This window comes from Siniperca chuatsi, linkage group LG1, assembly GCF_020085105.1.
Source record: "Siniperca chuatsi isolate FFG_IHB_CAS linkage group LG1, ASM2008510v1, whole genome shotgun sequence".
NCBI lineage: Eukaryota > Metazoa > Chordata > Actinopteri > Centrarchiformes > Sinipercidae > Siniperca > Siniperca chuatsi.
Window position 1 is genome coordinate 12,425,962 of NC_058042.1, and position 144,179 is coordinate 12,570,140.

Genomic DNA, 144,179 nt, shown 5'->3' on the forward strand with positions numbered 1-144,179 from the left:
GCGACTGGGTGGCATCATGCAAAGGTGCAACTGAGTACACTGCTCTACCTCGTTTAGGGGCCTTCATTACGTTATGCAAAACAGAGTTCCAAGCATCTTGAATTTTGTTGTGACCTTGGTGGGAGTGATCCTGAAAATAGACCAGCTGGTGTTCTTCCAGGTGGTCATCCCTGACCTTGGTATCATGTTTCTCCTTCTGTATTTGTGTGGCAGTCTTCATCCTCTCCATGGCACGTCGGACATTACATGGAGGTGCTTCTGGTGCTCCTGGAACCACCGGCAGACTCCTGCCCCATCAGGTTCCTGGACCCGACCAAGGAGGAAGTCCACTGGAAGCTGGGGTTCTTGGCCAAACATCAGCATTTACGGAGACTCACTGGTTTACTGATGGATAGTGGTGTTATAGTTGAATACCAGTTGAGGAAGGTAATCAGGCCAACTGCACTTGAGTTCAGGGGGAAGAGTGCGCAGCAAGTCATGCATTCCCCTGTTTGTGATATGGGGTAGTGCAGGTCCTCTGGATGTTATATAGGTCACAGAGCTGCTGGATAAGAGCACTCAAAATTTTGGCCTTGATCTGAGTGAAGACGTGTGGGGACCCCAAATTGCTAAAACCATTCCTTCACTAACTAGCACCTGTGCCACTGTGGAAGCCCTGTGGTCTCGAAGGGGTATGGTCTGAGTAAATTTAGTAAACAAGTTAGTCATTACTAGGACTTGTCTCTGGAAGGCTCCAAAAATGAAAAGTCAGTGTATAGCCAGTATTTGTTTGTGTCCGGCTGCCAGCAAATGACTCATGGGGGCTCGGAACTGTGGCTGAGTGCGTTTTGCCACTGTACACCTTTCACACTGTTTGCACCACTGCTTGATGTCCTCTCCCATTCCCAGCCAGTAGAAGCGTTGCTTAATGAGTTTGGTGGTTCTCTCAATGCCCTGGTGGCCATGATTTTGTAGCTGTTGTAACGCTTCTCCCTTCACGCAATCAGGCAAGATTAGCTGCTGGATCTCCTCTGCACCCTCCAGCCTGAAAAACCCTTTGATGAAGGAGCCCATCCACGACATGAATGCGATCCCACTGCTGCAATAAGCGCTGCAGTTCCAGGTAGGACACACTCCAGAACATCATGACACTGCCTGGAAAAGGCATCAGCATTTTATTAGTTCAGCCAGGATGATATTTTACAGTGTAGTTAAAGGCTGACAACTTTGCTACCCACCGCTGCTCAGTGGCCCAATTTAGCTGTGCCCAAATTGTTAAAGGGATTGTTGAACCTCTCCATCATGGCCCACTTCATTGCCAAAAATTCTAGTTTCATTGAGCTGTAATTTTTCTCAGGAGGCTTCAAGCTTCGGCTGGCATAGACAATGGGTCTCACTCTTACCTCTTGTTCCTGTGACAGAACAGCTCCCAGGCTGCTGTGGCTTGCATCCACTTCTAAAATAAAGGGCAGAGAGAAGTCTACAAATGCCAATATGGATGCATTTACAAATTTCCTTTTTAGGCCCTGGAAACTCTCCTCACACCCAGCTGTCCAGCACTGCTGCAATAGTGCGGCTCGCCCACTCTGGGTTCTTTCCTCTGCCATCTCGGCTGCCAGACATTTTAATGGGGCTGCAGTCTTTGAAAACCCCTCCACAAACCATCTGTAATAGCTAGTGAATCCTAACTCCGACACATTAGTTGGACAAGGCCAATTAGCAACTGCAGAAACCTTGCTGGGGTCTGTTGAGATCCCCTAAGAAGAAACGTAATGACCCGGCTATTGTACCTCTTTCTTGAGAAAGTAGCATTTTTCCAGTTTCGCCTTAAGGCCTTCTAGCTGCAGGCAGTAGAACCTGTTCCAAGTGCTGCACATGTTCTTCCACATCTGTTGAAAAAACAATAATGTCATCAAGGTACAACAAAAGAGACCCAAACATATGTTCCATTAGACACTGAAAGGTGCTTGGTGCATTGCACAACCCAAAAGGCACACAATTAAATTAAAATAGCCCAAATGGTGTGCAAAATGCAGTTTTGTGTTTGTCCATTTCCGTCACAGGTACCTGATTATACCCACTGGCCAAGTCGAGTGTTGAAAACCACTGTGCTCCACACAGTGTACCAGCGACTCCTCAGTGTGGGGGAGCGGAAAGGTATTCCTCCGAGTCTTGCTGTTTAGCTTCCAATAGAGGCAGAGGATGCCATCGTTCTTCTGCACTACGACTATAGGGGAGGCACTCCTGTTACTCCGCCGGAAACCCTGGCTATCTGACAGTTGCTGGATGTGGGCCTTCACCGTATCATAATCAGAGGGTGGAATACGCCGGTACCTCTTCCTAATAGGAATGTTGTCCAGCACTGGAATGTCATGAGAGACTAGATTTGTACACCCCAGGTCACTCTGAAACGCAGAAAACACAGGTTCATATTTCAGCAACAGTGACTTGACTTTCTCTTGTTCTCAGGTAGAAAGAGCAGTTAGGTCTAGTGCTGAATTTCTTTCTGAATGGAACTAACCTGTGCAGTTTGAGTGTTAACTGTGGACACAGCAGAACCTTGACAACCAACCTCAGCGACCTCAGCATGTAATTCAACCACATCCACCCACATCAGTGTGGGGGTGGAGGGTGACAAGAGTAGTTCCCACATTAACAACTGGGACATAGGCTGTACCTCTAACGACCATAGGGAATGCACTGGATATCAATAATCTCTACTGAACAGGACTTTGAGCCACTAAGTGGGTCGAGCTAAACTGCGCCAGGGGACTCGCAAAGCATGGGAGAACAGGTTGTAGCAACAAACTTAATGTTACCAGCCGGTCTGATGATATATTTTCTGCCTCTAGCTATTTTCTGAGTCTAGCTATCCTACTTCAAACCTGTGGAGGATTCAGTCGCACCGAATGGCAGTACTGCAGGGCTTGATGCCATGGTTCAGGAACATTGATGGGTGGACAATCTAGCACTGCTGGGCCAGGCTCTCTAAACAGCTCAGTATAACACTGCCAGATGACATTCATGCCCAGCACGCCTGGCACTGGTGACTGAAAGGCTTGCCCTGGAGGGTCTTTTACAATTAGCCAACCTCGCCTGGGTATCGTTTTCCCTAGAACAACAACATCCAACTCAACGTAGCCAACATAGGGGATGTCAAGCCCATTTGCAGCTTTGAGGTGCAACCAGTAGCAAGATTTAGCTGAAAGTTTTGTCTAAAAAACTTGTGAATGGTGGATATGTTAGACCGTGTATCTAGTAAGCAGTTCATCACTACTCTCCCTAGCCTAACAGCCACTTTCCTGCAGTGGCCTAGCAAATGGGATGCAGTGGCAGGGCTTACAGGGGTGTCTTGTGCAGGGTTGTCACCAGAGTCTACTTCAGTGTGGCTGAGCAGGTGGGGGGCCAGAGCTTCCACGGTACTGGACTCAGCAGCTTGGCCACTTTGACTACAGGGAATACAGTACCAAGGTGATTTACAGCGGCTCTGACCAGGAATCTGACACCAGGGATAACGAAGACACGATGGGTTCAGGCATGGACAGAAGAGGCGTCAAGCAGGAGAGGAGTGAAAGGGAGGTCAGGCATCAGAGAGGCATCGTGTAGAGTTGGAATATTTTTTACATCAAACTCTGTGAATTAAGGATGTATTTTGACCAAACCAGAGTTGGTGATTGTTGGAACAGTGGAAAGACTAACCAAGACAGTTTTGGTGAGTTTGATTTTGTTTCTGTCGAGTTTGAATGAAGTGTGTTTTACAATGAGTTAACAAGGCAATTAAGCTGGTCTTAGTTCAGTAAAAGAGGGAAACGTGAATTCAGAATGTGTATGGTTCTATTTTTCTGTTTAATAATGAAAATAGGTGTACAAATTGGGAGTTTATTTAGTAGACTAAAAAAGCTAAGAGAGCTTGTGTAACGTAGGGAACTCGCCACTCGCACACATCTCCCAGCTGAAACTACAGGGGGTGGGGGGCTGAGCTATATCAGACCATCGCCTTTTGAGGGTAGTAGTGGTATTACGAGACCGGATGGGCTGGGGCTAGCTGGTTAGCATACTAACTTCAGTTGATATCTCTGCAACACAATACATAGACATATTTGACGTAACATCAAACCTCCTATTTCTTCACATTCTGTTGATAATTTTAGTAATTTTTTTTAATGTTTTAAAGTCTTAATCTCTCAAATTCTTACACATTGCACCTTTAAAGACATTTTTCTAACAAAGCCATTTTCCACTATACCAGTAGGATAGACAATCAACTGTATGAATGAATAAGCACAAGTGAAGATCTGCTGAATAATTCTCTTCACAAACATCAGTAGAATGAAAAGGTGCTAAGTATGTGCATTCTGAAGCTTATCTTCTTCTCTATTTTGCAGTGTAGGGGATGTTTGGTATATAAGGCTATTAGTATTGTATATAAAACATTTATTATGATTTATTCATTCATTCTTTTTCTTTCAGGGTTCTATTCAGGGTTACAGGGGCTGGAGCATATCCCCGTATACATTTAATAAAAGGCTTGGAAATACACCAAAGTAGGTAGAATTCATGCTTTTGCCTTAAGAAAAGCCATATTTTTTAGTATTGTCACAGTATTTTGTCACACTAGAAAGCAAGATGGCTAGCAATCTGATAAACCGAATTTGGCAAGTTTCACTGTGATTTGAGTTGTGTGTACAATATGCAAACAAATGCCTGAGTCAATAGGGAGAGACCTATATTACAATGTTAACTGGCCATTAACATGGCAGACACATTGTTTCTTTTGTGTAGATAACACACTGAAATATGAATCTACATAAAAATTGGTGTCCTTTCTCATACTAGTAGTTGATATTATCATTATTTAGGCAAGACAACAATTATCTCTGGTCTTAACTACAAATAAGGCCCATTCTAGACTTATTTGTCTAATCTTACCCATTCCTTTAAAACATAAATTAAAAATTATGGCAGACACAGACACTATGAGCATTCCATTTGATACACTGAGGAATGTAATCCAGGTAACTTTGGGTTTATTTCTTTATGACACACTAATAGATCAGTATAAGCAATTTATTGTTCTGTATTTTGAAGAAGTTGCATGTTGCCATTTTAGGATGGAATGCACAGAGAGAGAGAGAGATGATCAGTAGGAAAGGCCAGTCCTGGTTTTAGCAGCATGCAGGGAAGTCACTGTCGGACAGTGGACAGAAAACTGCAGCTGCATCTACTCTCTGTAGGCTGATATTTAATATAAGCATGTTGCACTTCTGGCCACACCCCAATCAGTGATGTCAAAGCCATTAAAGCTGATTGAAAACACCTGCATGCATTATCAGTTATTATGTTAGTACACTTGTGTACTGAATGGGTTGCATCTGAGGCTATATGTCAATACCTGTTATTATACAAATTTCTTTGCAAGATTCAGATGGCCAAGTAAAGCAGGAGCAACCCAGCAGATTTCAATGCCATTAGCCACCCTGCTCAATAATCAGCTTCATTTGCTAAGAAAACAAACTGGGGCCAGATGGTGAGGCTGATGAGTGTTCATCGATCTGGGGTCTCTCTTGCATACTTGCTTAATTTTGGAAATGGAGGGGATGGCCTTCTGAAGGGTGAGGAGGGAAACTCTGGGACAGATGTGACTTCCCTCCTCTTTTCTAAGCACAACACTCAAAATGTGAGTGGTGTAAGAGCTTTGGAGCGGCCCTTGGAGTTTGAAACAGTCCCACCAGTGAGCCTATGTTCACTTCAAACTATCTAGGTATTTTTGTAACTGCAGCCAGTTAGAGGGCTAAGCCTGTGTGAAAGAGAACTTCTCATCAAGAAATCATATGAATGTTTTAAGAATAACCTTCAACTTTGGTCCATTAAAACATTCAAAAAAGGTTTTAATAGTCTCAAAGCCATATTTGATAAGTCACATCTGATAATTACTGTCTGAAGAGCTATTATTTCTCAGGTAGAGGAGATTGATACCTCATCTAATCTGATAGTGGTTTTATTTAAGTAACATTTAACCTACTGTCTGAGGTAGCGTCTCCTCTGCTATTTTCATGTTTGCATAATCTTCTGCTCAATCGTTTTATATGAAACAAACATTTGTGCAACCCTTTACATAGTGTTAAAAGCGAATATTTAAACAAAACGCAAGTTTGCTTTTAATAAAGTGTGTTTCATATAGCTGTTATCTTGGCACTGTAATACCACAGAATAAGTTTTAATATTTAAATAATTTTTTTCTTTCATGTTTCAATAGATAGTGAAGATTTCAGAATTAAAAGTGAGCAGCAATTTTATCTGGATTTGACCCAAGTGACCCTCCTACTTAGGCTGAGATATTAGTCTCACATTCCTGTGAGAGAGAACAGGCAGCTTATTAAAAACAACCCTTCATTATCATAAGACATAGCAAAGCACTTGGCTTCCTAATCTTTGGGAAACTCCAGATGAATATCTATCCATGACCCAAAAGTTGTTATGGACAGTGGAGCAGAATGCAGTGTTTGCTTGAGATGAGAAAACTGGTGGCTGCTGTTGATGTTTAGCTGGTGTTGTTGCCAAATAACTATTGTTTCTGTGAAATCTTGTTTAGTCATGCAATGATTGTTCTTTATTGGCAGGGACATGGTTGTTGAATATTGGTTGCTGTGAGCGGAGGAGGCAAAGCAGAGGGAGGAGACAAACAGATGGTGTCAGGATCAGGGTTGCGCACATTTAGTTGAAGTTAACAAAAACAAGAGAAGAGAAATGTTTTGGAGATAGAAGGGGATACTAACATGTTCATTGAGCTAATTTTCAAGAATGAAACAGATATTAAGAATCTGATTATGATCTTAGACTTGAACCTGAATCCATGCCAGGGTAAGACAAATGCAGGAAGGCAATGAGAGATGCTGAGTGAATACCACTTTATCTGGATACAATGCGATGGCGAGTGCCATCTAGAAAAGCTGACAAGCTTGGCTTTAAATCTACCAGTAGCAAGAGACCATGAAACAGATTGAGCTGATTATGCTGCTGATTATGTTAACAAGAAGAGATAGCAACTGAGGAAGCGGCCCTGCCTTCTTAACGAACAGCTAACTTATTTGCTGGACATGCAAGTAGATAGAACCATTATGTTGTTATAAACTGCTTATTTTAATTGTTTGACTTAAAATAAGCCCAGGTGCCTGGGCTTATAGTGGGGTTTTGTTCAGACATAAGAAGTCAAAATATAATTATGAATCTCAATATGGCACTTTTGTCTATGTAATGTTTTTGCAAAATAATGGAGAGCTTACCATACTCTTATGAGAGGATGCTGTTTAATACATTTTAGCCCTTAAATGTTTTTTTGCTGAATATTCATCCATATTGTACCTCAGGACTTTAGAGTCTTGTTACTTACAGTATGTAACCCATAGTGAGATACAAATCAAAATAACATTGCTTGTAAACTTTTCCGAACGTAGTATTAACAATAATCAAACCCCCCAAAACATATTTTAGCTATTTATTTGTTATTTTCCAATATTCGATACTGTAGATACCAAATGTTACTTTCAAAAAGTATTGCTATCTTCCAACATAACTTATTATATTTTAAGTTAATATAAATATTGGTATGTGTTACACATAGGCTACTGTAATTCAGTAAAAATCACAGTCATTGTCTTGTGGTCATTGCAGCATGGCTGTGTGCTCTGTTTTGGTGTCAAATTCATGTTCTTTGACATGACATTTACACACAATTCTACTTCTAAATTATTTGATTGATCACTTAGAACAACCTCATCATCAGCTACTTTAGGCTTATCGTCTTGAGGTATTATCATCTGTAACTTCATAGAAAATTCTGACCTGCACTGTACCATGTTACTGTGAAGGTAAGGTAGCATTAAGAAACCTCTTCATCCTTGTATATGCATTAATATCAGTGTCGCCAAACATTGAATGAGGCCAAACAGGAAAACACAACTTTACTTGCTATTACCTGCATACTGTAGAAAAAAGAACACTTCTACATATCTTAGGTGTCTAAATAATTTTTGGAGAAAAATATAAAGAAAAAATAAAAAATACAAAATTTTGACACTTGACAATTGTTAAAAACAAACAGTTTGAGGAATAGAAATTACTTGAGGGCTTAACTGAATTAAATGAGGGAGTTAGACAGGTTGTAATATGGTCCTGGGTCCATAAAGACCCAAGGTATCCATTTCAGGGTTAAACAATCCACTGGACTGCTATGAACAGTTCTGTTTGGCATCTTAGTATGACTGACTTGAATCTGCAGAAAAATACTGGGTTGCTTTTTCGGTTTTCAAACAGTATGTTTTGAATTGGTTTCATGAGCCTTTGTCATACTACAAAACATAAAAGGAACAAAATAGTATGAAAGATTTCCATTGAGTAAAAAAACAAAGGAAAAGAAGTGTCATCGTTGGCCTAGTATCTTTTGTATGATGGATTCAGTCACTTATACTAGCTAGTCTTTTGTGGTACTGTACTCACTGTTGCAAGTGGCAGGCCTCCCTTTGATGGGAAACCAAATTGATCTGGAAATGTAGTTTTATGATATTGTTTATGGTTTGGCATTTGAAGAAGAGATTGTTGTTGCTCTCTTAAAACTCTATAATGATGTCAACCTGAATGTATTTGGATCATAATCAGAGTTCATGTAAAATATGGTTCTTTATCTGTAGTTCCAGCTTAATCAATTAGCATTAAAAACAAATGGATATGCATAACCCTCTGAGTAAATAGAGCCCCCATATTTGGCTTTGTAATTGCAGGAAAAAACAATGCCTCCCATTTTCACAGTCTCATTTTCTTCTGTTCAGTCTCTTTTTCACAGAGCACTGTATGTAAGTTGGCTGCCATACAAGTTGTGAACTGCTTTTAATCCATTTCTTTTGGGTGTGTCGGTGTGGATTTCTGCTGGATCAGAGGTGGGCAATATAAAGGCTAAGGCTTCAATAGAGAACACAGGGATTTTCCTGTTCTTCTTCTCCCAGCATTAATGGCTGGAGCATTCCTATTACCTGCTCTGAGCCCTGAAGATGGGATTCCTGTGGTGCTGGCCGGGAGCTGCTCTGCTGCGCTGCTCTGCTGCGCTGCATTGTGATGAGTTCTCCACTGATGTTTTCCTGCTCTCGCTCCTCTCAACTCTGCCAGTTCTACTTTTCTCTCCCGCCTGTCTTCAACCATGGTGTAGTCGCTTTTCAATATGTCTAGTATTTTTTTCTTCTATCTACTTGCTGAATTTATGTGAACTCTTTTTTCTTCTTGCGTGTGTGTGTGCATGCACACATCTTTTTCTTACAATGCTGCATCTATTCTTACTATTCCTATGACCAAACTACTACTGTGGATGTGAGTTGAATAATGATAACTGCAGTCAAAATTAAAAATTTTATCGCTATACATTTTCAGGTGGGCTATGAATAAAGGTATCAGGTTTGAGTTGTCGCCTTTGATTTGGCCGAGTCAAAATACACAACCGCAGTATTGTTTCTTTAAAAATCCACTGTTCTTTCAACCCAACCCAAGCTAAGTAAGCCAAGCCAAGTAAGATTGTTTCTCCTAAGAAAGGAGATATTTTATTATGATGGATTATCCCTTAAATCAACAAAATATTTGAAGCTGACTTACAGTCATTATGAAGCTAAAATCAGCAGAACATAATGCATCCATATATTATATTCACCACATGTGCAATGACAAGACCATCTGAGTTTTTTATCTTCAGAGAAAAGGACAGAAATTGCAGGCTCTTTGGTCCTTACTGTCAGCTTCTCTCCTTATTTTTAACTTCTGTCCTCTTCCCATCTCTCTTTCTACTAATGCTTCTCTGTGTTGTCACTCCACGTCCCGCTATCAGACACCATCGTTGTCTCATCTGTTCATACTCTCTTGGGAACCCTGTTTGTCTCCTTATTCCCTCTACATCCTCCTCTCCTATCTTCCCCTCCTAATTTCTCTTTCTTCCCCAGAAGTCTCCTGTCACCTCCTGTGTTCCCAGTGGTACATCTTGGAACAAACAACCTAGAGATAGCAATGTAATATGGACAGAGTTAAAATGAACATAGACACTGGATGATCTAGAATATTGTACTGACAATTAAATGCTTCAGTAGTATGTACAAGGATGTGTCTCCAATACTCTTCTAATCAAAACTTAATGAAGTGGCCACTGAGGAACACATGTATATATGCTTGTTTGTGTCTTAGGGTGCGTCTCTGTGCATTCAAAATATGTGTTCCACAGATGAACTTACCTCTTTCTGCTTTTCCAGGCTATTGTCCCTCCTACTTTCACACCTGCCCTCATGGTAGTTCTGACATGGGAGCCTATTTTGCTGTGGGGTTGACAGGAACCGATATCTCCCCCATCTGAGCCAGCATGAAGTCTGAGTCCCTTATCACAGAACTAGTTGCCTGACAGCTCATCCATTCAGCCTTTCCCCACTAGGCTTTGCCCCAGTGCTTGTTGCCTTAACTGGGCCTCCATAACAGACCTCTTTGCTGTATTAACTGTGGAAAGTAAAAGGGCATAGAGCTGAAACTGGCCAGCGTGTATGGTGCTCTGGCCCTGGGGGCTGTAAGGTGGTCAAAATGGAAGGGGTGGAGAAGCAAGGGCTAAGGGGGTTAAAAAAGGAAAATTAAGTAAGGCAGAATGAAGAGAGATGTTACAGTCAGTAAGTAACCTAATACAGCAGTGGTGGGAAGACCAAGCATTTCTCTTCTCAGTCCCTTGTGGTTAGCACACCAAGCCATTTTTCAAGTTAAAAGAAGGATTTGGGTTAGATGCGGCGGCCCATGAGAGTCAATGTGGCATTTGCACTATGCATTGGGTACCTGCTGAAAAAAGAAAAGAAGGCAAACTGTAAAGCAAATAATAATTTGTCAGTGTTACAGTGAGATAGATAGATAGATAGATAGATAGATAGATAGATAGATAGATAGATAGATAGATAGATAGATAGATAGATAGATAGATAGATAGATAGATAGATAGATAGATAGATAGATAGATAGATAGATAGATACTAAAATGCAGATGGTATTTATTTATTTCTAAATACGTCTTCACTCTCCTAACAAATTAAATTTGCCAAAAGCTAGTGAGTGGACCTTGAGTTCAGATGTTTTGTCAAATGACTATTTCTGAGGTCAAAAATGTACCTTGAAGCTCACCATGTCTTCATGGATTTTAAACAGTTATAAACAGTTGAAAACTGGATGTGTACATGAGGATTTGTTCATGTGTGTAATAATATATCATTAAATATGATAACAGCTATGTTACACTGTGTTATCAATCATTCATTATATGTTGATACACCACTTATGGATATGTTATAAATATAGACAAATTAATTAGATTAATTAACACCTACACATGTCTTTATTTCTGTTTGCATCTACATTAAAATGTGTTCTAAATAATTTAGTAAAATGTTTATAAACTGCTTATAAATGCTACATTGGGGGTTAAAGTAAAGTGTCACCAAAGAAATAATGAAATAAAGAACAAAAAAGAAAGACAAAATGAGAACAGGACAAATGAAAAAAAAACATTTTTACCATGATTGAAATTTATTTTTGACTCAGTTTGGTAGAAGACATTGAGAGAATATCAGACAACAATATAAACACACCTTCATTGAGAAGAATATAGGCATAAGACACTGTTTTAATCACTTAGACCTAGATATTGAGAAGCTCAACAAAAATAGCTTTTGTGTTCCGCCCCGCTTATTCCCTCACGTCTGAGTGGGTGCACCATTGCTGAATAACCTCCTCCACACTCTGATGGTGGCCAGCTTCTACTACAGATGGAAGGAAATTGGATGGATAGAAAAAGAAGTAGAAATAGGACAAGCTAGGCCTGAAGCAAATAAAACAGAAGTGGGAATCAATTTTATCATCCAATTATCATTTTGGCCTGACCCCTGTGCACTCAATATTACTAGTTTCAATAAGAGATTTAAAAGTGCTTTCCCTACATCCTAATTAGAATTACTAAATAGAAATAGAGATGACCATCTTATTAAATCACTATACATTAAGTTGAATGTGTTTAGTATATGGGCAGTGGTGGAAGAAGTACTCAGATATTTTACTTAAGTAAAAGTAGTAATACCAGTGTTAAAATACTCTATTACAAGTAAAAAAATCCTGCATTTAAAATCTTACTAAAGTAGAAGTACAAAAGTATTAACATCAAAAATACCAAAAATAAAATAACTCATTATGCATAATGGCCCATTTCAGATTCATATATATTATATTACTAGATTATAATTACTGATGCACTCATGTGTTCATCACTTTAATGATGCAGCTGGTAAAGGTGGGGCCAATTTCCAATGACTTTATATGCTGCTGGGTAGCTTAACCTATAATAATATGTCATAATTTATTAGTTGACTATATTTTGTACTAATAATCTAATTCTGTAAAGTAACTAGAGTTAAAAAAAATAAATGTAGTGAAGTAAAATGTAATGGAGTACAAGTATAAAGTAGCAGAAAATGGAAACTCAAGTAAAGTACAAGTACCTCAAAATTGTACTTAAGTATAGTACCTGAGTATATGCACCTGTACCTGTGTACAGGTTGTACCATAGTCAATTCAGACATTCACATACCCACATACTCATGTCAACTTACATTAAATTAACCTAACAAAAGTTTTATTCTTACAAAATGCACATATTCTATTTCTTCTAAATAAAAAAACAGACTCAACAGGAAGCCCATCAGTGAATCAGCATGATTGATGATGATGAGAAACAATATTTTGTCTGAATGTGCAGACAATCTGTTAAATGCTACCTAACATCATGGAGCATCACCAGCTAAATGTCTCCATTTTTACTTTAATCTCCAGATGCAAGAAGTATAGTTAGGGGAAAATGTATGGTAATATTCTTCAAACTGTCAAAGAATCAAACTAAAAAGAAAATAATAACTTGGCAAAGTGCTGGCACAGCTTAACAAGTGCTATAGTACAGCAATTAAATGTACAGATATAACTAAAATGGTATTTTTACAGAAATGGTTTCACAGGATTTAACATATTGGCATTTAGCAGTGGCATTTCCTATAATAATACACATTTTAATAATTTATTTAATATGTATATGTCCACTTCAAACTGTTAAGAGCAACATCCACAATGGGTTTTCCCTGGCAAACTCTTGTGGTTATCATTTTTCTTATTTGTCTTTTGGTGAACAACGGCATGTGAAGGGTGCATGCTTAATATACTGGTATGCATTATTGGCATACTGTACCCTACTGTTAGCTGTTATTTAGGTGACTCTGGAATTTCTCATTGTTAATGATGCAAAATTTGTACAAATAGGTTTTCACCATATGCTACCTGCAAGGCAGTGGCTTGTTGCCAGACAATCATTAATAAACACCGAGTTGTTTGTTGGGGATACTGAGTACTGAAAGAAGAGATGGATCCTCACAATTTACGTTCAGGTGATAACTATATCTACATAAGAGAATCCTAAAGTTAAGTTAATCTTAACAGTAAATTAGAATTACATGGAGACTTGATTTCTTCATCACAGTGTGACAAGTGGACTGTTTTACAGATACATCATAGACTTTTCTTTTGATTAATTTATCAAAAATAAACTCCAATTACACGGATAATTATTTTATTCAGTTGTACATTAGTAATTTTGATGACAGCAGTGTGAGACTTACCCAAACCAAATTATTCTCCCACTTGAAGACAGGGGACATTCAGGCACCACAGACCTAGAAAATATTGTCTGATGTACTATATGTAATAGTGTTTCACTTTCCTGTTGCACAATGTGTAGACACCAGACATGTTTGTTGAATAACAGGGGTTGCAGACCTTTAGCCCACATGAACTACTTGTGAGCCATGTAGGCCTGTTTATGTGCCCTGTGTGCCCTTCTGTCAATCCTAGACACTCCAGTGGCAGCCAACAATGACCTCTGCCAGCATGTCACAGACCTGAGCTGTTCCCGGGATAATGGGCAAATTATGCAAGGAGCTGAACAAATACAATGAACATACAGGTTCCTTCTAAACTCCTTTTCATTTGTCATGCATGTGATTCCAAAACACTGAACATTGATTTTCCATGTCCATTTTCCATGTACTTTTGGGATGGCATTTATTTATTTGTGTATTTGAATTCATTATGTTGGAGGCACTTAAGTTTAAGGGACCCTTGCCGACTTCTTTTGCTTTAATGGGGTGGGATGGGTTACATCTGTTGGGTTGGATGGTAGCATTTCCCCCACTAAAATTGATGTAATTATTTTAAGTGTGCCAGGGGAGACACTGCACACAGATGCAGGCCACCACAATGTAGCTGAGAAGAGTAAGAAAACTCAAAGTAATTGTAACAATTTCCGTAGAGACTGGTAGTAATCCATATGGGAACCTTGCAGAGATTAAAGCTTTTGACCTCAGTATGGACCCTTGTAGGCAGTCAGGGCCAGCAAAGTTTCATTTAGCTGGATAAATGACAGTGGAAAGAAACCAATTCAACTAAAAGTGAGAACTTAACTTTTATTCTTCTACTCTCTAAAAGCCAATTTAACAGCATGGTTAAGCGCATAGTTTAGGTTTGTGTGTTTTATTCTGCCTTTTTCAGTATAAAACATTTCCATTTTGTAAGGAGTTTCTCAAAATCTTACAATAAAAATGCCACCTGCAGAGATGTCTGTCATTTCTGTTTTTGTTTTATGATAGTGACAACCTTATTACATAAAAGGAACACTTTGGGACCCATAATTTAAAGATCCACTCCAGATCTTTTAAGACATAAATACTCTGAATAATAATTATCTACGCCAGGCGTCACCTGATTTCCCCCCCTCTGACATTTGCGCATAAAACACCCCCTTGGATGGAACCCAGGGTCACTGGTGCCTTGGCCCTTCATAGATCTACAACCATCTCTTGATTTTATCGCATTGAGCTGCAGATGGTTCTGCTCTCACCAAGACAAATGGCGTGAAATGACACGAGAAAAGCAAAAAAGCCGTTGTGATAACACGAAATGACTTAAGGTCTAGTGTGTAACATTTAGGAGGAGCTATTGGTAGAAATGGAATATAATATTTATAAGTGTTTTCATTAGTGTATAATTGCCTGAAAAGAATTGTGTTTCTCTTACCTTAGAATAAGGGGTTTTTATCTACAGAGGGAGAGGGTCCCCTTCCACAGAGGCTGCCATGTTGCACTGCCATCTTTCTACAGTAGCCCAGACAGGACAAACCAAACACTGGCTCTTGATAGGGCTGTTCGTGTTTTTCACGGGTTTCGTGGCCACCATAGTTTCTCTCCTACACGCTTGGAAGGGAAGGGTGATGCGACTGGTATTCAAATGGTTGCCAGATGCCACTAAATCCTACACACTGGACCTTTAAGACATTGGTTGTTGTAAGTACGCTCTAATGGTAGAACCCACAATGCAGAACACACATGAGCGATAGTGAATTAAGTCACTCTTTATTGCCAAGCAAAAGGTGGAGCGGGAAAGGGGCAAGATCTTCAGAGCGGAGTCTTCTGTGTTGTCTCCGTAGGTAACGGGAAAGGTAATGGTAACCTTAGGGTGTCGACTGGTGGCGGAGGGTAGAGACTGGCCGTCAGCGTGAACATGAACACAGAGCAGGACGGTTTCCCAGGGTCTGGCTCCGTGGAGATGTAGATAGGAGGAAGCACAGTGGTGCATAGGAGAGGCAGGCAGGCAGACAAGAATCCAGACAGGAGCAGAGACGACTGCAATCACCCGCACAGAATAATCCTGTGGCAGAGCAAAGACCAGGATTTAAACGAGATATCAAAACACTCAATAGTAGGTACTTAACTTGAAAATACTTGGGAGCCGTGACGTAGTGGTCATACTACAGTGCGTGGACAATCTGGGGTTGGTGTTGTGGGAGACCCTGGTATTTAACTGTGGAGACTGATGAAAGATTGATGCCAGGTGAGCCGGTGATCAGCAGCAGGTGTGGAACCCACGGAGTCAGACCAGGTGACATACACACACACACATATCCAAGGACATGTTGGGGGACACACAAGCCACATCAGGGAGGGGAAAACAACAGATAACACAGGGCTGGGGAGATAAGGTGGTAAACTACCACATTGGTGTGTTATTCATACGCAATTTGGTTATACCAGGCCTGGCAGAGCTCTGCACTCTACTGAGTGCACTCTTCTAGTTTGTGTCTGATATGGTTTTCAATTAATTTGTTCAATTAATGACTCATTACTCCTCATTGAAAAACCCTGAATCTATGGATATGCAGATATTTTTCATTTCCACAATTTAACTGCTGGACACAAGATGTCTCCTACTTCACTGAAAAGTCCATTAAGTGCACTGGAGGCTTCAAATTTCCACATCACACTTGGGTTGCATACTGGATCATGATTGGCTTCCAAACAGTTGTGATGTCACAAAATCACACATACCTACATGTCTTAAACTCACATTTAAGGTGCGCACAGAGAAACCTTTCCCTTTCAGCAGATGAATGTGAAAACACCCTTCTAATTTCAAACTCTGCACGAACATCATCAAGTAATAATAAGCAAAACACATTTTAAACTTGAGGGGGACTTCAACATCTTTGTCAATTACTCCAGCCAAATTAATATAACATTAGTCAAATGGGAGAAACATAACTGAATTCCTTAACTGACGCTGGTTAAAGAAGCAAATGTGCTCAAAGACATTAAAAAAAGTTAAATGAACCACTAAGACTAAAATCGATTATGTCAATCTTTTCATAATTTTCATTTTCAATAATAAGAAGAATAAGCTGAGACTTTCTGAACAGACTCAAATAAAGTCTGAGTTTTTTGGTGCCAACTAGTAAGAACTGCAGTTTAAGACATTTGGTCTAAAGACTTAACCACTCGGCTGTGGTTGCTGCTCGCTTGTTCTACAACGTATTCAATATTTTCCTCTTTTTTTAATCAAATCATTTCATTTATTTATTAGGTCTTTTTTCTTCCATTTTAAACCACCACTTCAGTATCTTAGTCTGTTCATCTAATCATCCAGTTATAATGAATTCAGCAAAAAAAAAAAGAGTTCTAAATGCTAATTACAGATAATCTGATTGATCATGTAAGGCAACAACACGCCATCAGTAAAATTATCTTGCACCTGGGCTGGGCTAACACACATTATGAAGGCCGTCTAACCTACATGTTGATAAACTGGCCAGTGGTGTGTGCATTTCTGCTTTTTTCTATTTTCCCCATCTCCCCTGATATGTAGAAAAAAAGAGGTTTGGAAGTACTGTCTCTCTGTTTCACACTCACATGCACACAATTATCCTTTGCTGGAAGCTAGTTCAGTTTTCCAACATTTTAACTTGTCTTCTCTTACATATACTATATGTGCGTACTTTCTTAATTTATTATTTTAAGTAGAGACTCATGTACATGTACATGTACATAACAATTGGACACAGTGCTTGGGGTCATAACATGTATGTGATTATTTATGTAGTAAATTTGTCATCCGGCAGACATCTGGCACTTGAAAGACACAGGTGGTGGTCAGCTCAAAGAAAGCCAAAATGCAAAGAGACCAAGAGAAATAAGGAGAGAGAGACTGGCAGGCACAGCAAGTGCAGCATGCACCCATCACCTCAGACAAAGGGTAATCGCTAAGAAACTAGACTACCTGTAACAAAAGAAGAAATCCTGCTGTGGTATAGCAGCACATACTGACATGCAGTATTCAGAGGAGGATTACATAAAGGTGCCATGACTGCATGGCCTAGATGGCTGTACCGAGTAAGTGCCAATTGATATAACAGTGCCACTGAATGGCTCTGCCACCAAACCCATTTTGATTAAACCCAAGATACTGATGTCTGGCAGCAGCACTGCTTGCTACCCGGTCTGATGTCTTGATGACAGGATCTTCAGTCCCCAGTATGAAACAATCACTCCCACGCAGGTTCTGTCTGGAGACTTGAGACAAGGCCTCATGAGTAAACGAGAAATTGAAAATACAGTGTAAATTGTGACAGAGGGCGGCAGATTTAATAAGTAATATAAGACAGTGAAACAAAAGCACAATGCTGTTTTTCAACCTCTACTGAGAGGTTGAAATATATTTTGTCATCACAGCAACACCTGGGTTTGCACAATACTTTCCTGTTCACAAAAGAGACTAACTGTTGAGAAATTACATTTTCAACAAGTGGTTCCCTTTTGTAAAGTTTTAAAAGATGTACTGTACCTCTTGAGGCACTGTTCTGAAGAGACCTGGGCGTTCTTTTGTCATGACAACAGTTAGAAAAATTTATTTCAACTGAGACGTGTTTGAAATAAAGACCTTGGAAGAATATTTTATTTTGATCATTTTCTGTGTTCCTCTACTAGAAATATCTTATGTGTGATATTTTGTGCAAAAATGTTTGGTTTTGGTGCAGTAATAGGAAATTAAAACAGTGCCTCAGAGCATGAGGATGAGTAAGAAGTCCTGTTTGAACTTTCTGTTTCAAGGAAGAGAGCAATTGTGTATCATACATTGAGCTCAATAAATATTTAGACAGTGATACATTTGAGCTCCATACTCATATCTTAGATGTAAAACAATGAAAAAACAATAAGGGCTAATTAAGTGCACACTTTCTGCTTAACGAGGTAGTTAACCCTCATTATAATAAACTTTATTAATAGAGCACTTTTCAAAATCCAGTGCTTCACAAAGTCAGCAAAATAAAACACACAAGTCATAAAACCATCTGGTTTTAAAAGAAAACAGATAAAAACAAGAAAAACATTTTTAAGTAAGTAAAGACAGTTTAAAGAAAATTAAAACTCAAGTAAAATCAGGAAAGGCTCTCTGATAAAAGTATGTTTTAAGAAGGGACTTAAAAGAGATCACTAACTCAGCCAACTGGATTTCCTCGGGCAGGCTGTTCCAGAGCCTCGGGGCCCTGACTGCAAACGCTCTGTCCCTTTAGTTTTCAGCTGGGTCTCTGGAACAGACAAAAGGCCTCTGCTCGAGGATCTCAAAGTATGTGCTGGCACATATGGTACTAAGAGGTCAGAGATGTAGCAGGGTGAGAGGCCATGAAGTGCCTTAAAAGTAATCAGTAAAATCTAAAAAATACCAGGAGCCAGTGTAAAGAGGCTAAAACAGGAGTTATGTGATCACATTTCTTGGTTGTGGTTAAAAGCCTGGCAGCTGAGTTCTGTACAGTCTGGAGTAGATAAATAGATTTTTTGTTGAGGCAAGTAAAGAGGCTGTTGCAACAATCCAGGCATGATGAGATTAAGGTGTGTAAAATGGTCTCGGTGTCTTTAAAAGTTAAGATAGATAAATATTTCGAATAAGATGATAAAAACACAATTTCACAAGCTTTGTGGTGTGCTGCTCAAAAGTTAAAATATTATCAAACCAGACACCTAGATTCCTTGCAACAGGCTTAATGTGTTCCAATAGGGAACCAGCAGATGGCAGAATTTGTTTTGCCATGTGCCGGAACCTGATGACAAGGATCTCTGTTTTGTTTGGGTTTGGTGGAAGTAAATGTTTTGACATCCAGTTTTTGAAAGAGGCAGTCGTTAAGTGAACTCAGCATTGCAGGGTCTGCGAATCTAACAGGCAGGTACATCTACGTATCATCAGCATAAAAATAAAAAGAGACACCATGTCTATGAATAATGTGCCCAAGGGGAAGCATGTATAAAGAAAATAAAATTGGTCCGAAAACCGACCCCTGAGGGACACCATACTTAACAGAGGAAAATGACGAGACATAGTTGTTCACAGAGACACAGAATCTCCTATTTGACTGGTACGATGAAAACCATTTTAAGGCTGTAGCAGATATCCTCACCTAGGGCCTCAGTCTGTCTAACAGGATGCTGTGGTCGATCGTGTCAAAGGCTGCGCTAAGGCCCAGCAGTACAAGAACTGAGCACATGCCATCATCGGCAGCCATTAAAAGGTTGTTGGTGACCTTGAGCAGGGCCGTCTCAGTACTGTGATACTTTCGGAAACCAGATTGAAACTTTTCGAAATGTTGTTTTCCAGTGCAGAGAGAAATTGTTTTGACACTATTTTTTCTAAAATGTTTGACATGCTATAAAAGGTAACTTGGAAATTGGTCTGTAGTTTTGAGGGAGGGAGAAATCCAGCCCAAGTTTTTTTAGCAGTGGGTTCACACAAGCAGTTTTAAAATAATCAGGGACACAACCAGTAGACAAAGAACTGTTAAAAATAGAAAGCAAACAGGGCCTGACAGACTGCATTACTTTTAGTAAAAACTTTGTTGGCATTACATCAAGAGGGCTGGAAGACAATCTTATATGCAATACTGTTTCTAAAAGTTCAGACAAGGTAATGGGATACTTGTTAAAACTATCTTGTTGCGGGTGAAGGACATCAAAGTAAGTGACATTTGGGGTAGAGGCTCTAATTGACTCCACTTTATCAGTAAAATAAGATAAAAAACAATTCACAATCAGCATCACTTTTAGCTGGGGCACAAAGAGGGGCTGGATTTACCAGCTGACAGTATTGTGGTCAGATACAGTCTTATCCAGTAATTCCACAGAGGATATACACCCAGGGTAAATACAAGGTCCAATGTATGACCACGGTTGTGTGTCTGCACACATACTGTTTAAAGTTGAAAGAAGTAGCAATGTTTAAAAAATCAGTAGCATGAACATTAGTAGAGTCATCAACATGGATATTAAAATCACCACAAAGAACAACTCTGTCATAATATAAAACAAGAGTGGATAAAAATTCAGGGAGTTCTGCTAAAAAGCTGCCAGTTGGTTTTGGGGGGTGATAAATAATAGTAAATATGTCAGATGGAGACCGCCAAGTTTAAAAGTGAGAACTTCAAAGGAAGAAAATTCATCACAAGCTACTTGATGACATTTAAAGCTGTGAGCGAGATGGATAATGTCAGTGCCAATGAGGAAGAGTTCCGTTCAGTGACCGGAGGTGTGTCCATGTCCAGGTGTACTGCAGGAACGATTTGTCATGTGCGTATGGCGGTGGAGATAGTATGAACAATATTTGCAGCTAGGGCACGGGAGCCCTGTTGACGGGGGTGAATGCCATCTCCGTTAAAAAATTATGCACGCTCCCAGAAAATATTAAAATTATCAATTAAAACTAAGTTGTGTGAGGAGCAAACTGACTGTAGCCATGTGTTGATAATGAGCGCCTGCTAAAATGCCCTACACCTCGGTGGAGAGAGAGTGTCCAGTCCAGAGACAAAAATGGATTTTGTTGAACAATACTTTGCAGCCGCAGCAGTTTTTGATTTAATGTTTCTGATTATGGAATCACTGATAATCAATAAAATGAACAGTTAAAGAACTACAGCCCTTAATGGCATTTTGTGGTGGCAAGTACTCAGTGTGTGACTTCATTATTTTTAGTTTGTGGTCAACAATTCTGCTGAACATTGACTTGTACATATGTGCCAGTGTCTAAAACCAGAGTGGACTCAAGAGTTTCTCCTGTTCTCCTGCCATGTTGTACTTCCTTATATGGAGCACATAATTGCATTTAAAGCAATAGTTTGACATTTTTGACATTTTACACTTTTTCACTTCTTTTCCAAGTGTTAGTTAAGGAGCTTCATACCACTCTAACACAGTGTCTACACAGGAGCAGCATGTTAGCAGAGCAGCAACGGGAGCTTCCGTGCTCTGCCTGTATCTACACAGAATGCATTCAGGCACACTATTGAGTGTAGGTGACACACATTTTTTCAGCGGTCAGAGCCCAGCACACAATCTCTCTAGTTATGTGCGTAAATCAGAAGAAAACAGTCTTTAAGCGTAACAATACACTTTGGGTTGGTTGTTGGGTTGTGCGCATATAGCACAAGTGAAAGCATTAGTTAAAAAAATTGTCAATATTCAATCTGATTGCTAACACCTGTTTCAATCTATCCAATAAATAGTTATTAATGTACAAGTTCCTGTGGCTGTGACCAGGTTTTGCGATTTTGGTGCAACTGTAGCTCAGCATGGCACAACTGGAACACAGGCTGAGTCAGGTGGGAATACATTATCAGCACACAGACTTGAAGAACTTCAGTAATTGCCCATCACATCCCCTTTGATTCACTTTAAAAGCAGCACACAATTTTCTAATGGGCAGGAAGAAGAGTGTAGGCCAGCTTCTTGTGAAAGAAAACTAAGCAAACAAGGCACAAAGATACAGGTCTCCAAAATGCTGCCAGGGGCAGATGAGGTCCCCTTTCAAGATAAGTTTATCTTAGAACACACTAAAGCACTGTTACCATGATTTATATGTTTAATTTTTAGACGACAGTGATGTCTGTGCAGTTAGGCAACACCTACAGTAACACGTATAATAGAATGTGTTTGCATTTTTTCTGTTGCCTATATTTTTGTATGCAATTACAACATTGTCATACTTGCTTATGAGTAACACTGCTGCAAATGGTGCAAGAAAATGAAGATGCCTATGCTTTTATATAGTGACATAGGCATGTTACCAACAACACGTGAACTTGATAATTGTAGAAAAGGTATAATTAGTAAAGATAACAGTAAGAAAGAAAATGAGACAAGGGGCATTCCAAAGAAATGTAACACAGGTTCAGCCATTTAAATTGGCCACACAGTATATTAATCAACCAACATAACCTAAATATTTTCTCCAGGTAAAGATAAACATACATTCAGTAACAGAGTTCTTCCTCTTTTACACTTAAAATACAAAATTGAGAGGATTATATCACTTTCCTCTTGGTCAATTCCAGGCCTTGACGGGAGATCAATAAGACATGCTGTTCACCTCTCATGGTGTTTGGAGATCATGTCAGGATGGAGTGATGAATGGCAGAAGAACAGGCTCAGCAGTAGGGAAAGATGAGCTGGACGGGGAACTGGGGGTCAACGGGGTTAATGATGTTGGCTGTGATTATTTGCAGGTGTGAATGATCTGAGATTAATCATTTAGGAGCAAGGCTTGAATGACAGGAGGTGAGAAATGGCATGATCAAACTGGTGGAAACGTTCATGAGCTCTACAAAACAAGATGAAGAAAGGGAAAATAATGCAGATGTCCACTCTCCACTGTGTGTGTCAGCCCAGACATGTGAGACCTTTGCTCATTGTGAATACTAAACCAAAATACAGGATTGTCTATCATCACTTATTTGTAATAGTACTGACAATTTATCAGAAACCTCAAATAATAACAAATGACATCTAGTGTCTTAAGAGCGGGCATATAGATAGTATTGGTGAAGAACAAGAAGTAATTAAATTGTGTCTGTGGTACTGGCCACACAGCATTATTTTACTTTTGTTCCCCTGCAGTTTCACCTCAATGACCTATTTGATATGCACGATCCAATGTTTAATTTGCAACATTATTCTTAAAAATCTCTCAGTCCACTAGCCGGTGTATCACCCAAAAAAACACGTTACAGCTACACCATTTTATATTTAACAGATCAGCTGCATGCAAATTATTGTTTAAGAGAATCAAGATACTTCAGCAAAATCATTTTTACACAGAGCTAAAGACATGACTTCAAGGGCTTTTGCAGAATTACTTTAATTGTACAAACAGATGTATCTGCATATTTTTTTCTCAACAAGAAAAATAAAATCTCAGGGGCATTCACAGGAAAAATAACCATGGACTGCACCCTCACTGACATGACAGACACATTGCGCTCAATTGCCCGACTGGACCAAAGCAGATTACCCGAGGCTCTGACAAGAGGAGATATGTATATGTTTTTAAGACACACTTGAGAGTCCAGAAAGCAGCTGATATGGATTTATCGGCTATGTTTAAAATGCATCCGCACGTACATCTAGGCCAGCTGTCTGTGTGGCACAATCAGCAGCATAGTTCTGGGAATACTGTTGCAAGGAGAATGTGTGGGTACAGTTCCAGAAGGAAAGACTCTGATATTGCAATCTGTATGTGAATTATATATGTATATATATATATATATGTATATATATATATATACACACACACAGACATTATTATATATATATGCAGAGACGGGGGACAAATTAAAGGGAAAACCTGAATAAGAGTGGAGAAACATATCAAATGCAGATGCTTCCATGCACCAGGGTTCACTGAATGGTTTGGTGAGTATGTAAATTATGTGAATAAATTGCTACGGCCTTTACAGTCACCAGATCTCAACCCAGTTTCGCACCTATAAAAGATTTTGTACAAACGTGTAAGACAATGCTCTCCACATAATACCACTATCTCCGTAACACCAAATGATATAATATTAACTTCAATCTGCAAATCTATTTAGCGATGTCTGTGACTGTCTCTGATGCTATGTGTCCATTTGTTATGTCTGGTTATGTTTGCTTTTCTTTCTCTCTGCTGTACTCAGGTCTCTCTTGCAAAAGAGATTTTTATCTCAATGAGATTATGCGATTAAATAAAGGTTGTATACATAAATGAGGGAACAAACAGCAGTCTTCTTCCCTGCATTTGCTGGTAAATTGCAGCTTATCTTTGCATGTTATCGCCACTTTTTGCTCAGTGGAATACTGTGAAACCACTGGCAGGATGGTGTACCACATCACTCGCATGCGACAGGGACCCACTCAGACTCACAACAGCTCCATAGCGCTACTAAAGGTCTAAAACTACACAGGTAACCTTCAAGTTTTAGACATTGAGAGTGAGGGCTTTTAAATGAATGTAATGAGATTTAAAACAACATCTGGCATTTAATGTAATGCAGAGATTATTCATCAAGGGGTGAGTATGTAGATCATTTCAGCAATAGATGCATCAGGCTAGCCTTGTGGGAATAACATGATTTGTCAAAAGTATTGCAGATGCTGTTTTATTGTGCAGCATTTAAATTCTTGTAATTGAATGATTATGACAAGGTCCATTTTCATAAGGCGCACATTTAGAAAGGCATGATTTTTCTGCTAGTTGCCTGTCATTGTGGTAAAAGCACACAGCAAGAGTCTTAAGCAATGACATGACTTCCCACAGAGCTGTTTATGTCTTATGCATCTGACACATAATCGATTGATAAAAGTGGAATTATAAAGTTGAACCAATCAGCTGTTTCATTCAGAGTCGCCAGCAATTTGTACATGAACTACATGACTGAGTATCATACTTTAAAAAAATGATGGATAGGAAAATTAAGCAGGGAACAACATGAAGGCCACATCCATTGTGTTGCTGTACAGGCTAGCAGCAATGGTAACTGTAGATGCTTTACAAGTGGTGGGGATGATGACAGACGATTCAGTGTATGTAACTGAACTCATAAAATGTTGCAAAGGTAATACATGGATCCATTTTACATATGCTATAGACCTACTTTTTTATTCTCAATGGCAACATTGAGTTGATTGACTAGATAATCATCACGTTTTAATTTAAAATAAAATCACCTTTACCTTGAGACATAATCTAAAATGGTCCTACACATTTTTTATCATCCCATTCCTTGCATTCCAAATTTATGTACAGTTATAACTTTTTAGCACAAAGCTGCAAAGGCAGCATGTCAGGTTGTGCACTTCCTGGGTGCAAATGTGCTTTGGACTCACATATTTGACCTTTGTACACCATATTTTGCATTTGTGTATATGGACAAGATGGATGGATGATGGATCATTTCTTCCTGATGGCAGTTTTCTCAGTTTGAAAAATAATTTTGGTATCCCTATCAACTGATTACCATACTATACCAGTTAGGTATAACACTAAAATAGTAGTTACAAGTAGTTACTTAAAAAAAGAGGCATGTTTGCTGTTTCAAGCTTTTAAATCAGCTTTTTGATCAATCATTTTAGTAGTTTTTGTATATTGTCCAGAAGTATTTTTTATGAATTGGCTCCAACTTTGTTCCAGGTGTCGAGTCCAGTTCATAATATCAGATAGATGTTTGAATTTGTTACTGTCATAATCCAGCACAGGGTTGGACAAAGGAGGGGAGCATGTGATTTGGAAGTTCAACGATGGCAAAGCAAATACAGGGGAGAGGGAACGCAACCAGTCAGTCCGGTTGAACTGAATTCTCCATGATGACCTCAACTCAAAGATCTCTTCAGGATTTGTTCTCCAGTTTTTCCAGTGAATGGTAGATGGATCCATATTTTAGGACGACAATTCATCTTACTGCTACCGGAAAATTTAGAAATGTTATATTTTCCAAGATGTTTTGAGCATTGGGTGTTAATATTATGATGTTCTATCTTGCAAACAGGCCTGTGACATCATCAGCAATGATGCACCTGAGCAATCAGCTAGCACACCTGGTATTTGTCCTCTCGTAAATGTTATGAATAACAGTGGCTCTTCACTGTTAGTTTTAACTGGACAAGCATTTTTGTATGTGAATTAGTATCTCCGACAGTGCAATTTATTCCATAAAAATACAGTAATAAAGACACATTGATAAAGACACAGTGAAAATGAGACAACTGTCCTTCCCATTAAATTTCAAGGTGCCATATTTTTGCAGTTCTACATTTAATACTTTGTTTGTAAAAACAATACTGAAGTAATAGGTAGTCTCATTGATTTCAGTACAGGTTGCATGTGCTTTGAATCTGTACATCCTTCAAAGGACCTGAGATATTTCAGAACCATACTCAGTCAAGGTCAAAAAGTGACCTTGTGAAATGAGGGATAGGCTGGTTTGAATGTGCACCTGTGCACCTGAGAATCCAACATCTGGGCTCTGTTGCTCTGAATAAATTGTGCAGGCAGAAGCACACAGGCTGTGATTGTGCTAGTTCCACGACCAGAAGCACAGTTTGACACTGGGTGGGATTAGGAGGAAAACATAATCAGTGGGCGTGGTAGGGTTTGACATCAGCCTTGACCTATTAATTCATCAGTTTTCATTAGCAATAATAGCAGTGCACTCAGCAGAGCAGTTCAATTACAGATGTTTTTCTCAACACATGCAGACATGCCCTGAGTGAATATACTGCATCTTAATTAATTGGTAGGGGTTAACATATTTGGTATATTTGTTCATATAGTCCAAGGTCAACCCTCTCCCAATGTAGAAAACAGTTTACTGCAGTAAAGTGGCACTATCGACAATAGCCCACTGAACATGTGTCCACGGCAGAGCACATCACACTTATGCAGATGTGGCATGAAGTAGATTTGCACGCTCACATACTTCATGCCACCCCTGCATCAGAATAGCATGAATTTATTGTTTACTCATATCTAATTTAATTAAACATTACAGTATCTTACATTCATGTTTCCAATTTTAATTTAAAAAATAAATACACCTTGCACCTATAAACGAAAGTCTGGTTTACTCGTCACACAGTTGGCTCAAACTAAGGTCCCACTTCCGATTGGGCAGCTAGCCTATCATAGTTTAGGATAATGGGGTGACACCAAATTTCAGGGATAACCCGTATCCCAGGCCACTCCCTGGACATGCCCCTGTGTGCAATGGGCACATAATAATAATAATAAATATATATATATATATATATATATATATATATATATATATATATATATATATATATATATATATATATATATATATATATATATATATATGGATCCCACAAAGGGTACAGTCCCATCCAACTATCGGCCAATAACCTGCCTCTCCACAACATGGAAGCTCATGTCAGGTATCATCGCGGCGAAGATAAGTGGACACATGGATCAATACATGAGCAAAGCGCAGAAGGGCATTGGTAGAGGAACCAGAGGAGCCAAACACCAACTCCTGGTTGACAGAACAGTCACCCAAGACTGCAGAGCCCGACACACCAACCTGTGCACTGCCTGGATTGATTGCAAGAAAGCATATGACTCAATGCTGCACACATGGATCACTGAATGCTTAAAGATGTACAACATCAACAGGACTCTAAGAGACTTCATTGCGAACTCGATGAGGCTGTGGAAAACCACCCTTGAGGCCAATGGCAAGCCACTTGCACAAGTATCCATCAAATGTGGCATATACCAAGGAGATGCTCTGTCCCCACTGCTGTTCTGCATAGGACTGAACCCCCTCAGCCAAATAATCAACAAGACTGGCTATGGATACCGACTCAGGAACGGGGCCACCATCAGTCACCTCCTCTACATGGATGACATCAAGCTATACGCTAAGAGCGAGAGGGACATCGACTCACTGATCCACACCACCAGGATCTACAGCTCTGACATTGGGATGTCATTCGGGCTTGAGAAGTGCAGTCGAATGGTGACAAAGAGAGGGAAGGTAGTCCACACAGAAGGAACAATAGCAGACATTGAGGACGGTTACAAGTACCTTGGAATACCACAGGCAAATGGCAACCTCGAAGAGGCAACAAGGAAGACGGCAACGGCCAAATACCTCCAACTAATAAGGCAAGTCCTAAGAAGTCAGCTCAATGGCAAGAACAAGGCCCAGGCAATAAACAGCTACGCCCTGCCAGTGATCAGATACCCTGCGGGAATAATAAGGTGGCCAAAGGAAGAGATACAGACCACAGACGTTAAGACGTGAAAGCTCCTCACCATGCATGGAGGGTTCCATCCCAAATCCAGCACCCTGAGACTGTACGCTAGCCGTAAGGAAGGCGGCCGTGGACTAGTGAGTGTGAGAGCCACTATCCAGGATGAAACATCCAAGATCCACAAGTACATCCAAGATAAGGCCCCAACAGATGACGTGCTCAGGGAATGTCTCAGGCAATGGGGAACAGAGGAAGACGTGCTGGAGGAAGGACCATCATGGGAGGACAAACCCCTACACGGGATGTACCACCGGAACATAACTGAAGTGGCTGATATCAAGAAGTCCTACCAATGGCTAGAGCGGGCTGGATTGAAGGACAGCACAGAGGCAGAATGGTAATGGCGAACCAGCCTGACATCGTGGTGGTTGACAAACAGCAGAGGAAAGCCGTTGTGGTTGACGTGGCGATACCAAGTGATGGCAACATCAGGAAAAAGGAACATGAGAAATTAGAGAAGTACCAAGGGCTCAGAGAAGAGCTGGAGAAGGCCTGGAAGGTGAAGGCAACAGTGGTACCCGTGGTCATCGGAGCACTCGGGGCAGTGACCCCCAAACTGGAGGAGTGGCTACAGCAGATCCCTGGAAAAACACCAGACAGCTTGGTCCAGAAGAGCGCAGTACTGGGAACAGCAAAGATACTGCGCAGAACCCTCAAGCTCCCAGGCCTCTGGTAGAGGACCCAAGCTCGAAGGATGAGACCACCCATGGAGGGTGAAGGACGAAGTTTTATATATATATATATATATATATATATATATATATATATATATATATATATGTGTGTGTGTGTGTGTGTGTGTGTGTGTGTGTGTGTGTGTGTGTGTGTGTGTGTTAACAATAATCCCCAAATCTCAGAACAAATCTGTTTTATATGTGTTCTTTCTACTTTGGTCTGTCAACTGTCCTAAAGTGCAAGACAAATACTACAACATGTTTCAGAGTAATCATTTTGATTATGATAGTGGAAAATTAGATCTTTGGTGGTTTGTTTTTTGTATTAAGCCTTCCATGAATGCTCAAATAGGGTTAAATCTAATAGTTGTGAAGGCAAAATTATCATGGCTGGTATGAGCAGGGTAACAGGAACACGGGGGGCTGGATCCAAATGCAGACTTCTGAGGCAGAGCTGATGCAGTTCAAGGATTTATTCACAAAAGATGCAAAGGCTTACAAGACCATGAAGCAGTGCAGGGAAGTGTCAAAACGGGCAAACAACAAAAAAGGTCAAATAGGCAGGTCAGGCAGGCAAAAACAGGTTCCAGAGTTCAGGTCTCAGGTTAACAGAGTAACAGAAAATAGAGGCTAGAAAGCAAGAACATGAAGCACATGGAAACTAAACTTAACAATCTGGCTAGGAGTGATTGGGAATGGTCCAGATAAGTATCTGCGGGGCTGATGAGTGGAAACAGGTGAGAAAGTGGGCGGAGTAGGCCAGGTAACTGCGGAGCAGGGCCGCGTTCAGCAACAACAAAACATAGCAAAACATTTATTTAAACGGAAATGGTGGTGCCTTGAACACCCTGTTGTGTACGCAAGTGCACTGCCGGTGCAAACCGTTTTCAGACTGAACGTGCCCCAGATGAGGTAAGTGAGAACAGGGGCACATTCAGCCCAGACAAAACGTAGCAAAATGTTTATTTAAAAGGAAATGATGGTGCTTTCAAAAATGTGGTTATCCCACACTGAGAGAGAAATGTAATATAGAAACATTGTACATTAACATTCTGAAGGTAAATTCAATAAGGGGGCAAGTGCAGAATCAGAACAAGATGATTATGCTGCTGGAATCTTAAAAATAGTGAAAACACTTGTGTTAGGTTCATAAATAAAGAAGCTGAATACACCTCTTATAATGAGAACAGAACCAATAATCCTACTACCTATACCCTGTTTTTTACTAAGGTTGAGAATAACATTCGATGTATCCTTGTCTTGACATCACCTGGGGAATTAGTAATCTGGGATATTGTTCTCAAACACAGTTTTTCTGTTTAATTAAATGTAAGACTGCTGATTACAAAACCAATATGTTGCAAATGTTATTACTCTTGCAGGCTATACATTCTTAAGATCCCTTTGGCACCATGTTCCTCCTGAATAGTTCTGAGTGTTTAAATTCTCAGGATGATGTTTTGTTTTTACCACAAAGATTCTCTTTGCAATGAGAAGGCTTTCTTAAAATGGTGAGTGCCCGTTGCTAACATATGGTTGCACAAAGTAGAAATAAACAATTTTCTAAAGTGTTCTTTTAAAGGCTATTAAATATAGAATTAAAATGGAGAGTAACAAAATGAACATTTGTCCAGCTGGCCTCAAAGATGCAGTTTTGAGAAGAGAGGAGGCTCAAGGACATTTTACAAAGGGCAAAAAAATGTAATGTTCCTCAATAATGTTCAGTATGAATTACAATAAGGCTGACTGATGGACATTAAAAAGTCAGTCTGAAAACCTCTGCGTCTGTCCATGAAAATCTAGAGGTCAAGGAAGGTCTAAAATAAAATATTACTTTAAAACACAACACAATATAAAACATTGTAATTCATTCCAGTGGGAGTGCCAGGGTTACGGGCAGGCTCACACTCCTTCCCCTCCTCCTCCCCACTCTAACTAATGAGAAACTATAAATGAGGAGGTTTGGATAGTGTTTATCTATGTGGCTCTGAGGGGGCCAAGGTGCCCTCACACACAGCAGTGAGTAGAGAGGGTGACTGCTGGGCATAATACTTCACACATCAGCTGCCTTTCACATATGGCTGTCCTACCCTGGCCCTGGCTCCTGCCCCATATGCCTTCCCACCTCAGTCCCCAAAGTTTGTTTTTCCAACCTGTGATTGGCTGCCTCTGAGTCCTTATTGTATTGCCACATCGCCCCCAAAGCCAGCCATTCTATCATTCCATGCCCTGTTCTTCATTATCATGTGCACATAACAAATCTGCCCTTATCCACTCAATGCAAGCCCAGTCACCCTCCTACCCCATAACCTTCCTACCATCCCTCCCCCCTGGATCACTGCCCTCATCCTGCCAAGCTTGGCATAGGGTCACATCTGGAATGGAGAATTATTGCCGCCCCATCCGGCCCTCCCTTCCATCTATTCACAGATGGCCTGTTGATTTTAAGACCTCTACTGTACAGTGAATGCAGCCTATTGGCATATAGAGGGTGGTTAATGTGGGGGGAAGCCTGCTGAGGGCTCTAATGCCTAAATTGTTTTTGGGAAAACAGATGCAAGGATTATTACTAAACATTTCACACTTATAATTTATACCAAAGTAATGATCTGCTCAGGTGACCATGGGAATTGGCCTGCTGCTTGTTAAGGCCAGACAGTAATATATATTAGATAACTGAGCTGGACCAGGCTAAAATGGTTTGGCTTGATGAAGCAGAGTATGACCTGTTGGGTGACAGTTGGCAGGGAAGGGATGAGGTTAAACCTGACATATGTCACCTATTTCAAATAGTGAGGATTCACTGCCATGTATTTGTGGTCTACTTTTGATTTTCACACTGCTCACATTTTTACTGTATTAAAACAGCTATCGCTAAATTGAATGTTTATAGTATAGTACGCCAAAGGCTCTTTTACCTGCTAAAAGGTAAAAGAGAAGCACTACACGCACAAATTAATACATGCAGGAGTAGTATCTGCAGATATGTGCACTAAAGGGAGCAGAGGGATGTTATCAAATTATCTACAGGGTTTTGCGTTCATTTAAATATAAAATTGTATTATATTTATTCTCGGTGTTGCATTTATGTAAACATTGGATGGATTCTATTATTTTTGCCTTTATGTTAAAAGAGTCTGGGGTTGGTATTTTCCAGACAATTATGTGCTATGAACAGCTGCTGGATGCTCTCAGTTGAAGAAGGTGTTGGCGTTTACAATGGCGTGGTATGTGATGATTAAAAAACAAAAGCCACAAGTGGTAGACTGCATATTACTTTTGTCTCATGCCTTTATTGTGGAATTCCAGCTGCTACTGGTCATATGGATACACTAATTCTAGAATTTAAAATATCAAATGAGTGGCTTTACATGCGCATTAGTATCCCGTTTTTGAGCCTTATCCTGGTTTTGATTTATATCACTGTATACATGATTCTAACAATATGTTAGGTAGGTTTCTGATCATCTATGTGCAGTTGTGTCTTGATTTCTCACCACCTCAGTCACTATGTTCTGCAAGAACAAAGAATGTTCATAAACCTGAATAAGGTATTTACATGTCACAGCATCCCGGGTTTCTATCAGAGTACTCCAGGTAGCATTTCCAGGTTTCTCAAAACTAGTATAAGGGCTTATCCAGGCTTCTGAAACCAGGATATGATGTTTACATGCACAACACATAACCGGGATACTCCAAAAACCTGATCATAACCAGGATACTAAAGTGCATGTGTTGTGCATATGCACTTTTTACAAGAGTTTCATTTTCTTTTTACAATAGTTTCATTTTCTGTTCAATAAAAACTTGTTATTTAATATACATGTATATGATTATGTCCCTGATTAACAGTTTAGCTCTGCTTCAACTAGCATACCTCAAATGGTAACAGTACTGAGTTTGTTGCTATTTATGGGTTTCAAATATCCAAAGCCAGTGTGAAGTATTATTTTAGAGAATGAAAATAAACAGTTTACAATGTTTATTAGGTAAATATTCACCTATAATGTGCTGTTTGTTATCAGTTCTTTATAATTGTGGGATTTTGACACCCATAATTTGGCATTGTCTTGCTGTAGTATTTGTCCATAAATATGAGAGGAATTCATTTGAAAACGTGCATCACCTGCACCATATGCCCCTTTACCCATCTATAGCCAAAAACCTATTACTTTAAAACTGTTTACAGCTGTTCTTGCTCAGGAGTTTGGCAAATGCACCCTGTCAACATCAACACACCACATGAAGCCAGAGGGGTGATAGTGAAGCCAAAGAATGACTAAATTCTTAAAGTTGGGCTATCAGCTGCTTATCTGCTTGGCCAAAAGAATAAAGGAAGATTTCTTTATCTGAAAGAACTGCAACCTTCACAAGGTGATGGACTATCATTGTATCTGCAAAATCATTGTATCTGCAAAATCTTCTAACCAAAATAAAATTTGCAGTCATTGTTCTGACATTAACTGGGCAACACAGGCAATTTCTGTTTGTCAACATGGTAGTAATGATTCCAGATGTGGAAGTTAAATCCATGCAGCAAATGCATCCAGGTTAACTACTATTAATAATGTGGATACATAAAATGATCATGATCATCTGTAAGTCTGTTTCAAAACTCAGCTCTTGTAGCCCTAATCATTCCATATATGTACAGTGTGTCATGATCTATGTACTATATTTAAATGGAGAAAAAACAGTGAAAATTTTGATATTTAACACTTGTTTCAGCTACCCGTTGTAACATTTTAAAGAAAGAAGGTATGAAAGGAAAAAAACAAGTTGTTTCCCATCATCATAACAAGGCTTTCAAATATTTCAGCAGTTTACTTAACATAACACTTTCCATGTCACTTGCAGTGTTTTCCCACAGGGATGTGCAACATTGTCCTCTGGCTATTTAAAAACACACAGTTTGTACTGTACTACTGTACTATGGCTTTGTTCATTCATACAAAAAGTAGTAGTTTACAGGGGAGATGGGTTCAGCTATAGCAAAAACCTAGCAAATTCAATTCACTATAATCAAAAAATAAACCAAGGTTGCTGAAATTGTTTTAGAGATTTAGACTTTTCACATGTTTACCATGAAGTAACCTCTCTAAACTGTGTTTTGCATGTCTGTAGATGCAGAAACTTCCAAAATGTGTATCCTCTTCAATCATTTTTCTGTACAACTGTCCTTGTAGACATGGCCACTTTGTTTTGCTTTCCTTATTTCATGCATGGAGAAAGCGAGACAATCCTGTTATTCTGGTACTTCCAAAGCTCTTCCAAACAGAGAAATTGTGGCACAGAAGAGGTACAGTATATTAATAATAGATTTAAAAACACAAGATGTCAAATGAAGGAAAATGGAGGGCAGTTCAGTATTGCTATTTGATTCATCTGCAGCAGCCTTTTGTGCACACCCAAACAGTTCGCCTTGGGAATTTCTGTCTGAAAACGTATTTGGCAAGCTTCCCTTAAACACCTCTCTCCCCTAATAGCTCTCTGCTGGTAGATACTGGCAGCACAGGTCTATCTATATTTAGCATCAGTGATTATCTTAGTATTACTGACAGATGTTTTATGATGCAACATGTGTAATATATTCAAAAGATACAAAAATAGAGGATAATCTTTTAACACTGACTTGCACCTTGTTTTGTCCTCCAAACAGGCTTAGTTAACTGCTGTGCAGATGGTAAAAGGTGATGAAAATGTTGAACAGACATGCTTGTTTATGGTGACTCCTAAACTTACGGTCATGTTGACTAAATGTGACCTCAAGAGTGAAATGTTTATTCAATCTCCATCTAATCCCATCTCAGTTTTTGCAATATTTTACTAATTTCCAAAAGAGAAAATTCATTTTTTCCTGTTTTCCTGCCTTCACAGGGAGGTCAGAGAGGCTCTGCTATTGAGCAGCTGGTATGGACTATTGGGGTACTATCTTGCTCAAAGACAAGTCAATTCAAGTTAGATGCTTGCAGTCACAGGGTCCTGAAACTAGGACTTCTAATTGAAGGGTACTGTCCCTGCTTACACCAGCCTGCTGCTTATTTAATGGTATCTACTTACAGGGAAGGCAGCAGTACGATGACTTTGTCATGTTTGTGAGATCATTCCTGACCAGCCATAGCCTTGTGGTATGTGACATTATCATGCTATAAAATGAGAGATGGATTAATTACTGCATTTCTATTAAGAAATGTACCAGCCTGGCAGTGATTGCAGTAGACCCTGCATACCCATGTAGTCACTTCGGTGAGTCATGGCCCGTTGTTAGCTTGGAAACAATAGGCTAATTTTAGGATTCCCACCCTTTTCCTCCACAAAAACAAATGAACATGAAATGAAATACAGACAAAAAAATAATCTGATGATATCAGCTTATTATTAGCAACTTACTGTAGAGCAAAGTGCATATTCTGTGCCTTGCTCAAATATAGGCAGGGCTCGTTATTTTATTTTTTTTTATGAAAGTCAGTGATTTATTGTATGCATTTTTAACAATTGACCTGAAGCACAATCAGAAGCTTGTGTGCATTTTTCCTTAGTTATCTTTTCACCATCTATTACAGGAAGTAGCCTATATAGTAAGCTGTCATTGTCTCATGATGACCCCATTTCCTTTAGCAGTAAAATATCTGTTTTAAAAAATAACAAATTGTAAAAATAGGATACTTTATGATTTCTTTCTGCATCCCTCTGTCTTATGATTGTTAGTGTTAGCATAATTTAGTAGTTCAATATATCATATGTATAAACATTTGTGACCTTGTTAATATTGGCTAGAGACACTGCAGCATAGTAGTAGTGATGGCCAGTGCTGCTGAACATTAGAAACCACAATGGGCCTGTTGTTGCGTCTAGTGCAGTGACAGAGTGGGCTTATGATAACCACGACTGATAAAATAACCCAAGGACAGCCTCTGGGCAGGATCTGTCTAACATATGCTCATAGAAAATGTGAGAGAGGAATAGAAGCAAAAAGAAAATAAATCTGACCAGATCCAATACAACAACAACACAATGCAAACTAACAGGTCTGTATTGTTAAGGGTACCCAGCACCAGCCTAGTGGGTAACATAATCTGGCATCACTTGGCATCCTGCCTCTAAACAAAGTGAAACATTTTCAAAACAAGCTTTGATGGTTTTCTAGGATCATGTATGCTTGACTCCAGTAGTAGCCTGGAGGTTAGAGAAAAAGAATTCTGACTGAAAATTTGCCAGTTCTGGACTGACTACAAAAAGCTGAGTGAATACCACTCTTAACCTCAACAGCTACCATAATGTGCAGTTGAGCAAGGCACTGAACCATCAATTGTTCTAGGGGAGCTGCACAGTTGCCAACAGAGAAAAAGCCATAATGTTACTGAGCAAGTGTGAGTGTAAAATGCTGGGAGTAAGACTCTCTAACTTTCAACTGCCTGCCATAGCTGTTTGTGTAAGTAAAAATTTCTTCATCAACTCAGCTTAAAAATCAGTTGTAGTAAAAAAAAACCCAGTTCTCCTTGGAAATCTGTCTTGGAATATATAGTGTAACCATTAAAGTATTTTTTTTATTATTCATTACATCACCTTGTCTCATTTTTATGGCTCATTGTGAGAATGGCAGAAGATGTGAGCCGACTGCTGATTTACCTTCATTTTGCATTTGAAAGTCACAGCGATTTGTGTTATTACAGCTCTGTCAGGCTGATGGAGGCGGGATTGATGGGGTTGCTGAGCTGTTCCCGAATGCTCGTATGAGAATAGAGGTTACAGTCTTTTTCTCATCAACACCGATGACACTGTGATGAGTGGAGGCTTGTAGTTTTGACTGACAACTAAATGTGGAGGCCTGCCACATACTTATATTTGGATAAGAGGTAGCATGTGACTCTAATTTCAGGAAAACACTGCAATCCATGAAGCTTAGCAAGACATGGTTATAGAGTTGTGTTAGCAGAGAAGATATAAAGGGAGAGGGAGGGCAGGGAGGGGAGAGAAATGAGAGAGGAGTGAAAAGTTAGCAAAAGAGTGTGAAGTCAAGAGGAGCAGAGACAAAAAAATAATGAAAAGGGAAGCTAAAATAGTGGGGAAGTAATATAGTGTGAGCTTGTAGCATTAGTAGCGTGGTGCATAACTTTATTAGCTAAGTGTAGAACCAGCCTAACTTTAAAACAGCAGGCAGAGGTCTAGACAGAGGCAAACAAAAACATGTCCAGCAAAAGCAGGACCAGAGAACGGTCATGAAACTCTTGTACTATCCCAGTAGAGCTTGGCTACCCAATTGACCCTGATGAAAAGAAGGGGTAAACAAAAACCAGGTGCAGGAAAACGTTTTTGTCTGTAAGAATTGTGAAGTGATGACTGGTACCAGGTAGGGAAAATTGGACTTTAGCGGCACAAAAGGGGAGCTTGATTTGGTCTAGGGACACATTTTTTTCTACTGTTTTTTTTTTTCAGACAAGAAAAAAAAACCTTCAGTCTACACAAACATAATATACATTATAATCACTACATTGGTAGTTAGCCATATTGGTCAGAAGTTATCCAAGTTTCTTTTTTAACAGAGGGGCCAACATAGCTTGACCTTTTCAATGTCATGTTGTTAATCTGTTCAAGCATCTGTTCATGAACAAAACACCAAAGAGAGTAACAAGCATTAGGACTTGTGAGGAAGACTAGTTGATTATCTGCCCTCTCTCTCCCTCCCCGTCCATTTTGTTTACATGGTGGATTTATGATGATGTGACCTCTATGATAATCAAGAGGGACAGGCAGAGGTTAAACCAGACGGCGTAAGAAGACATATGGTCAACATGATCCTGCCATACATTTCTCCTCTATCATCTCTTTCTTTGCCTCTCTTTCAGTCTAGTTCAGTCTTTTTGCATGAGTGCCTGTATCGCAGATCCCAGTCCCCTCTAAAGCAGACATCAGTTGGCAGTTTATCTAGCTCCACAGGCCTCCTTCATCACAACAGATCTCCAGCTGCCATAGTAGACATCCTTCCAGCCACCACACTGTGGGCAGAAGAGGTTCAGTCCAAGAGAGCTGCTCGGGTTCCTCTCTGACACATCAAGCCCTCCCAGGAAGTAGGTAGCAAAAGCAAAGGGAGCTTTTCCTCTCTCCTGTGGTTCAGTGTGCAAAGCTAGTTATTATCAGTAGGAGGAGGTGAGGGAGCACCTTACTAGGCAACAAGGTGTCGAATGAATGCATCTTTTTCTTCTTTTCCCTCTGTCTTCTTTCTTGCCTTGTACCTACCCTACAGTGTTTCTCCTTTGTTGTGCTTCTTTCACCTTTCCTCTCCACATGTCTCCCTCTCTTTTGCTATTCCACACAGCTGACACCAACACAGGTAATTCTGGCTAATGTGACAAATAAACTCTTCTAATCTTAACAAAGTGGCTGTTGCTTTCTCCTGTGCATTCATCTGTGTTAAATCAAAGGTTTTATGCAAATAAAGGTTTTTACAGGGTCTTACTTTTCATCCAAATAAGCAGCTATATCAGGTTGTAAGCTGGACAGCTTTGAACTTACTATGTAAACAAGTGTCAGGCTTCGTGCTGAAATGCAAACCTCCCCAACATTCACCTGTCAGAAGCAGACTTTTTTTTTTTCTAAATTACACCTTTTCTAACGAATCAACATCTCCTGCAGAGAGGTTTAAGTTTTTAATCAGGTGTGTCTGGTGAGTGATTCACCTGCTCTGCTATTTGAAACTCCTGTGACCTTAAACAGCTTAACACAAAATCATCACTTCCAGCGCAGAGCCTTACTGTATATGTAAAGCTTTAGGCTGTCACCTGTGCAAACTAGATAAATAATGTCTGTAAATGCTGCAATTCCGTGAGTAACGACGTCAGATTTGTAGGTCTTTGCAGTCTGGTCAATCACATTCCAACTTATATCTCCAAATAAGCTTCATGCACCTTATTTTTTCATTTCTCCATCTCTTGCTTGTGGGGAAGTAGAATACTGTGTTTTGTTTTGGCATGGCAGTAAAGGCATTTAAACATTAACAACAATACATCAGAATATATGTGTCCTGTCAGAGTGTGTGCTGTGTACGGCTGGGAAGCACATTGCCAAAGCACAGCTGTCTTGTAAGCGAGGGTAGGTTCAGTGCAGCAGAAAGACAAAGCATCACCCTGCAGTATTTATGAACAATTTTTAGAGGGGTGGTGCTGAGTGCTCTCCTTTGTACTCGCCAGTCTACATATCCTGACCTAAATAACCTATGTGTGACAACAAGCAGTTGTCTGTTGAGTGCTGTCTGCTCTCCAAGGGAAAGTCTTGTTTACCTCACACATTGGCATCACCTTGTACTCGGTTTAATGTGCTAAACAATTGATTCATTGGAATACAGGTGCACAGTGAAAGCTGCAACTCATGTCAGTTCACCCAAATCACAAATAAACATATTTTCCCACCTTTTCCAAGTGGTATCTTGCCATGCAGACAGTTTTGGTTGTATTTGCCAAGGGTTTGAGATCTCTGCCAGTGTGAATTATGCTGCCACCACAATACAACGAGGGTGAATGGTTGTCCTCAAAAACTGGAGAATTTGCATTTCAAAAATTAAACAACTGCATGCCTTTCCAGACACTGTATTATTCTAAATAGCAGGGACTGTGTCTGACATTTCTTTAGACTTTTTCGAATTTAATTTTTCAAAGCTTTGTCATATTTTCAGGGATCATACTAAGGCAATGCATATTTTACCAACAATAGTATTGTGTTCAAAGTCTTTTAGATTAAGTCTTTAAGATTATTCTGTCTGTAAAAGAAATTCAATATACTTCATTTAGTGATAACAATATTTCTAGCCTAAAAAGGAATCTGTTCTCTTACCCCATGACCAAATGCCACGGAACATGTGATTGTGATCCACTGGGTTATGACAGAAGAAGTAATGACATCACAGGCCTCTTGATCCAACACACACTTCAGACAGAATTTAGGTCAACACATTTGGATAAGTTGAATACTGGAGAGACCAAATGTCAAGTTGATGTCTTTTTATCCTTAAAAATGATCACTTCTTTTTCATATATTTTATGATATATAGCATTGTGTGCATTTGACCTGCATGTAAGCTTATAGCAATCGGTCAATGCTAAATATTTCAGTAACGGCAGAAAAAAGCATGCCAAACAGTGGTCCATGTTACTCCTTGTAAAAAACAACCTAGAGTTCACATATCAATAATTGTGAGTATAACTGTTATATATAGCAAGGTTTCATCACAGCAAAGGTCAATCTGAAAGACTGTACAAATACATAAACACAGATTTTGCCTAGCCAAATGCCTAAAACAGAATATTTAAACATACAATTAAGCCAAACTGTATTCAGATTATTGGAATAGTTAGCATTTCTGAATAAATAATCACTATCTCCTCTATTTGACATTTTCCAGGCATTGAGTGGTTCTTCACACGACCCTGACAGTCATCATCGGGCATCAGTTTGTGCCCCAGTGGTCCTGGATGATGCCATCAGGAATGGATGTGGTCTAGATACCACACAGGCCTCTCAATACCATGCCAGATGCAGCTTTGCCACCCGTGGCACCATGTCAACCTTTCGAAATTTAACGGTTCATGTGCGTCAGGGCTGAACCATCTGGCCCTCCAAAGAGTTTTTGCATGTAAAAATCACTTTGGAGTTGTTGAAATGGACAACCTGATAAATGCAAAATACACATTATGCATATTCACTTTTATTTTAGTACATTTGATCAGTGGTTTGTTGCACCATAAAATTTGTAAATGAACATTTAGTAGTGTGCACATTGTTGAATAATTGGTTGTCCATCATTTCCCATAGGCTAAGACAGTTCTAAGATCTGAGTTCTTTTTACAATAGAAGAAATTCATCGTCACTGAGGTTATTTTGTTATAGAGAACCAATCTGTCGCCCCCTGCCTCGTCCTGATAATGTACTATTGCATAATGTGTTTCTTTTGTCTACCTTTCTAAGAAGCTGAAACATGATGTTGGGGTTTAAAATCCTCACCTAAACATCAAATTAAGGTCATTTTGGAAGGCACTGACTCTACAGACATGACTCTATGGTTTAAATGTAAAACTGGCAAATCACTTTCATAGTTAAGAGAAACCAACACTAATATTTGGTAGGAGATGGTATGCAAACCACAGACGTCACACACTTTGTTCATCCAAACGGTCCACTCACCTTCTCCCTTAGATGTTTTGTGGCAGAATAATAATGTCATGCTACTCCCTACCATCTCTTTTGGTACTGTCAGTCATTCATTCAGGAAAACAAAAAAATCATAACATAGCTTATTTTAAGCATTTACGTGAATGACCAATGCTGCTGTTGGTCCTTTTGAATGAACGTACACCCCAGTTCTTTCGGAATATGTTTCTTATGTGCAAATATTGTCATGAAACATGGATGTGTCTCATTTGCCTATGTGGGGTGCATGAAGCTGGTGCGAAGTTAATCGATTACTGTATCAATAGCTTAATCTGTTGAGCAGTCAGTAAATCAATCAATTGATAAATGAATCAAATAAGGCATGGTTTTCAGGAACAAAATAAATAATTGGACCTGTCTAATTTGCGTTGAGTTCATATCCTTTGATGTAAAATGTGAAATCTTATTGTAAACTGGTGTCAGGCACAATGTGTCACACGGACAGCGGATCTGAAGAGCACTGTCACTGTCCTTCTGCCACTCAACTGCCACTTGAAAACAGGGTGTTCAGAGGTGCACTGGGCTGTGATCTGAGCTGTAACACTAGCCCAGATGCACAACACATGCACAGTTACACACTCACACACACACACACACACACACACACACACACACACACACACACACACACACACACACGTCACTTGCTGTGATAGTCTGGGTGGTCCACAGGAAGAAAGAGACAGAGAGAGGCAGAAAAAAAAGAGCAGTATATCTGAAGAGGAAACATTAGAAGGGCATCTCTTATGTTTTCCATTAAGGTAACAGAGATGTGATGGCAGGGATGTTGGACCAGATAAGAACAGAAAGAGACATAAATGGAAATGGAACACCCCCCCCCATAATTTCACTGTGACTCCAAGTGCTCATATTGTAGAAGCTTCAGTGTTAGGTTTGCTTTCTATATAAAGTTGCATTACTACTCCATACACAACAAAAGCAAAATATAATGTGCAGTACATTCTAATTTAATATATGTAGTACAGATTTTGTGCAGTGGCACCTCAAATGGAGAAAGACAGACAGAAGCTAGTACCATTGTTAAGCCAAACTGAGAATCCTTAAAGATAATTTCCCTACAGCTGGTTAAGTAAATGTCAGATAGCATTCAAACAAATCAAACACCCAAACCAGGGAGTCTTTGTGTTATGTGGCACACATCTCTGGGGAGTTCCTGTTATTTACACCCTCTCATCCTGTCTAGGTTGGTGCTGTGCGGATGCATCACATTCTCACTTTGTTGTAGATCAGCTTTAGACTGCTTTAACTGTCAGCCACAGCCCTTTAAATCCCTTAAGGCCCATTCTATTTGCACTAGCCATTAGCCAAGGAAAAGGCCTCTGTCTGTCGCTCAGCTTATTTAGCAACTCTTTGTTTGTTTTCCCTTGCTGATTCCTATTTGATCGTTCCATCCCTCACTCCTCATTGAGGCGGACATAGTATTCCTTTTTTTGTTAGTGTTTCAGTGTATAAGTTTGGGGAATAGTTGGGTGGGGGTTCAAAGCTCTAAAGGATGGTCTAATCACATGCAGGCATGCTGTCAGAGGCTTTAATCGCCTTTGTCAGACGTGTCTCTGAGTTCAGACAGGGGCCGACGTCCCTGCATGATACCCACTGCAGTGTTCATACTGGAGATACATAAACTTTGAAAACAAAGGGAGGAAGTCAGAGGCAGAAGGCTTTGATCCGACTAAAAGTTGCCATTTGCCATTCTTGTACGCGCTATACCATGCAAAAGTTTGACCAAGGCTGAGTCTTTGAAAAGATGCCAAGAGACATGTCTCACAGATTTCATTGTGGCCAATTGACTCTCAAGGCCAAAGTGAAGTATTATCCTGGTAGAAGCATTCTTGGTGCAAGTAGACTCAGTGAGCCGCCATAACTTCACTAGAGTTGACAACAACAGAAAATGTCTGAACTTTCATCTTAAACACAATGTTGTGTTTAAACCTTATATCTCCAAAATGTAAACCTTTCCTAAGCTGAGAAAAACACCCTTTCAGGTTTGTGACAATGCATTACTTAGCTAATTCAAAGGGTATTTAAATTGTTTATTTGGCATAAGAAGTAGGAGAATGTAAAGAACATTACAAGGAATAATAAGTTTTTTTAGATTTTTTCAGAAAAACAAAAGCAATTTTCTCTGGATAACAAACAGTATTAGAGTTTATTAAAATTATAAAGCACATTCTTGCTGTTTTTACAAAGTAGCAAATGCTGGCTTTTGTTAGAAATACTTGTTTTGTAGAGTAATAGAAATAAAATAATTAACTAATTTAGATCCACGATAGAATCTAGGTCTAGTGTTGTGATACAGGTGTGCATTTCTCTACCACACTGGACACAGCCTGTCTGAGGACAGCAGCGCTGATGATGACAAATACTAAACAGACAGAACTCCTGGCACTGAATCGCATAATTGCTTGGAAATGTCATTTATGTTCCTATTTTAACAAGGAAAGTCAATATGGCAGATAAAGCACACGGTATTAAGGTAAATTTAATTATCTGCCCCTCTAATTTATTTTTCCTAACATGAGATTTATCATGCAGCAAAAGTAATTGGTGAGCGTGGGGCGTGCATGTCTGTGTGTGTGTCTTTTAACATTTCTGCATGCATACTTATATGAGTGAAATTTAACACAACACTGTACATATTCTGTTTATTGGGCTGCATTGACCTCAGAGTGGATAATGACTCTTCTCCTGGGGGAACTTTAGGAGGAGACTGTGTCATGGAAAGTTTTCTAACTTTGCTTTTAGCCCTAACCTGAACATTATTTCACAAAGATCACACTTCCACAAGCTTCCCTTTTCAAAGAATGTTTAAATATAGAGTTGACAAGATGGGTAGCTCAGGATATATCCCAAAGAACATTGTCAAAATGACATTGTGGTAAACCTCAGTTAATGATGGCATAGATAATTGATATTAGAGCAAAGGATCAATGGTGCAGCCACGCCAGAGGAGAACAGCTCCAATTGTAAGATGTTTTGTCTCCAAGGTCATATTCTGTTACTCTAATATTGACCTTCCTGTTCCCTCCTGACATTCTGTCCAAATCACATCCTGTTGTTATTGTACAGCCATTTAGGTATCTGTCTTCTCTTTCATCCAATACATCCTCTCTGTGATGGCCTCTGTGGCAAGTTATCAAAGTCTAACAATAAAATCACTTGAGGATTGACTATTAAAATAACTGATCCAAGTATAAACAAATGAAAATTCTCATTATGCCCACAGATTTACAAATTATACGCAATAATATAGGTGCTCAACATGATCTTTGGTGTCTTGCTTTAACATTTAATCAACATTTTCTTTTGCCTAGTTATGTGACAATATATTGAAAAAATTAAATGTTCAAGCATTTAAAAATTAAGCAACCATTGCATTCAGTAATGAACCAGTTAATGCATGTGTAAATAAAAAAAAAGATACCATGGAACATCAAAAGAAGTAACTTCAATGAAGCACTACGAAGGCAAGAATCTCAGAGACTGTATCCGATTTGACTAGAAACACCAGAAGTGAAATATGTACCAGTAACAGGAAACGAAATAGGTGAATAGAATTGGTGGCATTTAGTGAAAGGTCCTCTTAGCTCTTGAGTGTCTTACACACCAGACATTGGATATTTATAAATTGATTCAGCAGTGTCAGTCAGTCCTGCACTTTGCCAAGGGCGCTAATCCATGTGATGGAATTCATATGTCTACTTCATATTAAGTTTCCTGTGCTGCTTATTGACCTTTTCATCTAGCATTTTCCCTCACTGATTTGAGCTGGGCCCTTCACACATGTTGTCTAGAGCCATTATTTTGCTGCTTTCTATTCTACTTCCAGTGAGAAACACTTGAACACTTAACAAACTGCTTCTCTTCGAGGTGAATGTGAAGGAGGGCTTGAATGTGAAAGAGAATCGGCAGTCTGAGGTTTTGGGTGCAGTCACAAGTTTGATGAATGGTTGAATGTAACGAACACATGCTGTGTGTTTTCATATTCATGTATCTATTTTGTAATGAAAGCTATCATTTTCTGTAGGTTTGTTTGCTTTTGAGGACATACAAACACATACAATAAACATTTCCAGTTGATAAAAACTGGATGCACATTTGCATAGAGCGTCACAAAAACTCTTATCACCATGGCACATTCATAGTGCCATGTATTGTTATTTAGGCATGTGATGTTGTTTGTCATGATTGCGTGTTGCATCATTTCTTCTTCTGTTTGATGAAAAGTAATTCTCTTAAACACCCACTCAGGCACTGTGACTGTAGATACCTACTGTGTTTCTGTTTTTATGTCAGTGACAGCAAATCAGTCGCTATGCATGACTCTCCTGATATTCCTGCATATTTCCAACCTCCGTGTCTCTCACGTGTCTTAAACATAACCACACACACACTCTCCCTTTCACACAGTCATGCACACACACACGCACGTTTTTCAATTTGCCTTTTCGAACACTACCACAAATGAAAGGAGAACCCTTGTCCTTTAACTCGAATATGATGAATAGCTTCTCTTCTTCATGTTGAAAAGATCTTCTCTCCATTTGCCCTTTTAGCCAGCTCAATACAGAACAGTGCTTGATTAAATCCCATTAGCGCAGTTATTTGGATCAAGGACCTTGATTAAAATGCAGAAATATGATTTTCCTATATAGTGTTACTCCAAAATCTCTAACTTAATTTGCCTGAGACTACACAACTAAATGAATATTAGACTAAAGTATCCACCAAAACTGTATGCAAATTTTCTTGCTCTATGTATTAAACTAACATATGTATTTCCATGATAATTATCACTTGTTGTTGTAAAATTTCAGTTACATGTATTGTCAGATATGTAAAAATCGACTTCTTTATTATGTTCAGATTGTGTTTTAGCTCAGGTTTGGTCACATACTTGTTACTGCTCTTTACCTACCACACAGTCTGCCATACCAATATAAATATTTCACACTTTGTTACAGTTTCCATAACACGTTCTGAGAGACTATGATTGAACGTGATTGAAACATATGAGAGGACAGGCTGTTATTTTTTTGAAGGTATGCTGTAGGTTTAAAGAAAACTCTGTCCACTGGGCCAAATGAGACAGTGCTGCATGTACCCGCTGCAGTCCTAGAAATTGTGTTTTTGATAGGGTACCTCTGCTATCTTTTTAATTAATATCTGCCTTGAGGCGACTAGTTAGATACAAACAGATAAATAGCCATGGTGCATACCAATGGTCTGCAAATCCAGTATGGGGTAAAACATTCCCTCTGTGGTTTTGATTGATTTGATCGAATCCTTTTTAACTGATAAATAATTCCACGAATAATTCATCTTGATGTATTTGAATGAGTTACTTTTGGCACTGAATTTCTGTACACATAAAGCACTAATATTACCATCCCGGTTAATTAGAAAAATCCAAGTGCATTAAGATAGATCTTGAGAGAACTACAACACTACAGACATGAGTTATCCATAAAATGATTTTAGTTTTATATTTGAATTTAAACAAAGTTTCCTAACATTTAATATCTTCATCACCAAGAAAATATCCACTGGCAGGTTATGGGAAGTCTTTGTGCAATTAGGATGTGATAGTCCTGAATGAGTATTTAGAGGGACTGCAGTCTGGGTAATTACTAACTTTAATCCTTAGACAGCAGTATGCTGATTGATGCACAGAGTCACAAAAGCATACAACCATATGTACTTCTGCAGTTAAACAGTGATGATGGAATAGTTTCCTGAGATAAATGTAATGGTGTATCCTTAGGTTCCATGGTCTATCATTTTGTATTGGGAAACACTGAAAATGGACATTAAGAACCCATTTCAAAGCACTAAGCACCAGTCAGCTCTAAAAAGTTTGTTTACTATTCTTCTTCTTGGGGAACTAAACACCATGAGGGAGGTCACATCTGCCACAATGTCAGTGTGTGTGTCCACCCTGAGCATCTAACACCTAATAGCCATTAATTATGAATCAAGCAAACCAGATCTGACTGAGCAAATGAGAAGCATACAGCATATATCTCTAACCACAGGCCAGTGCTGAAGAGACTTCACATTGGCCTCTGAATGCGAATCTAGCTGAAGGGTGGAGTGCAGCATCTTATCTGAGAAGAATTAGTACACACAATTTCAAGCACCAATTTATTTGCCTCTGAGCAATTAGAAAAAAAAACAGAGCATGAGCAGTAATCTTTTCTGTGGTGAAAATGTGAACTAACGTAATGAATGAAGAATCATTTGCCCAAAGCATGTCTGTGTATGTGTGTGTGTATGCCTGGGTAGGAGGTGCATGCATATGTGCATTTAAAACCAAAGAACACAATTGAAAAAGCCAATTTTTGTCTTTTCCACAGTAAGCTGGCACTCTGAAAGTAAACAGTGCAATCCTATTTGACAAGGCAAAATTGGCCGCGTAGATGCTTATCGGGTGTGCGAGGTTATCTCTTGGGAGAAGAGAAATTAAATCAAAGCCATGACTAGCCATTCCTCAACCAACTCATACAAGGACAAGAGCAAACATTATTAGTAATTGCTTTTTTATTTGATCTTTTCATCTTTTTTTCAGATAGATCACAATGAACACAGCCTTTAGACAATAGCAGTTGAAATAATCCATACAAATGAATGTCTCTGGTCTTTTCACCAGTTGCCCATTGTAGCGTGGAGCCCTATGCTATCAGTGTGGGCTTGGGGGTGAGGGGACGACACTGACAAACATTGGGTGCTTGTTTTAACTAACCAAAATGGCATGTTGTCTCTATGTGTGTGAAGCAGTGGCTGTCTGAGTCTGTGTGCACCTGCATCAGTGTGAGTCAGAGACCAGAGGCGGTTAGCCACATTCAACAAGGCCCTGTCCTAATCACTTGGTAAAACCAACAGTCTCAAGTGGGCAAAAATGACCCACTCTAGATTTGAGTAATGCATTGCCAAGAGTGTATGATGCCAACAGTGTGTAATTAGACAATAATGAGAGGCCTTACATTATGCTCAATCTCCAACTATGTGTTGACCTCAGCAGTAGCCTCTGCTCTATTAGACAGCAAATAGCCTGAGAGAGGGGCCATGGCTTTAAAGAGTACCTTCCATCCACTGGTCCCAGCTCATTTCCTGCCCACAATTTGTGAGTGTACAGACAGTGGCCAGGCCAGGGGAACACCATTAGAGGGGACAGCACTTTAAATGTGCCTGAACTGTGACAGTGACTGTTTGTGGCAGCCAGACTGAGTAAAAGACAGAATCCTGGGGTGACCTCTGCATTTTGTTTTAATTAATGCCCAAATAAAAGAGAGACCACAGCAATTGAGGTTTAATGTGAGTTGGAATTAAATCTATAGTACAGAGGAAACATAAATTAAATAAAGGAAGAAAGGAATTGTTTTGTAAAACAATGAGGGCATGAAAGCGAATCAAGAGAGGGAGAGAGGGAGAGAGGGAGTGTAGAGAATGCTTGATCCAGCATGAAGACTGAGCACAATGAGATAAAAAGAAAATAAACCATGAAGACAAGTGTGGAAGTGTCACATTTGTCTGTGTGTTTCGCCCTCTCTTTTAGCCTTCACTTTACCTTTAAGGGGCATTTAAATGAAAGGCAGTGTGCTGCTGAAGTGCCCAGGTGTTTGTGTGTTTGTGTGTGTGTGTGTTTGTGTGTCTGGGTGTGTGCCTGTGTGCATTTTTGTTAGGATCACAGTTGCAGTGCGCACTTTGAACAGCACATTTAACAGTTTGTACTGTTTGTATGATGTGAATGGCAGGCCTGCTTGATTTATCCAGATATTTGAGAGAGATAACAAAAAATCTAATTTAAAAATAACCATAAATATTTTCCTCCTCCGTCAAATCTTCCAAGCTCTCTAAAAACAGCCTCTGCCATCTCCCAGGAAAAGAGCAAGGGTAAGCCGAAACCAAATACTTTACAGACGAAAGAGAGGAGAAAAGCTAACAGTTGCTTTGCTCCTCAGAGGCGAGAAAGCAAACAGCTGAAGAGGAGAAAAATAAGCAAATGAATAGTGATATAAAAAAGATGGCAAGTAGGCAAAAGATACAGCAGAACAGCAAGATGACAGGAGAATGTCCAAATATCTCGATTAAGAAAATGAAGTAAGAACAGAAACAGATGTGACATGTCTGCAGGATAGAATGCGTTATATCTGCTGTCAAGATTCCAACTCTGCTCAGATACACTTTACAGTAAACACACCAGGAGCCATATGAATGTAAGTCGCTGTTCCCTCTCATGGCTGCATCTTAAATAGATTTGGTGATTGTGGTCATATTTTGCAGAACTCATCTAGTCTAATAGTCTACTGTTCTGCTTATTTTATTGTCAGAGAATATTAGAAAAAGCACCTCCCATTCATATTTCAGAGAGTGGCCGAAATGTGCCAACATTTTCAAAAATAAATGTCTGTATCATTTTTTTAAGAAAGCCTGAATGTGAAGACACTTGGTTATATAAACCATGTACCTAAACAGCTAAGACATCAAATCCAAAGTAACTTCAGATAGAATTTCAGATGTCAAGTTTCTCTGCAAAGTATGAGAATTCTAACATGTATTGAGAAGGAGTACATACATAAACAACACAGACTGCTGAAAAAGAACCTCTTTTGGTCCTTTATAGAAAATGCACATTGTGGTGGACCAGGGCTTTATAAGCAGTCACAAGCTCCATAGATACAACAAGCTCTCCGCAGAGACAGTAAGGCAGTTTTATGATCACCAAGGAAACCACTCCACTTTCCATATGGCAGGGTTTTTTTTTTTTGGAAAGACAGTAAAAACATAATAAACACAAAATACGCATACTAGTTATTGTTAAAGAAAATAGCTGCCCTGTAAAAATCTGCTCAGTAAAAATATTCAAACTGTTATCTTGTGGTTGTTGCTTTTTGTTGTTGGTTTGAATTGTATTCTAGATCAGCTGGCTCATTAAGCTTTCAACAGTTACTGTATTTGATCCAGCTGGATCTCAGGGTAAAAAGAGGCGACATCTCAAAAGCACTGAAGCCAGCCTGCAAAGATGCAGAATAGAGAGGAAAAAAAACACAAAAACCCAAACTAAAGCAAACTCACAGAGTTCGACAGCTACTAAGGCAACTTTTGCCAAATACAATATAAGCCCATGTATATTGCAACACAACTATATATTAATTTAATAAAATACACAATATAGCTTTTGTACACATAACAATTTGGCTCAAATGCACAGAAATTGCAGTAAAATCAATAAAAATATGTCAATTTTTTGATGTAAACACATCTAAATTGGATACATTTACACATATAATGATATTATGTATAGTGATAATGTGAAGGGACATTTTCTTGTTTGTTATGTTTTTGGATATTTGTCTTCGAAACAATGGCAGTGTCCTTTACAGTTCTTTGAGTTAATACCCCGTACTTTACCTTAACTCGAGGACACTTTTTGCTGAGATTCCTCATTTCTTTTTTTCTTAAAAAATGTATAAATATTTTGTTAATATTTGGACACTATACATGGATTCATACATATAATCATCTATATAATCATATAGATATAATTTTTTCACAGTTGAGGAAAAATGTCCCTTTTTATACAACTTGTGATTGCCTTAAGGCATAGTCACACACATGATAATTCACTGTACACAAGGGACTGAAAGCTGATGATGTTCATGAATAAGACAATTACACAGATGGCCAGTTGTGTGTAAGCTTTAGTGTGTGTGTGTGTGTGTGTGTGTTTTGCGTGTATGTAGGGGCATCAGTGCATGCGAGTGTGTCAGCATGTGTATGCCCAAAGTGTAGAGCACATGTGTAAAAATTGGTGCGTGCATCTACACCAGTCAGCAACATGAATGTTTAAATAGAGGCGTGAGACAGACACAACTTACACATGTGGCTACAAATGACAGGTGAAACATGGTTACACTGTTAATAATTCTCCCTCAGCGTAGCATTTAAGCCCCTCCAACCATAAGTCCATAACCAAACCCCTGCAAACACACCGATTAACCTGATTAACCAATCTCCTCATGTTCAAAAACAGGATCCATCACACATTAAACACCTAGATTAAAGTCAGAAGTTTGTTGTTGTGTATTTTGATCTTTCACTGTCCCAAACAGATTAGAATTTATTTCTCTGTTTCTGCATCGATTGTCGTGTCTGACCATAAATAGTCCTTTTTCATTCAGTTTCTATGGCCATCACACATAACAGAAATCCACCTACACACACTTAGATATGTAGGATTTCACGAGAGACCATGAACAACACACTTATGAGCTGGTGGGCACTTAGATAATAGCTTGCGAGGTGCCAGAGGCATAAGCCTCTGCAATTTGCTTAAGAATCCAAAACAAAAAGAGTTTATAAATTCAGCAGAATTCAGATGTTTGTTACCCAGTTCCTTTTCGTTGGTAAGGATCTTAGCACCAAAAGTGGTGCCAAATTACTAACATAATAAATGTTCCTTTTATCCATCCAGTGTCAGTACTGGAATTCAGTGAAAAGAGCCATTTAACATTTTTGATTTGTTGTGGTGACAGTTTTGACATGAGACATGTCTACCTCCCCACTTCATTTTGCTGCAGTCCTCTGTGTCACTTCCTGAGTGTGCCAGTGGCCTCACTTCCTCTGCAGTCCTGCAATAATTTGTCGATGTCTCTCACCACCTGGTCAGCGTCCATTCTGTCACGGTTCGCATCGGGCTCCACCTGCTCCAGGACACACTCCATTTCACCTGTTGCCTCTTGGCTGATCCTGGAGCGGGCCTCTGCGAGCACCTTGGCAACTGGGTCTGAGGGAGGCAAGGGTGGGTAGACCCCCTGGTCTCTGGCTTGTTTGGTTGGTGACAGGTACTGACCATCAGGAGGCCCGTAGTGGCCAGAGCAGGTAGCAGGAGGAGGTTTGCCTTCAGCCCCATCAGCTGGGCTTTTGACTGAGGAGCAGGGAGACATGGTAGAGCAGCCCTTGGTAGGACTGCTCGAGGCTGAGGGTACCTCTTGGAGCAGTGGACTGAGGGCACGTTTCGCCTTCAAGTAGGGCTTGACATTGGCCACCAGAATTGTGTGGTCACGCCTCTCTTTTCCAAAAGTACAGAACGTCTTCTTGCCATTCGGGTTGACAGTTTCGTAGGTCTCTGTCTCGGGCACAGTCTCCATCCCTGCTGGAACAAACATATTGTTGTGGTAGTCGATGCCCTCTGCCTGGTTTCCTCCAGCGGGGAACTGGGGCATCCAGCAGCGATCAGAATGACCCAGCACTCTGCACTCCTCCGTACAATTCACACAATCCTCATCTGCAGATAGAAAAAAAAGGGAGGGGGTGGATGGAGAAGAAAGTAATATTTACGTCAGTTGTGTGTATAGTATAGTGTAAAACCACACAGAATCATAGTACTATTATGAAACTGAACTGTACAAAGAGTTGGAGCCCAGACTTAGAGAGGTAGAGCCAAGCCTAATGAAACGATGTAAAAAAGGAAGACCCAGCTAAGGATGACCCATTCCAAACACACATATGTTAAAGAAATGCACATGTGCACACGCACAAACACACACACACACACACACACACACACACACACACACACACACACACACACACCTTTCCAAGGGACTGGGGGACACCTGCTAGCATTTTCCAAAGCTCTGATCAAGGGGATGGCAGAGCATACAGAAGGGATGGGGAGGGAGTGAGCGAAAAACAACAGTTGAGGTTTGGCAAAGGCGTAGTGCCGTTATCATAAATTCATGTCAGTGGGCTTTGAAGCCCTCCCTAGACAGAGAGCTTGTGCCAAATGGCTTGTGCTTCTTCCCTGTGTGTTTCTGCCTGTTTATTTGTGTGCTCCTTGCTGTTGTTGCTGTGCATGCGTGCATGTTTGTATAAGTGTGAGTGTGTGTTCCCCTCTTTCATCTCTATTCAGAAGGATGCACACTCTGGCTGATTATGGGAGTGTTCATGCCTGTGTCAAACAGATCCAGAACTTGGTTTAAATAATAATAATAAAATAAAGAGGAGGAGCACATTTTTTTCTCCTCTTGGGCATCAAGTGAAAAATAAAGGGAAAAAAACTGAGCATCTGTTGTCCCATAAATGGAATTTTTCCATTGGCCGGGTTGGATGAAACCACCAAGTCACACAGACAGACAGGATCCTAACAGTTGAGACTATACGAATGGAATTGGTACAACTAGTTCCTTGTTTCTCATTGACAATCACACATAAGACAGTGTAATATACTATAAGTGGTCAGTTACAACAAACTCATATGAAAAGATATCAAAACACTGATTGTGTATCACGTTTAGCATTGCTGTATCGCGTGCAATCAGACAATTTGCACATGCTACTCGACACATTTCAATATGTTGCCTTGGCAGGCTTCCATCAATCATTCCATTAGTTAAAGAAGTGTAAACTAGGTTAGACAAACCCATAAAATGCAACAACACACCAGCATTTAACACTGCTCTCCAGTAAAATCCAAAAGGTTGCTTGCACAGGCTTCTAAACAAATGCAGTAGCTCAGGGCAATTTGCATATTGGTTTTGAGATATGTGATGCATCACTGCCTGTTTGTGGAACCAAACGCTGCAGACAAACGCCATCTAATTTCTTATAGCAATGCAATACTTGCTTGTTTGTCTTGCAATATCTGAACTAAAACATAGTCATAGACTTAGCAATTCCAAGCTTTTATAATTAACAGAACACTGCTTCTTGTCACCTGCTGAATGTCAGTGGTTTAAACCTTGATTCCTCATGATGAATCTTGGTCCTCGTATATTGAGTGTGGGACCAAAAAAACATATTAAATGTAATTTATCTTCCTGTAACAAGCCTGTTGTGGTTTGAAGTCTGAAACTGAAGTCAGTAGATGAAATTGTAGGGATATGTTAACACAGGGATTGAAAATATTCTCTTAGGCAAGGTAACATTTAAAGGAGTAAGAATGAGGCTACTCAGAGCAGAACAGCATTTCCACTATTATTATTCTCAACTAAATGTGAGAAGACAACATTACTGTTAGGAGCTGTAAAGCCACCCCATCAATTCCATTATGCGATGCATGGACTTTTACAGCATAGTGAGAGTGCTGCTTTAAAGACCACAAACTTGGGACTAATACAGTCTTTTTGTTGATGCAAATGAGCGGGCAGAGTGGATGTGCTTGAGTGCACTTGCCTAGGTGGTCTTTGCTGTGTTGTGGGTCAGCAGCCTTGATTCCTGAGAGACTGGCCTCCTAAACTGCAGAGATGAGCTTAACACTTCACAAATGTTTGAAGAAGCCAAACAGAGCCGGCAAAGAGAGCCTGACATTTCCCATGTTGAGGCAGTCATCTGAAGAGGAAATAAGGTGAGCTGGAAAGCGGAGGCCAGACCGGTTTGAGAAGGACTACATAAATGGGGTGGGGGTGAGCAAATGCATCTGCACACAAGCATTAGTCTGCATGTGTCTGTGTTTGTGCAAGAGTGATTTGAGTAAGAAAATATAAACAACATGTCAAAAGCACAAAGATCGATGATTTGGTTGAAAGCTTGTACATACATAATACAAACCTGAATACACTTTCCAACCAGAACACACTATTACTGTAATCCATCACCAACCCACAAAATATAGACCCTACGTGTAACCAAGCTTAACAGCTAGACAACCACTGCCTTTCACACACCTAGCTTGCATGCATTCCAGACACACACAATTAACTTGGCCCCTACAATGTCTTCATGCTCTCAGAGGTGATTGTCCATTCACTGTGTGCATATTAAAGCATAAATAAACCATACAGACATATTTCCCTCTATTTAGTTGGAGGAAACCTCTGATAGATTATTCATGTCTCAGCTGCACGTTCAACCTTGAGGCGTTCTCCTCATATCTATGGCTAACAATATGACATATGAGAGCAAGGGTGATCTCTCTCTCTCTCGCTCTCTCTCTCTCTCTCTCTCTCTCTCTCTCTCTCTCAAGGACACATTTGCCTGTGATGATTTGGCTACCAGGGGCGTGCTCAGTTGCTCCCCCTCCAGTTTCTCTCTCAGCGCTGTGTATGGTCCAAGATAAATTATACTGATAGATACACTGGAACATGCAATCATTTGTCACAATTGGATTCACCTCTCAGTCAATGATTGGATATGGTGCAATGATGAAACATACTAATAATCTTCTATATTAATTATTTTTGAATATACAGTAAATCATTAAGAAAAAGAATCATCTTACCATATTAGTGTTGCTATTTCTCCACCACTTTAGACCAGCTTATACTGTCCACTCACTTTCGTGTTTTGTATTGATATCCTGTTAGTAGATGTCCTCAATCTTATATGGGGTATTTTTTTCTTTTTTGCAACATCATTGCTTCCAAAGTATTTGTTGTAAAATCAAAACCTCAAGATAGCTTGTACCTCAAGATATCAATCTATGTTTACAACAGGCACACAGTATTTTTTTTTTAATCTTTCTTTTATCTCTATTATCAAACTTGCAATCTTGGCCACTGATATGTAGTGGCTAAAGAAAAAAATGTCCATAAATCTCATTTTACATACAAGCCTTAAAAATAGCCAGTACAGTTTATAACCACATTGGCCCTTAACCAAATGGGAACAAATGGAAAAAGACAGGGTATGATGCAATGATGTGCAGCGAGAATGTTAGATTACTCAGTATAAAGCGTGACCAAAACATCTTAGACATCAGAAAGAAGAGAAGAGGCAAAATTCAGCTTCACTTACAAGGAAAGTGTCACTGAAACTCTGATCAAATTGTCAGGAGTCAGGCACAGTTGATGTTTGTATCTTTGCAGGCCTATTGTAGACACTTGACCTGAATCCCTGATTGAAATCAGATATTTATTACACCTCTATTGCCAACAAAAAAAGTTTAATTAACTCCACACACTCTTTTGTACTTGTGGATGCTTTTTTAACAGCGTGCAGTCAGAGCTATCTTACTACCACTGGCAGGGTTAATTGCCTTGCTTTAGGGCAGAATAGCAAGACTGGGTAACAATGAGTTAGATAGGATAGCTATGTAGCTGCCAGTTATCTTTACTGCTAAAAGCACATGAAACAGATATAAAAGTAGCAAAGCTTCTCTGAGAAATCTTTGAACAATAGCAAAAGGACACACAGTGTCAAACAAACCGTTACCAATTCAGAGACAGCCTTAATTCAGCAACATTGCAAAAAAAAGGAGTAGAAGTAAATGATCCTAGTTCACTGCTTTATTTGTCAACATCAGACATTGCCGAGCCTCTTAACAGCACCCGGGGTGAGATAGGCAAGTGAAAGATAGATGAATAAAGGATTTGTTAATTACTTTTCTGAACCAATGAGGTGCCTTATCTAAATGTAAAAATCAGTCCCTACACGTATCTCTTTAAAGTGACTGGGACATTTTAGAGGCAGTTCTTGCAGAATAAATTATGAATAATTGGAATGAATAATTTCAATAATGAATTCCATTTAAAAGCAGAGTAGAGCATCGAAATCATGACGTGTAATGACTGCCCAATGTATTCAAAACAGAAGAAGGCAAAACAACAGAGAACTACATTGTGCATCGAAACTGCATTACTGTATGTCTGTAAATGTAGGTGTCTGCATGTGTGCATGGCAGTGAATGTGCGATGTATGCATTAATGTATACCTATAACATAATATTTCTAACCAAAAAACAGAAACCAAACCAAAGAAACAACTCTAACAAAGATAGACTTGTAATTCATCTGTGACAAAAGGACACAATGAAAGGAGAAAACAATGACTGACTGATTTCTTAATAACTTTGAGTAATGTTTTTTCTTTTGTTAAAAAAAGTCTGATTTACAATGTTGTAATATCTGTTTTCTGTTTGAATGGCCAGATCTCCAGGATCTAGAGCACTGAGCCTTTGTTGTGTAGTTATGGTGGATTTACAAGAACAGGAAACTATTATTGGTATCACATTTTTCAACCTACCCTTTTCTAATACTCCTTGAGGAGCACCATACAAGTGCAGATGCAAGAGAAAATACACAACAAAGAATCAAAGATGGTTATGTATACCCATATGGACATATACACCCACCCACCCACACACACACACACACACACAAACACAATATCCACTATCACAACTCCACTTGATATGATTCACAACCCAGTGTCCACTGGAAAATGTCAAGATGGAATGAGGTCGATATTAAAAAACTCCAATAACCCAAAGAGGTCAGAAATAAATGCTGAAGGAAAAAAAAAACAACTTAAAACACTTACAAAACTTAATACAGTTAAACTGAGTGGACTACTAAATTGTGTGTTCTGCTGTCATTTAGCTAGTAATCATATACAAACAGCAACATTTTAACACCATGTCATATCATGAGAGTTATCAGTATCATGAAAACCTCCCACAGCCACCTCAGCATAACAGCAAAAGTGAAGGTGTTTCTTCTACTGAGCCATAAAATGCCTCTTATTTCTTTCCAAATTATAACATGAGTGCCCCTGTGTTTTCCTTCCAGAAAAAGTCTTTTACTAAATTAACACTTAATTAACAAGGGCCACGGGCCACTTAAAATCACACATATTGGGACAAGAGGGCTCAGGGCTCTCCCTCAACACAGACAAGAAAGTAACTGGTCACCACTCCTAGAATCCAGAGTTGTTTTTTCTCCTCTCCTCGATTATATTTTTCAAACTTTCAGGGTGGAAGCTTTCAGTATGGTGCGTGAAGGATGTACACCTAAACCTGTGAGTGCAAAAATGTGCTTGTGTATCAGTGTGTGTCATAAAGCATGGTGTGATTTCCCTAAACACCCTTTTCTCCCTCCAGACGCCTGCCCCCCTGGCCCTACATGCCCATCCCTCCTCGCTTTATTACCCAGCCCTGTGATTAATGTCCCTCTGTCACACACTGTGGTTCCCAGGGAGGGAGGGAGGAACCAAGAGAGAGCTGTACACACAGGCTATGGCTAGCAAAGCAGCAGCAGCAGCAAGCTGAACACAGGACAAACTCATAGTGTGGTAGAGTGTTCTCTAAGTTCAAAAATAAGGTGCAGGAAAGTAAAAAGCTACAAACAAGGAACAATTTAGCATCCATCACAGTGGTGGTGAATAATTTTACCATCATGCACACCTGGGTAGTCATTAGACAGCTTTATGAGCTACCAAAGTAGCCTATGAGGATGGAGAATGATCCGAGATAATGTGTGTGTGTATTTATGTGTTGAGGTTGTGTTGTGGTGAATATCCCCAACCCACCCAAGGTGGACAGGAGGAATGGCAGCTGACGAATTGAGCAGAGCATCTGTGACAGACCATGACTGCACCTGTTCACCTGAGGGAGCTCACAGTGTGTGTTTATGTGTGTGTGTTATTGTGTTTTTAATCTCCTCACCTACTGCTATCTAGCCCAGCTGATCCATGCAACCCCCCTCCCTGCATTCGCAGCCAATCGGGGTGACTAAATATTTGAACTGCACAGATGAGAAAGTCTCCACTCTGATTGAGCCTAATGTTTAGTAAATATCTTATGACTTCTCCGGTCGCCAGTCTACCAAACAACAGCAACCGGAGAGAGAATGTCAAACTTTGGGTCTGGGTGAACAGAGTGTGCTTCGGAAATTTCTGATTTTGTTTCAGTTTACAAGGTAGACTGGAGGGCCAATTTGTCCTGAGGCTATATACAAAAAACTATCTATGAATATGGTATTCTGGCCATATTCCGGCCATGCGGGTTCGCCTCTATGGCCGGGAGGGCCATGCGCGGAGGGGGTCATAGGGCCTCTCCCCCGCGTTCCTCTTTTTTAAAGAGTTTCCCCTTGGGGATCAATAAAGTATTTGATTGATTCTGATTATTCACTGTTGAGGTAGATCTTACAGTTGCCATTTTTCAATTTGTGGAAATGAAAGAAAGAACCACTGTTTTCTAATGAAACTCCCTCTGTTATATATTCTGCTGTGAATTTGGTTGGTCTACACAGACCCAAAGGAATCAAAATTTGATATTTCTTATCACTTCAGATATAGAGCAAGTTAGTTTACAGTATATTCCTTTTGCCTTACACAAGATTGTGTGGTGAAAATGAGAGCATTACTGCATCTGACATTGTTATGATCCTAAAACTGAGCTGTGCTGGGAAAACAGGTTGTTCTCTACAGTTGGCCAGTCTGTTTTGTCAACACTATTTCAAAAGGTTGCAATACAATAGTATTTCCACGAAACTGTTGTTTTGGTGTATTCAACAGAGGGTGGGACCTGCATTTTATACTGGCCAACTGCTCAGCTTGAAATCTATCAGCAACAGTAAATGGTACCCATGATGTGATTTAAAATGGCAATTCAGAATAAATTGCAGTTGTAAAAGACTCTCCATCCATGGCATCAGAGCCCACAATCAATATAATATATCTAAATAATTTAGCTGTATCCAAATTGAAACAATTTTCTGATATTATACGATAAATTGTTGGTTATAGCGTACAATTATTAATTCAGAGTTCTACTTTGAGTGTGGTTGTGTGTTGAGGGAATAGGTCTGGATTGTTTCGTGCAATGGGTGGCTTAGCACAATGAGAAGGATACTTCTCTCCAGTGTAATAGCTTTTATCACAGTGGGAGGCAAGAGAATACCGATGCATAGTAGGAAAAGCTTGGCGGCAGCGGTGGGGGTGCCCAGTGGCCGCCGATGCCGAGACTGAATCAAGGACATATATCTCAGGATCAAACACGTCCTCTCTTCAGGCGTTCCCTCACAAACTGCAGGCCCCTCTGTCAGCTAATGCCTGGCTAAGTTGTTCAAAGAACACCCTGAGGAGAGAGTATTTATGCATTGGAGAGAGAGGGATAAAAACCCAAGAGGAGGAGGAAGAGGAGCATAAGCTCATATTCAAACAAAAACAAACACACAAAGCCTAATCAATGATGAGCAAGCAGGGCTGTGTGCTGTGGGTGGCGAAAAAGGTCTGTGGGTTGTAGAGATGAGGGGCATCTGGTCAGCCAGATTGATGTTACCAAACAGCATTTTCCCTTTAACACAAAGCAGCAATGAGGGCCCTAAAATCCATGATGTAGTCCTTATAAATACAAATTTGTTTGCAAGTGACCTACCTGGTTATATAAAGGCTGCCTCGTGTGTACACGTGTGTGTGTGTGTGTTTGCCTGTTTGTCTGAATAGAGCAGACCTGACTATGTACTTAGACTTTGCCAGTGTCAGTATGTCTGTGACTTGAGGGTGTATTGATTGTTTTTAATAAAGCTCATTAAAGATACTCCATTAAAATATGAATAGCTTTTCCTCGCATTCCGCATGCTTTAGACTTGTCATTCACGGCTGAACCATGTGCAGCCTGCTATAATCTCAATTTTCAAAGGTTTGTGCTTGCTTTAATTGTTAGTGAAGGTCGGCCTTGAGACAACTGTGTGAAAAAAGGAGGGGAAAGAGATCTCACCGTTTCTCTGTTATCTGTTGACAATCAGACCTCAGACTAGAAAAAAACTAACAACCTCAACAAACAGGTTCAACAGTAATGAACGACCATGGGAACCTATCCAAGGCCAAAAAGCGCTGAGAACAGGCAAACTGATATTTATCTGGAAGCACATTTGTGACGTGTGACAACATTCTTCAGAAAATTCCCACTGCTGTGTTTGAGAACCTATTTTAAGTGTTCTTCATTGAGGTGCTTTCATTACTAGAGAGAGCTCAACAGAGAGGAGGAAAACAAACATGGAGAATTAGCTATAATAAGCTGAGCGGCTTTTTTATTTTTTGTTGTGCATACAGCCGCTCGGAGCATTCACTGTTTATAGTGGTCAGAGGCACTCAATAAATATTGCAAGATCAGTCAAGGAAGATTCTTGCTTCAGCCAATCAAAAAACCTGAGCCTCTTTCCAACCTGTGAACCTGAGACCTTGTATAATTCCCATTTCCTCTGGCTATAGCTCACTCTTTAATTCCTCTTTCTCTCACTCCTTAAATGTTCTAATAGTGGAGCAATTGCAGCAGAGCAGCCACAGGCAAGCTATTAGATGTACGTAGATATCTGAGAGGAACAACCCTTACATCATTGCTTCTGCCATCAAGCTATTTATACCTATCAACAATTAACATGAAAATGTTATGAATGAATAAATATCAATAGTTTAGCAATACAGTGATATACTGGCAATTTAACAAAGTATAAAGTTGCCAGGAACCCAAAATATAAAAAAATGACACAGGCCCCTATATAGATTTACAGATTATCACTCAAAAATATTATTATAGAACAGGTCAAACACAAATACAGCAGAAAACTAGAATGCAGTCTATTTACATGTAAAGTGATATCACCCCAACTTGTTGTTCTGCCTTTTGCATTGAAAGTATGTATGCCAGTGTAAATTAAAGTTTACATTTGTTTTTAGCTAAAGCTGACCAATAAAAAAAGAGCACACATGCCAACACATGCACTAATACATACAAACCCATACATACAAAGCAAAACATATTACTGATGTAAACACTGTCCTATGTCCCAATATTGAACATAAAATGTTGAGAGCAACTATCAAAACAAGTCTGTTGCACAGCCTACTTTTAAAATGGGATTAGGTGGTGTTGTCTGAGGCAGACATGTTAGCAAGAAGGAACAAATAGAGACAGAAAGCCACAGGTCAATAGTATCTTTTTACCTTTACCTGAAGAGAGACATGGAGGGTGGCACAAAGGGTGGCAAGGAGACAAGAAGGGGACTTATTAGAAGATGAGGCGAGAAGCGTAGTGAATCGGTGGCTAATCCTCCGCTTCCTCTAAGCCTGTGTAATTAGGACATGGGGGATTGCACCGTGACAGGGGATGCTTCTGGACCGCCTTGCTTTTTTCCTCTCTCTTTTGTTTATTTCTTCCCTCTTTAGCTTGGGTTTATGGCAGTTTGTTATCTAAATATAGATTGCTTGTGTGTGTGTGTGTCTTGTCTCTATTGTGTGCATTGCAGCATGTTCACTCATAAGCAACATAAACAGACACAGCATGCCTGCATCATGTTTTATTTCTACTCGCTGCTACTTACTGTTTGCAGATGTGAAAGAGAGTGCACTCTTTTGTGCTGCTTTGGTCGCTGCGTGACACCCTTAGATTGTATTTGAGGATATTTGTGGGAATCAAATGGGCTGTTTCAGTGAAACAACACTTTCTCCACTACACACACACACACCAAACAAACAAACACACCATGGTCGAAGGGTGCCGATTACTGAAGAGCCTTAGGAGTGAGAACACAGTATGGACCAGACATAAGACCAGAGACCAGAAAGGCTGATCAGCATCCTTCTGCCTGTTAATAGCCTTAATCTACTTCCTTCCCCCAGTAGACGGCAAGGAAAGTTGCCTTGGCCCATTTAGAGAGATAGAGAATGCAAGAAATAGAGAGAAAGTGAGAGAGAAATGGGAGGGGGCAGGGAATTAAAAAAAATTAACCAGAGAATTTATGATTCACCAGCTCATTACAGAAATCCTGTTTCTATCCAAGGAGAAAACAGGGTTAAAACACCCTATTAAAGAAAGAGTGAAGGGAAACCTTTTGTTGCTAATTCACAGAGGGTCATCTTTTGAAGTGCCTCACTCCAACAGATTTTTACACTTTAACCATGCTACTTTAATGATGCTATTTCCAATGCTCCAGATTTGAGGGCTCTCTTCGTAAACTGATTGGATTTAGAGCCTAAATTGAGGTGCTGTGGTCCTGTCCTGATAACTGGCCTGAAACAACAAGGATAAACACATTCAGCACTGTGGAGGCTTCATTCAGACAATCCATACAATAACAAGATCCACCAGACATCATACAATCCTGTCACATTTGCTGAATTTAATCACTTTCTTTTATTGTCTCTCTCTCTCTGTCTGCCTCTGTTTGTCGCTCTCTTTTGAACAATGGGATTTGAACAACTCAGGGTGTCATGGCTTTGTGCAAGTAATCATTCCCATGTGTACTGCTTTAGCAGGATTAGGCAAAGTGCTTCTGATTCTCTCTCTCAACAGAACCATCACTGTAATATAACAATGCATACACATACAGTATACAGTAGCATAGTGTTGTCCTTACTATTGCATTTGGGTTCTATGGTATCAAATGACCTTGATCATTTTTGGTGTTGAGTTTTTGTATGTAGAATGAAGCTCTGAGACAAAAGTTGCAATGACAACAATACATTCATCAAAATCATGCAAAAAAGAGGAAAAGGAAAATGTAACCCTTGCCACTAGCAATACCTTCCTCTTAGTGGCTCCAAACCGGTCAAACTCAATACAGACAGGGTAGGTAGGTGAAACATGTTGAGAGGCTTGACACTTGAGCCTAATGCAATCCAAGAAGGGGCCGAAACCTAGAAGAATTAATTGGTCATGGTTGGTGCTGACTTGGGGTTATGAAAACGGTTTCAGACATCAAAAAAGTGACAGAAAATATCAGAAATTATGTTTTCAACACACTTACAACAAATCAATCAAAATTGTTAATCCAAGTTTGGGAGTGCTACAGTAGAAAACCTAGTCTGACTATGGTTGCATGAAAAGCCAGATGTGCTGATGATTTGTAATGTAATCTTTCAGATTCAATTCTGCAGATTGTGATACCACCACCAGAACCTCCAGTATTTCTCAGGAGAACAGCAGTGGCACTTGAGAAGATCTGTTGTGTACTTCTCTTACATTAATTCAGCTAAACTAACAGCATCTACAGCTGTGTAAATATGCTGTGAGCTTAAGCACATACCTGTTATGACATCAGACAGATGTTTTCAAACAGTCTGACAGACCAAGCCTGCTTACTCCTGTGTGCTAATATTTTCCTTTTTCTTTCACTTTGACTCACTAGAGCACAGTCAGGCATTTTCACTGTGTATTTTATTTGTGTGTTATTACAATTCCTGAGAGTGCACTAAATCATATTGAAATATGCACTATTTAGATGTAATTTGGCAAATAAGGGGGAATGTCAATGCTGAAAAATGTTTTTGGGTAAATTATTAATGCACATCATAATCAATACTGAAAATGCATTTAGCAAATTTCCAATCACTACTTTTTCTTTACCGTACATGACAGTGATACTGTGTAAAGTACCAAACTATCAAATAATAGTATCATTACCTACTGTAATGAAGTGGGATCGCCCTCAGCCTGACTGCTTGCTAAACAGCTTGATACATCAGCCAAAAGAGGGAAAGAAGTGTGAAGACACACCACCTGTAAAGCTACTTACCTTGCCGCATAGCAGCACACCACTCTAAATTCATTCCCCTGCACATGTACTCATGAGACTAATACGTGCAATAAGAAAACTGCACACTTTAGCATGTGGGCATTTGATCAATTGTGCCAATGAACAGCAGTGTAGCTCCCCTAAGGATATTGGCGGGTGTTGAACAGAGGCTAAGTGGAAAGGTGGAGAGTGGTAGGTTGAGTCGATGGTGTTGGCTTTCTCAGCCCCGGGGCCTAACACATTTAGAGAGTTAACTGACACACTTTGGATGTATTAGCCACAGTGAGCTCTGCCAACCTCTCCTCTATTTCTGCTGCACCTCCTCCTCCTCTTGCCGTCTGTCTGTCACTACAAGCTCCCTTCCGTGCAAGACTGAGGAACATGCCCTAGTGTTTCAGCAACATTTCTTTAGCATTGATGTTCCTCCGTGTCCCAGCCAAATTGGTGTTTGCAGTCTAGACGCTGGTTGCTTGTGTCTCTGTATGGGTAAACATACGTGCACACTAACACTCTCACTCATCTGTTTATAAGTATGATTAGATTAAAAGAAACTGACGGAAATGCAATAACGGTCTATTAGTCTACCCGTCAGGGGGGATAAGCATTTCAAATAGAAATGTGTTTTCCATCTCACTATCTAATTTATACTTTCTTTGCCTCTCCATATGTTTCACTCCTGAGACTGGTGGGTTATGAGCACGAGGCTTTAAAACAGGCTGGGTTCAAGTCCAGGCCAATGCAATAAAACACAAATAAATAGAAATATATAAGAATAAGTACCTCTCAGACTCGGCCCATGATAAAAAAAAAAACAACCAAAGGCTAGAGGACCCCAGCATTCGCTGACAAATGTATGCATTGAGTTTGAAGGTGAGAAAAACAACTCTCCTCAATCTACACTGCCCCATTCTATGTGGTGGTTTAAGATTAGGGTCAAAGATTAGAAGGCTTACACAAGATAAGAATGGGATTAAAAGAGCTCAGAGATGTAAAATTACAGATCAGAGAACTGGTGAAAACACACCTGAATTGTAAACAAACTCATACCACGGCAGCCACCTGTCCTGCTGGACAATCCCGGCATCATGGGGAAAAAAACAAAACAATGTATTCCTGATGAGAGAATAGGACGTGAATATTATGGAAACAGCATCCAATATTCCAGAGAGGGATTCAGCACACATCAAAGGCTGCCTCTGCAGTAAGTCTGTTAGATTTGGGATTAATGGACTCCAGAGGGGCCTGGACACACACATGCAGGCACACACACTCACAAACACGTACACACACACACACACACACACACACACACACACACACACACACACACAAAATCCACTACCACAACTCTGCCTGATAAGATTCACAACGCACGCTAGCAAAGTACTGCAGTGCAGAGTATATCTATTCTAGTAACTCTCCATAGTAGACTCTCTACTGCAGCATGATACTGTGTTACAACATGTTGTAAATCAGTGAAGGCAGTTAGTGTAATTTCTTAACATTCCAGGAAATTTTGGAAAACAAATGCTTCAACTGTCCTGGTTCGAGTGCAAGATGGCCATGAATGCAGGGCAAGCTCTTTCCAGTCATGTCTATTGGACTGTTTAGACAAGTTCTTTATTTTGCTTGTCAAATTACAAAGCACATGCCCAGATACACACTCGCATGCATGCATACATGCACGCACAAACCGTAAGTTGCCTCCAAGCTCCAATGAGTTCATGCAAATTACAAAAATGTAAATTTGAATGGTAAGGCTCAGCTGTCCTCTGATGCATTTTGAGGAAAACACGACAAAATGGGGGAAACTCACAATGAATCTATTTCGTTTAATCTCGACAGACAGAAAGACAGCCTAATCCCAACCCTGACTGCCTTTCCACCCCAATGCCCAGCCTCTCCCCATTCTGCCACCCCCCTCCTGCATCTTCTGCCCTCTGGGCTAAAACCACAGGTGCAAGCAAATGCAAACCACTGGGTGGAAAATGCTCGTTGACAGCATTCTGGTGTGTTTGCGATTGGTCAGTGAACAATGAGGGAGTTTCCTGAACCACTTGTCGTGCTGATGGAACAGCTGGACACCAACACCAGACACGGATCAGGGTGGGAAGAGACCATGCGGAACAACAGGGAACTTAAAACTAAAATGAGATTCAGCAGAGCTTAAGCTCACTGTCATTTCACAAACTGTTTGCGTTGAGTCACAAAGAAAAGACAAATTCACAAAGAACACAAACAAAGCTAAGTCACAGTAATTTGCACGGAATTCTCTACATTTAAATGTTTTGGATTATATTTATATTATAAATGTGTTTTCTAGTAAACAAGGTGTAGTAAATTAAATAAGCTAGGATTTGTCTAATTTTACTGTCACTTGAAATTGTTGTATATTAATTCACATATGAGTAGAAGAAGTTAGCACTCAAAGCTGAAAAAGGAAGATGGTGGCAATCACCTGTTGTTCAATATGTCTTGAATTCTGATGTGGTTGCCTGGATACAGAAACAGCAAGAGTGTGTATTTTCCATCAGTCTATGTGTACTAATTCACTGGCTGACGCTGCTATTGTCTGCCTCTTCTCTTTTGAGCACCACCACGTAGGCACATAAGTACATGCAAGCACAGACCCACAGCCATGTGCACACCCAAACCCGCTCTCATCCACATGATCATCGTGAGCAGCATTATCACAATCTAGGGAACTGGATTATCCCTAGGCTCAAAACTTCATCCTCTTTGATCCCCACTTGGGAGGGGATGAGAGGCAGCACAGGGGACCATCACCCAGATTTCCCACTTGTTAATCAAGGCAGATTTTGATCACCTTCAGAGACAGATGGACAACTGTTTTTAAAACATCACCACACAATGGGCATTATGCTATCGAGGATACTTCCTCCAGCAGCAACAACCTCACAATGTTTCTAAGATACCATAATAATCTCAGTAATGCTTATTTTCTAAAATTATATCAGATACAGCTGCTGACATTTTAGTTAATATGATGTATTGTATGGTGCTTCAGATAAATGTATGTGCACCGGTGCTGCATTTCACCTAAAATGTAATAAAATTCAGCTACATTAATGTATTGCTACACTCTAGGTGTTACAGACACGCCAGGCTCCACCTCATCACAGCCACACCGCACTCCCTCACCGGAGTACTAATTCCCAACACCTGTCAACCATTACACACCTGCACTTAATCAACCACCCTACTCCCTATAAAACCCAGCTCCGCACCTCAGTCAGTGTCCGGTCTCGTTAATACTAAGGACAGATTATAGCAGTCTTCCTACGTATACTTCACGGACTCACCACTACGATTCATTGAAACCTACCCTTGGAACTCCGAACCTCGGCTCCTGTCTGTCACTAATCTCCTGAGTGTGCTGCTGCTACTCCTGGCTCCCGTCTGTCTCCTGTATCCCGAGCTCCTGTGTGTTTCCTGTCTTCCGTGTGTGTCGCCCCAGTGCACACACGATTCCGCCATCCGTAAGATAAAGGACAGTATCTATTTCACTCCTTTATACTTCTGTGTTGCAATAAACTTTCTCTGTATCCTTACCATCGCCTCCGGTCACTCTGTCCGTAACAGAAGACCGGACCAAAGAAGACAACTATACTCAGCATGAGTACCACCGATCCAGTACAGGAGTTACTGGAGATTCTACGCCGGGGTCTCATCGCTTCATCGCCATCTACCTCCGATGCTTCCGCTTCCGCTTCGGTCACTCCAGCAGTTCCGCCATGTCCCAGTCCCATGGCCAAACCAGCGCCATTCTCTGGCCTGGCGGAGGACTGCAACGGATTCATCCTACAGTGTTCCCTGGTCCTGGAGATGCAATCCTCCCTGTACCCCACTGAACGCTCAAAAGTGGCTTTCGTCATCTCTCAGCTACAGGGGAGAGCGTTGCAGTGGGCCGAATCTATCTGGTCTCAGAACAGTTCAGTCACTCAATCCCTGACGAGTTTCCTGGAGCACTTCCGCGAGGTGTTCGGAAGACCAGCTGGAGATTCCTCGGCCGGAGAGAAATTATATCAGTTGAAACAAGGTCAGCGGTCGATCCAGGACTACGCCCTGGAATTCCGAACCCTCGCGGCAGCTAGTGGATGGAACGAGCAGTCCCTTATTACCACCTTCCGTCAGGGATTGGAACCCCGGGTCAGATTGCATCTCGCTGCATACGAGGACACCATCGGCCTCGAACGGTTTATCCAGTTAGCCATTCGGGTGGCTACTCGTATGCAGACGTGTTACCCAGAACACCAGGACCAGCCATCACTCACACGCAACCTCCGTCCGCCAGAGAAACTCCGCCCTCCAGAACCTGAATCCGAACCCATGCAGGTGGACTCCTATCATCTAACCCCGACGGAGCGGCAGAGACGGCTGACCCGAGGACTTTGCCTGTACTGTGGAGCTTCTGGACATAGTAGGGCCACCTGTCCAGTGAGACCACCACGTCCTATGGTGAGTGTGATTCTTCCTAGTCTCCCTTGCAGTAAACCCCTGTCTACTGAAATAACTCTGGTGACCCATAATGTGTCCGTTCCAGTACAAGCCCTCATTGATTCCGGGTCAGCCGGCAATTTCATCTCCGGTTCCCTCTGCCGTCAGCTTGGCATCAAGACGCCCATCACTCCCACCAGTTACCAAGTCCGAGCCATAACTGGAAAATCCATCAGTCGCCGTGGCATACAGAGGGCTACCCATCCTGTCACCATCCGGGTAGGCCTGCTGCATGAGGAACAACAACGTTTAATGGTTCTGGAGGGTTCAACTGTAGAGGTAATCTTAGGGCGCCCATGGTTGGAACACCACGACCCCATCGTTTCTTGGGCTACTGGAGAAGTCCTGAAGTGGGGTCAGTCCTGTTTCCTGGCTGCTTCCTCGCCGACCCAAACCATCGACATCCCGCCTTCAGAGTCTCCACTTGTGCACCACATCCGTCGAAAGTCCCAGAGAGAAGCAGTCAGTGGAGATTCCGCCATGTTATTCCGCCTATAAGGATGTCTTCTGCCCTAAGAGAGCCTCTCAGTTGCCACCGCACCGGCCATGGGACTGCGCAATAGACCTCATCCCGGGTGAACCAGTGCCCCATGGAAAGATCTATCCGTTGTCTATTCCGGAACAGAAAGCCATGGGGGAGTACATCGAGGAAGCCCTCGCTCAGGGTTACATCCGACCGTCCACTTCTCCAGCAGCCTCAAGCTTCTTCTTCGTGGCCAAAAAGGATGGAGGCTTGCGGCCCTGTGTGGATTATCGAGCCCTCAACAAGATCACAGTCAAGTTCCGGTATCCACTTCCCCTCGTCCCTGCTGCGCTGGAACAACTACGCGGTGCCACTATCTACACCAAGTTGGACCTCCGCAGCGCCTACAACCTGATCCGAATACGTGAGGGGGACGAATGGAAGACGGCATTCGTAACACCTACGGGCCATTATGAGTACCTGGTAATGCCCTACGGTCTGGCCAACGCCCCCTCTGTCTTCCAGGACTTTATTCACGAGGTACTCCGGGAGTTCCTTCACAAATTCGTAATCGTGTACATTGACGACATACTGATCTACTCCCGGAGCCCAGAGGATCATCTCCTACATGTTGTGGAGGTCCTAGAACGCCTGAGAAGTCATCACCTCTTTCTCAAAGCGGAGAAGTGTGAATTCCATCAGACTACAGTGCAGTTCCTTGGTTATACCATCAGTGGTAGTGGCATCCAGATGGACGAGGGGAAGGTGGATTCCATCCAGAATTGGCCCACACCAACTACGGTAAAGGAACTGCAACGATTTCTGGGGTTCGCAAACTTTTACCGTCGCTTCATCCGCAATTACAGCAAGATAGTCAACCCCTTAACCAACCTCCTTCGTAATAAGCCCAAGTCTCTGTCCTGGCCACCAGCTGCTCAAGAAGCTTTTGACCTCCTCAAGAGGACCTTCTCCAGCGCACCGCTCCTTACTCATCCAGATCCAGAAAAACCATTTACAGTCGAAGTAGACGCCTCTACGACTGGGGTAGGAGCGGTGCTATCCCAACCTCATGGTAACCCAGCTAAACTCCACCCATGTGCTTTCTTTTCCCGAAACTCAGCCCGGCGGAGATGAACTACGACATCGGTGACCGAGAACTGCTGGCCGTGAAGTTGGCCTTAGAGGAATGGAGGCATTGGTTGGAGGGCGCCCAGCACCCCTTTACGGTTCTAACTGATCATAAAAATCTGGAGTATATTAAACAGGCCAAACGTCTTAACCCCGCCCAGGCACGTTGGGCTTTGTTTTTTACCAGATTCCATTTCCAGATCTCTTACCGTCCCGGTTCTAAGAACATCAAGGCAGATGCTTTGTCCCGGCTACACGCTCCCGAGATCACTACAGATGACCCTGAACCCATTATACCTCAGCACGTGTTCGTCAATCCCATACTATGGTCCGAGAATTCAGTTCCCTCCTCCAATGTCTCCACCAGTACTCCGCCGGGCTGTCCCCGGTCTACAGTGCGTTCGAGACTCCAGCGTAATCAACTCATCCATACTTCTCATACCTCGTTGGGCACTGGTCACCCAGGGGCCAATGGAACCCTCTCGCTGCTACGGGAACGCTTCTGGTGGCCAAGCATGGCGAGGATGTGAGAAGGTACGTCCCAGGGTTGTACAGAATGTGCCATATCTAAATCTCCACGTCATCTTCCCGCAGGCAAACTCTGTCCCCTGGCGATGCCCAACAGACCCTGGTCACACCTGGGGTGGACTTCATCACAGATCTCCCTCCTTCAGACAATCACACCTGTGTCCTTGTAGTCGTGGACCGGTTCTCAAGTCCTGCCGCCTCATCCCACTTCGAGGACTGCCCACGGCTATGGAGACTGCCGAATGCATATTTAACCATGTCTTTCGGTACTACGGGTTACCGGAGGATATAGTTTCTGATCGAGGACCACAATTCATCTCCCGGTTCTGGAAAGCCTTCTTTTCCCTCCTGGGTGTGACCGTCAGCCTCTCCTCTGGCTACCATCCTCAGAGCAACGGTCAGACGGAGAGGAAGATTCAGGACATTGGGCGTTTCTTACGTACCTTCTGCCATGACCACCAGGACTCTTGGAACCAGTACCTGGGCTGGGCCGAGTACGCCCAGAACTCCCTACGTCAACCATCTACTGGACTCACTCCCTTCCAGTGCGTGCTCGGTTACCAGCCCCTCTCTTCCCATGGTCTGGGAACCCTCAGAAGTTCCAGCTGTGGATCACTGGTTCCGAGAGAGCGAGAGGGTCTGGGACGCAGCTCATCATCAACTACGGAGAGCACTCTGCAGGCGCAGGCTGACGGCCGATCTTAGGAGATCCACCACTCCAAGATACCTACCCGGCCAGAAGGTCTGGTTATCCACTCGCGACATCAGGATGCGCCTGCCCTGCAGAAAGCTAAGTCCCAGATTCATTGGCCCCTTTACCATAATCGAACAGATCAACCCTGTCACATATAAACTCCAGTTACCAGCCCAGTACAAGATCCATCCTACTTTCCATGTCTCATTACTGAAACCATTTTATCCTTCTGTTCCTGTCTCCACAGAGCCTGGCGAAACGACAGATGCCCCCTTACCGCTTCTCTTAGAGGATGGTACCGCTTACCAGGTCCGCGAGGTCTTGGACTCCCGACGCCGTGGTGGCCTTCTGGAATATCTGGTGGATTGGGAGGGTACGGTCCAGAGGAGAGGTCATGGGTTCCCGACATGACATTCTCGACCCTTCTCTTCTGACGGAATTCCACGCAGATCATCCGGATCGTCCAGCCCCGAGGAAGAGGACGGCCGCCGCGGCGTCGGGGTTCCGGTCCTCAGGAGCGGACCGTGAGGGGGGGGGTACTGTTACAGACACGCCAGGCTCCACCTCATCACAGCCACACCGCACTCCCTCACCGGAGTACTAATTCCCAACACCTGTCAACCATTACACACCTGCACTTAATCAACCACCCTACTCCCTATAAAACCCAGCTCCGCACCTCAGTCAGTGTCCGGTCTCGTTAATACTAAGGACAGATTATAGCAGTCTTCCTACGTATACTTCACGGACTCACCACTACGATTCATTGGAAACCTACCCCTTGGAACTCCGAACCTCGGCTCCTGTCTGTCACTAATCTCCTGAGTGTGCTGCTCCTACTCCTGGCTCCCGTCTGTCTCCTGTATCCTGAGCTCCTGTGTGTTTCCTGTCTTCCGTGTGTGTCGCCCCAGTGCACACACGATTCCGCCATCCGTAAGATAAAGGACAGTATCTATTTCACTCCTTTATACTTCTGTGTTGCAATAAACTTTCTCTGTATCCTTACCATCGTCTCCGGTCACTCTGTCCGTAACACTAGGATGCTCATATATCTATATATAGATATATCTATATCTATATATAGATATATCTATATCTATATCTATATCTATATATATATATATCTATATATATATATATATATATATATATATATATATATATATATATATATAGATAGATAGATAGATAGATAGATAGATAGATAGATAGATAGATAGATAGATAGATAGATAGATAGATAGATAGATAGATATATATATATATATATATAGATATAGATATATATAGATATATAGATATATATAGATAGATATATATAGATATATAGATATATATATATAGATATAGATATATATATATATATATATATATAGATATATATATATATATATATATATATATATATATATATATATATATAGATATATAGATATATAGATATATATATATAGATATATATATATATATATATATATATATATTTTATTTTTTTACTGCAACTAATTGCAACAATAAAAACTGAAAACATGAGTGAATCTGGTACTAACTAGTGGGAGTAACACATAGAGGTTGAGTGTTGTTCTCTTTAAAACCTGTTACAGAGACACATCTGCAACACATCCAACCATCTACCTCACCGTGGTCTGAATTTTAATGAAGTGTGTATGTGTAAACCAAAAGAGGAGGTGCAAACACTCATAACCACTGTCTGAAGATCCATCACACTTAGTTGTTTACACTGCAAGCCTTTCTAAATCTCCATAATAGATCTTTGTTGTGGTTTGAGGTGGGATAGTGAGGTCAGCTGTTAATTGGCTGCTGGTAATTACAGATGCATCTTAAGCTTGCTGATACTGTCCATGGGGCTTTGGAGACTTGCAACTAATGCACCGCAGAGATTACAACAATGTACAGAAAATTACACAACTCTCATTCATTCATACTGAAACAGCAATTAAAACTCCTCATTTTAAGTCTAAAATGGTTCTTCACCCTGTCGTGGAGCCATTGTAGGCATCACATGTTAGGTATATAATGTATTTAGTGGCTTAAATTATATTTAGGTTGAGCGGGGTACATCGTTTTTTTCCAAATTTAAGATCAGATCACCCTGTTTCTTCCCCTACGCCTCTTCATTTAAATGTTCAAGCTTGTCATTCCCTTAACTCTTCCATCCTTTGCCAGTAGCCATAAGGGTGTTTTCTCCCTCTATGGGGCTGCTTCCAGGGAAAAGGGAGGCAGCGCAGGGACAATAGCAGCCACCCAATTAAAGCTCTGTTGGCTTCACAATTCCTCAAGGTATTGCCATGTGACAGTTTAATTAACCAAGCCCCTTATCTTAATTTAGCAGGATCAAAAAGTAACAAACTGAGGTTATCAGAGAAAAACACTCCCATTTGCCATCCTCACATACTCACCAAGACACACACATTCTCTCTCTCCATCGTCGTCAGTATGAGAAAAGCTATAGTACAGTGCCACATGTGTAACAGAGATATTTGATGAAAAGCTAGCTTGTTTTGCCATCCACACATATATCACAAAGCGCTATTGATGGTGCAAATGCTTTAATGCATATTTAATACAGTCTTTTTATGCCGCCACAGTGTGTGCAAGTATTTCCCTGAGTGTATATATATGTGGCTGGGTTCAGACATGTCTTAGCTGGGTATGCATTAAGGTTGTTAGGTTTTTCTTTTGAAATTGAACTGGTGGCTCAGTGACTGCACGAGGCCAGGCACCATGCTACTTAAGCCAATCTCCCATGGAGCCCCGCCTGCTGTTCTGTCCTTCTTCTTTATTCATCCATCCATCCATCCATGAGCTCTTTCTTCTCATCATCTGATCAATTATCAACTTGTTGTCATGTTTCTTCCTTCCTTCACTGCAGCTCTGTTTCTTAGACTTTTATTCTTTCAGTCCACCTATTTGAATTTGTATTTCTTTCATACATTTAAGCCCTACTACTATTGCTCTATATACCCTTTCATATATCTAATTTTTCTTCTTTTCTGATCATCCGCATGCACTGTCATTGCATAAACCACATCTCTCTTTGTATTATATAGCATTTCCTCTTCTTCAGCTACTCCATTATCTACAGTATAGCACTGCGGGCAATTGATGAAAGGACATTACTACTAGTTATGGTAGTAACAGAGAAGAAGTCTTGATGCCTTGGACAGGCCAGGCCCATTTATCTCTCTGGTTCCTGATGCAGTGTAACATGGGGAAACAATGCCCCAGGGCACCACAAATATTTATTCACATCAGCCTAGGAAACAGCCTGGACAAAGGGGCCGTTAACTTGTATCTTACTGATTCGGTGGAAGTTGTGCTATTCACTGTCTAGGGACATTTTTACCAGGCATTTCATTTTCACATAATCAAAACTGAACAATTTCCCCAGTTTGTAACTGCCTGCCTGGAATTGATCAAACAATCTGTCACTTGGTGTTTTTGTAATTAATAATGTTGCTGCATCCAATATAGCATTACTGTGCACAATATAAGTCAAACCGTAGCATTGTGTGATCCAAACCTCAGCTGATTGTGGCTGTCTCACCAAATCCATACAAAAACATATTAAAATAACTGCACACTTACAGATGCCACTTTTCCGCTGGGTCTAGGTTTTTAAGCTGTACATTGTCAGTAGCAAAGTTGCCACTTGTACCAAGTGTTTGTGGAAAGCGAATGCTGTGCAGCTACTGAGTTGCACGGACTATGAAGTGTGCCAGCCAGTTTGCTAATTCAAAGTAACTGTTCTGGTACTGAAAGTTGCAGTAAAATGCACAGATAACAGAAACACACAAGACAAGAATTCATTAAGCAAGCAGTGAAATTACAAGTGAAATGCTTATGGTGAGATCAAAAAACAGTCATGTGAAAAAGATCTGTGCCACTCATGACTTCTCACAATATTGTTACCAGCCCGATAGAGAATTAACTCCTCAAATTGTGAGAACATGAGTGCATATACATCAATGCTGAAAAGTAAAAGTCTTGTCTCTCCATCTGTCTCTCCATCTGTCTCTTCATAATAAAGTGTAATGTTGTAGGTGCTTGATTTGATATCATATTTTTAGGTTAGAGGAAAGCTTGAAATAACCCTCAGCCCATTAAAAATACAAAACATGCCCAGCCTGTGAAGCCATGGAGAATACATGTTAAAATTCAGTATATAAATAAAATTAACAGAGCCATCTTTATTAAAACTAATCCTTAAACTGTTACATATCCGTAGTCTTTATGATGTTTCATTAATTTTATGACATGGACTTGGAGATTTGTTTCTTGTGGTCTGAAAGAAATTCAACACGAGACAAAAACTACTGATGGCAGCACTACATTGATTGCTACAATACTGACAGAAATCTACAGGACGATTCATTTTTTATACCATCAATCAACTAATCTTTTGCCTATAAAACATATTGTAAATAATGACAAATACAAATTAACCAAGTAATTTATTCTCATTTCAATTCAATGTATAATGATTGGAAGAAGATTAAAGCAAGCAGCTCTTTGCATTGTGCAACTTGCACAAGCAGTAACTGTTTGGTATTTTTACTTGCTAAACTGCTTGAACAATCATCAAATTTGAAACCAATGAAATTTTCAGGGCATGTACATCAGTGCTGAAAAAGATGAGAATGATAATGTATATGACAAACCTCAGCTGATTGTGGCTGTCTCACCAAATCCATACAAAAACATATTAAAATAACTGCACACTTACAGATGCCACTTTTCCGCTGGGTCTAGGTTTTTAAGCTGTACATTGTCAGTAGCAAAGTTGCCACTTGTACCAAGTGTTTGTGGAAAGCGAATGCTGTGCAGCTACTGAGTTGCACGGACTATGAAGTGTGCCAGCCAGTTTGCTAATTCAAAGTAACTGTTCTGGTACTGAAAGTTGCAGTAAAATGCACAGATAACAGAAACACACAAGACAAGAATTCATTAAGCAAGCAGTGAAATTACAAGTGAAATGCTTATGGTGAGATCAAAAAACAGTCATGTGAAAAAAAGATCTGTGCCACTCATGACTTCTCACAATATTGTTACCAGCCCGATAGAGAATTAACTCCTCAAATTGTGAGAACATGAGTGCATATACATCAATGCTGAAAAGTAAAAGTCTTGTCTCTCCATCTGTCTCTCCATCTGTCTCTTCATAATAAAGTGTAATGTTGTAGGTGCTTGATTTGATATCATATTTTTAGGTTAGAGGAAAGCTTGAAATAACCCTCAGCCCATTAAAAATACAAAACATGCCCAGCCTGTGAAGCCATGGAGAATACATGTTAAAATTCAGTATATAAATAAAATTAACAGAGCCATCTTTATTAAAACTAATCCTTAAACTGTTACATATCCGTAGTCTTTATGATGTTTCATTAATTTTATGACATGGACTTGGAGATTTGTTTCTTGTGGTCTGAAAGAAATTCAACACGAGACAAAAACTACTGATGGCAGCACTACATTGATTGCTACAATACTGACAGAAATCTACAGGACGATTCATTTTTTATACCATCAATCAACTAATCTTTTGCCTATAAAACATATTGTAAATAATGACAAATACAAATTAACCAAGTAATTTATTCTCATTTCAATTCAATGTATAATGATTGGAAGAAGATTAAAGCAAGCAGCTCTTTGCATTGTGCAACTTGCACAAGCAGTAACTGTTTGGTATTTTTACTTGCTAAACTGCTTGAACAATCATCAAATTTGAAACCAATGAAATTTTCAGGGCATGTACATCAGTGCTGAAAAAGATGAGAATGATAATGTATATGACTGAAAAATGATAGGTAAGATGTAAAAGAGGCTATTCAAAGCATACGTAAAAGAGTGTGATTAATGTATAGAATTACATCCGACACACACACACACTTACACTTACATACACATACGAATGCATCAATGACCGGCTGTCCATGGACAGAGGACAGATGGCCGCCGAGTGGCTCTGGTCCAGGAAGTGACGATGCTCTGTATCATTATAATCTGCTCTGTAGTATCCTCCCTACTGCTGTGCTGGACAACATGTTTCACCCACTGAGAGCAGATACTGGAACAGCTCTTCTGCTGCTCTGTCACACATACTCTTAGAGAGGTGCTGCGACAACAAACTAACTTATATTGTGAGTGCTTCTTGGTTTCACCCTTAGAAAGTTGAGGGGAGGGGGGGGGGTCATTTCATAGCCCACAACTCAGAATTTGACAATTTCTTCATGCAGCAAAGAAACGTATACAAAGACAGTGCAGAAGGTTCTAAAACACATCCACTCAGCCATTTACAAATCAGTGTCAGATTGCTCACAGGAGTTATTTCTGTCAGTCAGTCTGTATATCTAACTGACACACAGACATAAGCACAAGGATACAAAGCACTGGTTCTGATTTACCGTTCAGCCTGTTTGTTGTTTTCAGAAAAAGCTCACTTATTACCACCCATAAGCTGCAAAAACTGCAGCAACATCTCCACTCTCTGAATCCAGCACCAGAGCTTCTATCTTAAAATATATCAGCATCAAAAGTTCTGATAACAATCCTAATTGTGTGTGCTGTAACCACAAATTTAACTAAGCTTTTCAATTAGAGGTTAATGCCTGCAAAAAAACAAAAAGTAGGCTGCACTGCCATGGGGCTCAGCCACACAATGTTAATTAATTTCATTTATAGCACAGATGCCACATCTACAAGGTTGTTGTTCAAAGAGAACAACTGAGAGCAGAACATGTCTATCGTGATGATGGAGTTGATAAATAACACTGGTTTTCTCTTGTGTGTGTGGTAGAACAGGTTTTTTTTTTTTTTTGCTGTTCAGTGTGAAAACACACACTCTGGATGAAAGAGTAGGTTACTAGTGTGTTTACAGCAAGCAAGTCTGTGTGCATGTATAAACTGTAAACATGAAATATGCAAACTAATCAAACCGCCTAGCCTCACTTTGTGAGTTATATTACACACAAATGAGGCATTAAACAAATTCAAATTCATATTCATCTGCAGGTGAGGCTTCTGACAAGAACAATGACAAAAGCATCTCTGGCTAGACCTACAGTTCAGCATTAAAACGTGTGTTTAATACTGTGCATGCAAAATCTGTTTTCCAGAGAGATGAGTAAGACTGACAAAAAAATTAAAACAAGAAATAATAATTATATCACTGAGGTTTTACTGGACCTAACAGTGGATGAAACTTTAACAATATGGTTGAAGAGTGATTAACATTAAATCTCCATGACTCTGGACTAATCCTCATACTCAGTGCGCCTACATTTTTTAATGGGCCTTGAATAACATTTCCACAGCATTTAATGGCTTTGTGTGTTTTTTCAATGTCTAATATAAGTGAGCACAGATTAATACCCTATAATGTTCTCATTACAGAGTGAGAGAAGAGAGGGCTTGGCAGCCATAAGCATTTAGGGGCAGCAGCCCTTATTGGAAGGTGCAGGAGAAAAGCACTCTTTTTTTTTTAAGAGAAGAAGTCCAGTCATGCTATGATGAGAGGTTGTAATGGTGCTTAGAGAGAAATAAGACATATTTTTACTCATTGCTTCCATAAACATGCCATAATTATTCATTGCGGCTACGAGGGTGAAGAGATAATGTCAGAGATTTATAGCCCAAGTGGTAAGAGTCTGAGATATTCATCAGTCCTCTCCAACATTGTGGTGCCACAGTGCTTGAGATAGGCTTCACTGGCTGAATGAGGATCAGGGGGTGAGCCCCCATGCAGGCAGGCTGAGGTTTAGAGGTGGAAATCATACCCCACAGTCAGCCCAGCCCAATATCTCTCTCACACACACACACGCACACACAGCACAAGAGGAAGGACACAAGAATGGACATTACCCTTCTTGAACCACAATCACAACAATGGAATTTAATAAAACTTTGTGTATTAAAGAAAATAGACTAATCCCTTTAAATCTTCCATAATGAGAAAGAAGAAATCCTAAGACTGTGATATTTCCCCTCCCTTCACCCCACAAGATTTTAGGCTTTCCACAGGATTCCACTAGCTTAGCCGCAAATCGCCTCACTGCTGTGCGATACCGCCATATCCTCTAAGAATGGGGTGAACACATGATCTGGCACATGTGTATAGGCACACAAACACACACACACACACACACACACACACACACACACTCACTCACAAATCTTCTTTGACTTTGAGTGATGGATCCTGGAGAAGTCCAGATTGCTGATGGTTCTCATTTTCCACACCAGGAAAGTAGCTGGTGATGTTGCCATGAGTCAGGCTATGAGCCCAGCCAAGGGACAAGCCATGGAGATCCGAGAAGATGAGGAGCAGGAAAAGATGAAAGGCTAAGAGACAAATCCTCTCTGTCCAATGGCTCGCACAAACAGTAAGAAGAAACATGAGCATCTGGCTGCTGTTTTCAGATGTTGCTTGTTTTTCTAATCTACTCCCTAAGGCCATGCTACGGACTTTTAGATATATTCTTTACGGTTGATTAAAACACGACAGATACATAAAGAGAAGCTAAAATTATCCTAACTTTTAAATCAATGATTACTGATGAAAAGCGCTAACATGCAGTCAGTGAGATGGGAGCTCTGTAACACATCAAATCCTGCTCATGCTGCTAGAGTTCACTGGAATGACGCACGTACATGTCTCCACTGGAACAACGGGTGTAAACACATTCCGATGGCCCCAATTAATCATGTTTAAACAGACAGATGTGATAGCGTCACATGAAACCATGACTCCTCCATATGCTAGCTGTTTAGAATAATGTTTGTAAACTGACTAATTACAATGCTCTCAAATGAAGCTTCTCTCTCAGCAGATGTTTGTCCATTAACCTGCAGAACAATTACTTTAACATTGTGTGAAGAATCGCACATTAACAATGCCCTCATGAGAGTCCACCCTGACAGAGACTTCTAACAAGTTTATTGTGCTACCTTGCTAACAGGAGATGCTTGGAAAAATAATAAAGGTTTAGCTTTGAAAAACTAAGTTCTTGCTGTACTGATTTATGGAACAAGTGTAAGTGTAAACCAATGAGAAATGACTGTGCTATATTTGTTGTTGTCACCGATGATATGCACATTTACTAGGGTTATTTATGCAATATTGCAAAAAAGACCCTTGATCATATGGTCAAAGGGTATGAAAGGTATGAATATTATATATTATAATATCACATATACTGTTGTGAATATCACAGGTAATAAGGATCTATTAATGGTAATGAGAAATGGGAACTTGACCAGCACTTTTCAGACACTCATAACAGCAGTAACTGTTGTTGCTTTTTTAGTTTTCATCTGATGAATAAATGTCTAAAAGTCCGTTCCCTTGTCCACGAGATATGATTGAGTCACGTTCTAGCTGTGCCATGGCTCCATCACATCTCCACTTCGGATCCAATGCCCACTGGAAATGTTTCAGAAGAAGGGCATCTTCAAGCAGCCGGTATCTCAGCAGCCAGATTTTCTGTTGCTTTGTGCATTTGTTTTTGGGATTCAATTGTACTGTGTCTGAACTATGTGTTTCTGTCTGTCTCTTGCGTCAACTGAAATTGTACATTACAAACAATAATTTACCCCAAAAGGGAACCCACCTAAAAATGACAACAACGAAAGATATAAACTCATCCATCAGACTGTGATAAACCGTCATTGACACTTTTCAGTTGCATCCATCACTGAAGTGACTAAATATGAATAAATCTTTCATACACCAATAATAAAGTAAATTATCTTGGGCACATGGGTGCACACTTTTGCCTATAAAAGTTACAATTGGTCAGCCATAATACTTAACACTTGATATTTTATACAGTTTTGAGGGAATTATAAATATACATATATCCAAATTAAATATACATGGATTATTAATTGCAACCATAATTGTAATATATATTATATGTACTGGCCTTAGTCCACTATTTGTGGACAAAAATGACATACATGTCAATAATGAACTCATAACAGGCTGGTTGTGCTGCACTTTGAATACAAATTCAGAAGCATTCAAAAAACAGATGTAACACACATCTACCCAACCTCTGAAAAGCATGTCTGCATTTATCTGTGTATGAAATATGAATGATGTTGAATGGAATGCCCTTTTCCAACAGTCAGATAAAGGTTTATTGAAGGCCATAGTGAGCAGGATAGAGGTTGCCATGGCTACAAGTGTGAAAAGGGCATCTGATTTGACTTCTGACCAGACAATTAATCTTGGAATTGAATTTTTTTTTTCAATCAAAAGGTTCACTCACGATTCAAAATTAATTGCTGTGAATAAAAAGAAAAGAGGAAAGACTTAGATTGTAGGGACTTGAAACACTTTGGAAAAGTGCAGTAATGCTAGAGTCTTAAGATTAAGACTGCCACAAGGGAAGATGGGCGAATACTTAAGATGGATTAAATTCTGAATATTTAGTTTGTTTGGTCTCAGTGTGAAATGGTAGAGATAAGCTATTATTCAACAAAACAACATATAAAGACCTAATTTTCTCTTGATTTTACAGATGGATAATTTTCAAGTCATGCCTTCTTCTTGCCACAGTTTCATAATGGTACAATGAAAAATCCATTACATGAAATTGCTATTTAAAATATATATTGTTAGGCTGTCAATGCCAATGAACGATTAACTAGAAAACACTCAAGAGCTCTATTATGGCAGCAGCTCTACTATGGCCTACTACAACTAGTTATTTAAATAAAAAATATATTTTTTAATTTAAATAGTTTTAACTGAAATATTCATATAGAACCAGGGACTTCAGGGTTTTCTTTCTTTAAGCTTGTGAGATTGTGTAAAAAAGGACTCTGTAATGCAGACATATAGGATCCCAAAACATCACCGAAACATCATCAGTTCCTCCTTGGCCAACATCACCAATGTCACTCAAATCTGTTAGGTAGTTTTTAAGATATTCTGCTACCAAACAGAGAGATAAACAGATAACATGTTTTCGGAACATCTCTTCAACACATTTGATATATAAACTGTACATGCATCCATGTTCAGAGGACTCGCTGACATCCTCAGCACCAGAAATTACTGAACACCTACAGAGGAGACAAACATCATATAAATAAAGGGTTTGGTGAGTAACAATTAAATATACTGCCAACATCATCATTTATTTGCATACAGTATATATGTCTATATGTGCATTTACATCATTTTTTGGGTGTGTATGTGCCAAGAGTTTGCGTGTGGGAGAGCAATTGACAAAGCATGACATTTCCCTTATTTAAGCTATTCACAAGCTGAGGGATGATGTGGGGGTGGGGATTTCTATCACCTTCTACAAATAACAGGGAAAAGTCAATTTCATCGCCTTTTACTGCGCTGTCATAGGAACACATCTCATGCGGTCTCTCCTCACTGTATCCACGCTGTCCTCGTATCACATTCTCTGTTCCACTCATGCCTCCCTTTTAAAACAAGGCGGGAGGCAGTTTGATTATCACACTCCAATCACAGCTAATTAGGAAAGGTCAACTGGTAGAGTCAACCCGTGTCCGTCCACGCTCTTCCTCCTCCTCCTCCATCATCCCTCTCTCTCTCCATTTCCTCAGACAGCCCTATCAGTGGGTAACATCTCCCTACACCACTGCCGCCTGTCTGTTCATGATAGCGACTATGGCAGTCATCTCCACAGAGGCGAGCGATGTGCTGCCAGCCACTTCGCCGGAGCCAGACAAGCCTGTATCAACGTCTGCTGCAGACGCGTTGGAGCATCAATTAATCGCTGTTTAAAACTGGAAAAAAATGCATTTGATATACTTAAGCTTAATTAATACATTGCTACTAATTTTGCAAGGCTAATTAATTAATTTGAGACTGGTCCCTGATGCGAAGATGTCCAGATTATGTTGTCTGAAAGGAAACCACGCTGAACTACAGAGACGATGAATTACAAGCATGGAAATAGGGAGTTGTATGTTTGCTCTACCAATGTCTATTACCAAAAATGAGCATAAATAGTGAAATGAGGGGAACAAAGTACATTAAGAAAGAAAAAAGGCTAAAGAAGGATGGCAAAATTAGTAACAAAAAGGAGAAAGACACAAAATTGTGTATACACTGCAGGCTACAACCTAGTGACTATAAAGGCTAAGAACTGAAACAGGGTTGGGGACTGATTGGGACTTGAACTACATGCTTTGTGCACTTGTAGTTCTGTTTATACTGAGCCAGTGAATGAGGCCGCAGTGTCCTGGCAGGCAAGCAGAGAGAGCTACAGAGAGTAATTGGGAGGGCTATGCTTAGAGAGAAACAGAGGACTTAAGATGGGATTGGTGGGGGGGGGGGGGTAAGAGAAAGACCTATGAAGTAGATGCTAAGTGCTGAGATGTGAAGAAAATAAGCCTGCAGGAAAACGACCCCAGGGACAGTGACCAATGACAAGCTCCCTTTTCCTTTTTTTCCATCTGATAATAGACCTACAAGAGCTTTATTTAAACCACAGATAGCAATTACCTGAATGTAGAGCAGAATATTACATCATATTTCCTTTAACAGCTCATGTCATGTTTCAGTTTCCTCTAATCACTTTTTCTTTTTACTAAGCCTCATTAATTAGCTATACAATTACTATAATAAATTACCTGTACATGAGTGGGTCTGTTTAAGACAAAGTAGCAGATGGGACTACTCTTGAGCTTACCAGGCACAAGGTGACCATCTTGTGATTCATCTTAAACAGCAGGAGGACATAAAACATAAAAACAGACCTTTCTAAGCAGATGACATTGTAATAGACACAAGATCCTACCATAATATTGCTGTCTCGTGAACGTATGAACTCAAAATAAGGTATCATTTGCTGCTTTGAGCATTTAACTGGTATCTTAATCTTAATAAAGATGCACTGGAACACAGCCAGAGTGGTGTTCACTACCCTTCACACCTCATCACTGCTCTTGCACAATGCCTTGGCCTCCTGCCCCTGCCCTCCCCCAAAGCTTAGCTAAGCTCACGTTATTGGCTAAACACAGCCAGCTGCAGCCAGTTAACTGTCTAATCTCACATCAATCAATTTCCCCAAACAAGGAGAAATGGAGAAGTGGAACAAAAGTCGTGGAGCAGGGGTGAAAACACAGCGGAGGGTGAGAATAAATGGGAGGGCAGCGATGAGTATGAAACAGGCAAAGGCAGGTTATAGCCTTTCACTGAGTTTCCAGCACCACCGGGCTTGAGTGTGTGTCTGTGTGTATGAGTGCGACAATCTCTTGTTCAAGACTGTCAAAAGGATACCGAACACTCAGAAAGGTGGATGGACAGGCTGTGGTTGGCACTATCAGGCAGTAGGAGTACACATCCACCAACAACGTTGTATTTGGACAGTTTTTACTGAACGACTACTGCTCAATAGACTCTTAGCTCCCTTTGTCATGTGTGTTTTGTGAGTATAAATGTGATTGTTTCAGTCCCTCATGGACAATTAAATGGGAACATTTTCAAAATGAGAAACATATGGAGCTTTTTAATTGGCCAATTTCTCTTGCTAACGTGTGTGGCTTTTTTTCATTCTAAAAACCAATGAAAAGGAAAAGAAATGCTATCTAGTCAGACATGCATATTGCAGCACAGAGTGTTGCACAAATTGTCATTGTCCTTCCGCAAGGAGTAAAACAGCCCTTCTGTTCCCTGGATTAATAGCACCATTACAGAGGATCCATGTTTAGTATACAGCACTGTACTTCTGGATCCAGTCAGTGAGATACATACTTCTTGGTGTAGAGACTTTAGTGAATTTGTATTTCTGTGGGAATATCTGTTTTGCCAAGCAGATAATGGCCAACACCGAGGTACATGACTGGTTGAAGCTGCAGTGAGATATTTACCATATCTCCTGTCCCATTACTTCTCTCTATACCTATGTATAATCTTGGCTTTCTTGCCTCCCTTGACCCTGCACTAATCATGCGAGGTGGCTGGGTGAGGAGGACTGCAACAACTTATATCTGGGGAGTTATTGTTCTACACATGTCATGTGTAATCTGCCCGACCCACAGCGCTTAGAATAATTATTCATATTTAATCACCACACTACGAAGCTACATCGCCTGCCGCTCACTAAGTCATTTTCCATGTTCCATTATCAAAGTTTCAGAGACGGGTGCTCAGGGAAGGGGGACTAAATAGAGAGGCTGAAGTAGTTGGGCTTATAAAAACATAATGGGCTTGTCTGCTTTGATAAACTGAGGACGTGTATAGAATGCACACTCACTCACACCCTAAAATACACACATAGACATACACACCACACACACATTGAATGAGAAAAGTGCAAAGAACAAAGTAGGGGAGGATAAAGTGGCCAAGTATAAGTTCAGATTGTGAGTGGTGAGGCAAGTTAGGAGCTCAATCGTTAATACAAATAACTGCGGCACAGAAAACGGATTGATAGTCATTTGGTTCAAGTGTGTGTGGCTTGCGTGGCATCTTTCATTTCTCACACAATCAAATTTGCCAATGAGGGCTCACCTTGCTCCAAAGGTGGTGGTTTCACGCCTGTAGCCTTCAACTTGAGGGCTTCTTTTGCAGACATATCGCAGCAGGAGCCTTTGTTGGTGTCCTGGTCGCTGTCAGCCTGGTCGCTGTCACCATGACCACTGTCTCTGAGGCTTGCTCGCTCTGGGTCTTTGAATGTCGAACTACTAGACAAATAAACAAAAAAAGAATATGAACATTAGTACAGAGTGTATGGCAAAGAAATCGTCAAGCCTTTTTATTTTTTTTTATCCTCAGTGGAAGTTTAGAGACAGAATGAAACATTGATGAGCACCCCTGAATGCTTAAACAAAACAGGAAGAATTATAATAATTGGATTTAGGATTTTATAAAATGCTTCTAAAAATACTGCATCAGCAATACTGTCTGCAAAAGGAGACTAAAGATGAAACAAAAAGTGGACCTTGTGTGATCATAGTTTATGTGTTGTAGAGAATACTGTTAGTGACCACTTTTAAACCTAATTAAATGTACATGCCCTTCCTCTCCCTGCTATGACCCAGTACAATTAATTGTCAGTTTAGTTACTGTTGGTATAGTACTGTGTTGGGACTATTGGAGGAAAGAAAAGAAAGGTCTGAGATGTAATGACGGTTATAGATCCCAACTCTTACCTTTGAACAAACTGTTGTCTGCTACCCATATAATTAGGCTCAGTGGGGAAATTGTCCGTCTGTGGAGAAGAGAGAGAGAAAAAGAAAAGTATATAGTGGGCTCTACAGAAATAAGTCCTTCTGTGAAACAAGATCTCCTAGTGACATATGATTAATTATACAGAAACAAATAAGAGGATAGAGTAGGGGCAAATAAAATACTGGGGATGTGAGCTCTAAATTGTTTAGGTTTGAGTATTTCATTAACCACATAAAGGTGGCTAATTAGCCATTCAAGAGTAAACCGCAGAGCTGAACATCAAATCTGTCAGACATAATAATCAATAACTGCTAGGACAATAGTCTTGATTAGCATAGAAAACTTTGCAGTTACTATGTTGAAGTGTCAGCTAAACATCTCGTAACCAAATTACAGCACTATTTGTACAGAAATTAAAATGAGAGTTTCTTTAACAACATTTCTGTGAGAAACTGTTCACTCTCTGAGCCTCAATACTTTTTTTTTCTTCCAGAAATTGAGGAATTGTTTGTGAAGAACTGTGGCTCGTATGTGTTGAACCGTCTGTTGTTTATTTGATATGGGGCTACCTGATCATACACAGGGGGCTTCATGCTATGTGGATCGATAGAAAAAACACACATACACTTGTGTGCACACATCTACACGCAAAGACACACTAACACAGTAAAGTCTTACATATACAGTCACACAAACAAACAGTATGGCATGTATAACAAAATACAGTAGTACAAAGCAATACTGGTACAAACTCTATACTGCCCAAACAATCCGCACTGTATGCAGCAGTGCATTAAAGACTGGATCAATCACATTGGCACTGGAAAGTACTCTGTCTCTCTCCCAGTCTGTCTCTCTCTCATGTTATTATATCAATTATATCAAAGTACCGTATATGAGGGTTTGCAGGTCAATTGAGATAAAAGGTCACAAAGATCCCAGTTTCTTACAAAAGTACCTACCAACCTTACTAATAATGAAAACAACTAACTAAGCAATCAGATTCACTGTAAGTCACGAAGAACACAAGAAGACAGAAACTAATGTGTTTATATTTTGATGACAGGAATATCTCAAAGTCCCTGTTGGGTAGACATAGGAAGGGTTGAAACAAATGCCTTCAAGAGAAATAGCTTTCATACTGTTGCAGGGGTATTCATCAGAGTAACACAAATAATTACCCTATGTAGTGCACAACTCTCTGTCTTGATAGCAGTAAAATGTCATGTTTAGTGAGTAATGTCTGCCTTGTGCCAGGCTTTTTCACATGCACAGCTTGACTCACAGTCGATAGAGTATTTCAATGTCATCCGTGCTCTGCGGTGGCTCAGTATGAAAAAGGGTGTGTGAAGGTCAGACAGGCCACCTCAGTACTTTGACCTTCCATGCTTTTGCCAACACCTTTATCTCTACCTAAACACTCTATTCCACCTCAGCCTTCGCCAAGATTAAAAGAAAACACCCACAGAATAGATCAAAGGCTGGAATCTGACCACGGAGTAAGAGAAGAATTAATGTTTGAAATCGTTTGGCATTGAAATGATAACAGCCTGAGTTTTTCAAAAAGGGTAGATAGAAGTCTTTATATTGATGTACCTCTTCTGTACTTTTATGACCAGGGAATCGTCCTTGGACATACTTTTCAATCAACTCAGCTCTGTTGGCACTGAATCTGATCAGGATGAAAGGATATTAACAGAAAAAAGGGTTTTTCTTAATTGTTATAGGGTTTAATTTGCTTCCTGCACCTGTGCACATCAAATAGCTAAGTGATATTCTTGTGTACAGATTTTTTTTCTACGTTAAAATAGACTAAAAAAGTTCATCTTTTGTCACCCACTGTAGTGTTTACCATTGATGAAATAAACTTGAAATGGCAATGGTCTACTGTACTTCAGTATAAAAGAAATACACCACTGAATCCCATAGCAAGTTATTCATGATTGTAGCTTTTCTTATCAAAAAGAAAAAAAAAATGTGTGTGTCGCACTTTAAGTAGTATGTGCTCTATGCCCCCACCCTCCAAGCCAATAAAAAGCACATTACGCCACTTCATAGAAGCCTCTTTCCTGCCAATTAGAGTCCAGGCTGATCTTAAGCCTCCATCTCTTCCTGTCCATCTATACTGCCCAGCCCTTCCACTTCAATGGGCCACTTTCCAATTTATAGATCGATAACAGCCAGTATAGGCTGCTTTGTACTTGGCCAGTCAGAGCCCACAATGAATACAAGATCATTTGAGGGGTGAATGATATATACTGGATAGATGTCCAGTAGTTTTATTATCATTATTAGACACTGTATTATACAGTACATGAATTCATCTAGCATCGCAAATATCATTGAGTATTTTATGTTGCATGCTTGCCCTTCTTGCATTCAAATTTTCCCTTGTGGGGCTTCTTGAAATGAACTGAACTAAACTGAACTAAAGTGAACTGAATTGAACTGACCCAAACTGCAGCATATGTATATTTGACCTTCAAGGTTTCAAAATCTGACTTACTTATTGACCAAAAATATGATTCTTTGACCTTAAAGGCTCAAAGAAGCACTGAATTTATTCAATACTAAATGAATCCAGCAGCTCTGGGTCAATGCACTTTATGAAAATATCAGCAGAGGTTAGTTTCATTGATAGGGTGGATGAGAATTACAAAAGCATGTTGTTGAATTGTTCTGAATGATGTGTTGTATCTAATCCATGCAGCAAGGCCACAAAGGTCATGGAGATACTGAGTACAGTGAGGATGAGTAAGTGTAAAAAGCTGCACTCTATTCTGTATTCCCATTGAGACCCTAAGACTGACCGAGCAGACTGCAGGCCGATTGAGACAAATGGGACGAGTATATTGGAGTGCTATTCTACTCTCAGGCCTTGTTGCATTTCTGGGCTATATATATATATATATATATATATATATATATATATATATATATATATATATATATATATATATATATATATATATATATATATATATATATATATATATATATATATATATATATATATATATATATATATATATATATGTGTGTGTGTGTGGTAGGGGTGGTGAAAGAGGACAAGTTGCAGCTTCTCTTTCACACATCATTGGACAGGTCTCTTTTATTCACCGAAACAAAAGTACACCCCCTCCCTCTACCTACCCTGCTAGGTATGATACATGCATTTGTCCTTTATGGTCTTCCAACAACACACATAGTATTCACTTTGTGTGTATGCGTGTGAGTGAATGTGTTTCTTCATGTCAGAGGGTGTAAGCGGTTCCAAATCCACCATTACTTTGTCAGTAAGCCAGAAATATCAGGACTGCAGTTTTTAATTTGATAAACTATGCCTCTGTTGTGTGTGTGTGTGTGACATTACCACCAAGGGAACTCTAGTTTATTCCTCTTGGAAAACTGTCAAAGTAGCTTAGCAACAGCCAAATGGGAAGAGTGGGTAAAGGACAAAACAGAGAGAAACTAGGCTTAGAGGAAAGAAAACACTGGTGAAAGGGGGATGCAGCAAAAGCGGGAAATAAAAGATAAAAACAGAAAATGGAGCGCAAAACGGTAAAGTGAGAGGATGATAAAAGAAGTAAGGGAAAACAGGGCGGAGAAACTAGACAATAATTAGACTGCATTGATTACCTAGTGGCTGAGGAGCAATTGTAAGTGATCAAATCTAATTAGCTGGTCCTATACATCTTCCTGGAGAGACCAGACCAATCAATCAATGGGTTTAAGTGAACTTAAAGCCATCACAGTCTACTGCCCGCTAAATATCTTCCACTATCTTCCAAATAACTTACAAGAGGTCCGGTTCAAATGACTTTCAGACAAGTAAGGAAATGCCACTGATGCCGGTAAATGGAGACTAGATAGATTTCAACCACAGTAAGGTCTTATCAGTCCAGATGGACACCTTGCAAATGATTTTGGACAATACTTAATCATAAACAAGACTTTGAAAGAAGATTGAAAGAACATTGTAGGCTAGTTATGCAGGCTGATAATATGCAGTCATAGTATTTTATAATGCCTTCACCATATTCATATTAGGAGTGGTTTCTCTGTGGAAAAAAAACACATTCATTTTTGTAATTTTGATGATGCACTGCACATGGACTTATCTCATCTATCTTACATGGACTGTTGTGTCTTCCACCAAAAATAATAATAAAAAAAATGCCATTAGCCTCAATTAGTCTTTGATTTATTTAGGGGATAACATTTTTTATTTTTTATTTGTACCACATAATTTGTACACTATCTGCCAATTATTCTGCAAAGAAAGATGTGGTAAAACAGGTAGAAAGAGTGCAACCTGTGCACCAATTCTTCCAACAAGTGCTTTTGAAGTATGTCCACCTAAGAATAACAAACTAAAAAGAAAAATGAGGTCCGTAATATTCTACTGCTGGTTGTAGTTGTACCACATGTCAGCAACACTCAAACAAAATCTCTTGTATAATTCCAATGTGAGCTATGATGTAGAAAAAGGTACAAAATAGTACTTAAACTGGCACCTCCCAAGTGTGAACCAGTGCAGTTGTGACGTGAGGCACAGCTGAAATCAAGCATGCATGCTCAGCAAACCTCTGGATAAAGTTAGGAAAAAGACTAAAAAAGGTTTCTTTTTGCAGTGCAGAGAAACACCAGTAAGGGTGACACCCAGTCTGTTGGGTTATTCATCTGAACCACACAGCTTTTACTCTACTCCTTTAGTTCTGCTAGTTTCAGCTGGAGATCTTACAGTCTATCCCTTTTTTTTCTTTTTTTACATTTTGACAGCAGGATTTATGGCCCACGAGCCAATGTTTAGTGTTACTGTTTTTTTTTTTATGAATTAAAAGAAATTCTGTGTTTAGTTCCCAGCTATATCGAAAACTTACTCAACCCTGACCCAAAAACCATGGTACATATTCAACTGTGAATTTTGTGTAGAGTTACAGCCCTCATTATCCGAATATGTTGAGATGCAGACTGCATCATCTCCTGTTGCTTGGTATCTATGAGGTATAAAGTCCAGTTTCAGTCTTTACTGACTTCATATATATATTCTTTTTGCTGGTCAGACCACAACAGAAGATAAATATGCCCTTATAGCAGAGTTTTTTGGAGAATGATTTACTACAGTGACCCACCTGCATAAACCGTGTTGATTTTCTTCTATACCACAATGTTTGTCACAGGATGACAGGTTACCAAAACTGTCACATGAGTGAGTGAGCTCCATGTGACTTGTGTTTAAAGCTCTGGGATTGTTTGATATAAGGCAGTGGAAACCTTAAATGGACTTGATACATGTACAATAATGCATCCTTTGCTGGGATTATGAAAAGGTTTCAGGTTTTTTTATGCAGAGCTGACATTGAACATTATGTGCCATGGAATATTTCAGAAATGTCTGCAGGAAAGAAAGGATATACCTCAGTAAAGCAAGAGAACATGCTGGAAAATTAGTGCCAGTATAACGATAACATATTACTACAGACTGTATCAGAAAATATCGATTATTTGTCCCACCCCTTGTGATCAGTCATTTAAAGTATCTCCTACTGACAGTCGCTCCTCTCTTCCCCATCTCTAATTGTACTGAACTCGACTTCAGTACCACAAATCTAACACAACTCAAGCTGAATAAAGTCGCCCACATTTGCATGTGTTAGAGTTGCCACTGCCTTGAAATATTGCGACTGTGTTTTTTATAGAACTACTATGGGGATTTTTGTAAAATTGCTGGTTTATTATGAGGCTGGTGACTCAGGCAGCTGTAATCTAACTCAATAGTCTCATCTTGTTAATCATGGTTTGCCATAATTCATAACATAACTGCATTTCTTTTTAGTTTGTTGTGTCCGTGTTCATTTGGTGGGGAACATGGATTTTTTCCTTCATTAAATAGGGCTAAGTAGCACTTAGGAGCCTTTTATATACAGTTGCATAAGACACAATATTTATAATTAATATGCAACCACTCACATTGATTGCTTATTATTTTGATTGGCCATACAGCATCATTAGAAATGCCTATTAGGAGCTTAGTGGAAAGCATCATGTCGTCTTATTGGCACAACTTTTCATCATCCTCAGTCTCAACAAAACCACTTTATATAGTGAGAAAACGGCTTGCAAATCAAAGAGTTGACTCGTTATTCTAACCACACACTGAGAAGGGGACTGAAATCATCGATAGGTGAGAAGCAAAAAGTAGAGACAGAAAAGAAGAGGTGCAGAGGAAGAGCTGAAGTGGTCGTGCTTGCCTCTCTTCATCAAGAGAAACGGACAAAAAAACAAAAAAAACTACTTCAAAGCTGATTTTCTTCAACCTGTGCGGTTACTGCTACTTTATTATTCCTTTTGAGGAAGAGCCCAAACAAGCATAGATATAATTTTCTCTTCTGTCTACAAAATGACTACTTTGGTCACATTTCTAAGGTCGTTTCCTAATGTACAAGAGGGATAGCTGCACTTGCCTTTAAGAGTAACAGCTATGAAAGAGTCCATCAGTGTTCTTTTTTAGAGCACATTCTTTGTAATAATGTTTGTCATTTAATTTTGGAGACTAAATTACTTTTAAAGAGCATGAAAAGAAAACTCTAAGGGATCAACAGAACCTGAGTCTGAGAGATGGTCAACAAAGCGTTGTTAAACTCTAATCTTAAGCCTGTCATTATCATCTTGAGAATCAACTCATGTAGAAAATAATAAAATGCAAACCTCCTGATAGAGTGCATATCCTTGAACTTGTTTTTCTCTCTCTCCTGTACCATTACAGGTACTGGAGATCTTACAGTCTAGCCTATTTTGTGATGCATGAAAAATCAAATGATGGGCTAAACTAAATCCTGCATAAACAAAGTGGCTCAGAAGGCTTGTCTTAATAGGCATATAGTAATACAGAATAATCTGTTTACCACAAATTACAAAAAATATATAATTATCTGTTTTTAACTCCTCTCCATGTAATTGATTTATTAATGGGTTGATTAAGCTATTATTGAATGAATCATCCTTATCTAACTAAAAAGGACAACATTACCCATAAACTGTTATGATGTTGACCAACATCCCCTCGGGCAAAGATTACAATAAGCTGCCACATTTGAAACACACAACTGAGGCTCTATACTATGGCAAACTGTCAACATCTTTTTTTTCGCTAAATGGAAATAAATAAAACCAATTTGACTGTGACCCATTTTACAATGCACCTGTAGCTTGAAATCAAATAAATTGAATTTAGGAGTATTTCAGTCAAGGAACCTACAAAGAATTTAAGAATCATTGTTTTTCAATTTTACTAAGATCTTCAAAAATAACCAGATTCTTTTGGAAGGCAGCTTGATTTAAGCACATTTTCACCCGGATGGAGAGAGAATGCAGATTATCTACTGGTTATAAGCTACAATCCTCCAAACTAATTAAAAAATAATATTTTTTCACTAAGTTTGAGACACCAAGTGGTTAGATGTTTGTTTCAAGGCAGTTTTTTTATTTGCAACAAGTAGTAGGGATGTAGACTTGTGGTCTCACGTGCTTCCTTTGCCAATCTCCACCAGGACTAAGTGCATTTTTTCAATCCAAAATATGCATCATAAATTATTCTTAGACCTTTTTTTATGACAAGAATACATCATTTTCACTGGCGAAAGACAGTGGCACACATGTATATTTAATGACATAAACATACATGAATTAACTTGTGTTATTCCTGAGCCATTATTATGAGGTGCAGTCGGACCTGTGTACAGTGCAATATAATGAGGCAGTCTGTTCAGGCGTTGGCATTCAACACTACACCAGACAAAAAAAATCATTAAATAGGACCTGGACATGAAATAAAAAAAAACATGTTAAATCACAGTCCACTAGACAAAAAGAGTCTGACTGGAAGAGGTTGTGACCTCATCACTATTTTCCAAAGAAACAGTTTTTTGGTCTTCAGTTGAAAAGGGTAAGAAGCACTCTTCATTATAATCTTACTCAAGAATTACAGGCCCTGTTATATTTGCAATTATCTTCTGCAATATTACTTCCGTAAGTCTGCAGTTCCTATCCGCATTATCTTTTATAAATACAACAACACTGTCAACAATTCAGAAGCCAATTCAGTCTCAGCTGCCATCTCTGAAGCCAGCTCAGAGGAATCTTTTCTACTCTGAAAAGGAGGGGCAACACAACACAGCGCGTTTGTACTCCTAACAACACAATCCACATCTGTGGCAGTTGAGCCCCAGGAGTAAATGATAAATGTAGCTTTTGGCATGGATATGTATTCCAACACACAAAAACCCCTAACACAGCAGTTTGCCAGCTCTCCTAAAATAGCATTGTTGGGACCGATCCTATGATTATTGATATGTAAACTTTGGGAAAAACGTGGAGTGGGAGACAGAGTTCTTTACTTGATGTTAAATTATTTATATACCGTTGAAACTGTGAGGAAAGCAGTAAAAAAAAAAAAGAAAGGGTGCAGTATGTGATTATGGTGTGTAAGCTACTAATCATTCAGTACTTGCTCATCAATAGTTACAACAGTTCTGCCGTTAACTGAAGCCTTGAGTCAGCACTGACCTTGCTTCACCCTCATTAATCCAAAACCAACTCAGCCCTAAAATCCAAAGCTGTTACAGACCTAACAGGCCTATCATACATTTTACATGCACTTGTTCGCTTTCTGTCCGAGAGTTAGTTGAGAAGATTGATATTGCTCTCATCTCTGTACACTAAATATGAACCTCATGGTGACGGCAAGACTCCAGGAAATCACTGCATCTGGCCAAGAGACCATTTGACACACAACCTCCTGTAAAACCACAACATGTTGTTTTTACATGTTGTGGATAAACAAACAAGATATACCAAATTAATAGGGATCTTTAGAGGTGCTGTTAGGTGGATTTTGCACACGTTTACTACACTTTCAAACTGATATTAAGTACTTATCCAGTATTTGTATCAAATTTGACTAAAGAAACAAGCATTTTATAATTTAGTATTGAACAAACCATCCACAAAATGTGATCTAGTTTGCGGGTTAACAAGACAGAAGTTGAGAGCTCGTGAACAAAAGCATTAAAGAACAAAATTATTCCATTTGAATTGATGGGGGAAGAGCTGCTTCGTGGATGAAAGGATTTTAGATATTTCCCAAAAGCCCAGAACCAAGGCCAGACGCAGATAAATAAACACACAAACACAGACACAAAATGCATGTACACATATGTCTAATATCAATACATGCACAAGTGCACACACACACACACCTGGGTTCTCCTCCTCTGTCTCTCTATGCACACACATACACACATATGCACACACAGCAGATGGACTATGTTTAGTTTCCCTTCAAGGTGACCTATCTACTGTATATGTATCGGGTCAGAGGTATCGGAGCAAAGGAGGGGCCGGGAAAAGGAGGAGTGGAAGACAGGAAGGATACTGTCCATACACCTGGGTAAAAACTGACAGGATAGGCTTTAGGGTAATGCTCTGTTGTCAAAGTGTTGGACGCCAGTTCCTCTCAGTCTCTTTTAAGTGCATCTATGGTGCATTAAGAATCTGTCAGACCAGCTTTAGCATTAATCAGCTAGCCCACAGAAGAAACAATCACATAATCTCAAGCTCTAAACCCTGCTGACCTTCTCTTCAAATGCACAGATAAACTCCCCTTGAAACCTCAGTCATTTAAAGACACACACAGGCCCGAGCTCCAGCGCTAGTAATTTCTTCCTCCCTGCTCTCCCTCCCCTGTAGTCTATCTGATTGGTTCCTCCCACAGCATCACCCATGTCTCTCCACCTGGGAGTACATTGACTCAGCATGTCAACGTGACCTCAACGAGGATGCAATTGTGACATTGTGAGTGGGGAGAGGGGCTGTTTTACCCCATCAATCTGGAAATAGGAGAGGAGAGGAGGAAAGATGGGAGGAAAAGAGAGGAGAAGGGCAGAATACACAAGTTCCATTCATCATCTCAGCAGAGATGAGAGTGTATAAATAGCAAGATCTGTTCAGAGGTATCATTGAGCCAATGCTTCCATCGTGGTACTTCATTTATTAAGACTGTGCGCAGATCAATACAGCAGACATATACACTCTGTACTGTTGACAAGATAATCTCATCATTATGAATTTGGCTTGGGTCGTCAGTAACATGAGCAATTGCAACGCTTATCTGAGATGACAAGAGCAGAGAGAAAGAAAGGGAATCCGAAAAAGAAAAGAGTCAGAGCAAGATCGCGGGGAAGCAAGGAAGAGAGAGAGTGAGCACTAGTTCTCTTGTTTTTTTTACTAAGCAATGCTCAGAGTGATAGATAATGAAATACAGTATTTCAGTACCAAACAGAGCAAAAATCAATAAGAAACGGAGCAAACCAGCAATTGATCTGAATGCTAAAGGCCCCACAAAGATTTCTCTCTAAGACATAAGCCCAGTGAGGGGCCAATTGAGTACATCTTTGTAGTACAATAGAAAAAGATGAGACCGGCCAAATATACCATTTTCAATATGCCATTAGCACTCAGCATCGCCACTGCTACCCTGAAGAGCAGACACAGTCAAACGTTTGATGACAAATCTTGTGTGCCCACCACTTATTGCCTAAACAAAAACCCCACTAACATTTGAGAGGGCCGACTCATTCGCCTCTGTTGCCACAAACACATAACAGCCACTGAAAAACACAGTGGCTGTCAATTTCCTTCAGAGACACACAGGGCTTTAGACATGGGAGTCAGATTTCAAACTGTGGGACAGTGGGATCTCTCCTATTAGAGTGTCGGCCCTTCTCAAACACACACACAAACATACACTGGCAGGATTACACTGTTTAGAAAAATACTCCTCAAACTGCAAAGCAAATTTTCGTTTCTGTATTGGGTTACTGTACTGTATGAGGGAGAAGAAGTCTACAGTGGCTTGTTTTGACATGTAGCTAAGTGACATTAAAGCAAATGAGATAGTGTTCATGGTAATCAATTAATCACATTACTGATGAAGCTGAAGAAGTGCTGAACTGTAGAAGACAAGGACAAGGAGACAGAGATTCAGGGAGAAAGGGATAAATCATTTCTCTTTTACTAATGAGATAGAAGGTGAAAACAGATTCACATAACTCATTCTTTTAGCTGCATGTTGTTTCTACAGCACATGCCTAGGGGGCACAGTGAAGGAAGATGTGGCAGAAATAAAAGCTCTCTCAGGTTGGACTGTTGCCAAGACACAGCAGAGTGAGTTCCACTTTGTTTGACTTTGAAAGTGTTTGATTTACAGCAAGGAGACCCAGCTGCTGGCAGTTCAAAGAATACATCGCCATGCCATGTACACCTATGTAGCCCTCTGTGTGCTGTGCATCTCAGTGCACATTACTGTGAGGTCACTCCTATCTATCCCCATCTATTGCTGCAGCTCCAGCACCCTGCTGCTCCCCCAGGAGGGATCTAAGAGCCCTCAGGGGGCAGGCGACCCCTACAGGGAAGCCCATTCCAATCTGAGGGAACCAGCAAGACCGGTGCTTCAGAGCACAGCTGGTGGTAGCACAGGTGTGTGTGTGCATGTGCATGTCCATACACACACACAGACACAAAGAAAGACACATGGCAGCTGAATCTTAGATTCCTCCACTGTGAAGGTTATGTTTTGTTCTGTTGTTTTTGTGACCTCTGTTGATGCTAGGTTGGCTCCTTGTGCCTGAGCTGTTTGAGCACAATGCTAGCAGCACCAAGGTAAATGTTTTAAAATCTACTGGGGGCATGCACAGATTTTTTTGTCACAATTGTCTTTTTCATATTTCACATTAAAAAGAAAACACATTACAGCAAAATGATTATCAGGTACAGCACAGATCCATATGGTGTAGGCGTACACTTGCAAAGCAACAGAAATATGGGCAACTCGCAGTACAAGCAGGGTCAGAAAACAAAACACACTGTCACACAAGAACTTCCATAAAAAAGTAATTACTAAGTCTGATAGGACTTGATCTAAAACCACTTAAAATGCCAGTCTACCTATGTAAGGTAAACCAAGCTAAACAATGGCAATTGATACTCAACAATATGACATGACAATATGACATGATATTTTGAAGCTCTGGTGACAGTGAATTAGGCAGAGGAGTCCTAATCATCCACTTCCCCTCTATCAGAAACATACTCATGCACACCCAAATCCACAATAACTCGAGAGTGAATTTCCACTGACGATCCACAGTCTTATTATCGTGCGGCTGCTTCCTATTGAACCAAGCAAATTGGTTTAATGTGTCCGGTCAATCTGGCTATCACGGACGTCAACTTGTGTTCTCATATCCTGTCTTTCTCTACACTTGAAAAAAAAAATCCTTTGTTGCCCTGCATTGCCAGGTTGGGAGGTCTATTAAAATAATGTAATTATGCAGCACAGATAAGTGTTGTGGCCACATAAATGCACAACAGCTGGCTGAAAGGATTTCTATGGGATGACCAATAAGACCAATATGCTGTATACATACATAATTGTCTTCAGTCACCTACCTACCTATCTATCTAATTATATGTCTACAGTTTGACTCTACTGGATTTAGTTATAAGTTACAGGGGAAAATTGTGTCTAGTGGTGAGCATAGTCAGGGGCCTACATTTATGTTCAATTATTTAGCAGGGTTACTTGGATTTTTGAGAACTTGCAATAAATAAAAAAACATTCACTTCTACAGCTGCCTCCAATCTCAAACAAATTTTCTTGTTTTTCATAATATGTATCTGCAACTGAACTATTAATTGTGTAAATCCTTGAAGAATTTTCAGTCTGAGTCAGTTTAATGTTTTTCATGGAAATAGTGGCCAAAGAAAACATTAAAGTGAGGGTAAAGATAAAGACATTGGTGTGTGTTTGTTACTACCACAGCAGATGTCCTCGGTCTTTCTTTCTAAAACTTGAAAACATCATTACCACTTAGACAATGAGAGAGAAGAAGAAGAATGGGCTACTGGAAAGATTACTACAGCCATCTCCACTTTCTCTGTGCTGCCTCACATTGTAAACAGACCCAGGGAAAGTAAATGAATGCTCAAATTCTGCTCATATCAGAAAGTAAGTAGCTTCTGTTTCCCCACTTACCCTGTGTTCTGCCCTCTTCTTCCCCCTGTGTTCATAAATATGTAGCCAGAAACCTCTGATGTTTATCATGACATCTTCTGCTTCCGTCTGATTTGTTAAACATTATGATTTATTAATGAAAGAGGATGCAAATATAGCTGCTGTTTTGTGCTGTGCATTACACTTCTGCTACAGCTTCAAGACACACTAACGCATCTGTACTGAAACAAGCACCTCTGCAAATTCAAATACCAGTAATGGCAGCTAATAAACGAAATATTAAATTAAAAAAATCTATATTTTGGTTATATAGAGATAACATAATTTTCTGTTGTTCCCCAGAGCAACATTCTGTGGTCTGATGGCACTTCCTCTCAGTTGTATCTACCATATGAGCTTAGGGGAGATGAAAAAATAAATAAAACTGCCCATTAATAATTCAGAATTTCAGTGTATAGTATTATGTACAGTAGCAGCAGGTTTATTTGAGGAAATATGAAGATACACCCTAAGGCAAGCTGATTTTTTTTTTTTTTTTTTATGTACTGGCAAGCTGAAATAAAACAAATCTGGCCTAGTGGCCCAGGAGAGCTCAACTCGGGGACAAAAGTATACAAATTACAAACGACTTCTTGAACTGTCTCCCATTCCTATAAATGACTGTTTGTGCATCTAGTTGCTGAGCTGCTCAGTCCCATCTGCAAGCGAGCTTCAGCACATACAGGTTTACCAAACTCATTCCATAGAAAGCTCCAGAGGAAAGCAGTTATCTAAAGATGAAGGGAGAGGGAGAGAAATGAAATAAAGAGCGTTTTTCTATTTATTGCCTCAGTGGCCACTGAAGTGTGGGAGCAATTTCAATACAATATACAGCGGAGGCTTTGATAAGACTTTTCGGTAGAATCCTTAAAAACAGCACAAGCCCGGTTACATGTGCATCTGTGTGTTTGTGTGCACAAATGTGTGTGTGTGTGTTTCTTGGAGGAAGGGTGTTTCAAGGTTCGGACAAATGCAAGATTGTCCCACTCATAAAAGAGAGGGGCTCTGTCACGGAGCCTGCCAGCTAAAGGCTTAAATCACATGCCTGGAATACACAATGACGTTACACCCACACACACCCAAACATACACACATACACACACACACACACACACACACACACACACACATCTCCCTAAATTATGCAGAGTAAGACCATTCCTTGAAGCATACATTTTCAACATCTACCCCAGCTACATTGCTGGCATGCACATGCTCAACCTAAACAGATCAAAGGAGTGAAAATCTCCTATATTGTATAGAGGTTGCTTAAATGATCACAGTCACACCTCTTAACTGCTTTTTTTCCAGCATTCTTTAAATGTACTCACTAGGTTTATGGCGGCCAGTTATGTTGAGAATCCATTCAAAGACCTTGGTTTATTAGAAATTGTGAGAGAATTCTGCCTTGCTTTTCTAATATATATGCAGTAAAACTTTTAAATATTATGGAGTCAGTGTCTGCTTGGTAAATTCAGTGATTGTCATTCAAAACAACTGTGTTTGTTACTTACTCATGTCTGACAATCTTCATTAGAGCAGTAGGAGCCTCCTAACCAAGTGACAATGTCACATCAGCAGAGACTAGAGCCCCTTTTCTCCTTGAGACCCTCATCTCAATGCCACCCTACACAAGGCAGAATACCGCCACCTAAAGGCAGCTTTTATAGCCTTTCAGACTCCCACTTTGCCTCTGTACCACCTGCACCTTATTAACATAGATGGTCTCCCACCGAGACAGGAGTCTGTTTAATTAGAGTTTCATGGTGAATCAAATTACAATACTCAAAACTTATCAAAATAAATCAATATGATAAATTATGGGCCTATTAAAAGTACTCACACAGGAGTTTTTGAATGTTTCGTAACAACGAGGGCCGCTTCTCAAAAAGGTAGCGAGAAAGCAGCAGAGAAACTTATGAACCAATCAGTGGGCCACATCCTGCACAGCTGCTGAAGCTAAACATAATGTGGGACAAAATCCTAAAACAGTGGGCGCAGGCTCACTCTCTGGAGCGAATTACTGAAATCCCTTCTTCCTGAGCATTGAGGAATTTTGTAGCATATTGGTTTTAACCTTGATTCCACACTAAGTAATTCCCTTCAACGCCTTAAGCTGAATTAGGCATCATTACGTATCATCCATCTCCTTATCCCAGGAATTCTCTTTAGAAATGAAATGAAGCTCTCCACCGGGCCGGGTGCTGGCATGGTGGTGACAATGATAAGGCCAGCAGAGCTTTGCTGATATGTTCATATTATTCCCCTCTCCCAGCTAGAGACCAAGCCCAGCCTGTCTGCCAGTGCACCACTATAAAACATCATTAGAGGCCAGCAGCAGTGTGGAGAGAGACTGGGAGTTGCAGGCAACTACAGTAGCACTACTAGGTGCAGATGAAGTCAGCACCACTAAGGTGCCCTTGTGACTGACTGAGCAGGCGATGTGCTCTCTCGCTTTATCCGTCTCTTTATTTATTTTTCCTATTTAGCCTCTCCTCCCGTGGCAACTGTAGTGACAGATGGGCTGAGAGGCCTTGGGATCGATGGAAGGGGAATTCTGTCTTTGTTTCCTGACATTTTTCCCATAGCCACTCTCCTCTGACTCAGGTTACTTACTGTCCACACGAACGGAGAGGCAGAATCAGAGAGGAGGGAGGAAAGCGATATGCTTCTGTACAGCTTCTGAAGAAACTTAATGCCTCAGGTCATCTCCCTCTACACAGGTTTCTGTTGAATAATACAATAGAGCACCCTGCACGCCTGATGCGTCGAGGGGACCGTCTGTAAACAAGACACTAAGGAATGTGTTGTTGCTGCTCCTGCTTGTTTTCCCTTTGACAGTCTAGAGGAGGAGAGAACAGTAAGTGCACAAAATGGTTGTGCAACAGCCTCACACAGTCTAATTCTTCATCACTACATTAGCAGCGAAACAGCCTGCAGAATGGACCAGCAATTATTCTGTCCCTCTGATTAGGAAGCCTTAACGGTCTTTGTACTGACCCTTGCCCTATGCAGCTGGCTCATAATAGAAGCAGGGCTGAGACAGAGAGTGGAAACAACAGACAGTGGCCTTCCTCCCTGGTGGGAACACATCACATCTGATCACAGTCATCGTCACATACAAGTCCAGCGCAAATAGTGGGATAGAAAAGACAGCAGAGAGCCTAATCGAGAGACTAATAGTTACAGTACATCAGGATGTAACTGGAAAGAATGTCATTCTCCAATTGTGCCAAATAGTATAAGGCCAAAGGCAGAATGTAATAATAACAAAAGCTCACTGAGGACTCTTTATTATTCCTATCAAATTATATTATAAAAATATCATTTTTATTTGTTAACAATAGGTAAACATCAGAAAAAGGGTTTTGCTACAACTGCCGTTACATACCACTGTCTTAAGCAGGCCTTAATCCTCGTCTGACATAACAGACTTTTAATGGGATTAAGGCCAAAGACAAAGAGAAGTTATCACATTAGAGGCTTATACACCCAAGTACTCCACACAAAGAAGTATAAAGGAGCTGTGAAAATAAGTACAATCTGCTAAATCTAGGAATTAAAAATCGCTAGAATTAACCACAAAGACCTATAGAATTTGATGACTGATATGATGTGATCGCTTACAGTTTAGAGTAACTTTATTGTCATGATATGACATTATAGCTCTTACTATTACTGTGGACAGATGATATTATTATTATTATTATTATTATTATTATTATTATTATATACAGGTATATTTTCCAAAAAATCTAGTTATTGGATTAGGACATGCAAATGTCTGTGGGATAGTTGTTAGATTAAAATGGAAGTGGTCCTTAAAAAAAACCCACATACCTGCTTATACCTCAGCCACAGGCTGATCTCTTTATGAAACAGGAATGAAATGACAATGATTGAGTGACTAATGAAAATTTTCTACATGAAAACTGATTTCAAAAGCCTGTCGTGACATATTTCAAGCACAACTGATCTGTGTTGATGTCACAGGCTCTGTTCTATGAGAGCACCAGAATGACTGTTTAATCCTTCTAATGCTCAACCCTCCCTCCCTTCTTTTCTCTCTGTGCTCCTGGGCCTCTCTGCCTCTGCTTATCTTCTTTTTCTTTCATTTTACAAAACAAGGGGCCAGCATTGATATAGGACATGGGAGCGTTCTGAGGGTTGTGATGTGAAAATGGTGGCATAACAGTGAAGGAGAAGAGTGCAATTTCTCTTACCTGTATGATGGACATGCGGTTAGTAGGTGTGTCTGTAGTGCTGGTGACTGGGCCTGTGAAGCTGGTGTGGCATCCCACGTGGCCTTGGGGCACGCTGAGGTTATTGGCAGTGGGCTTGAGGTACATGACCTCTGACCTTGGTGAGCTGAGTGGCAGACGTGTCTGGTAGTCAAAGTACATGGGAGAGGTGGCCAAGGAAGGGCTGCTTACCACATTCATCACATTCATGGCATCCCGCTCCTCCACCTCGCTCTGCACCAGCATGATGTCATTCTTGTTAATCTTCTTCTTCTTGCCTTTCCCCAGCTGAGGGTGCGAGTACTCTGCAATGCGACAATTATAGGTACGGATCTCCTTGTTTTCCCGCTTGCACTTGATCGCTATGGTCACCATGGCAGCCAGAAGCATGATGGATATGATGCTTAGAGTTACAATAAGAGGCAGGGACATGTCCCAGTTCTGATTGTCCTTCGTGTGTGGCAGTCCATCAGGTGGACGTCCGTCGGAGGCCTTGATGATGAGCCTGGCTGCAGCAGTGAGAGTTGGCTTACCATGGTCCGATACTCGGATAATCAGCTCCACAATGGGGCTCACATCGTCCCAGAATGGGTGGGCTGTTCGCACTTCCCCAGTCACCGGATCAATCTCAAAGAGGTGCTCCTCATTGCCATCTGAGATCTCATAGGTGAGCCTCCCACTCTCACCATAGTCATTATCCACCGCCCTCACTGTAGTGATAATGTAGCCAACACCAACATTACGTGGCACATGGATTTCAGCTGTGTCGTTTAGGAGTAGGGGCAGAACAATGACAGGGATGTTGTCATTGACATCCAGAACACTGATGCGCACTGTAGCGTTGCTCTCCAGGTGTGGAGATCCTGCATCTTTAGCAAGAACCTTAAAGTCAAAATACTTTATTTGCTCATAGTTAAAAGATCTCACAGCATAGATGGCTCCATTAGCAGCGTTCACATTAACATAGGTGTTGACATCACCCCCACTCACATTGGAGTTGATTATGCTGTAGTACACTGTGCCATTCTGGCCAAGGTCTGGGTCATGTGCCAGAACTGAACCTAGGTACTCTCCAGGGATGTTGTTCTCAGGTATCTGAAGAAGGTAAACTGACTTGGTAAAGCGAGGAACATTGTCATTCTCATCCAGAATCTTTACAGTGAAGGATTTTGTGGAGTTTAGAGGAGGAATGCCATTGTCTTTGGCCACAATGGTGACATTGTACTCATCCTGCACCTCTCTGTCCAAGGGCCTGTCTGTCACCACTGTATAGAAGTTATCATAGTTCTCCTCAAGTTTAAAAGGGACATTACCCAGCACTCTGCACTGAAGCTGCCCATTCCTGCCGGAGTCCTTGTCTGTGACACGAACCAGAGCAATGACAGTGCCTGAAGGTGCTGCCTCGCTGATGGCTCCCTGCCTCACAGACACAAAGCCTATAGATGGCCAGTTATCATTCCTGTCAAGCACTTTAACAGTGACTTTACAATGACCTGGGATTGGATTGGGACCTAGATCCTTGGCCTGGACGTCAATCTCAATAACTGGGCTCTCTTCATAGTCAATTTCTCCCTGAATCTTTATGACCCCTGTTCTGGAATCTATGGAGAAGAGCTCCCGGATTCTCTCTGGGGCATAGCCACTAAAAGAATAGACTACTTGTCCATTGTTGCCCTCATCAGGATCAGTGGCATTTAAATCAATCAGGACTTTACCAGGAGGTGAATTTTCAGGAATTTCCACAACATATGAGGGCTGATCAAACACAGGGCTGTTATCATTGGAATCAATAACTTTAACATTAATCTGCATGGTACCTGATCTAGGATATTCCCCCCCATCAGTGGCTGACAAAATAAGGGTGTGATGGCTTCGTTCTTCTCGGTCCAGTGGTCGTTGAATAACTAATTCTGGGAATTTAGTCCCGTCCCCACGGGATTTTACCTCCAAGGAAAAGAGATTGTAGTCGTCGCGTGTTATTTGATAGGTTTTCAAGCCGTTTTCCCCTGCATCTGGGTCATGCGCGCTGGTCAGGGGAAAGCGTGTCCCTGGCACTGCGTTTTCAGAAATGTCAATATCAATCTGATCTGAAGGGAAAGTGGGTGAGTTGTCGTTAATATCCTGAATATCTATTTTGATCATGCAGATCTCCTTGTCATTGGCAAACACCTCCATGGAGAGCTGGCACTTGGGGTTTCTCTTACACAATGTTTCCCTGTCGATGCGCTGCTTTGTGTACAACAGTCCGCTTTGGGGGTCCACGTCAATGAGATGCGGAGCTGAATTCTCCAGCACCCTGAAGTTGGCTTTCTTACCCTGACCTGCCTGCCCAGTCTGTTCAAGTCCGAGTCTGGCATCTTTGGCAATGTTCCCAATCACTGTCCCCGGACCCTGTTCCTCTGGGACAGAGTAATTCAAGTTTTTCAATGTCAGGGCTTGAGCCCATAAGAGGAGGAAAAAGAAAATAGAAAGATACATCCCCACTCTGTAAAAGCTGCTATAATATGTGTTGTTTTTACACCTTCTTTGACCTGTTGATATGTTGTTCAAATTTGGTATTTCTATTATTCAGGATCAAATAAAGAGTTCTGTTCATCATGTGAGGCCTTGGCATTTGTCTTTGCTCTGTCTCTCTCTTCCTCTTCCAGCAATCTGTGGTGCTGAACACCTAATTTATATTCAGCTGAGCGCCCAGACTCATCTGAACAATAATCGTGATCCAGTCTCCAAACAGAATAGTCATTGTTGTAAGTGTTCACTCATAAGACCTAGGAAGGAAAAAAGAAAAAATGTATTTGTTATAATGTATGTGTGTCAATTAGTCACCCAAATAAAAACAGACTAAGCTACACTAGCCACTCTGCCAGTAAGAAATCAGATCCACCACTGAGCCAAAAACGAAACAGGGCTCATGTGTAATTCATCTCCACAATTATGGGGGAAGCTTGTCAATTAGTTAACCTTGGGACACTTGGCGCAGCCCTGATACACAGGCATATAATGATTCCCCTTGCAGCTTATTTACTACATGTATTATTATAAACACAAGATTCAGAACGCAGTTTTTATCTATCTCTAATGTGCAATGCATGACCTGACCCTAGCGTCATAATGGCCCATTCAAACATTATGAGAATGCTGACTGAAACTGTAATAGGGCAACTTTAATAATATGGTAACACTGCAGGCGTACAACTGTAGATGGCCTATTGTGACGGCTATTTGAATAAGTGTGAATAAAATGAGCCTCTTACACGCATTAACAAATCCGCATAATCCGGATATTCACAATGAGCCTTATAAAAAATTCGGAAATGAGCTGCCAACATATCAGCACAGCCGTGTAATTCTCTCCACTGATGCGCTCTGTCTCTCTCTCTCTCTCTGCAAGATTCAACGGTCCTTGGAAGAAGCTGTTGCATCCGCATGTTTGTGAAAAAACAATCGTTTGGAAATGAGCTACAGACAGGGCTTCCAGTGGGAAATTACACAACAGAGAAGACATAAAGGATATAAAAGACAAAACGTAAACTTACCAAAAGAAACTGCTGTAATAGTCCAAATAAATATATATATAGCTGTAAAAATCAAAACAGTCAGTTCCAGCAGGGTTCAGGGAGAGTTCCATCCCCTAACCACTTCGGTAGGTACCACCCGCATCCTCTTTCCCCTCTCTGTGCAGGAAAAAAGCCACAAGCCTCAGATGCACACGCAGGCTACAGTGCAGCGCAGTGGAAATAAAAAAAAAAGTGCTCCAGAAAAGTATGACTGTAATGTCAATGAGCTGAAGTCCTTTCCGCTGTTTGATTAGGATGCAGCGGCTCTCCTTCTGCCTGCAGTGAGTCACCGTTCTTCAGGAAGGAAAACTGTTCGAAGAAAGACTCTATTAGAAGAAAAAATCCCACATGTACAGTAAGGTAGATCCAAAGTGGATACTGAAAAGTCGATCAGTGTTGTTTTTTCCCCCGTCCGAAACAGCGCTGAGTGACTGATTTCCGTAGTGGCATTTTGTCCTTGTCCACCGTCCCCGTCAAAGTCCACACACAGAGACAGCTGCTGAGGAGGTCGTCAGCGACAACCGCACATTCTGGCACAAGTCTATCTGTAGCTGTCAGAAAAAGGGTGATTTTCTTGAATATATACGCACAGTGGTTATTTAGTATTTTGCGCACGTAAAACAGCCCGAAGCACACAGAACGCTTCCTCTCACTGACTGAACTCCAGACACCGCATGGTGCATTAAACATTGTCGCTGCTCCTCCGGCAGCCAATGAATTTGAAGAGGTGGGAAGAGAAGGAGGGATTCAAAAGTCGCTTTGGGTACAGACTACAAATGATTGGTGGCTCGTAGTTCACCGGTGGCGCATCTGTTTTTTTCAAATATCACACTTCATTGTTGTTTACAATAAAGGAAACCGTGCGTTGGACAGCCTTGTCAAGAGACGTATAGGGGCCAGGCTGAAGTGGTTTGAAATTTCAGTTAAGTCGTTTATCAAAAACAGACAAGGGGATTTGAATTCAGAAATTGGAAATTAATTCATTTTGAATAACTGAATTTAAGATGTGGGTTCTCAACCCTTTATTCCTAAACGTTATTTATAGAGACAACGTTAAGTAAGAGCACACATTAGATAATATTCTTAGATATAGTGTATAATTGTAGTTACTTAAGGATGTTAATTTTAGGATTATGACTGATTTATTGTGTGTGTGTGTATGACGGATTGTGTGTGTTTATGTACCACACATCATTCCAGTTTTCACTTTCATTCTTCGTTTAGAGAGTATTTTGCATGTTGGAGCCAATTACTTTAGAGACTTGTGTTTGAACCCAAACTTTAAGTTTCACAGCTAAAAAAAATCCCTGCACCGGTGCCTAGACTCAGTATCTATGAAACTATCCTGCTTTAATTTGCAGGTCTGTTATGCCACCTGAGAAGCAGCAGTAATTGCGTTAAACATTTTTTTTGTATGTAATTAAAAGTGTTAAATACCAGGGAAATTATATGTTGGGAAATTAAGGAAGGTTTGGATCTGATGAATGCCGCAGGTATAGCCTTTTTGAAGTGACAACGAAATCCCGCATCGTCTTTGTCATTATTACACTCTCAATTATAGCTTGAAAACTTCACTTCATCTTGTCTCGGTCTGTCCTGTTGTAAACAGAAAAACCAACACAAACTAGACTGTGCATTAAAAAGTTCTTTCCCATCACTGGAAGTACAGCTGAAATGATTACAGAAAATTAACTATTAAGCAACAATTTTAGTAATTTTATTAATTGTCATTTTTCAAGCAAAAAAGCCAAACGTTTCCCATTTCCAGCTTCTCAGTGGTGTGTGTTTGTTGCTTTTCTCTGTCTTATGTGATGGTTAATTGAATATACTGTATTTGTATTTTAAAATGTTTGTTAGACAAAACAAGGAATCTGAAGATGACACCTTGGACTTCAGGAAACTGTAATGGGTGTTTTATATGCCACACAATTAACTGAGAAAATGTTCAACAGATTATTCAATAATGAAAATAATCTTTAATTGCAGCCCTAACTTGGTTTGTAGGGGAATACACTGGACAGATTACCAGTGCATCAGGGTGAATGCAAGTATTAAGAACAGATTCTTAACCATGTGGCTGTGTAACAACGTTGCTAATCACTGAGCCATCATGCCATCCATATTTGTATCATTTAGCATTTGAAAATATATCATAACTCATGAAGTTTTTTAGTTGTTTGACTTGACTGTTGTCACAGAGCTGCAGTTTTGTCAGAGTTTAACCATACCCTTCATTTGGTATTGCTATTTCAACATGTCAGCTTTGTTCAGTATAATCTTGTAGTCCATCCATGTATAAACATGAGTCTCAACCTCTTTGACTTTCTCACTGACCTTTCTCTCTGACAGGAGGGAATGACAAGAGTGTCATAACCATTCGTTAGTCAGATGGTGACCAAAGCTCATTATTAAACAGCAGGTTTGATGTACTAATGTCAAGATGTTGATAACTGATGAAGGTAAATGTCACATCACTGTCTCTATCTGCATACAGTGTGTGTGTGTGTGTGTGTGTGTGTGTGAGTGTGTGCGAGCGGCACACGCGCATGTGTATGTGTCTATTCAAATGTGATGCATATTTTGTTCACCAAATGTACCTTCCTCTGAAGTCTTCAGGTTGTGTGGGCATTCAAAGAATTATAGAACCCAAGAGGAAATGCTGAGTATACTAATAAGCCAGATGTTTAAAAAAAATATTATTAGCAGCATGTGTTGAAAATAATAGTAAATAATTTGATCTGCTCTTGAATAAAGTTGAATTATCCATTTTCTTCAAGACCACATTTTTCCCACCACAGGTTTTTATAATTTGCCCAAATAACATGTTTTCTTTTTTCTTATCCAACTACGAAATGCTACACACTGAGCTTAAACAATGCTTGTAAAATCACCTGACTTGATGAAATGTCACTAGTGCTTCCAGAGATAAACCCAGCCATTAGCAGCTTTCTTCATTAGCCCAATTAAATGGCCCTCAGGAAATGCACTGACAGAAAGCGTATTTGGAATGGGCTACTGGTGAACAGCTGCATTAAAACACTATTTCGTAAATTAAATTTCAATCTAATGGCAATGGCCTTTCTTCAGGTGGTAATAAGAGAGAGAAGGCCACTTCCTGCCTACACTATTTAACCCATTTTTAAATTCTCTTTTCCTCAATTTCTTACACTCTCTGATTTCACTTCTTCCCTTCCACCATAAAGAAATTAAAACCATGAAGATGGACCGTGTGGAGGCTGAGCGTGAGCTTTTTGTGTGCTACCTCTGCCAGAAAAAAAGAAAAAGAAATCAGAGCTGACTTTTACACATGGAGAGTTTTTCCAGCATTGAACTGTCACCTCTTTTCACTGCTACTTTTTACTTGCCTGTTGTTTGTCTCCCACATACATTTTTCCATGTTGCCGTCTGAATCTGTGCCTCTCTTCTTTACACAGTTCAACTGTACGCTATGTTAGATGGAAAGGAGGAGTAGCACATTATTGTTTACTTCACTTTGCTGTGGTTCAGCAGTAGAGAAATGCTGGTTTCCAACACAGCACCCATGTATAATGCAATCTGACTGCACTGAGCTTTTAATACTCTCTACATCTCTTTCCTACAGGTGAGCCACATGTGACAAAGTTAGTTCAACCTGCATTTGACCCCATACTGTATATTTTACAGGTTAATCCCTGGGTGTCTAAAAGAGACTGTTGAAGCGGTAGTTCCCTACAATGTGCCAAATTATAGAATTAAACTGAATTGCAAAGAATGACATTACATAGAATAAGATCCAGATAAAGTTAACTTTCAGTTTCCCTTTCACACACTTTCTCTCAGTTGCTTGCTTATTGGGATCTCTTCTTTTGCTGTCTTTCTTTCTCTTTTAATGCCATTTTTTTCAAACTTGTCTGGTAGAAAGTAAAAGTTTCAGTATACTTCAAATGAACTAGTTTGTATAAAGTGTTGTCCAAACACACGTCTAAAGGCAAAAATCTTTATACCTGTTCTAAATGGCCAAAGGCAGGGCGAAAAGTCTGCCTTTGGCAGAAAAGGACCGTATGAATCTAGAAATGTAGATAACGGTGCACACTTTTTGACCTCTCCTAAAAGGCATTCAAGGTGTTGTACTTGCTTATATATATATATATATATATATATATATATATATATATATATATATATATATATATATAAAAAAGCCACAGAAGTAGTTGTGAGAAGAATGGAAAAAGAGATCCTGAGATATAAGTACTTTGTTTGAGGCACACCGATGCCTTAAATCTTCATGAACATCATTAAAACCTCAAACCTCATCAAAGCTAAGTAGTGCCCAACCCGCATTTAAACAACCAGCTCAGGAGGGCGTTTGGAAAGCCAACTCAGATATCAGTGCACTGAACGCTTCAGATAGACCATCATGGCAGGTTTAACCCACGTCACTGTGTCAGTCTGAAAGAGGTATAATAGAGGTAAGTACTGATGAGCACGGTAAGCGTTTACAGTTTGAGCCATGGGAATCTGTCTATGCAGTATGTTCACTATGCAGCCTCTCTTTCTTTCTTTTCTTCCAGCTTTGTTGCCGTTGCAACAGAGCAGATTAAATCCCTGACCTGACGTTGCAGTGTCATCAAGCCTCAAGAAAAACAATGGTTTATTCAAAGAGGGTGATTGACAAAATTCTACCCTACATATACTGTGCATTGTGTGTGTGTCTGTACAATTTGTCTTTGTAAATGTGTCTATATGTTGATTTCTAATTTATCTTTATTTATGCTGCTTTTGCAGAGTTTGTTGGACAGGATGACTGTGTTTAATGGTCAAGCACAACCTGCATCTGTTTGTGTGCCTGTTACTGTTCATTTGCCTGTGTGTGTTTGTGTCAACCAAATGTTCGATGTTGCACGTTCCAAGAAATATTTCCTGATCAATGCTCACTGTGTAACTGATTCAGCCTCATCACAATCCTCACTGTTGGATTGTGAGCCATAATGGGCTTCAGCAGGTGGAAGGCAGGATCATGAATTACCACACTGAAAAGGCTTTTGTTTATTTCGGAGAAATCTTCAGTGAGATGTTGATAAGTTGATCTGCTTTGTACACAACAGTGAAACTAAGATTTGTTTTCATCAGGCGTGTTTTTTCACATGCAAATTGCTGGACAACCTGACACCTTAAACAAAGTCATGGAGTTGGATGCATACATTAATGCTCTCCATACTTTTAGAGTAATAACGCTCTTCTCCTCGGGCAGAACATGTGAGAGCTGAATTCTAATAATCTCCTATAGCTTCTTAGCATCACCTAGTGCTCCTAAAGAGCCAAATCACGTTTGGCCAGCTCAGACTGGACACAGGAAATTGGTGCAGTAAGAGAGGCATGCTCATCATGGTTATGCCTACAGTATCTCTTTTATACACCCCGAGGTGCAAATAATTACCTCTCCTCTCACCTGCAGAGCCAGGTATCATGCTGAGACAAGAAGATGAGACCAGCAGCTCCCATTGGCATAGGTGGGCTTTTAAATGTTAGCCTAACATCAAATGATACACCAACACACATAACACCATTTTTGATCACCATCCACTGCATTAAAAATGTCCATCAACCATCTGTTCTCTTCCGGCTCGCTTCAGTCAAAAACACTCTGACATTTTAAAAGTACTACATCTTTATCTCCTGGGTTTTCAACATCATTTTTACTTAATCAGATGATGTAGAAAGACTCACTTTATTTTTCATACAACAGTTTCAAAACCTGTGGAAGAAATCAAGCTGGGCAGTCATTTGTATTGGCACTAACCACTTACACCTTTCCCTGCAATGCTTTTGTTTAACTTACTAATATCAGAGAGATTAATTAAAGCATTAAACAGAGGCTTTTATTAGACAGCATAAAGGGCTAACGGAAGTGACAGAGGATGCCACCTGAGAAACAATGCACAGACAATAGCTTTTCATCAACACTTATTAGCAGGATATGATTTCTTTTTTTCTATCAGCCTGGCAATGTAAAACTACTCAGGCTAATAAAGGTTAATTTTCCCATGTTCATTTAGCAATTTGAGTTCTGCAAACCAAAGTATTGATTTACATAATTTCATGAGAATGACACTAAGGAGGATAGTGATATTAACATGCTTGATTCAAGTGTTTGCACTCATGGTCCACTGGACAAAAGTATCCAAATAGTAATGTATGAAATACTCCAAGGTAGTGTCTTAAGAAGGTAATACTGGCTTAAACTAGTCTAAAGTTAAAGATGTTGAAAGACCTAAATCACTTTTGAGTACATATCTGAAAGAGCTGATTTAAAATATGCTCAAACTCTAATCTCTTGACTCTCCTTTTGTTTCTGCAAATATCAGCCAAAAATGATACATTTTTTTTACCATATTTTCACTTGTTGCATGTTCTACTTGTTTCCAAAAGTCATCGTTTACTTCGAAATAAAAGATTCATTTATTTCGTTTTATGATGTTTGGCACTGAAAATTTTTGAATGGGATGATGAGCAATGCAACATGTGTAGGCAGGAGTCTATGCAAAAAGGTGTAGTTTTATTAACAAAGAAGGTGAGAAGTTCAACAAAGAAAATGTCAAGCTAAAGCAAGTCTACTAATGAAACCCACAGCCTCACAGTAAACTGCTGCCTTTTCTCACACTACAGACATTTGACTGGCATTGTCTTCTCAACCTGGAACCTACCATCTGCTCAGGTAAGTACAGGGGTGAGCCCAACAAGTGTAAGCATTCCAACAATTCAAAATAAAAATACAAAATAGTAATAGGTATTGTTGGCATCAAAATTTTGCTATCTGCATGCACCCCTGCTCACATGAGCTACATTAATAAACTGTTATCTACTGTAGAACAGTTTTACACTTACTTCAACCACTTGTGAGTGCCTCATTAGGATACAATGATTCACACCTGATTGCATTATCATTGAATAAGCAGATGATCTGCAACAACACCACAAACACAACTAAAACAAGCTTGTGCTCTATTATCTGTATAATATGACTGATATATTGAACTGAAACAATAGACTGATTTTAATAAACTTTAATAAACCTGCCAATGTTGAAGAACAGGGCCTTGTGAAAAGAGAAGGAAGCTGACTTTTCACATTTGAAGATGCAACACAAAGTTATTTTATGTTTAAAGCAGCATTTAACCACCAAATCTAACGTTATACATAACAAGAATAATCATTCTTTAGGATACTATGTCTATCAGTTCACCAGACTATTGCAGGGAGATAAATATAGTATGTTTTTGGAATGGTACTGAAGCATATGTCCAAACTTGTTCCTTGTTTCATCATCCGTTTATATGATAAAAGGCAGAAATAAGAACATGGACTACTTTACATCAAAATAGGTCAAAGTGATTTTCTACAGAGGAGATAGAATCATATGGGTCACTGCATTATTTCTGGAAATTCAGAAAGAACAAGTGTTATAGGATTGTTGAAAATTACCAACCAATTTTATATAGGTGACCTAGTACAGTGTCTATATTTGTCTTGCATTGGGCTTCCTGTATGTGGATGGAGCTGATCTCTCTCCCTCATTTCACATCTCATCTCACTTTATCTGGACTTTATCATCTTCTCTCTCTCTCTACATGCCTGCCTGTCTGTGTTAGATGCCCATGTCTGTCAAGGCTAGACTACTAGAAAACCATTGTAAATTTGCATTTTGAAAGCCATTCACTTGTCTCATATTTTGATACCTCAAGGTCTTGTTTTAGAGACCCCACACACACACACACACACACACACACACACACACACACAGCTGCTATCTCCTTCTTTCTGTTTGTGCACTATACCAACCACTACTCCTTCTATCTTCCATGTCTCCATCCCTCTCGGTGCCCTCAGTCACCCTGAGGCGAACAGGTGTATCTGTCTCTCTCGTGATGAGTTTATTACTCTGAAGTGTCTCTATGGTCCCCGTGGACCCCCTGCCTCCTAATACGCTTAGCCCTCACAGCTTATGTCAACCAGAGTGGGTGGTCGGATAACGCTCCACTTGATCAAGCCATCCCCATCAGGGTCCATCTGGTCCACAGTCACTTCGGTCAGCTTGTATGTCAGGAGGTAGACACACAGACAGCTCCACCCATTAAAGGTGATGGGAGTGACACTGCAGTTTGGTACCACGGTGACCAGCTTTCCAGACCTGGGAAGCATTTCTAGACATCTTTCTTTTTTCTCAGTGAACAGGTATGGAGATTAATGTAGAGTGACTCAGCTTGGTTCCTTCAACACATCAAGCTGCTGTGCTCTCAAGCTCAATCAGGAAGATGTCCATTACGTATACAGCAGCGACTGAATTCTCAGTTCACTCTCAGAAAGTATTATACCATTATATCCCAGGCTTATATAGGTAAAGATTTAATACAATAAAATCAACTTAAGTTCACTCCAAAATCCAAAATAGATATTTTTCCTCTTACCTGTAGTGCAATTTATAAATCTAGATAATTTTGGTGTGAGTTGCCGAGATTTGGAGATATCAGCCGTAGAGCTATCTGCCTTTTTTTAATATGTAATGGGACTATAGCTTGTGGTATTCAAAGTGCCAAAAAAACTACATTTGAAAAACTCAACAGCAATGTCTCTATAAAAACAAACTTATTTTCTGATTATCGAATCAGGGTCAGAGGGGCAACTTTTAGATTTTTAAATTAAACCTGCATTAACTGAGTTTTTGTCTACTTGGGGCAGTGGAAATATGTTGTAAACACAACACTAATGTATTATCCCCTTTTAAATTAATAAGGCAAACTTGTTAGCAAACAGTTGCCTATTGACATGTCCAGCAAATATGGAGCAACATTATCATTTATTAAGAGTTGTGTTTCTGGCCATCTGACAATGTGAGTCCAATATTAACTCTCTTTTAGCTCTGTTTTTGGTCTCCACTAACTCCAATCTTGCTCTTTAGCTGATAAATGCTTCACTATGTTAGTCTGCTGTTTGGTGCTGGGAAGGTAGCATACAGTGGGTTTATCAGAGCTTTTTCCTTGAAAATAGCCATGTGTTAGCTGCATCTGAAAATGAAGCTAGTAAGTGGGATGGGAGTGAACCTAAACAGGAAAGCTGAGGGCCCTAAAACCAAAACAATGAGTTGAAATATGCAAAAATCCTCCATAGAGCTGATGGGAACTGCAGAGTTGGGTAATATTTTTTTGTGGGTTCACCACTACAAGCGACCCCTTTCACATTACACATAGTCATTTGATCTATTGTTAATTTAAAACTATTGATTTTAGCAGCTTTAAAGCCATATAATGTATTACATGGCATATAATACATTTACAACATCATAACAATATAACTAATGGAAAAATAGGCACTGTAGATTGAGGCAAAACAGATAGGCAGACAGTTAACAACATGGTACAGGACACACTCTAACAGGAATCAGGATCACATGTCACAAGATTCTATTAATTATTAATTATCAAGAGTCATAATGCGGTTTCACTGGCTGAGTTAAATGTTCTGTATTTACAGTAACAGGGAAATGCGAGACTGTATCTTCTTTTCGTTCATGATGTTACCCTCCACTGTTTCATATTCACAGTACAGTATATAAATAACAGCAAGCTAACATATCTAGTGAGTAATCCATAGCGGCTCCATGCTCTGATCCTGGGCACCACAGGCGAAACAGGAGGCAAATGTTTTGCTTCCCATCAATGTAGGAATGATCCCACCCTCTACCCACCGTGTCTCCATTGCTCTCTCTTTCTCTATCACTTGTCTATGTCTTTTACTTGCAAACGCCTGCCTCACCCCCCACCTTCCCACCAGCAGATATCAAAGGGGTTGAAAGCAAGACAAAGACTCCAACCCATCCCCATAGAGTGGTGCGGTGTCTGCGCTTAGATGTGTATCATGCTCAAGTGAGAGTGCAGCACCTGATTCCCTCAGAGCTGCTGCAAGTCTTTGTAGACTCTCAAGGCCTTGAAGTATGCATATGGGGTTGTGTTCGTCATCAGCAGATGTACACAACAGCAGGAGACAACCTTCTGACTCTATAAAGTGCCTACAGGTGTTTCTCACAATGATGTTTCACATGCAAAATAACACTGGCTCTGCCGCTTACAGTCAGTACATTTCTCACAAGCATCAGAGTTATTTACGGTGTGTTATTAGCCAAAGCTGCTTTGCACTCCCATACGATGAATGGACTGAGAAGTGATAGCTTATTTACAGTCATATGTTGTATTCAGTTCACACTGTTTCCATTATCCATTCACGTTTTCTACATCCCCACAGTCATCAACATCAACTGTAAAAAAAAAAATAAATAAATAAAGTACTGTCTATACTTTACACCATACTTTAATGTCTGGTTGTCCATGGCAACACCACACACTCTTTTCCTTTGTGGCTACAAAAGATGCACACAGCTCATACTAAGCTGAGTCTTTTTCTTCTTTTTTACTACAGTAGGAAATTTTTAAATGAATATATTTAATTTATGCGTTTAACTTTAAATGGTTCAAGCATTACAAAAAGAACATTCATCTGCTGATAGGAATGGGGTGGGAAACACATTAGCACCATCTAGTGGGAAGTTTAGAAGAGCCTTTCTGTCCAATTACATAATCTTGCATGTATCACTGCAATTTTTATTAGCAAATCATATCATTATAGCCTCAAACAAAATATCAAAAAAATAAAACAATCACCTGAACACATGAGTTTGCATGCCATCATGTTTTACATGAATAAAGAATATACAGTACTGTATGTATATAGCATACACTATATGCGTGTTGGAATTAATTCAAATATCTATCTATCTATCTATCTATCTATCTATCTATCTATCTATCTATCTATCTATCTATCTATCTATCTATCTATCTATCTATCTATCTATCTATCTATCTATCTACATTTTTTTACTACTTGGAAAATGCTGTAAATTGTATGAACTGACACACTGTCATCATGCCTTGCACATCAAGTGCTCTGATTAAGAGAAATCTCAAACTAGAGATAATTATCTAGATAATAAAGAATTCTGAATGTCAAGTAAATTATGAATTCACTTCCAGTGTGTTCATGTAATTATCTCCAAATGTGTCCTTTTTAAAATCCCCCCTTACCTGTTTGAAAGTGCCAGAGCTTCATGTTGTATATAATAGATCAGCCCGGAGCATTTACAGACTGCTAATAAGCCTTGCTCATGAAAGTCATGAACCAATCTCCAAACCATCTAAATCACAGACGTCAATGCGCATAACCAGCTTTTCTGCACATATGCCACAGTATTCTCACCTTGTGATTTGTAGGGATTTTCTGATTTGTGTCACTCACATAATGGTGTGGATGTTTGTTTCCATGTTCAGGAGGTCCACTTTCATTCTTGTAGAGTTTTTATTTGTCTTTGGTTATAATTTGGTTGTGTTTCTGTGAGTACAGGACCAGTAGTAGACTGAAGCAAGCAGCAAGATAAATTCAGTCTGGGCTAATGTACTACTATCTCACTCCCACTGGGATGCATTTGGTTTTATGTCATCCATATTTAATTGCACATTCATTGTTTGAAAAATTAACCCAGCCAAATATGTACCTATTCATTCATATAGGTATGGTAGGTACGCAATGCAAATTAATTTACAGTTTTTCTCAGTCGCTTTGGTACATTTCTCGAATCAAACTCACAATTTGCAAAACAGTAAGTGCATTTCTCAAAACAATTTGTACAAATAGCAAAACACCATGGATAACCTGCAAAAGCCACTCTCTTACTCAAAATCCTTAGTTCATCTCTCAAAAGTAAATATCTGTGTCAATGAACATGTCAGTGCCATCAGAATGACAAGTCCTTGTGTCATTGTGTACGGATAAGACAGTCAAATTGTTTAGTCATGTTGTCAATATAACAGTTTACTCTGGAGGGATGTTCTGATGGAAACTATGGCTAAAGTTTTGATGACAATTATTGTGAATTGTAAGTTACATCTAAGTGTATGTGTGAGTGTAATTGCAAGAGAATGGAAAAGATTCAAATTTACACTCTTACTGTTTGTACTGTATTTTATTGACAGAACATGTCATTGAGATACAGAAATGAAAAGACAGCACTGAATAGCACACAAAAAAAACAACCTAAAGAAGAAATGTGAACATAGGAAAAACTGTACATGCGGTGCTGTAGAAATTACATTAAGGAATTACAATCTTCCTACACCTCTTGACGATCCTGTCTGTTGGGCCACAAATTCTCATCCACATCACAACAAACATCTTCTCTTGCAATGCAGCGTGGAAAGAATCTTTTTGAGTGTCTTATCCAGCCTCTGCAGGCATCTGCTGTGATGTCATCACATGCTGCATCCATGGCAGCCAGAAGGGTCATTTGTGTATGTGGCTGACAATCGTATACTTTCCATCTCCAAGCTGAGAAAAATTCCTCAATGGGGTTAAGGAATGGAGAGTAGGGTGGGAGGAACTCCATCAGCATCCTGTCATGGGCAGCAAACCATTGCCTGATGATGTTGGAACGATGGAAACTGACATTGTCCCAAACGATCACATACTTTGGCAGGTCATCTCCAATCTGACCACTCTCTTGTTCTGGGATGAGATCCCTGTAGAGAGTGTCTAAAAAGGTGACAAGACGCTCTGTATTGTATGGCCCAATAATGGGAATATGCGTTAGCACACCATTCTCAGAGATTGCACAACCCATGGTTATGTTTCCGCCCCGTTGGCCTGGCACATCAACTGTAGCTCTGTGGCCGATGATATTTTGACCACGCCTTCTACGTTTTGTTAGGTTGAAGCTGTGCTGTGGTTCACTTGCTTCCAGTTCCATTATACGCTATATCCAGAAGACACAAAATGAGTTTTATGAATTACATGCATTTTCATTTTGGCCAAGATATAGTTCCATCAAATGTATACAGCACATATTTGCTATGCCTGTAGAAAAGAAGATGCAATGTGTCAAGTTCACACTTACTGTACTGTATATCACTATACAATGTTGTACTGTTTACTCTGAGGTACAGTTGCTGCATGCTCATACATGTTTTACCTGTACATATTGGTAACGCAGCTCCTTCACTCTTTTACCATTTCTTTCAAACGGAACAGTGTAGAGCTGCTTCATATTCATTTGGTGTCTTTTCAGCACCCTATCAATGGTTGAGATGCTGACTGTTTGGATGTTTTGAAAGATGTTGTTGTCCTCTATAATGGCACTTTTCATCTCCCTTAGTCTTGTTGCATTGTTTTCTATTACCATGGTGCAAATGGCCTCCTTCTGTTCACGTGTGAAAAGGGGCCCTCTGCCACCCCTGTGAATTTGTCTTGCAGTCCTATGTGGGAAAAAAAATTAGTAAGGAAAGTACAGTGTACAATGCCTATTGTTAGATTACATACCTATTCTGTCGACGAAAAGTCTGAATAATCGAGGACACAGTTGTTCTTCCAACATTTGGCTGCACCCTTCGACCAGCCTCGGCCATTGTAAGCCCATGATTGAGAACGTGGTCTATGAGTGTGGCTCTAATCTCATCAGGAACGCGCATATGTCCTCGGCCTCTTCTGCCTCTTCCTCGGTTTTGCCTTCCAACTCCTCCACCACGCAGCCTCACTCCTCTTCTTCGTCTTCTCTCTTCTATATACCTGCTAGTTGATGCTTCATGAGAAGCACCTTCGTTAGAGAAAGTCAAGATTCACCTGGGAGCAATTTACCAATTCAAGACAGATTTAGAAAAAAGTCTAATGGAAATATAGAAAGTATAGAAATATGCTTGACATATTATGATAACTTGTTCAACCATTTTGCATGTAAAGACTTATGCTATGAGCTTGTGCCTAAATGTTGTGGGGGGTGAGACTATTCAACAGAGACCCAATATAATAAATTTTGATCAACATGACATAAGCAACTGATAATGTAGGAAACAACAGAGAATTGTACATAATCATTTGCATGGATGTACCAAAGCATTTGCAACTTGTTCAAAGAAATGAGAAACTGCTTTTTCGATGTGCACAAGTGACACAATGATGTGAGAATTGAACAGGTAGTTTTGAGAATTTCAATTCTGATCTGAGATATGTACCAAAGCGACCGAGAAAAACTGTAATATGATGATAATTCAGGGGCAATAATGTCCTCCACAAATATGAATGAATATGTAATTCATATGAAAATGGGGTGGAGCTGATGTTATTGAATTGGCATTTCTTTGATACACTTGATACAGTACCAGCAATATTATCACAAATAAATGGTTGTACATCAAATATCAGTGGATGAACACTGATATTATAAATGTGTCTTTTTCTCTGTTCTCTGTCTTTTAGTGTACCTTTTTTTCATCCCCAGTGCTCTGATACCTGTGGTAAAGGCCATACCTGAAGCATGAGTAAAGATAGTAATTTATGAACATTCTGTGTAATTGTAGTCTTCTGCTAGGACACAAGCAACAAGGAGGCATGAAATCACAGCATGATATTTGGTCTATTAAGGTCTACTTATGGACACACATGGACAGTGGGAGACAAAGGGAAAAGGAGAGAGAAAGAAAGAACATGTAGACCATGAAAAACAGTGAATTTGTCATGCTAAAAATAGTGGTATTTTCAGTGCATGTTTTCTATATTTCGTGACGTTTGTGAGAGCATGGATTGAGATTCAAGATTAATCTTTAATAAAATGTAATTTTTCCAGACATTTTTTTTCTGGACAGGTGTGGTATCAATATCTGAAAATGAATTAAACTGTAACTTCTGCCTTTATTTTACAGTATATTTTTAGGTTCAGCCTCCCATAGAGCCCGTAACATGACACAGAGGAAATAAATCACGTTTTGCTGGATTAGAAACAAAAACAACCTTCAAATACATTTTTGCAACTGCATCAAAAATGTGACAGAAAAGGAAAAACCACTACCTTTGAAGTAGCTCCAAGCGCATTTAAAAAAAAGTCAGTATTAGCCACCACATCCACAGAATGCACTGAGGTAAGCCCAGTGCATAGTCTGTATACTTACACAATGAATCAGGGGAGACTTGGTGGATTAGGGGGATTCACCCGACTGAAGGAAATACATGACTTCATACTAAACACTAACTTTGAATGACCTACAGTTCATAAACCAAATTGTATGATTCACTCTGGTGATTTATTTATGTATTTGTTAAATGTAATATATTAATATTATACCATTGTCAATATTATGTCATTGTCTCTGTTTGGTTTGCAGTTTACAGTGATGTCATTTCAAGACTGTGCACTGTAGCACTCTCCATGGTGTTGATCTTGCGGCTGGGTGCGGCTAGGGGGCTATCCTAGCCAGCGGGAAGTTAAGTAGCCTCATTGGCCGTAGTGTTTTTGTTTTGCCAGGATAAAAAATTTGTTAAACATGTCTTCAGTCTCCTGACTCTGTGGGCACTTGGGTCCTTACTGCATTCTTACATGTCAGGTTTGGCTATAGCTATCTCGTTTTAGTTTAGTTTTCGTTTGCAGGTGATGGAATATGCATTCTTGTCAGTGGTATCACACCATCCCACTGTTGTACAGGTGACAGTAATGCACCAACAAAGGCAGGGAACAAGAAGGGAACAAGGGAACAATTGTAAATGGATGTAAACAATGCAGGTTTCAAACTTGGCTTTGCAAATATTAACACTCAATGTGAACAGAAACTTTACAAAAGTTTACAAGAAAACTTCACAGGTCCCCTTTAAGTTCATAAGTTCTTACAGTATATCACATAACCGACTAAAGATTTATAAAGGCTCGTTGTTTTCAGTTTTTACCAATTTTTCACAAACAATTTGTCAGATTTAAAAAAAAAGAAATACTGGTTTACATTAAATTTAATCAAGATTTTATGTTCCCAGTTTATTCCGTTTCCAGCAGTAAGAGGACACTGTTCTCCGGAGTTTACAGTAAAAGGGTACAGTAGGGCCCTCTAGTGGTGAGCACAGCTGCAAATATATAAATCTTTTTATATAGCTCTGTTTTTAATTTTCAATAAGCCTCCAATGAAAACATAAAGACTCATGCATTCATTTGATGTTCTGTTCCCTGGCTGTTCAATGAAGCTTGGAGTCATTAGGAATATTGATAGGATGAAATTAATAAGGTAAGCTGTTAATTGATATTGTACCAGCTGTATAGTGGAAGAATGAAATTTGGATTGAGGGAAAAGAGACAAGGAGGATTTATGGTTTCTTAAATGGCTCAATGCTGTAAGACCTAAATTTAATAATTAACCCAAGTCCTGAAGGTTTAACACCTCATTATCAACAATGAACCCGCAACAAAGGCTCTCACATAAGCATTAGCACCACACTATAACATACTGTATCAACGGCATAGCTTTGAGTTCTAAAAGACTATTCTGATTTTTTATGAAAACAATCTTACTGGGATTTTTGAGCCCCTCACACATGATGACAGAATAAGGGAGGTGTAAAAACAAGCAAATCCACTATACAACAGAAGGCAGATTTATAAGAAATGCAGTAGTGATAATCACTAGTCAATATGGTAAAATTTTAGTATAACCTTCTCTTTTTTGGCAAAAGCACAATATTCATAAGGGAGAGAAATCATAACCAGGTCTGATCACACGCTGCATAGTGATCATTATATAACTTTTCTTTTTCATTATTAAAAAAATTAATAAAAAACCGTCATCACGGCTATTTCTTTTTGGGATTGCTCATAATTTCAATTCCACTGTATGGCTGTAGCATTACTGACAATGTGGGGATGTAAATAGCAATTTATGGACAATCTGTTCATAATGTTAGTCTTTCATCCAGCCTGCTTGAAGAAGAAGTAAGCATGAAATTACAGTAGAAGAAATCACTGTTCACACAGCTCTCTCTGTCTCTGTTCACTAAAATTTGTGTATTGATATGTACGATGTGTTAGATGAACATAGGAACAGTCTGCTAAAGCATCTAAATAGAATAATAAAAATGAATAACTTCAAAAACATTGAACATTAAAAAACAAATCATTACCAATAAAACTAATATGAATACATCTGTTACAGATATAATCTCTTTTTATTATTTTGATTTTTTAATGCAATTAATAATCTGTAATTATCCTATCCTGTTCAAACTAAATACTATATTAGCATTTTCTTGTAAATTTTTATAAAACTGCCCACTATAAAGTTGTAAATTAGAAATTAGATTAGAAATCAAAAAAGAGAATACATTATCACTCCCGTCTTTTATGTTCAACTAGATTCTTTTGTAAAGAGTTTTAAGAATCCTCTGACTTTTTTTAAATGTCGATCTTTCTTTCTGCTTCCTTGTGTTCTGTCCAGACAGTTCCTTAGCAACCGAAAACACACATTATCCCTCAACAGCAACATCCCCTCACACTCCCACCCTAATCACAAAAACATGAGCATGCACCTCTTCAGCATCTGTTTCCCCAGGTCTTCTGTTAAAGAGGCAGAAAATGAGTCTCCTCTTTGATGTTAGAGTGTAATGCAAGCAGCACCATGAACACTGTATACCACTGTGGTAATGGAGAACAAAGCCCACGGAGGTGAATGGGTGTGACCCTTGAATTTTAAATCTTCCCTTGCCTTTCTTAATATTACCACCTACAATCACTAGCACTTCTCATTAAAGGGCACTTCCCATTAGAGTGAGTCAGTCCCTCAGAGTCTCTGGCTACAAGGCTTGGGTTATTTCTCATCAGTCCCACGCTGTATTCATTATATCTTCTCTTCTCCTTTCCATTATTCAGATTAATATTCCGGAAACAAGACTAGCAAGCCTGAAACAACAGAAAATGTGGTTTTATTTCAAAAACAGCACCCACATAGAGAAGAGAAGTTGGGTTGGGCCATAGATAATCAATGTGAAAAATTCTGTCCATGAAATACAACTCCAGTATTGATTTAGGCAAAGATCTGGGTTAAAAAAAAGTATCTAAGGTAGCTTTTTTGTGTGAAAGTTTCCTGCTCGTTAGATACCACAAATGCTTTTGAGCACAAATCCAGGAATATTCTGCACAGATGGCCTCAAAAGCAATCACAGGAAGCCTTCAGGTTGCTGCCAAAGACATTATTATGATCATATACTGCAAAGCACATACGTTTCACTAGTGACTCAGCCAAATCAAAATATTTCAGCTATGTATTAAACTTAAATAGTTCATAATTCACAGTCTGCTACATATACAGTATATGTTACATATAAATTGTATTTGTTTAAACCATTTAATCATTACATTACATTTATAATTTTAACATGTATTGAGTAAAACCTATTTGATATGATACTGCATGACCACTATGATGCCCAGCTGTGCACATGACTGGATCTGGTCCTCCATTCTCTAGAGCAGGGGGTTCCGACCCCCAGGTTGGGAACCTCTGGTCAGAAGATAAATCTGAGGGGTCCCGAGACAATTTATAGAATAGGAAATCCGAAGAAACATACAGTACTTCTGCCAAACTAAATTGTATTGATTTTTTCAGTGGCCTAGTCAAAGTCCTGACCTGAATCCTATTCAGATGCTGTGGCATGACCTTAAAAAGGCAGTTCATGCTCGAAACCCCTCCAATGTGGCTGAATTACAACAATATTGCAAAGATGAGTGGGTCAAAATTCCTCCACAGCGCTGTAAAAGACTCATTGCAAGTTATCGCAAATGCTTGATTGCAGTTGTTGCTGCTAAGGGTGGCCCAACCAGTTATTAGGTTTAGGGGGCAATCACTTTTTCACACAGGGCCATGTAGGTTTGGATTTTGTTTTCCCTTAATAATAACAACCTTCATTTAAAAACTGCATTTTGTGTTTACTTGTGTTATCTTTGACTAATATTTAAATTTGTTTGATGATCTGAAACATTTAAGTGTGACAAACATGCAAACAAATAAGAAATCAGGAAGGGGGCAAACACTTTTGCACACCACTGTATGTGTTCAATTCTTGTGCTGCTGGACTTAAGTGCTGCCTTTTACACAATTGATCATGGCATTCTTTTAGCTAGACTGAGGCATCTATTCTTTATCTATTTGTCCAATAGGAAGTTCTGTTCGCCATTAATAACTAAATGTCAACCTTTTCCCATATCAATTATGGTGTGCCTCAGGGTTCAATTCTGGGAAATACTGTTCTCCCTATATATGCTCCCCTTCTGTGATGTCATCCGTCCATGTGGGATTTCTTTTCAATGCTATGCGGATGACACACAGTTGTACCTCCCTGTCAAGCCCACCGACCTTAGTATGCTGATTTCTTTGCAGGACTGCCTGTCTGACATGAAAAACTGGATGTCGATAAATTTTCTTCGGCTCAACTCAAATAAAACCGAAATCCTTGTCATTGGGCCCAAACATATCACGAAACACCTGTTTTAGCCTCTTTACATTGGCTCCCTGTTTGTTTTAGAATTGATTATAAGATCTTAATGATTACTTTTAAGGCTTTTTATGGCCTGGCTCCAGATTATATTTTAGAACTTTTAACCCCTTATGAATCTTAACGTAGTTTGAGATCTTCAGGCAGGGGTCTTCTGTCTCTTCCTGAGTCCTGGATGAAAACATAAAGGGACAGAGCTTTTTCCATCAAGGCCCGAGGCTCTGGAACAACCTACCCGATGAAATTAGGTTGTCTGAGTCAGTGTCTTCTTTTAAGTCATTTTTATCAAAAAGCATATCCTGATCTTATCTGAGCTGTCTGTGTATTTGATTGGTTAATTTACTGTTATTATCTCTTATTTTATTTTTTGCCCTTCATGTATTTTATCATTCTTCTTCTTTTCCTTTTGGCTGTTCCCTTTCAGGGGTTGCCACAGCGAATCATGTGCTTCCATTTAACCCTGTCCTCTGCATCCTCTTTACTCACACCAATTAACTTCATGTCCTCTCTCACTACATCCATAAATCTCCTCTTTGGTCTTCCTCTAGACCTCCTCCCTGGCAGCTCCAACCTCAGCATCCTTCTACCAATATACTCACAGTCTCTCCTCTGAACATGTCCAAACCACCTCAATCTAGCCTCTCTGACTTTATCTCTGAAACATCTAACATGAGCTGTCCCTCTGATGTACTCATTCCTGATCCTGTCCATTCTCGTCACTTCCAAAGAGAACCTCAACATCTTAAGCTCTGCTACCTCCAGCTCTGCCTCTTGTCTTTTCTTCAGTGCCACTGTCTCTAAGCTGTACAACATCACTGGTCTCACCACTGTCTTGAACACCTTTCCTTTCATTCTTGCTGATACTCTTTTATCACACAACACACCTGACACTTTTCTCCACCCGTTCCAACCTGCTTGCACTCGCCTCTTCGCCTCTTTTCCACAGTCTCCATTGCTCTGAACCGTTGACCCTAAGTTCTTAAAGTCCTGCACCTTCTTCACCTCTGCTCCCTGTAACCTCACCGTTCCACCTGGGTCCTTGTCATTGACACACATGTATTCTGTCTTACTGCAGCTAAGCTTCATTCCTCATTTTTCCAGTGCAGACCTCCATCTCTCTAGATTTTCCTCCATCTGCTCCCTGCTCTCACTACAAATCACAATGTCCTCCGCAAACATCATACTCCATGGAGATTCCTGTCTAACCTCATCTGTCAGCCTGTCCATCACCAGAGCAAATAAGAAGGGGCTCAGAGCCGATCCTTGATGCAGACCCACCTCCACCTTGAACTCCTCTGTCACTCCTACAGCACACCTCACCACGGTCTTAGAGCTCTCATACATGTCCTGCACCACTCTAACTTCTCTGCCACTCCAGACTTCCTCATACAATACCACAGCTCCTCTCTCGGCACCCTGTCATACGCTTTCTCTAAATCTACGAAGACACAATGCAACTCCCTATGACCTTCTCTGTACTTCTCCATCAGCATCCTCAAAGCAAATACTGCATCTGTTGTACTCTTTCTAGGCATGAAACCATATTGCTGCTCACAAATGCTCACCTCTGCCCTTAGCCTAGCTTCCACTACTCTTTCCCACAACTTCATTGTATGGCTCATCAGCTTTATTCCTCTGTAGTTGCCACAGCTCTGCACATCTCCCTTGTTCTTAAAAATTGGCACCAGTACACTTCTGCTCCATTCCTCGGGCATCCTCTCACTCTCCAAGATCTTGTTAAACAAACTAGTCAGAAACACTACTGCCACCTCTCCTAGACACTTCCATACCTCCACAGGTATGTCATCAGGACCAACTGCCTTTCCACTCTTCATCCTCTTCAACGTCCTCCTCACTTCACTCTTGCTAATCTTTGCTACTTCCTGCTCCACACCAGTCACCTCTTCTACTCTTCGTTCCCTTTCATTTTCCTCATTCATCAACTCTTCAAAGTACTCCTTCTGTCTTCCCATCACACTCCTGGCACCTGTCAATATATTTCCATCCTTATCTTTAATCACTCTAACCTGCTGCACATCCTTCCCATCTCTATCTCTTTGTCTGGCCAACCTGTACAAATCCACCTCTCCCTCTTTAGTGTCCAACCTAGCATACAAGTCCTCATATGCTCTTTGTTTGGCCTTTGCCACCTCTACTTTCACCTTACGCTGCATCTCCCTGTCTACTCTCTTCAGTCCTCTGTGTCCCACTTCTTCTTAGCTAACCTCTTTCTCTGTATACACTCCTGAATTTCCTCGTTCCACCACCAAGTCTCCTTGTCCACTTTCCTCTTTCCAGATGTCACACCGAGTACCCTCCTACCTGTCTCCCTGATCACATTAGCTGTAGTGGTCCAGTCACCTGGGAACACTTCCTGACCATCCAGAGTCTGTCTCAGCTCCTCCCTGAAAACTACACAACATTCTTGATTTTTCAACTTCCACCACTTTGTCCTCTGCTCTGCCTTTGTCCTCTTCATCTTCCTCACCACCAGAGTCATTTTACACACTACCATCCTACTCCGTTTCTCTTCCTATGACCCATGGTAGAACAACTTGAACCCTGCTCCTAAGCTTCTAGCCTTACTACCTTTCCGCCTGGTCTCCTGGACACACAGTATGTCCACCTTCCTTCTCTGCATCATGTCAATCAACTCTCTAGCTTTCCCTGTCATAGTCCCAACATTCAAAGTCCCTACTGTCCGTCCTACATTCTTAGCTTTCCTTTTCTCTCTCTGCCTACGAACACACCTTCCTCCTCTCCTTCTTCATCTTTGACCAACAGCAGTCGAATTTCCACCGGTACCCTGTAGGTCAACAGCACCGGTGGCGGTCGTTGTTAACCCGGGCCCCGACCGATCCGGTATGGAAGTCATTGTCACGATTTGCATTTTTAATTTGGCATGTGTTTTATGTCGGATGCCCTTCCTGACACAACCCTCTGCATTTATCCAGACTTGGGACTGGCACAAAAAGACACTGGCTTGTGGCCCCTTGCGGTTGCATTCACTGTGGTATTTTATTTCTCTCTCTGTGACTTTGTACTTTATTTTGATAAGTGCTCTAAATAAAATAATAAATAAAGCTTATTATTATTATTATTTCACTTATGTAGTGAAATCTTTAAGTTCTAATTAAGTTCTAATTTTAAATGAGGTGGTGAGGAAGATTGCAAGCCTTTTGACTGACCAAATGTTGTTCTGTGCCTTGGAATACAGTTACCACTTGTTTCCCCTCTCGCCCATGATTCCTTCCTATTATATTTTTTGATCAATTGATAGATTAGATCTAGAGCAAGGCCATTTCTACACTTAAATATTGTTTTTATAAATGAGAACTTTATAAAATTGTAAGAATTTGGCAATGGTCTTTCATTGGTCTCTGATCCATTACCATTAAGGTTTGTTTGTATAATGACATTATATGCTTGATTACTGACTGGGAGGCCTAGCCCCAGATGATCACTCGGTACGATATATGTGATAAAATCATGGCATGCATATACATTTGAGCTGCTTGACAGATACAAAAGGTCTTATCAAAAACAAAAAACAGACTTTTCTAATATGTGCATCAAACTTGAATTGAGATCCAAAATGAAAATTCTTTCACTTCCTCAATTTCCTTTTGGCCAATGTTGATTATATATAAATCTACCCAGCACTTTTCTCTTTAATGAAAAGTGCATGGAAACTGTTTTGGTATGATGATGTTTTTCTGCTGTTACATAAATGATTGTGTCATCTGCACACATTTGGTACCCAATGTCTTTACAGCTTTTAGGTCGATCATTTATAAGCAGAAGAGCAAATGGCCCTAACATTGAACCTTGTGGTACACCCAATTTGTAATTTTGGAGTTGTGATTTTATACAATTAATTTTGACACACCGCTGTCTACATTCCAAGTATTATGTAAACCAGCTTACTATTTGTTGAGAAAAAGGTTGTTTCAATTTATTGAAGTACTTCATGGTTTACTGTATCAAAGGCTTTTTTAAAGTTAAAAAATACTGCTCCCACTACTTTACCTTCATCCAAACTACTTTTAAGGGTTTCTGTAAAATACCTTTATAGTAATCAGTCATGTCAGTAATCCTCTGACATGACTGCACACCTACGAAGATAGCTTTCACAAGTTCACCTGGAACTCCCAAGCTGCAAGTTAGTCTGTTTCTCTCTGCCATTGTTTGTTCACATAGAGCCTAAAGTTAGCTAGCTTGTTCCAGCAGACCTGTGCCAGACAAACATCAGTTAAAAGTTAGCTTTAACCAGCCGGGTTCTATGTGAGAAAACAGCGACAGAAGAAACAGACTTACTTGTTGTTTGAGAGTTCCCAGGTGAACTTGTGGAAGCCATTGCTGTAGGTTTGCGGTGATGCCAGAGGCTTCGGAGCGGACGAGAGGAGAGGTGGTTCAGGAAGTGATGTGCTCTCCTTAGTATGCAGATTATATGTAAATCACCTCTCCCCTCAGACCCCTCCCCTCAATGCCAAAACAGTGACAGAAAGTTGAAAATGAAAAACAGTGAACTGGAAATAAAAGCTGATAGAGTAAAAGAAAACTGTCACTGAAAAAAGAGTGACATGAAGAAAAAACATTGTCATTGACAAAGCATTAGAATGCAAAAAAAATCTATATATTTTAATGTCTGTGTTTTATTTTTCAGTTCTTCCACTGATAGTAGCACTGACTGGCCTTTCCATTTATTTACAGAGTCAGGGACTGTCAAGATGGCGACGGCTGGAGCCACCGGAGCCGCCCACTTTGAGCTTCACAACGGCTCTTCAGAAACCTATGGGTAACATCATGGACACTACATCCATTTTTTATACAGTCTATGCTGCCGTCCAGTATGACTGAGTGTTTGGCTAACAGCACTGTCAGCAGCCCGGCTCCACGAAGCATTAGCATTTTATAACTTCAGGATGCACACTTTTTATTTCTGTGTGGAAATCTAATATTTTCACATCACAGATGATGAACAAATTCTCATATTTGTAGGAAAGAAAATAAGAAAAAGCATGAACCAATGAATCACAAGCAGATTACAAATGAATACCCAAGACAGCATCAATGTCCAACATTATTAGTAAGAGTATTTAAATCATCAATTTGTAGTACATATTCTGGTTGATATTCTTATCTCATTTTCAAACGGAGGCATTTTCTGCCTGGGGATTTCGGTTTGCTGTTTGTTGACTCGGTTAAAAAACTTTAACTTTTAATTGTTATATTTATGGTGTCTAAATCTTTATTATCTACCACAATTTCTGAGCATGTAGTAAGTCCACAACAGAAGAAAATGGAATGCACAGACACATACTCTTCAGTTCCAGTCCATACTTAACAGGTTCAATACAAGTGCAAATTCAATACACCAGTCTAAACTGAATGGGTGTATATGACAGGGATGAAAACAAGAGTGCAGGATAAATGGGACTTTAGCTGATTTATAGCTTCTCTTCCCACAATGAGAGGCCAGGTGTTTGGATGGCAGTAATCCTTGTCTCTCTACCAGCCAACAGCAGAGGAGCTCTCCTGCAAAGATGGCCTCTTAGCCCACCTAGGCCTCTATTGGATTATCTTTGCTTTTAAAAAGAATTACTTGTGTTATTGAGTTTTGTGCCCATGTTGGTTAGTGATTTATTTGCTTGTATTTGTGACAACCTTAGTTTTATCCATTGTCTTACCAGAAACTGAAATTGACTTGCTTCACGGAATCCAGTGTAGGTCGAAATATAAAATACTCCCCATGGATTTTCAGAGAATAGAATATAGTCAATGGAGGACTTATCCATCTTATCCATCATTGTGACAATATTGCCAGTGCTCATGTTTTGCAAGCCTGGACATTGTTTCAGGAAATGGAACTCATACAAGGAAGCAAGAAAGCACTGTTTTTGTTTTGTAGAAGTTCATCATAAAATATCCAGATTCTTTAAAATGAGTAGTTTGATTCAAGCAGATTTTTCAACTGGGTGCTTTTCTGTTTCCTACTGCAAAAAGACTGCAGTCTACAGTAAACAAGGTCCTTTTGTGGCTAGGGCAACTCAAAATATTTCTCCAGTAATAGAAAGATGGTGTGGAAATGCAGCTCCTCTGCTGTTTATCCTGTTGTTCAACCAGAATCCAACACAAAACAAAAATATATAGATATTGTCATGGTAAGAATTCTCCCTCATGTGTCTTGTTGTTTACTTCCTGCCTTTATTTTTCCCTCCAGTAAATGTCTGCCCACCCTGATTAGTTTCACCTGTGCCTAGTTATGTTTCACCTGTGTCTAGTTGTCCTTCCCTCACTGTGTATTTAGTCAGTGTGTTTCTGCTGTTTCATTGTCAGTTTGTCTTTGTCCCTGTGTTTAGTATTCTAACCTTTTTTCCAGTGTTGTGTTTTTTTGTAAGTCTTTTATTTTTGGTAATAAATCACTGATCTGCACTGCTCTGCCTTGTCGTCTGTGTTTGGGTCCAATCCCTAGTTTACTCCGCTATCCTGCTAGCTTAGCCTGGATAGTGATAGTAAAAAAATAAATACATTAAAAAAAATAAAAAGACTGAAAAAGACAAACTGACAATGAAACAGCAGAAACACACTGACTGAATACAGTGAGGGAAAGACATCTAGACACAGGTGAAACTAATCAGGGTAGACAGACAATCAAACACTGGAGGGGAAATACAAACAAATGCAGTAAGTAAAGCTACAAGACACATGAGGGAGAACACATACCAAAATAAAACAGGAAATAACTAAACACAAACCCCAAACCATGAGATATAAGCCAATTAAATTCAGACTTGAGCATTGCACAGTTGCACCCTCTTACTGTATTTGTCATCCTTCTTCTATGCAAGTGGCTGGCTTTGTGAATGTTGGGATAGAATACAACAGCCATTTGTATAGCCTGTATCAGTCAGGACCCAGAGATGCCATATCAAACCTAAACCTACAAGCAAACAAAACACAGATCACATCAGTTATGCTCTTTGTTTTTATTGCTACTGTGAGATGCTCATAATAGCAAGTTCAGAATAAGGATTTTGGAGAAAACCTTATTCTCAAGTGTTATAATTGTCTTTAATGGCCAATAAACAAAAACAAATCATTTTAGTTTGGTCTTTAGTTTAGTCCAACATTTCATCACACCATCAAAATCTAGAGAAATACAATTAGATTTGAAAAGAAAGTATATTAATATCTGACTAGCAGCTTGCAGTACAGTCACATGTGATGTGACTCACTGGATAGAGAAGCATTTGGTCAATGTAGAAGTGATTGTGTTCACAGACATTTTATTAAAAAAGAGAGGATACTGAAAATTGTGACATAAAAATGTAATCCCCACAGCATATCTAATAGTAAAGTATTCGGTCATAACTGTCAAAACTGTTTGTCATGGTCTGTCATAGCCAGGGAACATTTTAAGAATCTAAAACTAGTCAGTGTAAATGTCTCATCTTGATAATGTTCCTCTTGTTCATCATCAATTACAGCAATGATTAATGTTAAATTAGCTTTGTAAAATGTGGAAATTACATTACTCTTTATGAATATTTGGTTAATTGAACAAGTAATGTGTTTCAACACAATACTTGCAATATTACAGCTATTTACATCACTGCAAACCATGTCTATTGATTTATGTCAGATATTTTCTTTCTTTTTTTTCTGTTTTCAAGTATTTTGCTTTTAGAATAAAGTCAATGAAACATCCAATGGGCATCCAAATCACGCAACCCATTAATGCAAACTGCATTGTGAAAAGGGGTTAAGACAATAAATGTATGGCTGTTATGAAGGCAAACTACTTTTATGAAAACATAATTAATACATTTGAGCTGTCTTTCAGAGTCCAATGACAACTGAGAAAATTGTGTGGTTTTCTAAAGCAACCATAGACACAGAGGGCCTGACTTTGCAAGGGCAAAGTCAGTAATCCTGTCACATGCTGATTGGTTCAGATGCATTTGAATGACAGCGCACGTCTCATCAGGTATAAATTCATGTTTGTGTGCACTCCACTTGAGTCTGAGTTGCATTATAAAGAAAGCTGGGCGCTCACATTAGCATCCCCCATGGAGCCCAGGCAGAAGCATCCTAGTCATTTGCATGGAATAAAATGGACATTGAGAGATTTGGTGGATTTGTTGCCTTTCTGTGTTGCTGAAATCTTTGAATTGAATCTCTAAAAATCTTAGTTTTTAAAGTATTTCAACATTAATAAGTTATTATTATTACTTTGTTAATGCTGTCAGAGTTGTTAATTCGACTTTATTATTCATTATTGAGGTCAAAGTTAGTGGTGGTCTACTGGATTGCATTATATTTAGAGGTGTTTCTATTATTCGTCCCCCCTCGTGTTTGTAAGTAGGGAGGACAAGAAATAGAAACACCTCAATATAATGTAGTCCAAAACAAACAACACTTCAAACTACAACCTCAAAAATAAAGTTACATTAATACCTCTCTGACAGTGGCAATCAAAACTGAACATTAGTATCTTTGCAAAGGTAGAATTATGTCTGAACTGTTGTAATGGATTGCATTAGTTTTTACTGGTGTGCCTAATAAAGGCTGATTGACTCTAGCATTACTTCATAAAATGTACAGAGAAGAGAGGAAAAAGGAGTGAGACACAAATAGTCAAGCACCAACCACACACACGTCACTGCTTAAGTTGCTAGCTAGCATCTATACAGTTGGTACATTGGCCATTTGGGGCGTAAACACACAGACTCCATAAACGGTCCAGCAGTCAAATTTATGGAAATAATGTGAGGTAAAAATTTGCTCACTGCTGCAGTTCAAGCTAAGCTCCTGTTTTACGAGTGGTGCCATCATCATCCTTGGTGTTTGCATTCATTTCTTTCAGTGACTGAATTGAGAAGAATTTTGATCTCTTATTTCCACACCTTATTTATTTATCACTTATCACTAATTATATACTGTATGTCATAATTTAATGATTTTTGAACAATAAGGTTACATCATATTAATATTAATTTTTACAGACAACATACATATGAGAACATTTGTTTATAATATTGAGCTAAGGTTAAAGAAAGAACATGTTGTTAAATCTAACTTAATGATTCATCTGTAGTCTGTGTCAACCAAATCTTACCAATTTTCCAAAGACATGCCTCTACACAATTATAGGTTAAAAAAAAAGCATGTACATCATCATTAGTTATAAAAGTAAAAGTAATGCACCAAAAGGAGTAGAGGACTTTGTTTAATTAAATAATTCTTCCATTCTAATGTATCGTGTTAATGTACACACAACACATACAGTGAGTTGTTGACAAGATCAAGATAAAGCTAAAACTCATGTCTAGACTAGATTTCCAGTATGTCTATAAACAAAACACTTTAGGGTTTCTTTTTAGAACCATGCAAAGTATGAACAAAGTAATAGTAAAACAACGGCAGGGAGTGCCTGGGATGGAAATAGCAAATTGTCAAACACACTGTATACTGTAAAAATGTAAATAAAATTGGTCAAACTAGAAACTGTGAAATTGATAAAATGGGTGATGGGTTAATGATGTTGTGTTGTTAAATGTGTGTGGGCAGGTATGCACTTGAGTCTAATCTGCTGTAAATTGGTCTTAATTGAATATGCTTAATTTAATGCAGTTGATAACATAAATGTGAATTCAGTCCTAATATGTAATTTCCTTGCTCAGAGGAAACCTTTTTTTTCTTGTGCTAGATAGTGGAATTTATTTTTCTTTGCCAGAAGTTCACTGTATTTGTCAACTTTTTTGTAGGGTTTTTGGAAAGAGCTGGTATTGTTAATTGGAAAATGGGTTGAGGTGGAAGATATGACAGAAAGCAGCAGCACCAAGGTCCATGGAGGTATTAAAGCTCAACACTGGAATAATTTTGCTTTTGGCTCATTGCCATTGTTGGCTCACAGCGGTACTGGTAACTTTCACATACACACCTATTTTCAACACCTCCTGCATGTATTGCTCCTTGCTGAGACGTGTTTTTTGTTTGAGCGGCATAATCCATTACAACAAAAAGAGGCAAATTGTTGCCTTTTATTATAATGAAATTGACACTTTTTTATAGATAGCAGCTCTGGAGCAGCTCACCAGCAATTTCTGGTGTCTCAAAATAATTGTAAATGTAGCATGCAGAAGCAAAATCATTTGTGATATATCATATTTTCTGTTGACAATAAATTACACAAATAAAAGGTCCAGTGTGCAGGATTTAGTGGCATCTAGCGGTGAAAGTGCTTGCAACCTTTTGAATACCGCTCGCATCACTCTCCCCTTCCAAGCGTGTAGAAGAAACTACGGTGGCCGCGAAACGTGTCTGTTCTGGGCTAGTATAGAAACATGGCGGTGCAACATGGTGACCTCTGTGGAAGGAGACCCGTTCCTTATGTAGATAAAAACGTCTTATTCTAAGGTAATGAAAACACAAAGATTCTTATTTTCAGACGATTATACACTAATGAAAACATACATAAATATTATATTCCATTTCTGCCAATAGCTCCTCCTAAATGTAAACAAAGTGGACCTTTTTAAGCAAATGTCTTTAAAATGTGTCTAACATCCCGCCCCCCCTGAGCGTGTGCATGACTTGAATCACAACATTGTACAAGGTGCCTTTATGAAACAGCTTGTTACTCAGTCAAAACAATTAGGGCTGTGCATTATAGAGGCGGTATCCTGGCAACTGGGTATGGCAATGCAGAAATAGAAAGAGACAGGGAGAGAGAGGCCTGTACCTGCTGCCATAACTGATTTGTTAAATTTGACTTCATCGACTGTTGATCTACTTATTTATTTTGTATCGATGTTCTCTGCAATGAGGGAAGAACGTATTAAGTTTGTGGTGAGACTGAGACTGGTGGTTTTTCCAAGTTGCAAGCAGAGCCACAACTGTGAGTCCAACCCACAGGCTCTTGATAGAGCCAAGCAGCGCTACAGGGACTTGCTACAGAAGATAATTTTGACAGTGGCTGGAGGGCTTTTCACTACTGTTATTTAGTATTCCCACTACATACACACAAATGTGCAGTCCCTGCTTCTTTCTATTTCTCTCTTTCACACATATGCACACACACACACACACACACACACACACACACACACACACACACTTACAAACAGATAGACATGCACACACACAAATACTCTATCTGTGTTGTCCAGGAGAAGAGATTGGTCTCTTTTTGATGTGGAGTGTGCCCCTGACAATGAAGTACAATTAGGCTGCACACTTTACAATACCATTTGCATTTTGCTGTGCAGCTAAAGGTTTAGAAAACACACATGATTGCAGATTACAATAAAACAGACTTATGCACAAACACTCATACATTATTATTTACATCTTTTTGAAAATTTGGCATTTAACTGGCAAGAAGAAACACTACATCTAGGTCAAGTCACATGGGATGGAGAGCAACTATACCAATATTTTGACTCCATAACTGCTGCACTTCACAATCAGAAATCAAAAAGTTTTCACGAATAACTGTTCCTAAAAATATACACAACACTTACTCCTTTAGGCTAAAGAATGTTGTTTGTTCAGCATGAACATGTAATCTAATATGATATATAAATGGATGGTATGCTCGTGAAATGGAAGAATAAATGCATGCTAAACAACATTATTTGGCCATTATTTAGATTATTCTTGTGTTCTGACCTTTACCAAAGGGTTAAAATAGATTAAATTTATATTAGGAGGTTAATGGACAATGTCTTTATTACTAAACTAAATGAAAACACATTAAAAACGACACCCACAGATGTAATGGTGCACGAGCACTTGACGTGCACACACATGCCACTTTTATACACATCATTAGCCACAGCAGGTTTTAAAGTGGCAGTTTAGGATGACTTGTCACTCACTCTACTGCCTCCACCTTGCTACACTCAAGGCTGCCAGGCCAGTAACGACAGGAGCAGCAGCACCCAGCACACTATGCTAACAGCTAAGCAGAACATAAGGTGACATTGACACAGTCATTGCACCAGCTCTGGTTCTACCCATGACGTCAGTGTCCTTCGACAGGGAGCATGCAGGATGTGGGCTAGCTGAATCATATGATCGGCCATCCATATCTCTATTTGTCAGTCTCTGCTGTAGCGCATCTACCTATATACATGAGAAGAGGGGTTGATGCATGAGAGCTGCGTATGACAAGTACCGTCCAGAGAGAGAATGAGAGGGGGAGAGAGAGAGCTGTTGTCTGGTTGCAGCACCTGGAGTAGGACTGAGGCTTTATGCCATCAGTCATGAAGCATCCATAAAGCATGCAGAGATAAGGTTAAACAGCATTTAAAACACATGGTTATAAATGGCTGACCATGACCTTAAAGTCTCAAGGGAAGAGAGGGAAAAAAACAAAAAAAGAGGGAAGTGTGGAGAAGGAAATGAGACGTAGAAAGCTTGAGTAATGAATATAAAAAAATATAAAAGGACAAGAAAAGGACGGACATGAATGTAAAAGTGTGATATAAAAGAATGTTAAAGACATACTTTCCAGAGTGATAAAGAGAGTGTCAAATCAATGATACAGTGTAGAAAGAGGTTAACAGAGAGCATGAGCAAGAATAGGAACAGGTAAATGAAGAGACTGAGTATCTTTGATTTCTTGTTGGTTCACTTGTGATATATTTCCTCTACACAGAATTATTTTAGGATGCTGTCAAATGAATATGACAAGAATTTGACACTTTGTCCTTCTCATCTATTGATCAAAAATGTGTACATCATTGAATTAATCAAAATATAATAATGAATATCATTTGAATGTTTTGCACAAAAGAACAGGGAAATTCTCCTGTAAGAACCTTTGATTCTCAAGAATGTCCTCTGCTCACTCTGTGTCTGTCTGTGTTAACCTTATAAGTGAGAGCAATTCATTTTAATGCATACAGTTAAATTTTATCTGTTTCCTATTGTGTTAACACCTCCATTATGATTCATTTTAAACAGCTGAATTATACAGCATTCCAGCATACCCCTGTTCCCCATTTTTACCTGTATCTGTCGTTGTGGAGTCAAATACAATGTCAAATCTAATTGAGTTGCAAAGCTGTTTTCACAAGCAGTAACAATTGGGGGTGAAGGCTGAGCCGCTACCATGCTTGTCAATAAAACCCCATTAAAATGAACACATCATAATTACTGCCTCTATTATCCTTCAAGATCTAGGACAGAGGCGCCCGCTTGTAATTGGCTGACTAACTACTCCATATGGCCAATAGAAATAATTGTCCTTGTGTGTAGCAGTGACATGTTAACAGTCATATCAGAGTAACTAAAACAATCAATTTCAAGGTGTTCCCAACCAACATATTCCTATTTGCAATTATTGATTCAGTACACAGAATGGTACAAACATCATTAACAAACTGCTGGATGGTAGAAACAACACAGCTATGTTTATAGATTTTCTCTAGCTAAGATGGACTTAACAATTAAAATAAAAACAACCTCTCAGGATTAATTTTCTTTTATTTTCTTTAATTGTGGAAAAGGAAAGGAGTACCACCTGTTGTTTGCCTTGTTTGTAAGAAGGTTTATCATTACACTAACAGCTTAACAATCAGTAAAAACTAACAGTTGTTTGTCGTGTTCAAAACAAATTATGCACAATGTCTATTAAATTGAATCCTTGATGAGACACACATTTGATAAACAAGCAAAAGTGGACTCTTGCAGATATGGCATTCAATCATGCAATCTTGCCACATCTATAAGCTGCTTGAGCAGATTTGATTTATTCACCATCTTAACTTTGCAAGTGGTTGTGGCTTAGTTGCACCACTCCTGTTGCCACACACAAAAAAGAAGAGATTAAGAGACTAATGCTTTTAGAACAAAGTGGAGCTGCCGGTCTGTTGTGAGCTTTGACACTATGCTGTTTTAAATCTGCAGAAATGAAGAGCTTACAGAGGTAAGGATGTAGTAATTCTCTCATCTCTTAAAGGAATTAACAGTCCTCACGATAAAGGGGAAAATGAATCTTTGATTAATAGTTTGGCTAGGGCTATGCACAGATGTAGATAACATATTTCTAATCTCTTCTTATGATGTATTATTCCCCCCCACACCACCACCACCACCACTTTTTTCTTCTCTTGTGTGTACAGAATAGCATGAAAAGGCGAGATGGATTGTCCGATGTTTGAAGATAGATTGTTTTGGAAGCCAACTGTGAAACTGGGATGATTTCCTGCATAAGTTACATACTCAGATCAGACCCCAAAGCTTGCCAAAAAGATGTGGTCCAATCCCTGTTCTTCCCTCGCTTTCAAACCGATTAGATTAGGGTTTCTTGATATTGAGTGCTCTTTCCTTTCTATGCTTTAAGCAAAACTTACTTTAAAGTTTTATCTTCAGGCATTGACCTTTCAACCAGAGATTGTTCTTGTTACATTTCTGTTGTTCATTAGCCCTTGTATTGACCTAGCCTGTGTCTTCAGTGTTTTCAGACATTAATGTGACATAAATGTGAAATCTTGGTTGAATATTCCTTCCACTTATTCAAGTTTGGGATAATCTTTTGATACAATGAAAAAGGAAATTGACGTTTGAGAAAACATAACTTCCTTTCCAAACAGGCTTTTGAATACATAGAAGTATTTGTAAGAATTTCTCATTTTGCTGAGGAATTACTATAATAGTGTTACACTGGTGCCAGCCAAAGGAGGTTCCAGTTGTCTGCTTCAAACCTAATTTTGTCCAATTATGAAGCTCTACTTTCCTGTGAACATAACACAGCAAGGAATGAAAATATTTTATTACTCAATGCTGCTAGTTTGGTTATTGATTAGGCTTAGTTTAATTACACTGGTCTGAAGAGTGGCTAAACTGGTGTAAACAGTGATTCATCAATAACTTAATAACGCTCAAAGGTCTTATGGTATATCTGTTCTATGCTTCCTCCAATTCATTTCTGTTATTTACTTTGCTCTCTTTCACTCTGTTTTTTTTCTTTTCTCCCTCACCCTCTAGGCACTATTCATTACACACATATTATACTGTGTGCAGCTTAAGTTTTGGATAATGTTCAAACTAATTAGAAAACACAAGCTACATGGCTAAAAATAAACATCGCAATTATGTGTTTTTGCAGATAAAAATGAGAAAACCCCAATTTTTCAGCTAAATGTAGTTGTCAGTTTCTGCTGATGGTCATTTGGTCAGATGTACATATACTGTAATTTACTATTGTTCACGTGAACATTGGCTTAAATCAAATGTTTTACAACATTTATAACATTGTGTGCGCTGTTTACAATTTGTGTTCTAAGAAAAGGCAGCGTGAGTGTGTGTGTGTGTCTTTGTTTGTGTAAGCGTGTACATACTGTAGCTCAGTAAATGGGTGGCCGAGTGATAGAAGCTCATCAACTGAGTGATAATCTAATTACTGCTCCAGACTAAGATAGATGGGGCCACGTAGCAAAACACACATCTTTGTGAGATTTAATTTGCGCTGTAAAAGCTACACAAATAATTTAGGGCCTTGCGAGAGATATGAATTTTGATGCATGTATATTAGTTTGCACAGCTTTCAAATGGGGTCTGTTACATAACTCACAGCATGCCAGCTTGTCGAGACAAACTGAGAGTCTGTCGAAACAAACTGTGAGACAAATTGAGTGTCGTTACTGCAGGATCTGATTAAAAGCAAAGGAGAGTGACATTTTGAGAGTTATTGATGACAGATGTGATGACTACCAGTGACGGATACCACTCCCCCACCTCTGGTTTTATGTTTGGTCTTAGTTAATTTGTTATCCAATCTCTTTCTATTTAAACAGGATGGAACATTAGAGAGAGGTTTCACAAGGACTGAGGGGGAGTAAAGTCTTATTTGTATGGCAAGTGGCATGAGTGCATGAGTGCATATGAGCAAATCATTGCTGGTTTTGGAGATGCATAGAAATCATGATGGTTTTGTTCAAGAGCTGACAGCATTTTCATAACATCTGACCTCTGAAAAAAGATGGCTGTGTGTCTTTGTTCCCAGATATACATTGCAGAATTGCAGTCTGTCAGCTGAAAACATCAACAGTCAAATAATTGGATTTTTTTTAAATAAACTGTAACACAGAGAGGTCATTTTAACAAGTCCTTGTAATTACACATTAGACATTGTTGTGTGCCAAGGGAGCTTTGTGACATGGCTGCTGTAAAATGATTCCACGGCCCTGAATCAGCTCCCCCCTTTCTCACTGTGGTGGAAAAGAAATGCCATAGAACAGGTTTGAGCCTTGTAATTTATGCACTTCACTTCTCAGGTCATTTCCTCTGATTAATTAAATTATATGTGGCTTAAATGAGAATGTTAATATGGTGTAATATTCTGATACCATAGTTTACTGGTATGAAAGAATGAAGAAAAAGTGTACTATTTAATGTAGTAGTCAATGCTCTAGTCTGATTCAAAATTATATAAAAATATCTGAATTTGATAAAGCAACATCTTTGTGAGTTTTATTGTACTTTTGTCTCTGCAGTTACTTCTACCTCAAATAAAAATGTGTTCAAATGGGTTTTACCAGACAAATGATTTGAAATAAGTCACAATCTGTATTAGATACCAACTTATATTAAATGTTCCAAATCTTTTGGAATGTTTAATAAATGTACAGTAGATAGTCACTTTAGCATACAGATACAATCTGTGTTTTGAGTTGAGTTTTGATGAATTATTAAGAAAATGCAAAG

The 144,179-nt window shown here is 39.7% G+C and overlaps 2 protein-coding genes across 8 annotated transcripts; both read right to left on the minus strand.

Annotated features, from left to right (window-relative positions):
- Nucleotides 1–47,944: 47,944 nt before the first annotated feature.
- Nucleotides 47,945–108,764, minus strand: pcdh17 (protocadherin 17). Of its 7 annotated transcripts, none has more exons than XM_044195632.1 (5): nucleotides 108,063–108,764; nucleotides 104,719–107,294; nucleotides 87,153–87,211; nucleotides 86,512–86,681; nucleotides 47,945–52,709 (listed from the first exon to the last, which is right to left on the minus strand). In XM_044195632.1, exons 2-5 carry the CDS (start codon nucleotides 107,002–107,004, stop codon nucleotides 52,012–52,014), a joined length of 3,213 nt encoding a protein of 1,070 aa, XP_044051567.1. In that variant the 5' UTR covers nucleotides 107,005–107,294; nucleotides 108,063–108,764; the 3' UTR covers nucleotides 47,945–52,011. The 7 variants fall into 7 exon arrangements, with proteins under 7 accessions (XP_044051567.1, XP_044051563.1, XP_044051556.1 ...); XM_044195628.1 differs by having other exon boundaries at nucleotides 86,512–86,684; XM_044195621.1 differs by having other exon boundaries at nucleotides 104,509–107,294.
- An 11,311-nt stretch (nucleotides 108,765–120,075) lies between these two features.
- On the minus strand, nucleotides 120,076–121,800 carry LOC122876529. The gene is made up of 2 exons (XM_044197003.1): nucleotides 121,138–121,800; nucleotides 120,076–120,921 (listed from the first exon to the last, which is right to left on the minus strand). Exons 1-2 carry the CDS (start codon nucleotides 121,345–121,347, stop codon nucleotides 120,283–120,285), a joined length of 849 nt encoding a protein of 282 aa, XP_044052938.1. The 5' UTR covers nucleotides 121,348–121,800; the 3' UTR covers nucleotides 120,076–120,282.
- Between the last annotated feature and the right edge of the window lie 22,379 nt (nucleotides 121,801–144,179).

What these genes read in the sequence shown, in the direction of transcription:
- LOC122876529 (XM_044197003.1), bottom strand. Translation starts at nt 121,347, where the DNA reads ATGGTAATAGAAAACAATGCAACAAGACTAAGGGAGATGAAAAGTGCC. An exon ending in TGCGTTACCAATATGTACAG is followed by an intron (nt 120,922 to 121,137) that starts GTAAAACATGTA and finishes TTCTGGATATAG; the next exon opens with CGTATAATGGAACTGGAAGC.
- pcdh17 (XM_044195612.1), bottom strand. Translation starts at nt 107,004, where the DNA reads ATGTATCTTTCTATTTTCTTTTTCCTCCTCTTATGGGCTCAAGCCCTG. An exon ending in AGACAACAGTTTGTTCAAAG is followed by an intron (nt 86,685 to 87,152) that starts GTAAGAGTTGGG and finishes TTATTTGTCTAG; the next exon opens with TAGTTCGACATTCAAAGACC. An exon ending in ACCACCACCTTTGGAGCAAG is followed by an intron (nt 52,710 to 86,511) that starts GTGAGCCCTCAT and finishes TTCTATCTGCAG; the next exon opens with ATGAGGATTGTGTGAATTGT.